Source organism: Lissotriton helveticus, chromosome 6 (genome assembly GCF_964261635.1).
Source record: "Lissotriton helveticus chromosome 6, aLisHel1.1, whole genome shotgun sequence".
Taxonomy (NCBI): Eukaryota; Metazoa; Chordata; class Amphibia; order Caudata; family Salamandridae; genus Lissotriton; species Lissotriton helveticus.
The window spans coordinates 2,102,831,474-2,102,975,652 of record NC_136067.1 but is presented as its reverse complement, the minus strand read 5'-3'; the positions used below and the strand labels follow the sequence as shown (position 1 = coordinate 2,102,975,652).

Genomic DNA, 144,179 nt, shown 5'->3' with positions numbered 1-144,179 from the left:
AGGCATTTGACTCTTTGTCTTGGTCATTTATGTTTGCAACCCTGAAGAGGGTTCCCGGATTCCTTCTTGGTGTGGATTAGATTGCTTTATACAGATCCTTCGGCTAGGGCGCGCACAGGACGGCACGTCTCCGACAGCTACTCGGTACACCGAGGCACCCGGCATGGCTGCCCCCTGTCCCCGATCTTATTTGTCCTCGCCCTCGAGCCCCTAGCTATAGCCCTACGTGCCCATCCCGATTCGGGGAACACATAACTTGATATCCCTCTACGCAGATGATATCTTATTGCACTTCAACGACCTCGAGACGGATCACACTGCTATCTACGATATCTTTAACCATTTTGAGGAGATTTCAGGTTTGGCTATTAACCCAGAAAAATGGCACAGCTTTTATTTCAGAGGCACACCAGGTCCTGTTTCCATTCCTTTCGGAGCTTGCCTGATCCCGGTGGCCCAGAGCACATTTAAGTACCTGGGGATCCAAGTATACAGGTCACCAGAAGACCAAATTGATGGGAATATTAAACAAGCTATTACGCGTCTTCGCAATATTGTGGGCTTCTGGACTTCTTTGCCTCTGTCCGTCATGGGCAGAATCACAGTTTCCAAGATGGTCATGCTCCCCCGCATGCTGTGTTTTTTTGTCAATCTACCAGTGATTCTACCTCACCAAGTGTTTAATACACTCAATGCTCTCTTAACCAGCCTCATTTGGGGTGTCGGTTGGAGACGGATTAGCCTGCATAAGCTGCAACTAGGGACCAGATCAGGGGGCCTGGGAGCCCCAGAATTCCAGGGCTATTCTTATGCCAGTCAACTCCAATGGCTATCCTACTGGACGGCAGGCAGGAATCTCCACAAAATTGACTTCACGCCGGAGAGACTCGGACGGGGAGAGCTACACGCCCTGCTGCTCCGGAGGAGTTGAATTCCCCCAGACTGTCATCCGCGTCTGCACACGGCCCTGGTGTGCTGGAGGAGGGCCCTATCATACACCTCTTCGGCTGTACCATATGCAGCAAACATCCCCCTACTGGGTATCCCAACACCGCAGGGTAGGCTTACGGAAAGGGTGTTGCGCTCCTGGGAGATGGCCGGGATAACAGGGGTGGGCGTTTTTTTTGTAAACGGCAACTTATTGGACACCTTCTTACAGGCTACGGGTGCCCCCCTGACTTTATCTGTTACACGCCACAGTCACTCATTACATTAGAACCACTTGGGCGCCACAACGACTCCAACATGCGCAGAATGAACTAGTTCATTTATTATACTACATGGGAGAAGGGTATACCTAGTCCGTTGGCTGTACACAGGGGTTAGAACACATGCAGCAATATCGCTCATGATGCTTAGGGACACCTGGGTTCAAGACACAGGCATGATGCAAACAGATAAAGAATGGCAGGTTATCCTGGAACACCCCAGGAGGGTTTTGCGGAACGTTAAGTTCAGATTTATACAGGTGATGATCTTGCACAGAGCCTATTTGACCCCCAAAAGGCTACACAAAATGTTTCCAAACTCCCCCCACTGTTGCCCACATTGTGGAGAGGACGAGGCTGGGTTCCTCCATATGGTCTTGTCCTGCACACAAATACGGGGGTATTGGTCAGAGGTATGCCAAGCGCTACGGAAGGTCGCTCATTTGCCAGTACCCGAAGAGGCACTGCCCTGCTTGGTGGGGTCTCGTAGGCGATCTAAGACGCTGAAAGCTCAGCTGAAGTTCCTGGACTTGGCACTCCTACTGGCAGTCAGAGCATTGACGATGAGGTGGAAATCCCCCAGACCACCGGGGGACACCACTGTGGCAGATAGAAGTAGTGAAGTGGGGACGAGCAGAAGGGACAGCTCTCCAAAGAGAGGAGGTGCGAGGCCAGAGGAAATGTCCTATATCACAAGACTGGGAGATTATGTTAATGGCGCTGAAGGGAATGGACCTAGTCCTGGCACAGGGGGATGGAGCGTAGGGACCGTACTCAACACGGAGGTTACTCTGGAGAGGTCTGTTTTTACCTGAGGAAACGCACGGATTATTAGGACTTATTGCTTGACAGCGTCCATATTAGATATAGTTGGCTGGAGTTTAGCTCCGGGAGGATTCCGTTACCACCAGGAGGAGGGGGAGCTAGAGTATGGGAGGCTATTAGGGGTAGGGGAGGGTTGCTGTTTTTTTTTATTTTATTTTTTAATTTGTTCTCTTCCTATTATAATACAGGCTAATGGTGCAGGCATACTGCCGATCCGCATTAGAGCCGGAAATGTGTAAAATGTCAGAGACATTCAAGGTCATTATATTACTCATCCCATTGTAGGGACTCAAGTGTCACCCTGTGATTAAGAGAAGACATAGTTGGGGAGAAAACCGAAAAGTTGGCTGTTGCAAGCATATGTTGATATGTAACTGTTTTCGAATGTCCTGCACAGCTGTGAATAAAGTGTGTTAAAAAAAAAAGTTTCCCTCACTTCAAAGGCACATGTACTAGGTCTCTGACCCCATCACATAAGACACGTCTGGATCTTGAACTGAACTTCTGTCAGAAGAACTATTGTGCTGCACAAAGGACTGAACTTGGCTGCTTTTTCTGTAAGGGCTGTTTTTCTGCTTGTTGCCCTGCTGCCTGCTGCTTTCTGACTCTGCTGAACGAATGCTGGACTCTGCCTTTCCACCAAGTGATCTGCAAAGGCTTGCCAGCTTGCCTCCTGTTTTCTGAAGACTCAGGGACACAAAGGAATTCCTGCAATTTAACTGGTGCTGCTGGACTGGTGTGGCACGGTTACAACAAATTTTTTACAACGCACTACCATTACATCGCAACTTTTACCACGCAAACCATTACAACGCATTGCGCTGGGGGGCGCTCTAGGATAGGGAATAGGTTAATTTACTATCCAATAACCTTCCCTAGTGTCCACGGGGACTGGAGTTGGAATAGTAAATTAAACTATTCACTATCCAGCACCCCAAAGCGCTATGCGTTGTAATGGTATGCGTGGTAAAAACCGCGTTGTAAAGGCATGCGATGTAAAAGCATGCGTTGTAGTGACACCAATCCGCTGGACTCTGCCATCTGTGCGCCTTGCCTGAGGTGCCTTCTGCAGTTCTGGGCCTCAGAAGTGGGTTATGCATCTGTTTTGCTACAAAATCGATGCATCATCATCATCATTGCACCAATTGGAACCAATTTAGTGCTCTTCAATGCTAATGCAGCACCGATCCGGAGACATCCCTGCACTGCTTGGCAACGATGCGGGACCTGACTGCAATATTCAACTACGACCGAACGATTCCCTGAATCAGGATCAATGCATTGTCCTCACTTTGTGGAGAAGATCGTCGCATCTCGTTGCTTTCAATCAGGAAAGGTACTTTCTTCACCAGGGCCTGGGTGGTCCTGTAGGCTGCTTGTGCTCTATCACTAACTTTGACCTTACCCAGGTCGAGCGTGACCTAATGTAACCTTTTTGTGCTACTTTCTTTTAAGCGCTTTACTGCATTTATTACTTTCAAATTCTATATCTCGACTTCTACTTGACAGATTTTAATTGTTTTGGTCTTGTTTTGTTCAGAATATAACACTCTATTTTACTAACATAGTGTTGAGTCTTTTTGTAGTGTACTTAGTGTGTTGTTGTATGAGTTATTGCACAAATATTTTACTCATTGCCTTCTAAGTCAAGCCTTGCTGCTATGTGCCAAGCTACCAGAGGGTGAGCATAGGATAATTTATGATTGTGTTGTAACTTACCCTGACTAGAATTGTGGTCCCTACTTTGACAGGGTGCATACCTCTGCCAACTAGTGACCCAATTTCAAACGGTATACAAAGGGTTACGGTCTTGATGAATCGCAAGAGCATTTGCTAGGACAGAATCACCAAGTCATACATTTGGAGAAAAGCAGAAGACTTTAACACTCCCTCCTCCTCTTGTCCTTTCCGCTTCGAAGCATTCAGCATCCTAGTTCTCTTTGCATTCAAATGTTTTATCATACCAGAAATAGCAATAAGGGGAAGCAAGATGGCGGCATTGCGAGGATGGCTGTTCAAGGCCCTACACCCTGCTGAGCTGACAGTCTTATGCAGGAGAAGTCCCTCCCCTAGACTCTGCATGCAGCACATGTGAGAAGTTAGCCTGGCATATAGTCAAAGTCATAGTGTTTTTATTGTATGATTATTTAAAATCTTTACAATCTTTACAAGCAGTAAGAAATGTACGTCAACAAAATTTAAAATACAGGTTTAAAAATTGTCATTAAGTCTAATGATTATCTAGCAATAGTCTTTACGGTATGTCACGGGCCTCATTCAATGGTATAGAGTCCAAATATTTTGCTTTAGTCTTTATCAATTCGTTTGCCTGTTCCTTTTCTTGTATCTGTTTTAGTGCCATGGACATGAACTTGGTTCCTCGACATGTAAGAATGGGGGAAACACCGCTTAGCCACCGTATAACCGCCTGTCTGCAGGTCCGGATTTTCAGTATGCTGAAAATTCCCCGAAGATATCTTATTCTTAGGCCTTGCAGTGTTGGACATGCGCATAATATGTGGGCCACTGTTTCGTTCTTGTCTCCACATAGTCTGCAGTTGGCGCTATCTGTTTTGCGTTTCCAGGAAGGCATTAAGTCTTTTGTAAAGTGCGAGCCCATACGGTACGCTATGTGAGTTTTTTTTAAATGTTGACAGTAGTGTTGAGCTAGAAAACCTTGCGGTTTTTGGGTGGAGTATGTGTTAATTACTGTCCAGGCGTGTCTCCGTTTGCTTAGGGTTTTTTTGTCTGTAAGCAAGGAGATCTTTTTTGCTGATCCATTTGCAATTTTACAAAACTGCTTGTGGTCAATGTTTTTGTTCCACACCTCGTGGAGTCCAAGGGTTGACAAGCTCTGGTTAAGGAATTCTCCCCAATGATTGGCACTCGGCTGGTTTATTTGGAAGTTTATATCCTCCCAGCACATTTTATCCCAGGAGTCACCTGGTGCGAGACGGAGCTTGTGACAAAATTTTACGAATGTAGAATTTGACCTAATTGCTTGATTTTGTAAACCAAATTCTAGTCGAACTTGGGCTGCTGATGCTCCTTTTGGCAACCCAAACACCACTTTATATATCTTGTTTTGTAAGGTGTTTAAAATTGATGATTCGCTCCCGAGCCATCCAATTAGACCATAAGACAAGGTTGGAATAATCTGGGCGGCCATGACTTTTAGTAAGTGGCTGTAATTTGGACCGCCCACTGTCTTGTGCAATTGTCTATATGCATATATTAGTGATTGCGCTTTTCCTCTTAGTACCTGAATGTGCTTATTTTTTTTGTTACCGCTCTCGATGGTCATCCCCAGATATTTGTACGAATCCTGTTCTTCGAGTGGAGATTTGTTGATTGTCCATGTATATTTAAGTTTCTTTCCCTCCGTGATTCGCAGCACTTTAGTTTTGTTTTTGTTCAACTCCAGGTTTTCCTCTGATAGGTACGTAACCAGCATGTTCACTAAGCGTTGCAGCCCGACTGGTGTTTTACTAAGTAAGACAATATCGTCGGCATACTGCATTATAGGAACGGGGGCGTTTCCTAGTTTTGGTGCGTGGCTTTCTGTTACCTCAAATTTTCTTCCGATATCAGCAAGATATAAATTAAAGAGGCTTGGAGCAAGGACGCAGCCTTGTTTAAGTCCGTCCTGCGTTTCGATTTTGTTGGTCAGGCTGCGACCGTTTCCTTGTTTAACCCTGGCCCATGTGTCACTGTATAGTGTAGATATTGCATTTATTAGGTATTCCGGCATCTTCCACTCTCTTAGCTTGCTCCACAGCCTGGGCCTGCTAACATGGTCGAAAGCTGATTTTATATCGACGAAACAGGCATATAGGTTCTGTTTCCTTTTTTTGGCCTTGTCTGTTATTAAGCAAAGGGTGACCAGATTGGCAGTTGTCCCCATTCCTGTTCTGAATCCGATTTGAAACCTTGGGATTATTTTCCTTAAGGTTTCCCAGTCCTGCAGCTCTTTCAACAGGCAAGATGCATACAACTTGGCTTCAACATCAATTAAGGAAATTAAGCGGTAGTTTCCAGGCTCTTTCCGGTCCCCTTTCTTGTGAATTGGGTGGATGATGTTTCCTCTCCAAGTTTCCGGAAGCGTTCCTTTTATTAAGATGGCATTAAAAAGTGTGGATAAGAGGTTGGCCCAGAAGTCCGTGTCTAATTTGTAGACTGCATTTGGAATGCCATTTGGCCCCGGGGCCCCTTCTGATTTTAATTTCTGTATTAGTCTTTTTATTTGTGCGTGTGTTATCTTTGGTTCTTCTTGGGTAGGGTTTGATTCTGTTATGACGATGTCGTGTGGATTTAAGCTAGAGACCACGTCCTCCATTGGTCTCCGTTGTTCTTTTTTTCTGGTTATTTGGGGTTCTTTTTTTAAATAAAGATCTTTCACGTGTGTCTCCCATTCCTTATTTCTGATCCCGGGGTCCTGTTGTAGTGTGGATCCCGTGTTTAATTCATTTATAATTGCCCAGAACTCTCTGGGGGATGCTTTTTTTGTCGAGATCAGTAGCTTTGTCCATACTTGTTCTTTGTGTTGACCTTTCGCTGCCCACAGTTTTTTTCGGTATTCCTTTCTCAAGATTCTAAGGTCTGCGATGTTTGTGTAGTGGCTCTTTACTGCCAATCGCTGGGCTCTGGCTAATTTCTTTTTTTCTTCTTTTAACTCCTTGTTAAACCAGAGCACTGGTTTTCTTGTGTGGTCTTTGTTTCTTCTCGGGGGGGCAGAGTGGTTTTCTATTAGTACCTCTAATAAATTTTCCCAAGTTTTTATTGGCTCGCCGTTGACAAAACTCCCATGTTGGCGCATGAAAGTGGTGGCCGTGATCATCAATGTTCCCTCTAATTTTTTTCCTCTGTGTGCGGCAGTGAAGAGTCTCTGTGCGCTGCAGCCATGGCTATGTGCGCCAGGAACCAGACCGCACGTGTGTGCAGCGTCAAATATCCCTCCAAACTATTGTTTGAAAAACTGAAAAGATAGTGCATTTCCACACAAACAGCGCCACGTTAAGGGTCTCATGGCAGATTTGCAATTTCGGATACACAGAAGCTTATGTTTGTTTAAATCTGCTGAGTGAAGGTAACCATGGTTATGGAATGAGGCTGTGCCATCTAGAATGCCTAGGGGTTTGGATACTGGCATCTGGCCAGCAGCTGATGGGAACAGCCCCTGTACTTCAGATGCAAAGGTATACCATGTTTCACCCTTCTAAATGTATATGTGGGTTGATCAATGCAAGATTGCTGATAAAACACACCCTGGAAAGCAATATGATGTTGGAAACTAATGATTGGGAGGCACTATTTTCAGCAGAAACATGGGCCTCGCGAGACTCCGCTATAGATTTTAGTTGGGCTTGTCCTCCGGGATATAAAGTTCTACATAGATGACAGGAGGCCAGGATAGGGGGGTGAGTGGCACTAATTTTAAAAGCAAGTTGGAATGTTACCATGTTATACCTAGATGAACTGGTATGGCCACAATTAATTGCCTTTATTTTAAAACAAGGATCAAGTTGTAAATTCTCTTGAATCTTATGTTACCAACCACCAGGCTTGGCTTAACTACAATCATAGAGTTTGGTTCACACATGCCCTTCAAACTTCTTCATTCTGGGGGACTTTAATATGTGTGTGGAAGTGAAACGTCACAATCTTTTAGAGAATTGCAAGGATCTTGTGAGATATTCGGGCTGCAACAACTAGTTCAAGGGCCAACACATCAGGGAGGACATACATTAGATCTTATTTTCAAACCAGAAGATCTAATTTTGGTGAATGCTATTACCCCCTTGTGTTTAACTGACCATGCATTGGTAGCTTTTCATATAAAGGGGAAATGACTCCAAACCCAGAATGGGGACTTTGCCAAGGCGAGAAGACGCAGACCTTGGCAGAAAGTATACAAAAACAAGGGAATGTTTTCACCCTGGTAATATGTTTTGATACCTTGAAGGCAGTAGATGAGAACTATGACTCCATATACAGTGAGATCTTAGAGACACTAGATAAGGAAATACCCACCAAAAATAGCAAAAGGCATCAAAGGCCTCCAGCACCTTTGAACTGTTAAATGTTTTGTTTAAAAACATGCAAATGTTAGAAAAGAAATGGTGCAAATTCTACCCAGAAGAGGATAAACAATTTCTAAAGAACGCCATAAATGAATACAAAAAAGATGTACACAAGGCAAAAGCGAAGTACTATAGTACAGCAATTCTAGAAGCAACAAGTGTTAAAAAAAGACATTTGAATTCCTGCACGGACTGACAAATACAGAGTGTATCAGGCAAATGTTTAAATCTTCTCAAGCATTTTGTAAGGATCTAGCTGTGTTCTATGAGGACAAGATTACAAAGATACTAGGGGACATTAATAATTCTCTCCCAATAATAGATCACGGTTTTAAAGAAGGCCTACTGAAAACTAGATATAGTATTCCAACTTCGGATTAGTCGGTGCTGAATGGTCTCAGTACGGCTGATATTTCAATTAGTTACCCCAACAAGCTAGACTGTTTTGACAGAATGACAGAAGAAACTTTAGTGCAAAAGCAATGTCTACCTCATTAGGCTCTCAGGTAGATCCATTACCACCTAGAACATGGAAGTACGTGGCTTAGGAGCTAATGTATGTATACGAATGGCAGGTGGGATGAAAATGTACGAAAAATGGTTAGAAAATGTTTCAAACCTTGATTACTGTTGTGGAGTCTGTCTTCAGTGTGCACGCGTGAATGACCTCAACTCGCTGCCTGATCTGAACAGCACAACAAGGTCTTAAAAATACATAAAGGAAATAGAGAAAAATGGACCGCACACCACAAATTACACACACCGAAAACTCTAACGGAAACAAGCATATTCAGGGCTCCAGGAATTATTAGCTCTGTTTATGTAATTAACAAGCTCTGTGTCCCAAATGAATGGGGAATCTCATTTGCTCACACGTTGCAGAATCGTCAGAAAAGTGCGTTGAGTGCTTTAGGGAGAAGTAAAAAGGAAATAAGCATTGTTAAATCTAATAGGTCTGGCTTTAATGCGCTAATGCACGTAAACCGCATTGCCTCATTCATCCATGTGTTTGAGTAGTTTAATATATATAAGCCAGGTAGATTGGCTTTGCCAGTGCTTGTTGGTTCTGCACATCATTAGAGTAACTGATAATGTGAACTTTGTTGCTATCCCTCCTTTTAACGTACATTGGATTCTTGGCTTCTTTCTGACAATTAAGTATGCACATTTGACAAATTGCTTAGTATTTTGTATGGTCTTGTTGCTGTGTAAAAACAAGAAAAACTGCTCTATTGTGTCTGTTGCTCATCTGCTAAACAAGTACTGCTGTTTGTAACTAGTTCTTTAAAATGCAGATAGAGAGGATTTGGCTTTGTGAGAAGAGCATTTCTGTCTCACCTCACGCCATTGGCTGTTTTGTGCTCCATTCATCCTCCTAGGAAGCACTACCATTGGAATCCGTGAGGGATTATTTCAAATGTGAAAAGTGCACTCAGTCATCAGGCTGTTTGTCACATTAAATGTTGTATCGCCTATATCCATTCTATACAGAAAGCAATGCTTCCTTGTTACTCCCCCCCCCCCCCACACACACACACTGCCAATAGGCCTGGCTCTAGTGTAATAAACATAATTTTTGCATGCAACACGTGAATATTTGTTCTTACATGTGTTGGCGCATTACAGCCTGTCCCTTTGGCTTTACCAATGCTTGCTTTCTCTGAGGCTTTGTGTTTCTAAGTGCAGTACTTCATCGTACTGACACTTGGAACACGCATTGGCACAGCCAATAGGTCTCGCCTTTGGGGCCTTAAACTTATTAGTCATTGCAGCGCATCAACCCCCACGGTGCAAATGTATGTAATGGAATTAGCGCTCATGTAAAGCGCTTTGATATCTTCATTTGCGCTCTATAAAAATGCAACAAATAAATAACAAGGAATGAAAGGAGACGTTCTTCCAGGTTCTGGAGGAGGGAGGAGTGAAACGATGCACTCTGTAGAGTGACTGAATAAAGCATGTTTGGATGCGAGGCAGATCTGGCCGCGGTTGATTGGGAGGGGGAGACGCAGTTGCGTGTGAGGGAAGCCTGGAGAGTTTGCAAACACTGAACATTGAAAATCGAGATCTTCGAAAAACGGGCCCTGGGGGTGGGGTTGGGGGTGTTTAAAAAAAACCTCGCCCCTCACGAAGCAGCAGGCTCATAAACGTGAAGCGAGAGTTCAGTGGCGCGAGCCCGCTTGTTATATAACTCAAAGAGTTTATCTACAGACCAAGTAACTTTTGGGTGGGGGAACAAAGACCCAGTGATGTGAAAAGGCTGCAAACAAATGGTATATTAGTATGTAAATACCTTGTATGTTCCTCCCCAGCAGAATTATATTGTTTATAAATAAAACTGATTTCTACTATCTTATGTGGTGGCTTATGTGTTATTACATATCATTTTTCTCTCACCCCAAAAGCAGAAGAAATCTTCCTCATTAGCAGTGACAGGTCCCCGCTCCGTGACATTAAATAGCCACCGCCCATCACCAGTTACTCACCCTGCCCCTCAAGCATCACGATCCAACCTTGCGCTGACTCGAGTAAGCAGACACTAATAGGTTTAGTGGCACTCAGGTGATGTGTGTTCTAATTCCAGTTGGCTAAGGCTGTTTGAGGAAATGTGTGGTTTCTTTTCAGTTGTTGGCTGGGGTTATTTGCTGATGATGTGCCTTCTGTACCTCTGTTGCTGGTTGGGGTTGTTGGAGGTGCAAAGTGCTCTTTGGTATTTGATGGATTTGTTGATGTTCTGTGTGCTCGTGTCAATAGCCAGTTTGGAGTCTTTAATGTGGTGTGTGCTCCTGGGTCTTTGGGGGATGTTTTAACTGCTGTTTACCACTGGTTGGTTTTAGTTCTTTGTCGTGGTGTGCTCTTTTGCATTTGTTGGTTATTGTTGTCCGAGGTAATCTGAGGACTTTGACGGCTGGAGATGTGTTCACACTGCCAGTGCTCTTTGTCGATAGTAGTTTGTGGCTGTAAGACGTGCTGCTTCTTGTGTTCCATATCTTTTTCTGCGATCTTAGGATACTTTGTGCGCTCTGTCAGTTATTGGTTAGGGATGGTTAAGGCGCAGTGTGCTCTTGGCCTGAATCCGTAGCAGGTGCTCCGAGCTCTGCGGCTCTGAAAGGCTCTGCTCAGAGTGGGGGGTTAGCCTCCGAGGGCGCACAGCTTTGATGATGTTTGACACTTCTTTGTGCTCGGAGAATCTGTTAGAAAAGGGCCTATCTCGGTAGTTTACTTCAGTGGGTAGTTGAGCAGCAGCGCGTGGAACACACGTCCCAACATCCCCAGACTTCCCTGACGCAATATTGGAGAGCAAAGGGCACAGGTGATGACCGCCTGGCTCAGTTTCACACACATGGGGGCATATTATCAAGGGGGTTTAGCTCCGCTTTTTTGGCTTTAAAAGCCAAGAAAGCGGAGATAAAATTATCTCCCTATTACCAAGCTGTCGCTAACACCAGTTAGTGACAGCTAATAGGAGATAGCGACCATCTTGGGCCCCGCTTTGCATGTCAGTGATATTTATCACTAATGACATGCAAAGTGGGCGTGCCAAGATGTTAGCGACTGGAAACAGTCGCTAACATCGCTATCTCCTATTACCAACTTTTGGAGATATTCGCGCTAAGCGCGAATATCTCCAAAAGCTAACACCTGCCCTGAGCAGTTCTTCACCATGTTATCCAATGGGAGGTGGATAACATGGCTAAGAGCATTTGCTCGATAATGCATGAATATCGCTGACTTTTCAGCGATATTCATGCATTGCGGCCGTTTTTTATCGCATTTGCGATAAACCTTGCTAATAGCAAGGTTTATCTGCGATAAAAATCGCCGATGTGCGGCGATAATTTTTGTCTCTAAACAAGTTAGAGACAAAAATTATCGCTAGTTGTTGGTAATATACCCCATGGTCTGCATGCTTTGTCCATCAGACACAGCCCTGACTGTACTTTTATGTTCTCGTAATCACGTATGCCTTTATTGCTTCTGACTGTGCTGCCCATCTCCGTGTGTTTGTCGTGCTTCAGCAGAGCTACAGCCATGCCACCTTACTGTCTACGTCAGCTGGGATCTTATCTTCCTGTCTGTCCGTCCATCTAAATACATGTATCTATCTATGTATCCTCCTGCATTTACCTTTTGCTATCTACCTACCTCTATATTTGTGTCTATCCATATGTCAGTCAGCGCCTTTGTCTGTTTCAGTTTGCCTGTAGCACTCCGTTTCAGGGCTTCCATGCTGTCTCCACAGACTAATAGAGCAATCGAGCCGAAACTGCTGCATGGCAGTGCCCATGTGGCCAGCGGCACACTCGACGTGCCCTCTCTGGAGGGGTGGGTGTAATCTCCTCAATGAAGCCTTGTACAACTACACGCTATAAAGCACTATGTTTTCAGTTGTTAATTAAACAACGATTTGAAGCAGCACTTCCCGCTCACTCGCACCTGAAGCCGGGATCTAACTAGTCTCTGGCGATATAAAATAGCAGCAGACAGTAATATGTCTTCTGTTGAGGGTCACTCGGCACCTGATCGAGGCATGGGAGAGCTCTGGTAAGTAACACTCACACTAGGATTGATTCACCCTCAGGGGAGCGGGCACATGTACCCAGAAGTAGATAGGGCACGTTCTCGCATCCTTACACACATGGACATGGGGGGTCCGTTCACTGCACCCAGTTAAGTCTCAGCCTGTGGCCTCTGTCCCACACTTGCGGGTGGAGCTAATAACAGTAATATCAGTCCAGCAGACTCTTTGCTCCCTTGGGACAGATCTAAGGATATTCATAGCACTGAGGCAGAATACGACTACACCTGCATCCATTGTCCCCCTCCTGACCCCCTCCCTCTACCCGTGGCTTAACGGCTAGAGCGATCGACTTTGAAGCTGCTCAAACATCCTGTGTCAAACACAGCGTGTGTATGCACACGTCCGTCGTGCTTGAGACTCTGCTTTACTTTTTTTTACAGTGCACAGCTGGGGGCTGATTATGGGCCATTCAGTTAGTATTTGTGTTAATTGCAGCGCACAGGGGCTGAATGCAAACTTAATGGTCCACAATAGCCCTGCAGCGGCGCACTGTAAGGAAAGGAATGCAGCAATTGCAAGGGCACTTGCTCGTGAACGCAAGCCCCCACAACCCAGAGCCATATGGGAGACACTTAACTGCCGCTCCCTCGTGTTCTTTTCATCTCTGGGAACCAGGAAAGGACTGTTTTTCGCGCCGCTCCCGTTTTAAAAGTGGCGGTGCGAACAGTCTCAGTATGTGCGCGCTAAATAATGCACACTGCGCGCTTGGCGTGACTTCGGTGCGCGCGTGCACATGCGCGCAGGTTCTTGGGAACAGTGGTGATCATAATGTTTTGAGTTTCCTCGCCCCTCCATTTCAATTTCCGTAAGTTAAATTTCTCTGTTTCTTGAATTAGTTGTCTCATTCTCTCGGCTGTGGGGACAATGATGTCAAGCCTGAGAATTTGCGGGAAGTGGTCACTTTCAGGACGCTGAGCTATTGTGTAATCCACAATTACAGTTGTTAGGTTCGTTGATACCAGTGTGAAGTCCAGTACTGATTTAACACTGCCGCTCGCGTTGGTGATGCACGGTATGTTGCTCTTTAGTATTGTTAGGCCCATTTTTTCTATGTTCCTTCGAATATTTTGGGTGGTTGCAACTGCTGCCCTTTTTACTCTATGCGAACCTGTCGTATTTGTGGTAAGTAAATTTTGATTAAAGTCTCCTGAAATTATCATGGAGCTTTGTTTATTTGTTTTTTGTAAAGTTTTAATAAGGGTTAGTAATGTATCCAGTTTATCCATTTTTGTTTTCTGGTCTGGATGTATGTAAATATTTAGTATTAACAATTGTTGCGAAGGCTGTATTGTTATTTTTATTGCTTGTACCCAATTTAATCCAAGGTCCATTGTTTCTTGGGTCCAGTTGTATTTCTGAGAGATGAGGATTGATAGACCACCACGAGGGTGACCGTATTTGGCGTGTTTTTCTGCAAGTATATGATAATCCGAGAAACCAAGAATTCCTAATTGTGTTAAATTCCATGTTTCTTGCAAGAGAATTATGTCTGAGTTGTCAAAAAAGTTAGAGTTTCATGATCCTGCTCTAAAGAGTTAAAACCATGAACATTCCAAGAACATAATGTAATTTGGTCTCCTGGTGTTATATCATTTTGTCTGCCGGTTGCATGTTTTCTGGATGTGTTTGCATTATTAGTTATAGGAGCTATTTTCGTTTAGTGCGGTTGGGATCCAGGACCAGTCTTGGTTACTACTATGAACCCGGTAAGTAAGTGTCTCGTTTTTCTGAGTAGTTTTTGTCACTATTCCTTTTTCTGGGGAGGTTGCTCGAGCTGAGTATAAACACGATTTTGTTTGGGGCCTTTGGGGCTCCTTGTATTTTTGATTATCCGAGCTGTTATATAGGGGATAAGGATATTTTGGTTGTTTGTGTTGGATTATTTTAATTCCCCAGTTCTTGAATGTTTCTTTGTGTGCGTAGATTTGTGCTGCTATCTCTTTCGATTTCCAAGTAGTAACCGAGTTTTCTATTCCTGGCCTTGCTCTGTTATGCTGAAACTCTACTACTTCCATATCTTGGGAGACAATTTCCTTAAGTGCTGGAATTTCCTTGATCAATTTTAAGATGTTTCCTCGATTGAGGATGTCGTGTTTCCCCAATGTTTCTAACTCAGGAATAAATGTAACTATTGGTTCGATTTCATCTAGTATTACTCTTGTGTTGTCTGTTTCTGATTTTGAAATATTTTTCGTACTGGTAGGCCTAGATTTAGAATCGCTTTCTGTTACGGTGACAGTTGGCTTTTCCATTCCAGTTACAGTTTGCGTCCCAGACCTAATTCCTGGACCTTGAACTACTTGCACGTGTTCGTTGAGATCTTGCTTTGTTATAACACTTCTACCTATTGCATTAGTCGTGATCTTTAATGCTTTTAGGTCATGGTCACGTTGAGTCGTTATTAGTTCTCTTACAGGCAACTTTGAATTTTTCCTCAGGGGCTTTTTTTCCTTGTTACTTGTTTCCTCTACCTCTTTTGGTTGAAGTGGTGAAAAAGTTGGATGTTGATTGGTACTGGTGGTGTGAATGACCTTGTCTTTATCCCTGGCCTGTGGAACATTGTCTACATCAGATCGTTTTCGAGGAGTGTCCTTGAAATTATGTCTAGGTTTAATTTTATCTACTGTTAATTGTTTGAGTTTTGTTGACACGCAAGGGGCCTTTGATTCTAATTTTTGTGAATCTTCCATCTTTGCGGAGTTCTCAAAGGAAAAGCTTACCCTTTCTGGGTCTTGTTGGTCCTGGAAAATGGCTGAGTTTTTGAGCCTGCCCCTTGATTTTTCTGGGTCTTGGCTTTGTCTCTTTCTGAACATTGGGAAGATGTGATCCGGAGCGCAGGTGAGTTTTTTCTTTTGTTTGGGCCGGGCCTTCCTCGCTCTTTTTCGTTGACGTTTTGTAAGTTTGTCCTGTTGTTCGGTCGAGTGTGTTGGTGAACCGTCATTGATTTGCTCTTCTTGGCTTTCCAACAACCCTTTGTCTGGACCTTTCACTGTTTTCTTCTCTCCCCTATTGGGGGATTGGTCCTGAATGTGGCTTCCAGATTGGCCTATTAGAGTTCCTTCCTTTTGTGTGTCGATCACGTGTTCCCAATTTCTGTTTTGTTCGCCGGAGGATTTGACTGCTCCCAGTATGTCAGTTAGAATCTCAGGGAGGGCTGCCAGTTTTTCAATTATGCTGCCACATTTACACCGACTAGTTTTTGTGTTGTTATTTCTTTGTGATCCGCTTCCTATGTTTGAGTTGTTTCTACTTTTGATCACACTGTTGACCCCATTTTCCTTCTTGGGTAGTGCTGTTAATATTGTGTCTACTTTTGCGCTTATTTTAGAAATATGCTCAGCTATGATGTTTATCAGATCTATTTGTACTTCCATTTTATCCGACTGGAAGTTTAAAGCCTTTATTGCTTGGTCCAATGTACTGATTAGGGATTTCCCCCATTTTTGGTTGTATTGAGGACCGGCTCTGTTTCCTAAATTCGCGCTTGACTGTTCGTTCCTACTTGTTGATGAGATTAGAATGGGGTCCGTCTGGGCTTGATTTATTGCTTCGCTTCTGACAGTGATGGTATCGTCAATCAAAATAATTCGGCCGTTGTCGTGATCCTTTGTGTTTCGTGGAGTGGAGGCCTTTTGCTCATGTGTATGCCCATTTGAGGACACTGCACACTGCGCGCTTGGGGTGACTTCGGTGCGCGCGTGCACATGCGCGCAGGTTCTTGGGAACAGTGGTGATCATAATGTTTTGAGTTTCCTCGCCCCTCCATTTCAATTTCCGTAAGTTAAATTTCTCTGTTTCTTGAATTAGTTGTCCCATTCTCTCGGCTGTGGGGACAATGATGTCAAGCCTGAGAATTTGCGGGAAGTGGTCACTTTCAGGACGCTGAGCTATTGTGTAATCCACAATTACAGTTGTTAGGTTCGTTGATACCAGTGTGAAGTCCAGTACTGATTTAACACTGCCGCTCGCGTAGGTGATGCACGGTATGTTGCTCTTTAGTATTGTTAGGCCCATTTTTTCTATGTTCCTTCGAATATTTTGGGTGGTTGCAACTGCTGCCCTTTTTACTCTATGCGAACCTGTCGAACAATTGGCGATATAAAATAGCAGCAGACAGTAATATGTCTTCTGTTGAGGGTCACTCGGCACCTGATCGAGGCATGGGAGAGCTCTGGTAAGTAACACTCACACTAGGATTGATTCACCCTCAGGGGAGCGGGCACATGTACCCAGAAGTACATAGGGGACGTTCTCGCATCCTTACACACATGGACATGGGGGGTCCGTTCACTGCACCCAGTTAAGTCTCAGCCTGTGGCCTCTGTCCCACACTTGCGGGTGGAGCTAATAACAGTAATATCAGTCCAGCAGACTCTTTGCTCCCTTGGGACAGATCTAAGGATATTCATAGCACTGAGGCAGAATACGACTACACCTGCATCCATTTGTATGTCCTCCCTGATGTGTTGGCCCTTGAACTAGTTGTTGCATCGGTGGTGATCGCCTAGATCACTACATGTTTCACTATCTATTAAGAATAAGACTAAATATTGATTTGAGCCTTAGGCAGACTGCTGGAATAGCGTAATGAATCTTTTGTCCTAATATTTCCCTTTCATTTCATTTATGTTTTGTTGCTACTTTAGACCGGTGCCCCGCTTTACCTGCGCTGTAGCCAGGTGAGGTGGGCTTTTCTCTCCTGCCAGTTGGGTAAGTGAGTAATTATAAACTTGTGGTTATATATAGAGATGTGTTTAATACATATATAGGTGACCACATCTGGCAAACAATAATAATGACCAATTTGTGTCTGAATGATGTGCACTAACAGTGGTTTTTGCATTGAAAATGTTGTACGTTCTCTGTCTTTTTTTCTCTACATATATGTCATTGAGAATGGACCCACTCTTGGCATGTGAACAGTCAGGAGAAGGATGGTATCGCTACATTTCAGGTGATATCTAGTCTTCTTTATTTTCCCACATTTATACACTTTTGTTTAAGCAGTAGCGTTTTTTGGTCCTGAGGAAGCAGCCAGATACTATATAGATCTTATAAGTCTGCAGAAACATGTCGACCTTCTTTTCCAACTGTGGTTATTTGTTTATACCACTACGCACTCATTCCTTTTAGAATTTAGGAAAGAAGCGATTCATAATAAATTTCTTTCTCGCCTCTTTACCTAATTTTATCACCACTTTTTATTATTTCACTGTGCACTTCACTTTATAGCACTTGTTTAGCACGGCTTCTGGTTACCACCATACACCTTAATTTCTCCTCTGAGCATACGCCACTAGTAGGATTAGGCTTCTTGACATCTGCCAATCCGCTGTGGGTCTATACATCTGTAGCTCAGAGGGTGAAGGATCCCAGATGATGAAGGGCGGATCCGAGTGGTGACTGATGGGAATCCTCTTGGAGTAACAGGAGACCCTAAGTGTGATTCAGTTTACACACTAAATATTTTTCTAAATATTTTTTCTCCTTTTCTTTTCCATTCCAGTCATTGTTGTAGAGATTCAATTCAGTTAGAACCTTTTTCTTGACCCCTTACTATCTTGTGTTGTGCATATCTCATAGAACAGCTATAAGGAGATGGTTCTGAAAGCTGCAGAGGGGCTCAGCTCATGCTAGGGCACCCTCTCACATAAAACCAAGCACTCTGCCTCCAGGATTGTCGAGGCCTACCATAAGAGTGGCTTATAGGTGTATATGTGTCTATATGTAAAGGTAGATATAGGTATACTATATCTAAGTAAGGGGTGATTACACCACCTTACCCAGGCTGTGTAAACAGACCTGTGGTGTCCGTTTGGAAGCCAAACCAGGGGTGGCACAATACATGCTGCAGCCCCTGGTAGGCCTGGGGTGCACCCATGCCCTGGATACCTATGGTACACTATACAGGGGCTCACAAGGGTGACCCAGTAACCAATCTGGTCTGCACCTAAAGTACATGGTGTCCATTTTATAGAGAAAGCAGATAGTCTGGGGCCCTGAATAGCAGGGTCCCAGGCCAACTAAGTCGAAAACCAGCAAAACACCAGGAAAAAAGTTGGGGTAACCATATAATCAGATTCCACCTTCCTACAGCACATACCTGCTGGTGTTTGTTGTGGGCAGTGAGGACTCTCTGGGAGGCGAAGGGATTGAGCGGGGCTCCAGGGAGAGGGAGAAAGTATACAATTATTTCTGTCGGGTATGTACTATTTCTTCAAATTTTTCTGACTATTCAACAATTTATTCATTTTCAAGCGAGTTAATCAAAAGAAATGTAAATCCAAAACATCCAGGGTAAATCAAAAAACGTTTATAAATTACTTCATTTATAGTTACCCTCATTTCGATATTTACAAAGCTGTTATCAGTACATGGTGGCGCATCATATGTGCAGAAGGTGGCATTCAGTGCTCAGTGATGTTTGTGAAAGGGTTGAAACGTCGACATTAGAACTTTTTGTACCAGCTTTAAGGATTCTGTGATGAGACCAACTCATGTGGTCCGCAGAACTATCTGAAAAACCTTGCATTACTGGCCAATTCCCCTTCCTTCTCCCCTTTCCCCCCCTACCCAAAATCACCACTGTATATCTTACACTTGAACGAACATCACTGATGCGCCACCATGTACTTGGCTTGGATTTACAATTCTTTTAATTAATTCGCTTGAAAATGAATACATTGTTGAATAGTCAGAAAAACAATTGTATACTTTCTCACTACTGCCCAGGTTCTGAGGGATACAGGGTTACCCCATTGTGGCTTACTGTCCAGGGAGAGGGGGGCAGGTGCTCTGAAATCTGTGCAGCTCTGGAGGTATAGAGGCCGGAGGGCAGGAGATGACAGCATCTGAGACTGGCAGCAGGAGTATAATGGTTCCAAAAAGTGTGCGTCATGCAAAGGCTCAAGGGCCCACCACTTCTAGAGCTGATGCAGGGTGAGAACAACTCGGTAGATGCACCCTACATGGCATTTCCTTCAATTCAAGAGCAGGAAAGGAGGGGAAGGAGGGGAAGGACAAAATGGAGGGTACGATAAACCCCGGGCAGACCATAACAGATGTTTCCAAGAGGACCTCCTGTGAGTCACGGCATGCTGCCTTATGAAAGGAGTTCTTCATCCCCCCATCTCCCTTGATGACTGAAACTACTGGAGATATTCAGTTGGAAGCGGAACAAGAGGAGCCCCATGGAGAGGCTCATCTGGCGAATACCTACAAGGAGCAGAAGGGCGTGCAGCTGTGGTCTCTGTCCATACAACAACTGGAAGAAACTGAGACAGCCCCCCTGCATCCATACATACATACATACTTTGTGCATGAAATCTGCTTCTGGGTACTGACATTTGGTACAGAGAGAGTCTTGAGTCTGGTAAAGGGCATGCAAACCTCTTGGGGACAGATACTTCATGTGTATTATGTTATATTGGATCTGTTTGAACCATGCACACACTGAGACTTTCCAAACCTCTACGTGTATGCTGGACCAGTCATGAGGGGACAGGGGCTCACCCACACCGCCTGCCATCTCTCCTCCACTTTAGTGGTTTACCCTGTCTGTACGTATTGCCCTATACATGTTAGTTACAAATTTGCGCCCTACTGCTGTAGTGATCATATGTTTGGGGCAGGGTTGGATTGGGATTAAAAATCGGCCCAGGCAGGCTGAAAAAAGTGGCCCACATTTGGATATTGCCTTGCAAAACACTACTTCAACAAAATTTTATTTAAAAAGTGGGGGGAGGGGCGTGGTTTAAGCGGCGATGTGAGCGGACGTGCACGAACGGGACTCCCGCTGCCATCGGCCTGTTTATACGCTATTTAAGCAGAGTTGGGGGGGTCCTGCACTCGCCCCCCCCCGGACTGCCTACGGGTGCGAGCGCGAGGTGTCCCAGCCCGTACAAGCAGCGGCTGCAAAGAGGGCTTTGGTGAGGCCGGGCTGAACTTTGTCGGAGGCGCCCCGTTATCTTGCGACTCGGCAGCACTGGCTCCCGTGCCCGACTCTGGAGGCTGTGTCCTGCGGCTGCACGCTGCCGGGGGTCTCTGCATCGTCCTGCCTGACGGGCCTGACTGGCGGACTGCCTCCGGCCGCAACCCTGCACCGCCGGTAAGACTCTGACGGGGAGAGGCGGCGGCGGACGTTTGTGAGCTCCGGGAGGAAGACCCGCCATCTTGCCGTGCCCCAGACCCGGCGGGGGTGCTCTGGCTGCTTGGGCCTCCCTGCTGAGGGAGCGATATTCCACCCAGTGCTGTGGTGCAAAGGGGAGGTGTCCTGACGAGAGGCCCCCGGGGATACCCCCGCTGGACACGCTGAGACATCGGAGGAGTCCTGGTCTTGCTGCGCCCGCCATTTTGTGAGCTGCGGACGGCGCACTGGGAGCTGAGGGGACCCGTGGTGATCGGAGGGCCTAGAGTGACCTACAGAGTGAGCGGAGCCTTGGCTAAGCGACGCAGGGATCTGACCAGTGCTGCCTCTTGCCTGGACTATGGAGGCCCGTCCCTGAACGATCGGTGCAGTGCTTCGGGCAGGTACAGGGTTGAGGCGCAGGGTGGAGCCCCCCCGCTGAGCCGCTGCTGCATTGGTGTTGAGGTTGATTGGATTGCGGGGGGCCCTACGGAGGTGGTCAAGATCCCCGAGACACTGAGGTGAGCTGCGCCGGTCCAGCGAGCGAAGGTGGGAGGTCGGCGGAGCCCGCCATTTTGTGCTTGTAGGACTGTGGGAGGCCCAGAGATTGCCCTGGGGTCTCATTGACTGGTCTGGGTTTGCCCTGCTCATCGCCCTTCTGCTGGCCTCTGGGTGTCCCGCGCACAGCGGTAACTGGAGTGGGCCTTGCATCTTCCTGGCGTTAACTGGCATGCTGCCCTACACTCGAGCGGAGTGTCTCACAGTCTCGGCGCGGGTGCGTGGCTGATCCCTCTCTGGTAGGGTCTGGACCCGCTCCCCAAGCCGGGGCGCGACATCTTCGGTTTGCCTACTCGGAGGGGTACTAAGACGCACTCCAACAACGGCAGCAAGGGAGACCCGACGGCGGCCCCCAAGGACAACACAGTAGTGGCCATGTGGGGTAAAGCGGGGGCGCCGGCGGCCGGTGAAGGGCCCTCACGTGTTGCTGCGGACTCGCCACCGGTCACTCAAGCATTCATGACCACCTCTATGACTGAGCTGAAAATGGAGATAGGGTCCCTTCGGTCTGAGGTGCATTCCGGTGTGACTGAACTTAGGAAGGAGGTGACGGACCTTGGGGACCGAGTGGATGGTCTGGAGAGGACAATGGACACGCGCACGGAGGATCAGGAACATATTTGGCAACGCCTGGCGGCCCTTGAGGAACAAAATATCGAGCTCCAGGTTAAGCAGGAGGATTTGGAGAATAGAAGCCGGCGCAATAACCTTCGCATCCGGGGGATTCCGTTGGGAGAGGAAGGGGAAGACATCGTGGGCTACGTGGCGCAGCTTCTCCACGAGGTATGGGGGGATGCGGATGCCTCGCCCCCGACTCTGGATCGGGTGCATCGTGTGGCCGCCCCTGTGGGGAAACCATATCTTTTGCCGCATATCTTGACCAGAGTCCATTTTTTCAGGGAGAAGGAGGCAATATGGAAAAGTGCGCGGGCTCAACCGGATCTGCGATACAAAGGCCACAAGATCCAAATCTTCCAAGACTTGGCGCCCAACACCCTGAAGCGGAGGCGAGCATTTCGTCCGGTGACTGAAAAGCTGCGCAGTATGAACATTGCCTACCAGTGGGGTCATCCATTTGCACTTATCTTCCAATGGGAGTCCAAACGCAGAGTTGTGCGTTCCTACACGGAGGCGGCGCAGCTTCTCCGCATGCCGGCATCCACTCCGGCGAGCCCAGCTAGGCCCCCTGGCAGAAAGAGGACACCGGCCGGCCCGGACTGGACCACGGTACAGTGACACCGTCGCTCCCCCCCCTGCGGAGGGATGCTCACACATCCAAGCCAAACAGGACATTATAGCCCACATTCGGTCTCTTGAAGGAGACAAAGCGGAATCTGATGGAGGCCCCCTCACACCCTGACTTATGCCTTGCTTGCTTTTCGTCTCCTGCTGTGGCGAACCTGCCCTTCTGGACGCTTGACCCTTAGGGTAGCATTGCGAAGGGACTTCGCGCTTCATACCCAGGCTTCAGGGGCTTGGGCTGCGGGGCAGTGGGAGCCCCTCACCCAGTTGTCTTTTTGGACTGTCACAACCCCCATGGTCTGCCCCCTAGGGAGTGACATCCCGGAGAGCGTCCAAACCTGTGGGTGTAGGATGCCCTGTACTGGGGTCAGAGACCTTCGGCCCTGTTGGCCGCACTTGTTCTGTTCCGATGACTGGCCTCCTAGGCCACTAGTTTCCTTCTTGTCTCTCTCTTCTTTCCTTTGTTTCTCGCTGCTCTTTTCTCTGCTGTCCCCTTTTATTCTGTTGGGGCGGGGGTGGGGGTGTTGATGCTTGGTGGGGAGTGGATGGCTACGGGTCTTCGCCTGCGGTATGTGGGGTGCGATTGTGCTGGCGGTTGTGGGAGTGAGGATGACTCGTGTATAACCCCGGTATGGCTGTGACTGCCCCTAGCCCTCTTAAGATCCTGTCCCTCAATGTTAAGGGCCTTAACTCACCTAATAAGCGTAAGCAGGTATGGCATTACCTCACCCGTCAGTACCCAGACATTATACTCCTACAGGAGACTCACCTGTTGCAGGCCGATATTGCGCGCATGACGCACCCTAGATACCCTCTCCAGTTCTGGGCTACTACCGACACAAAGACAGCAGGAGTGGCGATATTGTGCAGAGCTGGCATTAGGCGGGGGGAGGACAGGCCCTTTCGGAGTGGCGACGGGCGTTTTCTCAGAGTAGTTGTTGAGGTGGGGCGTCACCGCCTCACTCTGTGCAACGTTTATGCCCCCAATCAGGCGCAGGACCGCTACCTCAGAGACCTCTTGAGAGACCACGTGCCGCAGGGTGGATCATCGCTTATTGTGGGGGGTGACTTGAACCTGGTCTGGAGCCCGAAGTTCGATCGGAGCGAGGGTTCATTCAATGGTGCGGGGGCAATGTCCTCGGAGTTGCGCAAGCAGATCGCGGACCTGGGGTTGTTTGACACATGGCGGTATTTTTCTCCAGACAAGCGGGAGTACTCGTACTACTCACATGCTCATCGCTCCTACTCTCGCATCGATTATCTGTTTATATCCCACGATCTCTCCCGCGATGTCATAGGGGTTGAAATGTCTGATATTTCCATTTCTGATCACGCTCATGTAGAATTGCTCCTGCGGGACGCAGCGGCCGGCCCCTCCCGGGACCGTAAGTGGTTTCTGCCACCTAGTATCCTACGGGATGCGGCGGATGTCGAAGACATCCGGGGAGCCATTGTTTCCTACTTTGAGCGTAACGACTTGCCTGAGACGCCCTTTCCGGTGGTCTGGGATGCTTTCAAAGCTACCATACGGGGGCATATTACATCCCTCTCGATAGCGAGATCGCGAGAGGCACGCGCGCTGGAGGATAAACTGACGGAGGACCTGAAGAAGGCGGAGGCTCAGAATCAGGGTGACTCCACCCAGCAGACGAGGAGGCGATTAGCTAACATCAGGGGGCAGCTCAGGATGCTGGGCACCAATAGGGCGGAAATGTCCCTGGTGGCCTGAAAACAAAAATTCTTTGTGGGCGGCGATAAGGTGGGGAGGTTGTTGGCAAGGAGATTGCGGGCTAAAGCTGCTAAAGCAGATATAGCGAACGTGCATCTGCCGGATGGCACGAGAGTGGCCGCGGCGAGGGATAAGTGCCAGGCTTTCAGGGACTACTATATGTCCCTTTACTCGGAAGAGAAACCACCCCCCAAACTTGTGAGGGAGGTGCTGGATCGATACGGCGGGGTGACACTGCACCCCCACTTAGCACAACTTATGGAGAGTCCAATCACGCAGGAGGAAATAACCTCCGCTATCCAGGAGCTTCAAACGCCGGGACCTGACGGTCTTCCACTGTCCTTCTATCGCATGTTCCAGGCCCAACTAGGGCCCCACCTTCTTTGGTTGTTTCATTTTTTCACTGACGGGCAGGGGCCGTCCCCGGACATGGGGTTGGCCGAAATTGCTTTAATACCGAAACCTGGGAAGGACCCCGCACTATGCTCATCGTACCGCCCGATAGCCTTATTAAACTCCGACTTTAAAATATACACTAAGCTCCTGATGCAGCGCCTGGACCCTCACATGCCGGGCCTGATTGACCCCGATCAGGTGGGTTTTATTCGCGATCGACAGGGGGCGGACAATGTGCGAAGGGTGGCGCACCTGGTGGGCAAGGCCCATCATTGGCAGATCCCGGCTTGCCTCCTCTCCTTAGACGCTGAAAAGGCGTTTGACCGGGTGGACTGGTCTTTCCTCCGCGCGGTCCTCCACAGGATAGGGCTTGGCCCGAAAATGATTACCAGGATTATGGCGCCCTATATTGCGCCACGGGCCCGGATTAGAGTGAATGAGCAGCTCACGGAGCTGTTTACTATAGGGAGGGGAACCAGACAGGGCTGCCCACTCTCGCCTTTATTATTTGCCCTGGCAATCGAGTCGTTGGCGGACATGATTCATTGAGCCCCTGATATCCATGGAATTCCGTTAGGTGGCCTTGACAATAAGGTGGCACTCTTTGCGGATGACCTCATCCTGACACTTACTAAGCCCCGAGAGTCCCTTCCGGCAGTACATTCCACGCTTTGCCTATTTGAGCGGGTCTCTGGCCTGAAAATTAACCATAGTAAGTCCTAGGCGCTTAACCTCACCATCCCGAGGTCAGAAATTCCCCACCTGGAACGGATAGCCCCCTACAGCTGGACGACGCAACACATCCGCTATCTTGACTTGCAGCTGACGCCTTCGCTAGCCGGCTGGACACATGCCAACTGGCGGGACTGTCGCTGTGTGGTCCTGGAGACCTGCGGCGATGGAAGCCGCTTATACCGTCCTGGCTAGGTAGACTCAATGCGATAAAGATGTCCATCCTGCCCAAAATCCTGTATCTCTTTCAATGCCTTCCCACCCCCATTCCGCTACATCAAATCAGAAGTCTGCAGAGGGACCTAACTAACTTCATCTGGGGAGGGAAGAGGCCTCGCTTCTCGCAGGCGATTCTTCTGGCGCCACGAGATCGGGGGGGACTAGCATGCCCCAACCTAGTAGAGTACTACTGGGCCGCCCATCTTCGCTTTATAATTGAATGGGGGACTACAGAGAGTGAGAAGGGGTGGTTACACATGGATAGGGCAGTGACTGGCCAGACTATCTGGGATTTGGCTTGAAATCATAGGGCGGGGCGGTCCCCGAGTGCCTACAAGGCAGTGCCCACGAAAACGGTTCTAGAGGTTGGGACCGGGTAGCGGTACGTAGGGGCCTCACCACTTTTCCCTCGCCGCACACTCCAATTGAAGGGAACCCGTGGTTTTCCCTGGCCTTCCATACCAGGGCTTTCCGTAGATGGTCCCAGGGCAACTGTAGGGTGCTTACAGACCTCTTTGATGGGGGCACCCTTAAATCCTTTGCGCACTGTAGGGAGGACTTCCGATTTCCCCCCGACGCCGAATTGCAATATGCCAAATTGAGACACTGGGTAATGGCGGATGAGATGTACCAGGCGGCTACACGCGCTTTCACTCCGTTCGAGAGATTAGCCTGCTACTTCACGGAATCAAAAGGTCTGATCTAAAAAATGTACCACATTCTGCAACACCCTAAGACACCGCCTACGCATAAGTATCAGCAGCGGTGGCAATCTATTTCGGGTATAGACATCACCTCAGTCCAATGGCTTCGGCTGTGGCGTGACATACCCAAAATTTACTATACCACAACAAGAGAACGCTTATAAAATGATGACCCAGTGGTACTATACGCCGCAACGACTCCATAAAATGTTTCCGACCTCTTCTCCGGAGTGCTGGAGGTGCCGATCTGCGACTGGTGATTTTTTGCACATCTGGTGGTCTTGCCCCTCGATAACACTCTTCTGGAAGGAGGTCTTGAGCCACATCAGGGGGGTTCTGGGGTTTCCTCTGGCTGATGCCGCTTGCACAATTTTATTGGGGGTCAAACCGGCAGGCCTGTTAGCGCTAACCCGGACGACTGGACCATAGCGCTTCAAATGCTGGGTGCTGCTAGACAGCTCATTGCCCTTTACTGGAAAAAGTCGGAAGCACCACCTGTCGCGGCGTGGTTCGTGCGCCTCTGGCATGTCATAACAATGGAGCTCCTTACAGCTCGTCTGCAGGCTCGCGACACCCGCTTTACGAAAGTGTGGCACCCTCTGGTGCAATATTTATGCAAGGTAGAGCATGCGCGACATATGCCCCCTAAACTGCGGGCGCTGCGTCTGGTGGAGGATGCGGTGGTCCCTCTCATGCCGAATAGACCCCTGCCACAGCAGCCCTAGAGCCTGGGGTGTGCCCGGGATGGGCACGGCTGCTACCTCCCAGGATCCGAGGTGACGCTCGTACCCCCTTAGGCTCTCTCGCTTCTACTGTCTAACCTTTCTTTTCCACTTCTTTCCTTTGTCTCTTCTATACTCTGCTTCTCATTCAGATAATCTGTTATGGTTTGGGCCCGCATGGTCCTATGGTTCTATTGGCTCTGGGTCCTTGAATTTCTAAGGCCCTTGAGGCCGAGCTATCATTGGAAGTGACTACCCAGAGTACTCTGTGAGCTATCCTACGCGGCCGGCCCTTTTTGGGTTGTAGGCTTACCGCTGTGTATACAGTTTCCATGACCGTGTGTTTCTACTCTGTTACTCTACATTGTGTTTGACGCGGCCGGCCCGGACAGGGTTGTAGGCTTACCGCTGTGCAAATGTCGCTCTTCGGCTTACGCCCTATTGCAGGGGTGGAATAAACAGAATTGAATATAAAAGGTGGGGGGAGGGGTTTACAAAAAATGCACGGATTCGTTTACACTGATGAAACACCTGAAAACAAGTGAGGCCACTTTTGCTCAGGCTCCCTGCCCCGCTCAGTATACATATATTAATGGGCCGGCCCAGCCAGAGAAAGGGACTGACACCTCTGCCTTGATAAGAGGGAGGTAATGGACGCCCATTTACCTCCAGAAAGGCCTCTCAGGTACCCACTGGGCCGCTGGCGTCATTAAACAATGCAGAAACCGCCCAAATCGGCCCCCAGGCTGCTCAAAAAAGCAGCCCACAACTGGACCTGGACACCAGCCCCTCGGGCATTGCCCGAGTGCCCTCGTTACCAATCCCAGGCTGGTTTGGGGTACGAGGCCTCCGGTCTGGGGCCACCGGAGATGTTGGACAAAGTTGCCTTGCCATAGTGGCAATCTTTGCATATTTTAGGAATCTTACCTCGCCTAGTGCGAACGTTTCTATTGCATCTAGTCGGGTGATAAATCTATACAGGTCAGACATAATTAAAAGCCTCCTTCTTTCCATCGCCCCACTGAAATTGACTGTGCTATCTGAGCAAAGAGGCGAACCATCCAAATATCCAACTCTGGGGTGTAGGGTTCCTTTTTTATGATGGTCTGAACCGTGCGTACCCATATCCTAGCCATGAGTCGTACCAATGGGGGAAATGACCGCAGTAGGCCTCTACCCCTCATCAGTATTGTCCCCACTTGCGGACAAGGATCTCTCCCATTTTTGGTCTGTATCTAACCAATGTAGCGCATGTTGAAGCTGCTACAACAGATAATATAATTCCAGGTCCAGTATCTCCAAACCTCCCTTATCACAAGTCTGTTTCATTGTGTTGAGTGTCACTCTAGATCGCTTTCCATTCCACAGTAGTTTCACCATGAGAGCGTCTTGCTCTTTAAATATCCTCTGGGGTAGTTCATAAAATGTCCCCTGTGTAACATACAGGCATCTTGGCAGTACCACCATTTGGATCAGGGCTACCTTGCTAGGGTGACCAACCGTCCGTAAATTTCTCGGACCGCCCGTCATTTTAGTATGATGTACAGGAATGTACAGGAATTTATACAGCGCAAATCACCGAGCGGTTTCTAAGCGCTTGCTTAGGGAACCCGTCCTGGTATTCCCCTGTGAGATAACCCCGGCAGGGTATCCGCAAGGTGAAAGCCAGGCATCCCGCCGCGAGGGGCCGTTGTGGAGATTAAGCAAGCTATTGCCCAGAGTCGCAGAGTGTGAACCCGTGAATCGAGTAGGCACCGGAGCGACAATTGTAGAGTCCATGGACATTTTAGGACTCAAGACCCCGCCGAGCCGGGAATTGAACCCTGGTCCCGGGCTGACCTCTGCTTCCAGGTCTGCCTCCTCTAACCAGTGAGCCACACTTCTCCACAAATCCCAAATTACAGACGCCTTACAGACATCATACTAAAATCGAAATGGGAAATCTCAGAAAGAAATGCAGTTTCCCATGCGAGAGGCCCCAGGTGAGTTAAAAAGATTTCACTCAGGGCCTCTTGCTCTTATCTTTTAAACTGAAGAGGCTCCATGCAGTCGCCCCCCCCCCCCCCACCTCCCTCGTGCAGACTGTGGAGCGGCCCATTGTCAGTCTGAGACTGCAGCTGATTGTCATTCTATAAGTGCTAATGGGCCCAATTGTACTGACAGCATGTGGGGTGCCTTCTCCTGCATAGGACTAGGGCAAAGCATTCTGCTTTTGTCTTGGCGCCTATACAAATAAAATAACTAACACCGTTTTCAATGTACATTGAAAAGACAGATTTCAACATACAAATAAAAAATACTATTTATTAATGTTTATTGTTACTAGCACAAATCTTGATTGCAGAAAGGGCCCGATGTCGCTTTGCAAAGTTGCGCGCATACTGAAAATCTGTGCATGATTGGATCAACCTTATATAAACTTACTTCGGCTTGTATTTATTTTGGTTGTCTATTTACTTACTTATATATTATTGTGCAACCTCCTCTGATATGTCTGTAAAACTTATGTTTCGTCCCAAATTTTTGTTCTGAATTTTGACCTTCTGTCCTGAATGTTTGTCCTGAATTTTTACACTGACCGTCCTGAATTTGCACCCTGCCAGTTGGTAACCCTATACCTTGCCCATCAAGGACAATCTCTGAGGGTTCCAAAACTGGACAGAGCTATGGAGAACTGCCATAATCCGTCCCATAGGAAGGTCTTAGAAATGTTCCTGTACATTCACAGGTATCTGACGCTGTCCAACGTCCATGGGAGCTGGGACAATGCGAGTCCACCCAACGGGAGCAACAGGGATTTAGATGTGTTCATCTGGAGTCCCGATGCCTCCCCAAATGTTTCCAGCGCATCCAATAACATCAGGATAGAAACTGTCAGTCACCTTAGATTAGGGCGTTGTCAGCATATAAAGAGACCACATGTTCCATCTCATCTATCCTTATGCCCCATCCCTCAAGCACCTCTCTCATATGACTCGCCAGTGGTTCCATTGCTATGACAAATAGCCAAGGTGAAAGTCTGCACCCTTGCCTTGTTCCACCCTGTAGTTTCATAGCTGCTGATATACATCGTACTGAGTCTACTCTGGCCATAGGGTTTGTGTATAGTAGTTTTACCTAGTCTATAAATCGGGGGCCCAAGCCCATTTTATGAAGGAACTGCCAGATATAAGTCAAAAGCTTGCTCTACGTCAATGTTCTAGACACAGAGGTAGAGTGGTGAGGAGAGATGTTCTACATACTGAGGTAGAGTGGTGAGGAGAGATATTCTACACACAGAGGTAGAGGGGTGAGGAGAGATGTTCTACATACTGAGGTAGAGTGGTGAGGAGAGATGTTCTACATTCTGAGGTAGAGTGATGAGGAGAGATGTTCTACACACAGAGGTAGAGTGGTGAGGAGAGATGTTCTACATACTGAGGTAGAGTGGTGAGGAGAGATATTCTACACACAGAGGTAGAGGGGTGAGGAGAGATGTTCTACATACTGAGGTAGAGTGGTGAGGAGAGATGTTCTACATACTGAGGTAGAGTGGTGAGGAGAGTTGTTCTACACACAGAGGTAGAGTGGTGAGGAGAGATGTTCTACATACTGAGGTAGAGTGGTGAGGAGAGATGTTCTACACACAGAGGTAGAGGGGTGAGGAGAGATGTTCTACATACTGAGGTAGAGTGGTGAGGAGAGATGTTCTACACACAGAGGTAGAGGGGTGAGGAGAGATGTTCTACATACTGAGGTAGAGTGGTGAGGAGAGATGTTCTACATACTGAGGTAGAGTGGTGAGGAGAGATATTCTACACACAGAGGTAGAGGGGTGAGGAGAGATGTTCTACATACTGAGGTAGAGTGGTGAGGAGAGATGTTCTACATTCTGAGGTAGAGTGATGAGGAGAGATGTTCTACACACAGAGGTAGAGTGGTGAGGAGAGATGTTCTACATACTGAGGTAGAGTGGTGAGGAGAGATATTCTACACACAGAGGTAGAGGGGTGAGGAGAGATGTTCTACATACTGAGGTAGAGTGGTGAGGAGAGATGTTCTACATACTGAGGTAGAGTGGTGAGGAGAGTTGTTCTACACACAGAGGTAGAGTGGTGAGGAGAGATGTTCTACATACTGAGGTAGAGTGGTGAGGAGAGATGTTCTACACACAGAGGTAGAGGGGTGAGGAGAGATGTTCTACATACTGAGGTAGAGTGGTGAGGAGAGATGTTCTACACACAGAGGTAGAGGGGTGAGGAGAGATGTTCTACATACTGAGGTAGAGTGGTGAGGAGAGATGTTCTACATACTGAGGTAGAGTGGTGAGGAGAGATATTCTACACACAGAGGTAGAGGGGTGAGGAGAGATGTTCTACATACTGAGGTAGAGTGGTGAGGAGAGATGTTCTACATACTGAGGTAGAGTGGTGAGGAGAGTTGTTCTACACACAGAGGTAGAGTGGTGAGGAGAGATGTTCTACATACTGAGGTAGAGTGGTGAGGAGAGATATTCTACACACAGAGGTAGAGGGGTGAGGAGAGATGTTCTACATACTGAGGTAGAGTGGTGAGGAGAGATGTTCTACATACTGAGGTAGAGTGGTGAGGAGAGTTGTTCTACACACAGAGGTAGAGTGGTGAGGAGAGATGTTCTACATACTGAGGTAGAGTGGTGAGGAGAGATGTTCTACATACAGAGGTAGAGGGGTGAGGAGAGATGTTCTACATACTGAGGTAGAGTGGTGAGGAGAGATGTTCTACATACTGAGGTAGAGTGGTGAGGAGAGTTGTTCTACACACAGAGGTAGAGTGGTGAGGAGAGATGTTCTACATACTGAGGTAGAGTGGTGAGGAGAGATGTTCTACATGCAGAGGTAGAGTGGTGAGGAGAGATGTTCTACATGCAGAGGTAGAGTGGTGAGGAGAGATGTTCTACATGCAGAGGTACAGTGGTGAGGAGAGATGTTCTACATACTGAGGTAGAGTGGTGAGGAGAGATGTTCTACATGCAGAGGTACAGTGGTGAGGAGAGATGTTCTACATACTGAGGTAGAGTGGTGAGGAGAGATGTTCTACATGCAGAGGTACAGTGGTGAAGAGAGATGTTCTACATACTGAGGTAGAGTGGTGAGGAGAGATGTTCTACATACTGAGGTAGAGTGGTGAGGAGAGATGTTCTACATGCAGAGGTAGAGTGGTGAGAAGAGATGTTCTAAATGCAGAGGTAAAGTTGTGAGGACAGATGTTCTACACACACAAAAGTGAAGAGAGATGTTCTACACGCAGAGGTAGAGTGGTGAGGAGAGATGTTCTACACACATAGAAGTGAGGAGAGATGTTCTACATGCAGAGGTAAAGTGGTGAGGAGAGATGTTCTACACACAGAGGTAGAGGGGTGAGGAGAGATGTTATATATACAGAGGTACAGTGGTGAGGAGAGATGTTCTGCTCACAGGCAGAGTGGTGAGGAGAGATGTTCTGCATGCAGGGGTAGAGTAATGAGGAGAGATGTTCTACACGCAGAAGTAGAGTGGTGAGGAGAGATGTTGTATATGTAGAGGTAGAGTAGAGTGGAGAGATGTTCTTTATGCAGAGGAAGAGTGGTGAGAAGAGATATTCTAAGCGTAAAGGTAGAGCGGTGATGACACAGGTAAAGCGGTGAGGATAGATGTTCTACATGCAGAGGTAGAGTGGAAAGGAGAGGTGTTTACACGCAGAGGTAGAGAGGTGAGGAGAGATGTTCTACACACAGAGGTAGAGTGGTGAGGAGAGATGTTCTACACACAGAGGTAGAGTGGTGAGGAGAGATGTTCTATATACAGAGGTACAGGTGTGAGGAGAGATGTTCTACACACAGAGTGGTGAGGAGAGATGTTCTGCATGCAGAGGTAATGAGGAGAGATGTTCTACACGCAGTGCTGGAGTGGTGAGCAGAGATGTTCTATATGCAGAGGTACAGTGTTGAGGAGAGATATTCTGCACACAGGTAGAGTGGTGAGGAGAGATGTTCTACACACAGAGGTAGAGTGTTGAGGAGAGATGTTCTACACACAGGTAGAGTGGTGAGGAGAGATATTGTACATGCAGAGGTAGAGTAGTGAGGAGAGATGTTCTATATAGAGAGGTAAAAAATGTAGTGCTAAGAATTTGCTGTAATATACCCTTATTCCTTATCACTCAGCGGTCCCCTCAGTCTCCCGGGTAAAGTGATACCTCACTTGTGTGGTTGGGCCGAGGGCCTGCGACTGGGAAGAGTCAAAAACATGGGGATTAAGGCCACACAAGTGAGGAATCATTTTACTTGGGAGACCAAGAGGAACACTGGGGGGGGGGTAGGACATTTTTGACGGCGCAGTGATCCCACACAGAAATGTAAGGAAAATGTGATGTTATTTTAGCTAAATTTGAGGTTTGCAAGGGATCCTGGGAAGGAAAACATTGGGGGATCCACGCAAGCCAAACATCCCTGGACTCCCCCAGATGTCTAGTTTTCAGAAATGGATAAACACAGAGAATCCAACAAAAATTGGAAGGGAGGAGAGTGATCAACGTGTGTTGAAGCACTCAGTGTTTTGTAAAATACCCCTCACACACCAAAAGGCCCCTTGGTGTCATGCAGAGTGACCAATGTGTCACCAGATGCCAAAAAACCCATAGTAACTATTGCAATCACGGAAACCTCCCAGCGCCCTCCTAATGGGACTCTGGCCTCCGCGCTCGACTATGCAGAGAACAGGCTATTCAACAACAAGCCGCTTAGCCCCCCCTCCCGCGTGGTGGTAGCCCAGCAAACCACAAGGCCATCAAACCAGGCAACCCTTCATTGGCCCGGCATGGTTCAGTCATTATTCGCTTGTACTCAGGCTAAGAAGCAGAAGGACGTGGACCCTGTACTCCACTCAACTCAAATAACAACTCAGGATCGTAAAATAAGGCTGTATCCCGATTATGCCTCTCAGGGCAAGTGGGATATTCTTAACTGCAGCAACTTTTTGATACTCTGTGCAAATATCCCAGGGCTGGAAGGGACAAAAACCACACACATTGAGACCATCTCCTTCCTTCCGCCAGACCCGGAGGAGAAAAATGAAACCACGGAGATAACCTTCATCAGCCCACATATGGTGGAGACACTGAAGAGCCAACAAACGCTATTGGAAAACTGGGGCATAAAAATAAAGCAGCAGCCAGTACAAAAATACCCCTCAATATTAAAAGCTCATCGTCCATTCTGCTACTTGGAAACTCACGAACAGCACGCCAGGGGGCATCCATGCTTGAACGCTTCCTCTACCCACGCACAAGATGCAGCATCAATTCTTCAAGGGTCCAAGGGCTGCACGAACACAGGCCTAATCAACGGCACCCCAATTAAGATAACTGCAAACCTGAGCCAAGGAAAACGCTCATGCGTAACAAGGGGTCGCGTGAACAAGGACTGGTCCTGGCTGCCACTAGCATTAAACCCCCGCTCCTAACAGGCACCTCCCTGAAGACGCAGGTCACGCACACCAACGCATGTCCAACGAGCAGATGAAATTCTTAAACAAAGCCGGAACCACAAAGACCCTGAAAATCATGACTTGGAACGTTGCAGGTTTCAAAAAGCTGTTACATAACCAAGCTGCGGTGACTTTTCTGGAGGAGGCGAATATAATCTGTATACAAGAATCTTGGCTGATTAACCCACTTTCATTAAGAGGATACGCAGAATACGGCAAAGCAGCAACAAAGACCAACATATTTGGAAGACCATCAGGTGGGACATGTATCTATATAAAGCACACGCTTAAACTAGAATTTACGGAAATAAACAACCTACCAAATACGCTCCAGACGGGTATTCTGAAAGGCTTCTACCCGTCACATAGAACAACTTCAATTCTAGTAATTAACATCTATCATAACCCGCATGGGCATACAGCAAACCCGCCCATGCTAACAAACCATCTAGAGTCTTTGTTGGTAAAATTTCCGGCATTAGATTGCATTATCCTTGGAGACCTCAACATTCATAATATAGGGGTCTTGAGTATACAAAACCACAAGTCTGGTGCTACTAAGGCAAAAACGAACTACTAAAATCGTAACTACTGGCCTCAGCACATTCAGTCCAAATAAAGAACAATCCAGGGGTTTTTGTCGCCCCCACGTATAATAATCAGATGACAATCGATTATATCATTTTAAGCGACAAATTGCAACCCCTAATGTCAGATTATACAGTCCATCCGCGCAGTGACAGCGACCATGCCGCCCTAACAATCACTCTGAACCTGACAGCAGAAACACGTCACAGGCTGCAATGCATGGGGGCTGCTGACGGAGACAAACTGATAAAGCTCCCAAGAAGAATTAAATGGGGGCACGCAGCGACCTCCAAATTTAATAACTGGATAAACTCGTGGGCTGGTTGGCCACAGAGTGAACAGAAGAAGGGCGCTATAATAACATGGGATGGCATCACTGGGACATTAGCGGCGATACTTCGAGAGGACTCAAACAGGACTCCCCATTGGCACCTACCAGCTGCATTCGGATTTAACCGGGTAATCAAAAATAGCGCTAAACACTTGAACATGAAACGAAAAGCTTTCCGTAAAAATGGCACAGCCTCAGATAAAAAACAACTACAAGAGGCTGCAAAAAGCCATTCCAAGAAAGTGTGGGCTGCAAAACGCGAATACTGCGATGGACAATGGCTGAAGATCTTTGACCTGATGAGCCCCAGGAAAACGCAACAGTTCTGGAGCTACCTAAGTAATCTCGGCCGAGGCACTAATCACAGAGAAAACTCCCTTGAGGCCTCAACCTGGGTAGCCCACGTAAAAGTTCTATACAACGAAGACAAACCGGTCTCCCAGGTAAATAATGGACCGATAGTAAGAGACGAGCCATACTCCACCATCGACAAGAAGGCCTCGCCTTGTAAATTGCAAGTCTCAAAAATCCTAAAAAAAATCTGGAAAAATGGCGCACCAGGCCCAAATGGCCTTCCAGGCCAATTGTTTAAAGCGAACATCGAATTCTGGCCCGAAAATCTGTCCCATCTATATGACGAATGCTGGCTCTTGGGGGATGTGCCTGATTCCTGGAGAGGCTCGCTTTTACACCCAATCCATAAGAAGGGCCCTAAATCAGATCCGTCCAACTACAGACTGATTGCCCTTTTGGACATCAAGGGCAAAGCCTATGCTAGTGCAATACTGACGGACCTCGCAGATTGGGCAAGTGAAGAAGGTCTTTTGCCTTTCTGCCAAACTGGCTTCAGACCCGGGTCTTCGACCGTGGATAACATCACTGCACTCTCCTATTTGGCCTATCAAGCTCGGTCGCGTAAAACCCTCCCTTTATTCGCCTGCTTCATCGATTACTCTGCCGCTTTCGATGGGGTAGACCGTGCAATTTTATGGAGAAAGCTGGCACAATGGAACATCAATCCGACCCTGCTAAGAGCAATTCAGTCACTCTATCAGAAAACGTGGGTTAGAATTAAACTCTCGAGTGATTCCGCATCTGAGAAGATCGACACGGACCGAGGCCTAAAGCAAGGGTGCGTGTTAGCGCCACTGCTGTTCCATCTGTATACAGCAGATATGGAGACAGCCCTGTTGGGGGCAGCCCTTGCAACCCCAAGGATTGGGGGGCTCAAAATCCAATTTATGCAGTACGCTGACGATCTGGTACTCCTGGATCACACTAAAATAGGACTACAAAAGATGCTGACCGCCCTGGCAACATACAACAACGAAAACAGGTTGGTGGTAAATCCTTCCAAATCAAAAATAGTTATTTTTGGGCACTACCCACATAAACAAGCATTTACAATGCAATGGTTTTGCCTTTGTTAAAGTTAGAGCTATTGGCATTGCTCTTGACATTATTTTTATTTATGTTTTTTTTTAACATAAATAAATGGCATTGTCATTTACAATGCCACTAGCTTTATCTCTCGCAAATGACACACACAAACACACACAGAGCCCCCCCACACATACACCCACACAGAGCCCCCCACACACACAGCCACACAGAGCCCCCCACACACACAGCCACACAGAGCCCCCCACACACACAGCCACACAAAGCCCCCCACACACACAGCCACACAAAGCTCCCCACACACACAGCCACACAGAACCCTCCACACACCCACACAGAGCCTTTCACAGACACCCACACAGCACAAGCAGGCAACAGGGGCACACGGAGGCACAAGCAGGCAACAGGGGCACACGGAGGCACAAGCAGGCAACAGGGGCACGAAAACGGAGGCACAAGCAGGCAACAGAGGCACACGGAGGCACAAGCAGGCAACAGGGGCACACGGAGGCACAAGCAGGCAACAGGGGCATGAAAACTGAGGCACAAGCAGGCAACAGGGGCACACGGAGGCACAAGCAGGCAACAGGGGCACACGGAGGCACAAGCAGGCAACAGGGGCACACGGAGGCACAAGCAGGCAACAGGGACACACGGAGGCACAAGCAGGCGACAGGGGCACGAACACTGAGGCACAAGCAGGCAACAGGGGCACACGGAGGCACAAGCAGGCAACAGGGGCACACGGAGGCACAAGCAGGCAACAGGGGCACACGGAGGCACAAGCAGGCAACAGGGGCACAAGCAGGCAACAGGGGCACACGGAGGCACAAGCAGGCAACAGGGGCACACGGAGGCACAAGCAGGCAACAGGGTCATGAAAACAAGCACAAGCAGGCAAAAGGGTCACAAGCAGGAATTGTAATTTAGACGGGGCTGAAGTGGAGAACGGTCAGTAGGGAAGTAGTGCGGCTGGTGCAGTGGTACCAGGCCGAAAGGTGAGAGGGGCTGTCTGCACCCCAGTTTGGACAGTTTCCACTACCTAACAGGGATTGGTGGGAGGGGGGCGTACTTCTTGCTTGCTTTAGGGCTGTTACTTCGGGGACGCAGTGCACGCTCTTGCCTGCTGCCTGCTGCCACCGGGACACGACAACAGGCAGGGAGAGGACAGGCTGGGAGAGGGCAGGGAGGGGACAGGCTGGGAGAGGGGAGGGAGGGGACAGGCTGGGAGAGGGCAGGTTGGGAGAGGGCAGGCTGGAAGTGGACAAGCTGGGAGAGGACAGGCTGGGAAAGGTCATGGAGGGGACAGGCTGGAAGTGGACAGGCTGGAAGAGGACATGCTGGGAAAGGGCAGGGAGGGGACAGGCTGGGAGAGGGCAGGCTGGGAGTGGACAGGCTGGGAAAGGGCAGGGAGGGGACAGGCTGGGAGAGGGCAGGCTGGGAGTGGGAAGGCCGCGAGAGGACAGGCTGCGAGAGGACAGGCTGCGAGAGGGCAGGCTGCGAGAGGGCAGGCTGCGAGAGGGCAGGCTGCGAGAGGGCAGGCTGCGAGAGGGCAGGCTGGGAGAGGGCAGGCTGGGAGAGGGCAGGCTGGGAGAGGGCAGGCTGGGAGAGGGCAGGCTGGGAGAGGGCAGGCTGGGAGAGGGCAGGCTGGGAGTGGACAGGCTGGGAGAGGACAGGCTGCGAGAGGACAGGCTGCGAGAGGGCAGGCTGCGAGAGGGCAGGCTGCGAGAGGGCAGGCTGGGAGAGGGCAGGCTGCGAGAGGGCAGGCTGCGAGAGGGCAGGCTGGGAGAGGGCAGGCTGGGAGAGGGCAGGCTGGGAGAGGGCAGGCTGGGAGAGGGCAGGCTGGGAGAGGGCAGGCTGGGAGAGGGCAGGCTGGGAGTGGACAGGCTGGGAGAGGACAGGCTGCGAGAGGACAGGCTGCGAGAGGGCAGGCTGCGAGAGGGCAGGCTGCGAGAGGGCAGGCTGCGAGAGGGCAGGCTGCGAGAGGGCAGGCTGGGAGAGGGCAGGCTGGGAGAGGGCAGGCTGGGAGAGGGCAGGCTGGGTGACGACAGGCTGGGAAGCAGAGAGGGTCTTACCTGAGAAGTCTGCCAGCGCGGAGCTCTCCGGGGCGCAGAGCAGCAGCAGGGCCCAGCAGAGGAAGTTCAGAAGAGCAAGCAGACGAGCACAGAATTCGGGGCAAGCAAGCAGGGCAAGGGAAGCAAGCAGGGACGGGGAAGCAAGCAGGGACGGAGAAGTGGCAGAAAAAGCAAGCAGAGAGATCAAGAAATCTGGGACAGGGCAGGATTAGAGGCATGCAGGCAGCAACCTAGCAAGCAAGCAGGGTCAGGGAGGTTCAGAGAAAGAAAGCAAGCACAGACAGAGCAAGGAATCTGGGACAAGCAAGCAGGAACAAGTGAAACAATGAGGGTCAGAGGGAATCAGCGAAAGAAAAGAGGGACAGGGGAGGCTCACAGGACTCAAGCAACGGACAGAGGAAGTCAGAAAAGCAGGCTGGGACAGGGCACAGAATTTGGGGCAAGCATGCAGGCACCAAAGATTTGTTAAAGAGTAGATACAGGATGAATCAGGCAAGAGCCAGGCAGCACAGCTTCCATCCAGGACACCGGTAGCATCTGATCTCCTGGACTGGAACCCGTGGGAAGAAAAGTAGGAACATTCTAAGCCTCGCTTTGCCACGCTCTAATACATTAAAGTAACAATACAACATTGACCAAGAATTCTTAACGAACAAAGTACAGACATGCCCTTGGCCATCATAAAAACACACTGCACCAAGTGCAGACCTCAGCAGGGTCATTGCACTCCTACAATAAATAAAATGAAAATCAATTATGAGGCATCATAAAACCACATCAGGCTGAATGCAAACCCGAACTCAATCATCGCAAACTCACAATAATCCAGGCACAGACAGATCTGACCCTAACCATTGCGAGTAAGCAATAATCAAAGTACAAAAACCAGCCTGGACGTCATAATAACACAACAGAACAAGTGCAGACATGAGCCTTGGTCACAGCATTGCCACACAATGCAGATCAGAGCTTGATCATAAAAGAAACCAAATTACAACACCAAGTTACGATCTGGTAAAAATCTGCTCATATCCCATAACAAGTTACATATAGATGAGAGGCCGATAACATCGCGTCCAAATTTAAGGAAACCAAGAACATGGCTGTGCAATGCTTCGAAAACAAATGCTAAATCAAAACTGTATTATCTTTCTCTATAGCATTTCAAATATTCGACATGCTGTTACATGTTTATCCATTTTAGGTTTTGCTGAAACTCTCACTTAAAGGGCCCCCCATAATTTTAAACTACAGAGCTCTCGCGTTTTTTGGGTCCAAGCATGAGTAGCTCACCGAGTGCAAGATTTCGTTTTCTCTCGCCTCCCTCCTCTCGGGGTCTCTCTCTCTCTTGCTCTCTCTCTCCTGCCCAGCACTTTAACAGCGTTACAGGAGAGGCGACCTGTGACCGGCGACCGGTGAGACTACGTCACGACACCCCATCTTCTCCTGTCTCGCGCTTCTGCCACCCCTTCTCTTTCGTGTTCTCCCCCATGCCTTCCTTGCCCCTTCTCCCCTTCACGAATATCCCACATTATCCCTGGCATCTCTTTACGGTTCCCCCTCACATTTTCCCTGTACTCTGCCATTTTCTTTCCAATGTCCTCTCCCGAATGCACTGCCCCCATCTCTCTGCCCCATACCACGTCCCCTGTCCCCACACCTCGCCCTCACGTGCCCGTCTCCCCAGTAAGCGCTCCTGGTGTGCCCCTTCGTCGCCCTGCCCTGTCTCCTGGATAAAGCACATGGCAGCGCCAGATGTTGAACTCTCCTCCACAGGGCAGCAGCGCGGAGAGCCGCCCCAAGTCTCTCCCACTCACAACCCCCCCCCCCTTCCCAAAGTGGTGATCGCGGATAGATAAAGGAAATGCTCACAAACCTTCAAAGTCGGAGATGATGCCCTCCAATTGCGCGTTGACGGCCGGATCGGACATCTTTCTCACCCTCTCTCGGTCCCAAGACAGAAAAAAAGTTTTCAAAACAGTCTCAGAGAAGCAAGAACGCCCACACTTTGATTGCGTCCGCGAATGTTTTCTCCTTTTTTTTTCCTCCTTTTTTCTCGTTGCCGCTTCGCAAAAAAAATAATATAATAAGCATTTACAATGCAAAGGAGGGGGGGCGGAAAGGCACGGAGAGCGGGAGAGCGGAAGGGGGGCGGGAACGGCCACGGGAGAGCGGGAACGGCCACACACTGACGGGAGAGCGGGAGGGGGGCAGGAACGGCCGCGGGAGGGGGGCGGGAACGGCCACACACTGACGGGAGAGCGGGAGGGGGGCGGGAACGGCCACGGGAGAGCGGGAACGGCCACACACTGACGGGAGAGCGGGAGGGGGGCGGGAACGGCCACGGGAGAGCGGGAGGGCGGCGGGAACGGCCACGGGAGAGCGGGAACGGCCACACACTGACGGGAGAGCGGGAGGGGGGCGGGAACGGCCACGGGAGAGCGGGAACGGCCACACACTGACGGGAGAGCGGGAGGGGGCGGGAACGGCCACGGGAGAGCGGGAGGGGGGCGGGAACGGCCACACACTGACGGGAGAGCGGGAGGGGGGCGGGAACGGCCACACACTGACGGGGGCGGGAAACGAACCAACAGCGGGAGGGGGGACAGGAAAGGGAAGACTCACCTGGACTTCCTCGGCCGGCGGTCGGCCGCAAAATGGCCTAAACAAACCTCGACGAGCCCGAAAAAACGCCCCGCCCACCGAGTGAACACGTCTACATGACGTGAGCAGAAAGGGAAAAATTCTCGGGAACGCCCCCGAATCTGGTCCGGCCTTTGACGGACAGATCCGGCTCCCAATGGCTAGCCTCCATTTATGGAGCTAGCCAATGGGAGGAGGGGGCGAGGAGGGGGCGGGATTCCCGACTACACAGAAGAAAACATTAGATTTTGCTAGCGCATGCTTACTTCGTACGCATTGCGTAGGCAAAACCTAAAAACGAGCAAAATGGAACCTTGGTCATCTCTCCTTGGAAAGCACACAACAATATACCTACCTGGGAGTCGGCTACCACGAGTCAGGTCTCTCCGGCGCCCAGTTAAAGAAAATCCAAGGCAAAGGGAAAACCATCACTTATGCACTCTGCAAATTACAAGCTTCCTTACACAGCCCAACTACAACGGCCATTCGAAGAGTATTAAAGGCTAAACTAATGCCGGCCCTCAACTACGCTCAGCAAGCGTACCTGGGCAAACTCAACAAGGAACTTGAAAAAATTCAATGCAGAGCATACAAGAGAATATTTCATCTACCGAAGTGCACTAGAAACACCCTTACCCGCTTAGAATTCTCGCTCAACCAACAAAATCTGGAAGAGATGGCGGCCTTAAGCAAATACTATTACCTTGCTACAGCCGCAAAAGATAAGACACTAAAGGCAGTTTTGAAATATATCTTTATGGAACCCGGGAATCCTTGGTCAGCTACCCTTACCGCGGCAAAAGTTCGCCTCAACCTGGCCACTGAGCTTTGGGACCCCAAACTAGTCAACTACACGGCAATCAAAAACGCAATCAAGAAACAAGTTCGGGTCCGCTCCCGAGAATTGGACTTGGAGTCATTAGCGATAAGAGACCTGCACGAGACCCTATGCCTGCCGCACATTGTGTATAATCCCAAACACCATCTCACGCAGGCTGTGGGCCGCACAGCTCTCCATAAGATTCTAGCCTACAGACTACACCCTCTGCCCCTTAAAGAACTATATGCCGTTGAACGGGCAGAGTTGGGTGCATTGGAATGCAGGCTCTGCAATTACAAACGCGAGTCCCATGCTCATCTGCTATTTTGCTGCCCGGCCCTGCGTGCAGCACGCAGTCTTTACCTTAGGCCCATTCTAAGACAAGCGGGTACTCGCACCGCAAAGGAGGCGGTCCATCAATTATACACACTGTCTACAGTAAAAGACATGGCCTCATTTGGGAAGTTCATCCAAGAGACACGGTCTAAGTTGATGGCCACCCAGGGCTTAAATGAATAGAGACTCCATAGATGCACAGACTATTTCGCTAACACATTCCCTGTTTTAACTTTAGTAATTTATTTATTTTTCTTTATATACGTTTGTTTTAATGTAATGGTTTTGAGTAACCAAACAATAAAAGTTAATAATTCATTCATTCATATTTGGCCTACCGACACAAGTGAGGTACCAGTTTTATCAGGCGACCTAGGAGAACACGTATTGGTAGGAAATTTTTGTGAGCCAGGTGGGCCTACCACTTTCCCATCCAGAATGAGAAAAATTAGATTTTTTTTCAGCTAAATGTGAGGTTTGCAAGGGTTTCTGGGTAGGAAAACATTGGGGAATCCATGCAAGTCACACCTCCCTGAACTCCACTGAGTGTCTCATTTTCAGAAATGTCTGGGATTGGTAGGTTTTCCTTGATGGGTGCCGAGCCGGAGATCAACAACGCAGTGGACTCCCTCACAAAACAAGGTATTTTTGTAATTGAGAATTTTGAATTCTCCACAGTACATTTTGGGTTGTTTCCTGTCACGGGTTGGTAGAAGTTTGTTGCTCCCCTTAGATTCCAGAACTTTTCATCACAGAAATATGAGGAAAAAGTGTTTTTTTTAAAACAAAGTTTGAGGTTTGCTAGGGATTCTGGATAACAGAACATGGCGAGAGCTACACAAGTCACCCCCATCCTGGATTTTCCTGGCTGTCTAGGTTTAAAAAGTGAATAGATTTGCTAGGTTTCCTTAGGAGCCGGCAGAGCTAGGGTCCAAAATCTACAGCTAATCACATTAGGATACACGCATTTACAATGCAACGGTCTCGCCTTTGCAAAAGTTAGAGCTATTGGCATTGTAAATGACAATTTATTTTATTTATGTGTTGGTTTTGAAAACAGATAAATAAATGGCATTGTCATTTACAATGCCAATAGCTTAATCTCTCGCAAATGCGAGACCTATTGCATTTGCACCCACACACACAGAGAGCCACACACATACACAGAGCCCCCCACACACACACATACATACACACACATAGATGTGGTGGATGTAGTGGTGGGGGATCTGGTGGATGTGGTGGTGTTGGATGTGTTGGTGGTGGATGTGGTGGTGGATGTGGTGGCGGTGGATGTGGTGGTGGTGAATGTGGTGGTGGTAGATTTGGTGGTGGTGGATGTGGTGGTGGTGGATGTGGTGGTGGTGGATGTGGTGGTGGATGTGGTGGTGGATGTGGTGGTGGTGGATGTTCTACACACAGGTGAGGTGGTGAATGTAGTGGTGGTGGTGGATGTGGTGGTGGATGTGGTGGTGGTGGATGTTCTACAAACAGGTGTGGTGGTGAATGTAGTGGTGGTGGTGGATGTGGCGGTGGTGGATGTGGTGGATGTAGTGGTGGATGTGGTGGTGGTGGTGGATGTGGTGGTGGAGGTGGATGTGGTGGAGGTGGATGTGGTGGTGGTGGATGTGGTGGGGGAGGTGGATGTGGTGGAGGTGGATGTGGTGGTGGTGGATGTGGTGGAGGTGGATGTGGTGGTGGTGGTGGATGTGGCGTGGTGGTGGATGTGGGGTGGTGGTGGATGTGGTGGTGGTAGATGTGGTGGTGGTGGATGTGGTGGTGGATGTGGTGGTGGATGTGGTGGTGGTGGATGTGGTGGTGGTGGAGGATGTGGTGGATGTGGTGGTGGATGTGGTGGTGGATGTGGTGGTGGCAGTGGTCAAAAGGGGGGAAAAAGTAGGGGAACTGTGGGCGGAGACTCAGGGGCGGGAATAAGCAGAGGATTGGATTAGTGGGCGCAGTCGGAGGTGTGGCTAGAAATAGCAAAACATACCAATTTTTAGTACGTTTGGCATTTCACTGACCAGTTACAGCTTATAACGCTATTTAATTCAAACAATCGATAAACATGTTTATTTGAGGTTTAATATATAAGTTGTTTAATGGAGCAAAAGTTACTAAACAACGTGAATTGTGTTGCTGTGAAATGGAAGGCCGTGTGCAAAGGTTGACTGGTCACCTTTCTCACCACTGCATTTGCATGTTACACAGGGATTAATGAGGCAAAAGTTTTCCAGAGACTGTTAGTATGTGTAAAAATTTCACTGGGAGCTATGTCTGGATTCACAGGATGCTAAGTCAGACCAGGATTCGAAGGAGGGAGTTTATTTTCCGCAGACAACCGAAGAGCAGAGGCACACAGATCTAAGAGAATACCTCATAGTACCACAATTTTCAGTCAGAGGAAGCAGCTGGCGGTGACATCACCTCGGTATGCACCAGTGTGTGACAAGGGTTGGGCTGGTTGTTGTTAAAATGATCGTGGGAAGGATATGGGCCTGCAGTCTTTTCGGCGGCGTGCCCCCGAGAGACGGCCCAGCGGACCTTACTAAAGAGGGAAAGGGTGGGGCTTCCTGCAGAGCAGCTGCACCCCTCGACTCTGTGGGGCTGTGCCCGTAAGTAGTCATGCATAGTGGGAGGTGGGCAACGTATAGGCATTGTGCCCTCACATGAAGTGTGTGCCGTAATGCTGAAACGGTTGCAAACTGTGGACGTAATACAGTTAATTTCATATCTTCACGTACCACTGAGTCACATGTAGCTTGTCTGTCTGTGACAAGACAACATAAGGCCATTGCCGAGAGCACACCCACTAGGAGAGCATCAAATTACATTAAACGTTTCAAATGAGGGCACAATTCTGAAGGGGTGGTGGGCAGGTCGGCAGAATATAAAGGCACGCGTACACACACGCGCGCACACACACACACACTCTCCCCACCACCACATCCGCCCACAAACCCCCCAACACTCCCATGCGAGGCTGATCTTGAGTATACCACATTAGTTGTATTGGGGAGTCTGTGATACACACGCATTTATGACACCTCAATCTAATGATATGTGCTATACAGTGCGTTGATCAGTATTGATGCTATTGGGTGCCTACGAGTCCCTCACCCCAGTGTAGGCGTTAGAGAGGTACAACTGACTGGCCTGGTCCGTGCAAGTGATTGCAGGCACCCTCGACGTGACCTCATTAAGGTCGCAGCCCCAGAACTAGGAAACACTGGAGTAGATGACCATTTCTAGATGGTCACTGCTGGACAACAAATATAGGTTGACTGTAAGATAATTAGGGTGTGTGGAAAAATAGAGCTTTGTAAAAGATACTCTTACTTTCTGCATTAATTATTATCTGGTCATTGCATACACCAGGCCCTGATTGCAGATTGCGTTGCAGCTTACAGCACGAGTCTGTTTAGAACATTACCAAACCCACGAAAGAGAATTAATAATGAGTGAAGGAAAGCCAGAGACTCCAGAGAAACACATTTGGATTAATAAGAAAGAATGGTCTAACAGGGGCGGCTGGTGACATTTGAAAGTGGTGGGCGTAAATACTGCACTGTGGCGAGCGCGGGCAGCGAGCGAGGCCCAACCACGTATGGGGGATTCGGGGGTTCTCCCACGAGAACATTTTGAAAAAAGAGTGGGCAAATGGTGCATTCTCAAGCACATTTGTGAAAGAGGTATCTTGGCCAATACATCTCTGGGAGTAGCCAGACAAGTCTCTTTGCACTTGCACAGATGCATCTCTCTCCCTGCATTTGCATAGGCACAGTCACCCCGCACTCATAGACCCATTACTCACCCTTCCCTGACACATCACTAAGCCAGCATTCACCCATCCACATCACTCACTCTGGACTCACACAGGCACACTGCTCAACCTGCACTCACACAGACATCACTCACCCTGGACTCACACAGGCACACTGCTCACCCTGCGCTTACACAGACATCACCAACCCTGCACTGTCACAGACATCACTCATCCTGGACTCACACAGGCACACTGCTCACCCTGCGCTCACACAGACATCACCGACCCTGCACTGTCACAGACATCACTCACACAGGCACACTGGTGACCCTGCGCTCACACAGACGTCACTCACCCAGAACTCACACAGGCACACTGCTCACCCTATACTCACACAGACATCACTCACCCTGGACTCACACAGGCACACTGCTCACCCTGCACTCACACATACATCACTCACCCTTCAATGCACTGCACTAAATAGGTTTCATGTCTTTCAGCCTGTGGAGGACTGTGTTATATTCTGGAACCTGATTGGGACTGAAGAATGTCTTCCTCTTTTTGCAAGCTCGAAAACCTTTTAGAAATCCGCCCCCGTATGTTCTGCAGAAAAGAACTGTGTCCAACTTTGGGTTATGCTCGGATAATAAATAACACTGTGAGCATCAGGTCATTCGCGAGGACTGGAAATGCCTCCACTTGCATCAAAATATGTGCTTTACCGTCTGAAGTTTGAGGACTGGAAAGCAAACTCCCTGAACTTCTGAGACTTCAGCTGAAAGTTGGGAGTCTAGCATTATACGGCAATGACATACTCAGCGGAGTATTACGTACTTCAAATGATACTGCACGTTGTTTGCCAGTACATATTATCAGTCACGGCTCGCAGTACTCGCGAGGGGGGGTTGTGGGGGGAGGGGGTCGCGGTGGGGGTGCGCCAAGGGAGAAAAACAATGAGAAAACTTACCTGACCACCTCTGCTCCTGGTCCGCGTTGGCGCCTCATCTTCAAACAGGAACCGGAACAGGAGCAGCAGCACTGAGTGGCAACCCCTAAGCCAATCTGCAGCGCCAGGGCACAGTTCTCCTTGCCCGCAGCACGCCCATTAGGAGACCGAGGGGCTCCTAATGGGCATGCGCTAACAAGTAAAAACACAAGTGCGCATGCGTGGGCACGGTGCGAAAATTCGCCCTCCGTCCCTACTCATGCGCACTTGTGTTGTGCTGCTGCCTGCTGCCCCCATGTCTGACAATGCATGTCAGTCAACATGACGCCAGACCCCCCGGGCGGTCTGACGTCATGCTGGCTGGCATGCATTGTGAGTTCTCCCTCGGCGTTGGTCTTTGAACTTAAGTAAACTATTCAGTTTACTTAAGTTCAGAAACGTCGGAGCTGCGGGCGGATGCGGGCGGGGGGGCTACGCCCCCACGCCCCAATGGACGCACCGCGCCTGTGCTCTAAGGCAGTGGTTCGTAACCTTTTGACTTCTCTGGAACCCACCGAATCGACCCAGGCCTAAGCAATATCCACGCTGTGAACCGCCATGACATATACAAAAACACAGAAATAGATATAAATCAAACAACAACAGAAATTATTACCTACGTATTTCTTTCACGTCATCCTTTTGTGATAAGTGTCTATCACATGTTCATGCGTGTTCACTCCCCGCATAAATTAGTGGCAATTAAAGCACCAGTATAAATGAACTCATACATTTAAGGCATATAATCACTGCATGTTCAGTGATGCTGCACTCCTAGTGCTAGTTTTCTTTACATTGTCCTGCGAGAGGCAGAAGTAAATAGACCAATAGTGCATATGCAGTACACACCTCTTATCACTATGTGCTTAGAAGAGAAGTATTAAACACTGGCCTATGTTACAAAAATATGCAACCAAAGAAGCTCTGCCCAAGCCAAAATAGCAACTGAGTGCACGCAATTTACTACAGGAATTAATAAGTGCCATTCAGATCACCTAAAGGTGGAATCATACATCGTCAGCCACCAATTACTGCATGTTCGCTTGGATCAGTGTCTTTCTCCTGTTCACCTACATTCACACCTCATTCATTGACCATATAATGCCAGGAGAGTGCTGAAGAAGAAACACATGCAGGAGAACACTGATCACGAGTTCATGTTCAGAGGAGATCTAGGACGTGCGCAGCCCAAGACATTTAAAACAAGCATTTGCAATGCAATAGGTCTCGCATTTACGCGAGTTTAAGCTATTGGCATTGTAAATGACAATGCCTTTTATTTAAGTGTTAAAAACGAAAACAAAAATAAAAGGCATTGTCATATGCAATGTCAATAGCTCAAACTCATGTAAATGCGAGACCTATTGCATTGCAAATGCGTGTCTTCTTTCCCAGCTGGCGTCCGTCAGTCTGCATTTATTTATTTATTTATAAAGTTTTATATAGCGCGAACTTGATCCCGAAGGATATCAGAGCGCTTTACAATTTGAGGCAAAGGTAAAAAATCAGAACATTAGTATAACATTGGGAATCTACTGGGCATTAAATCAACTAGAACAAACAGCATTGAAGTGAAATAAAGAAAACATGTTTTCCCTAACGCGGCAGGGGTGGACAGAAAAAATGAGAAAGCGTTTTTGATTCTTTTTCTACCCACTGCCTAAATTGTGCTTCACTCACAAGTCAGAGGATGTCCGTGGTCAGTTGCCTCTTCATATCAAAAATTTTGCAATAGAGTGATCTCTTCTGACACTCTATGTATTTGCTTTTTCCTTTCTTGGTAATTTATTGTTCTTCTACACCTCTTCCCCAGCAAGATGCAAGTGACGAAACAGGCCCCGACGTACTTCCTGAATTTGTAGAAAAACTGAGAACATTTCTGGAAATGCTAAACCGCGAAGGTTGCTGTGTCCATGCGTAAAACACTAGCCGCACTTATGCAGCCACACCTCCATGTCTGTTTGTATGTACTGCAAAATGTAGAAAACACGCAGTGGGGAATCATCGTGCAGGCATGGTGACCCCAAGACTGGCCTTTTCTTCAGTCCTATCGACTTTTGACATATTTTAATATTTATTTGCGTAATTATTTATTGTATTGCTTTTGCTGTGAGACTTGCAGTTAACGACAAAGTGGTTGAAATGCTGGGATGGCACTTCCTCTCCCTGATCAGCTGACACTGCATTTTTCAAACACAGCGAATCCTTCGGTTCTTATAACATAAATGAAAATATTAAACGTATTTATATTTAATTACAAACCTGAAGGAAAGCCTGGGTTTGGACACCAAAGTATCCTCCTGGGTCCTTTCAAGTCAGCAGCGATGGATTAGCGGCACCTTCCAGTCTGCCAGGATAATGGGGCTTCCGTCCTGCACCCCTCGAAATCGGGCCAACGATTCCTGATGTGACCATTGTATTGGTCACGCAGTGGGGGCAGGCAGGCAGCATCCTCACAAAATGAGGTGTGAATCAAAGGCTCACAGCAACAGCAGGGCCATCAAAGATAGCCGTTTTCGCACTATGGCGCACTGATGGCCCGTTCAGTGTCACTTTGCAGGCCCCTAGACACAGAGGGGAAGGGAAGGAGGTCGGGGGCACTGTAGAGGCCTTCGTCGATGTGCACGTTACACCACACAGACAGAAAAATGAAGTTCCAGGTACGCTTTTTTAAAAACTAGAAGTAGGGGAACGGACTAGCATAATTTTTAAAAGTAGGGGCACGCCGTGCCCTTCCGTTCCCGCCCACTTCCAACACTGGATGGTGGATGTGGTAGTGGTGGTGGATGTGGTGGACGTGGTGGTGGTGGACGTGGTGGTGGTGGTGGATGTGGTGGACGTGGTGGTGGTGGACATGGTGGTGGTGGACGTGGTGGTGGTGGATGTGGTGGTGGTGGTGGATGTGGTGGTGGATGTGGTGGTGATGGTGGATGTGGTGGTGGATGTGGTGGACGTGGTGGTGGTTCAAGCTCCCATGTGCTTTCTCCACAGGTCTCCTTTTAGAAACTCCTGAAGGATGGAGGAGCAAGTGAGCGTGCAGCAATTCTTCCTGAAGAGGGCAGTCGGGGAGCTGGATGACTACCCCTCCAAACGTCTTCACATGGGCACTGGCCCCAAAGAGCCCCCGTCTCTCCCGGTGATGCGCGTCCGACAAGACCTGTACGACGCCACCTTCCCCTTCTACCAGCAGCCAGTGGAAATCGGGGTCTTCTTGCTGGACGCCAAGCGCCGCTTCTTCAACGATGCCCGGAGGCTGCGCTACTACCGGCCGCTCGCCAACGAGAAGAAGCCCGGCTTCGACTTACGGGACGGATACCACGACCGCTACGTGTGGCGCGACGAGGGCATCAAGGAGCGGCTGGACCACCTGCTGAGATGGATCACCCACAACCGGCAACTTCTCCAGTCCCGGAAGGATGCCAAGGTGGCTGCATCGAGGTGAGGCGCACACGCAACAACCGCTTTTGGTGGAACACTTTTAGTGATGAATCTGGGCATTGATTGTGTGACAAATGAGGGGTTTTCCTTTTTATTTTGTCATTTGTTTGATCCCAAGCATTACCCGAGCTGTGTTAACAAACGACATCAAAGCAGGGCAAACAAAGTCTGTGTTTTCTTAGCAGCTATAAGAGGTGTTTGACGACCAAAGTCATGTGTAAAGTGACGTTGCCAAATACATGTACTTGTAATCCCTATAGCTTCAAGGTGAGCGTTTCATGTGAGAATTTGCATGCATGTGCTTTGTGGTTGTATTTTTTTAATCTTGAATATTAGGGTGAAGGTCCGCGTGTATTAAGCAATTTAGTAGTGGCACACTATGAGATTTGGCACCTTGGAAGGGGTGTGGAATTGACTTTCTTTCTAGATTACGAGTCGGTATGATATGCATTGGTGGTGTCCGACTGTCATTGATCTGTTATTGATTCCCACATTGGGGTGGTAACTGACTTGCAAATAGGGAGACATCCCCTTGGGAATCAGGTTGGCACCCACAGGGGGAGTGTGCAGTGGTCCAGGGTATCCGCTGCCTTGTTGCAGTAAAGTTTTAAAACATTGAACACTCTTTTTTTCTCTTAAAAGAAGCCCCTCATGCGTAAAAGCAGAGTTTTCCATTTTGGAATTTAGTCACAGAGATGTGCTCTGCTGTCCTCTGAATGCCACCCCACTATTGCAGCAAATCGGCAAATGTCTCTAAGCCTCGTCCTTTTCAGACTGGAGGGGCGTGTTTTTGACTTTCTTTCTAGACTGTAAACAACAGTCAAAAACACGCCCCCCAGTCTGAAAAGGACGGGGCTTAGAGACAAATCGTTCTTCTTTCTATCTAAGTACCGTCCTTTTCAGACTGGGGGGCGTGTTTTTGACAGCTGTTTACAGCCTAGAAAGAAAGTCAAAAACAAGCCCCCCAATCCGAAAAGGACGGGGCTTAGATCCTAAGAAAACATCACTGGGACCTCTTCTCCAATGGCTGGCCACCGTTAAGGTGGCCAGCCAATGGAGAAGAGGGGCGGGGCTTAACCTCGCTACTCCAAGTCATTAAATCTCGCGAGCTCAAGTGTGCATGTGCGCACCCGACACCACGCGAGACGGAAAAAGGGTCAGCTTTCACTGGAAAAATGTGATGTATCGATGCTGCGTTTTGGGTCGTTTCCTGTCGCTGGTACGAAGGCTACCCACACAAGTGAGGTACATTTTTACAGGAGACTTTGGGGAATGAGGGGTGGGTGGTAGTTTGTTGCCCCCCTTAGGTTCCAGAACTTTCCATCACAGAAATGCGAGGAAAATTAGTTTTTCCCTAAAGTTTGAGATTTGCAAGAGACTCTTGGTAACAGAACCTGGTGAGAACCAGACAAGTAACCCCATCCTGGATTCCCCTGTGTGTCTTGTTTTCAAAAAGGTATAGTTTTGCTAGGTTGCCCTTGGTGCCGGCTGAGCTAGGGTCCAAAATCCACAGCTAGGCACATTTTTAAAAAGGGTCAGTTTTCACTGGAAAAATTTAAGCCAACACACCAACTCATCAGAATCGATGGACATAGCTGACTCTATTGCTCGGAAGCCCAATTTCAAGATCTTGTTCAGCGGGAAGGACATGCTCAGTAGTTTATCCTGACAGGAAACCTAGGCCCTTTAGATCCCTTTTTTTGGATCCTTGGAATGCTTTTTTAAAGATGTGACAAGTGTAGGATCGACTTCGGGGATCTAAGATATTTTTACCGGAATCTCTGGCCTAGTACACTCGGAACGTAGCCAAGCCCTCACAACCTTATCAAATGCGGTCACAGAATCCGTCACCTCCTGCAGAGGGAGCTATGCAGTAGAATTTGGATGGCCAATCTCAGAAGGCTCTTATCTTATCTTAAGTGCAATTTATAGAGCGCGCTGACACCAAAGGCTTCCTGGCGCTTTGAGACAGAGTGAGTGAGGGAAAAAAGCGAGGGTGGCGTGGTATTAACCAAGGGGAGGGAAGAGGTGGGTTTTAAGCGATTTCCTGAAATTCGGAAGAGAAGGGGTGGATTTGATGGAAAGAGAGAGGAGATTCCAGAGCCCGGGGGCCAGGTGGGAGAAGCGTCGACCACCGAATTTCTTGGTTTTGGCTTTGGGGGTGACTAGTTGATGATGATGGTGAGCTGATCGGAGGTTACGCGTTGGACGATGAGGAATAATTAAAGATTTCAAGAACGCGGGGCCCGAACAGTGGAATGCTTTGAATGTGAAGCAGGCCACCTTGAAAGCTGCCCTTTGGCCTATTGGGAGCCAGTGCAGTCTGTGAAATAAAGGTTTGGCCGATTGCCATCTGGGGGTTTTGTGAATGAGTCGGGCCGCTTGGTTCTGAACTACCTGGAGGCGGTGCAGCAGGGAAAGTGGGAGACCGTAGTAGAGGGAGTTGGAGAAGTCCAGACGGGAAAGCACAAGTGAGATGACAACTTGGGTAAGTGCGGTGAGCGGAAGTAGGTGGCGAACTTTGCGAATCTTCCGGAGCTGGTACATACAAGATGAAATTACCACACCCACTTGGGCTTTGAGGAACAGTACGGTGTCGATAATCACTCCCAGACTCTTCACTGATTTGGCCGGGACTGGGGGGGGGCGAGCTCCGAAGGCCAGAACTGCGGGCCCCAATGAGCTTGACTGAGTCCAGGCAGGAGGAGCTCAGTTTTCCCTGGGTTTAGCTTCAATTGGTTCTGGTTCATCCAATGTTGGATGTGGATCATAACTGCGTGAAATGTTTTGATGGCATGGGGTGAGTTGAGCGGGAGGACAATCTGTAGATCGTCGGCATAGTTGTAGACAATGATGTCCCATTTCTGGAGAGAGTGAATCAAGGGCCGGAGGTATAGGTTAAACAGGAGCGGTGAGAGGGAGTAGCCCTGGGGGACTCCGCAGGTCGTGGGGGTTTTTGTTGCATTGAAGGGGCCCAGCCGGACAGCCTGTGTTCTACCAGTCAGAAAAGACTCAACCCACTTTAGAGCGGAGCCCTGGATGCCTGCCTGTCCGACACGGTGGAGAAGGATGTTGTGGTCCACCGTGTCGAACGCGGCCGACAGATCCAGGAGCACGAGGGCTTGGGGAGACCCCGCATCCGCATTGCTCCTGAGAGTGACCAGGACTGCCAGAATGACGGCCTCAGTAGAGTGGGCAGGTCTGAAGCCGGCTTGATTGGGCTCAAGGTGATGAGAGGATTCGATAAAATTTGACAGACAACGGGTGACGTGGGCCTCCATTAATTTTGAAAAGTAGGGAAGGAGGGAGATAGGGCGATAATTCGATGGTTCCAGAGGGTCAGCGCCAGGTTTCTTGAGGAGGGGCACAAGGATGGCCTCCTTGAAAGAGCTAGGAAGGATACCGCTGCTGAGTGAACCATTCAGCAGGGGTAGAATGCAATTAGGGAGATTGAGGCAGATACTCCGCAAGACAGAAGGCGGACAGCTGTCATTAGGGGAGCCAGATTTCACGCGAGTGGCGAGTTCCGCTAATGAAATAGGGTTCAGGGCGGGGGGAGTGGAGAGGGTAGAGGGATTGTCGGAGGAGGTGTCCGAGCGGTGAGGCAAGGGTAGGAGAGGTATAGAATTTTTGATTTTTGTAATCTTTTCCACAAAAAAGAGGTTGAGGGTGTCACATGCCTCTTGAGTGGGAGTCTGGGCTTGGAGGGTTCTGTCGTCAGTGGTAAGTTTGTTCATGACTTTGAACACCTCCTTTGATTTGTTGACCGCTGACGAGATCCTGCTGGAGAAGTGTTCCGTTTTGGCTAGGGTAATGGCAGTTTTATATTCCCTGCGCGCAGTCATGTAAGACTGCCTGGCTGAGTTGGAATAATCGCGTCTCCAGATACGTTCCAGCTGGCGCGTTTTTAATTTGTGTTGCTTAAGGTCATCAGAGAACCACCTGTGGGAGTTGTGATGCCTAGTGCGGGGGAATTTGATCAGGGGGGCAAAGAGGTCGCTGGCCGACTTCAGCCAGGATTTGATGTTGTGTTCTATTCCTTCGACGTTATCAGAGGAGTTGAAGGCTGGACGAGTGTCGGCAAGGGTTGTGAGGAAGCCCTGTGAGTCAAATGTACTCCATTTTCGTGAGGAGCCCCCAGCCATCAAAGGGGCAGGCGTTCGGCCGACGCCAGTGATGGTGGTGTCTACTAAGTAGTGGTCTGACCAGACACAGGGGGATATAACTGGCAGGGACAGAGCTAGATTGCAGGTCCAGATCTGGTCCAGGATGTGGCCCATAATGTGGGTGGGTTGGGTGACCTGTTGGGTGAGGTTCAGACTGTTAAGAGTCTCAAAGAGCTCTATAGCATGGGGGCCAGCGTTAGTGTCATTGAACCAATAATTTAGGTCGCCGAAGAGGGCGAAACTGGAGTGCAGCGTAAGTAGATTGGACAATTGCTCGTTCAAGATGGTGGAGAAGGATGGCATAGGATGTGGAGGCCGGTATAAGAGGAGGAGGGTGAGGGCAGCGGTGCCAGTTTCTACACTAATGAGTAAATTATCCACCTCAGGAAGTGGGAGGGAGAGAGAGAAGATAGAGTTTAGGCGCTTGGATATGATGGCTGCCACCCCACCGCCGGGCCGGTCCCCGGGGCGGTCGGCATGGAGAATGTAATAATCAGGGGGGAGGGCCGCCAAGATATCTGGGAGGGACTCTGACGTTAACCATGTTTCCGTGAGCAGGAGTATGTCGGGGCTGTTGTCGGTCAACAGAATGAAAATATCTTCATAATGCTTTACTAGGGAGCGGGTGTTCAGATAAGACACCCTGATGGAAGTAGCGTTCCTAGACGGGTGGATTGGAGGTGTGCGTCCGCATGGAGGGTGTAGAGCGGGGCGTGTAAGGCCGGCTGTGTGTATACGGCGGATGGTATTAGGAGACAGCGGGGGTATAATGCTGTAGCTCTCTGAGAGATTAAGACGAGTATGAGATGAGATGGTCAGCGTGGCGTGCCCTAGTGCCCGTCCTGGTGCGGACGGGCGCAGACGGGCTTCCCTTTGGCGCGCCTTCGGCACGCAAACGGCGCGCCCGCTGCGCTCGTCCGCTGCGCGTCCGAAAGATGCACATTTTTTATAGGTGTGGAGGAGCGGCGTCGGGGGCGTGGCCTCAGGAAGGGGCGTGGCCTCCGTCCTCGCCGAGATGGCGGTAGGGAGAAGTTGGTAGTTCTGGGGGCAGCAGCAGCGCTAGCAGCAGCGCTAAATCCACTGCGCGACAACAAGCAGGTACAGGTGAGTGCCTAGTACAACAAGTAAAGCGACAGTAATTACAAGAGTAAAATTTTAAAATTGGTTATAAAACGCTCTCGGCTTCCGCCTCAAGAGCTCGAGTCTATCTCAATGCGCGGCGCTTGTAGTGAGAGCTATTTGTAGGGCGGCGGCGGGGGCGTGGCCTCAGGCAGGGGGGGTTGTACTCCGTCCTCGCCGAGATGGCGGTAGGGAGAAGTTGGTAGTTCTGGGGGCCGCAGCAGCGCTAAATCCACTGCGCGACAACAAGCAGGTACAGGTGAGTGCCTAGTACAACAAGTAAAGTGACAGTAATTACAAGAGTAAAGTTTTAAAATTGGTTAAAAAACGCTCTCAGCTTCCGCCTCAAGAGCTTGAGTCTATCTCAATGCGCGGCGCTTGTAGTCAGCGCTATTTGTAGGGCGGCGTCGGGGGGCGTGGCCTCAGGAACGGGCGTGGCCTCCGTCCTCGCCGAGATGGCGGTAGGGAGAAGTTGGTAGTTCTGGGGGCCGCAGCAGCGCTAAATCCACTGCGCGACAACAAGCAGGTACAGGTGAGTGCCTAGTACAACAAGTAAGGTGACAGTAATTACAAGAGTAACATTTTAAAATTGGTTAAAAAACGCTCTCGGCTTCCGCCTCAAGAGCTCGAGTCTATCTCAATGCGCGGCGCTTGTAGGCAGCGTTATTTGTAGGGCGGCGTCGGGGGGCGTGGCCTCAGGAAGGGGCGTGGCCTCGGTCCTCGCCGAGAATTCGGTAGGGAGAAGTTGGTAGGTCTAGGGGCCGCAGCAGCGCTAAATCCACTGCGCGACAACAAGCAGGTAAAGGTGAGTGCCTAGTACAACAAGTAAAGGGACAGTAATTACAGGAGTAACATTTTAAAATTGGTTAAAAAACGCTCTCGGCTTCCGCCTCAGGAGCTCGAGTCTATCTCAATGCGCGGCGCTTGTAGTCAGCGCTATTTGTAGGGCGGCGTCGGGGGGCGTGGCCTCAGGAAGGGGCGTGGCCTCCGTCCTCGCCGAGATGGCGGTAGGGAGAAGTTGGTAGCTCTGGGGGCCGCAGCAGCGCTAAATCCACTGCGCGACAACAAGCAGGTACAGGTGAGTGCCTAGTACAACAAGTAAAGTGACAGTAATTACAGGAGTAAAATTTTAAAATTGGTTAAAAAACGCTCTCGGCTTCCGCCTCAGGAGCTCGAGTCTATCTCAATGCGCGGCGCTTGTAGTCAGCGCTATTTGTAGGGCGGCGTCGGGGGGCGTGGCCTCAGGAAGGGGCGTGGCCTCCGTCCTCGCCGAGATGGCGGTAGGGAGAAGTTGGTAGTTCTGGGGGCCGCAGCAGCGCTAAATCCACTGCGCGACAACAAGCAGGTACAGGTGAGTGCCTAGTACAACAAGTAAAGTGACAGTAATTACAGGAGTAAAATTTTAAAATTGGTTAAAAAACGCTCTCGGCTTCCGCCTCAAGAGCTCGAGTCTATCTCAATGCGCGGCGCTTGTAGTGAGAGCTATTTGTAGTGCGGCGGCGGGGGCGTGGCCTCAGGAAGGGGCGTGGCCTCCGTCCTCGCCGAGATGGCGGTAGGGAGAAGTTGGTAGTTCTGGGGGCCGCAGCAGCGCTAAATCCACTGCGCGACAACAAGCAGGTACAGGTGAGTGCCTAGTACAACAAGTAAGGTGACAGTAATTACAAGAGTAAAATTTTTAAATTGGTTAAAAAACGCTCTCGGCTTCCGCCTCAAGAGCTCGAGTCTATCTCAATGCGCGGCGCTTGTAGTCAGCGTTATTTGTAGGGCGGCGTCGGGGGGCGTGGCCTCAGGAAGGGGCGTGGCCTCCGTCCTCGCCGAGAATTCGGTAGGGAGAAGTTGGTAGGTCTGGGGGCCGCAGCAGCGCTAAATCCACTGCGCGACAACAAGCAGGTACAGGTGAGTGCCTAGTACAACAAGTAAAGGGACAGTAATTACAGGAGTAAAATTTTAAAATTGGTTAAAAAACGCTCTCGGCTTCCGCCTCAGGAGCTCGAGTCTATCTCAATGCGCGGCGCTTGTAGTCAGCGCTATTTGTAGGGCGGCGTCGGGGGGCGTGGCCTCAGGAAGGGGCGTGGCCTCCGTACTCGCCGAGATGGCGGTAGGGAGAAGTTGGTATCTCTGGGGGCCGCAGCAGCGCTAAATCCACTGCGCGACAACAAGCAGGTACAGGTGAGTGCCTAGTACAACAAGTAAAGTGACAGTAATTACAGGAGTAAAATTTTAAAATTGGTTAAAAAACGCTCTCGGCTTCCGCCTCTGGAGCTCGAGTCTATCTCAATGCGCGGCGCTTGTAGTCAGCGCTATTTGTAGGGCGGCGTTGGGGGCGTGGCCTCAGGAAGGGGCGTGGCCTCCGTCCTCGCCGAGATGGCGGTAGTGAGAAGTTGGTAGTTCTGGGGGCCGCAGCAGCGCTAAATCCACTGCGCGACAACAAGCAGGTACAGGTGAGTGCCTAGTACAACAAGTAAAGTGACAGTAATTACAGGAGTAAAATTTTAAAATTGGTTAAAAAACGCTCTCGGCTTCCGCCTCAAGAGCTCGAGTCTATCTCAATGCACGGCGCTTGTAGTGAGAGCTATTTGTAGTGCGGCGGCGGGGGCGTGGCCTCAGGAAGGGGCATGGCCTCCGTCCTCGCCGAGATGGCGGTAGGGAGAAGTTGGTAGTTCTGGGGGCCGCAGCAGCGCTAAATCCACTGCGCGACAACAAGCAGGTACAGGTGAGTGCCTAGTACAACAAGTAAAGTGACAGTAACTACAGGAGTAAAATTTTAAAATTGGTTAAAAAACGCTCTCGGCTTCCGCCTCAGGAGCTCGAGTCTATCTCAATGCGGGGCGCTTGTAGTCAGCGCTATTGGTAGGGCGGCGTCGGGGGCGTGGCCTCAGGAAGGGGCGTGGCCTCCGTCCTCGCCGAGATGGCGGTAGGGAGAAGTTGGTAGTTCTGGGGGCCGCAGCAGCGCTAAATCCACTGCGCGACAACAAGCAGGTACAGGTGAGTGCCTAGTACAACAAGTAAAGTGACAGTAATTACAGGAGTAAAATTTTAAAATTGGGTAAAAAACGCTCTCGGTTTCCGCCTCAAGAGCTCGAGTCTATCTCAATGCGCGGCGCTTGTAGTGAGAGGTATTTGTAGGGCGGCGGCGGGGGCGTGGCCTCAGGAAGGGGCGTGGCCTCCGTCCTCGCTGAGATGGCGGTAGGGAGAAGTTGGTAGTTCTGGGGGCCGCAGCAGCGCTAAATCCACTGCGCGACAACAAGCAGGTACTGGTGAGTGCCTGGTACAACAAGTAAAGTGACAGTAATTACAGGAGTAAAATTTTAAAATTGGTTAAAAAACGCTCTCGGCTTCCGCCTCAAGAGCTGGAGTCTATCTCAATGCGCGGCGCTTGTAGTCAGCGCTATTTGTAGGGCGGCGTCGGGGGCGTGGCCTCAGGAAGGGGCGTGGCCTCCGTCCTCGCCGAGATGGCGGTATGGAGAAGTTGGTAGTTCTGGGGGCCGCAGCAGCGCTAAATCCACTGTGCGACAACAAGCAGGTACAGGTGAGTGCCTAGTACAACAAGTAAAGTGACAGTAATTACAGGAGTAAAATTTTAAAATTGGTTAAAAAACTCTCTCGGCTTCCGCCTCAAGAGCTCGAGTCTATCTCAATGCGCGGCGCTTGTAGTCAGCGCTATTTGTAGGGCGGCATCGGGGGCGTGGCCTCAGGAAGGGGCGTGGCCTCCGTCCTCGCCGAGATGGCGGTAGGGAGAAGTTGGTAGTTCTGGGGGCCGCAGCAGCGCTAAATCCACTGCGCGACAACAAGCAGGTACAGGTGAGTGCCTAGTACAACAAGTAAAGTGACAGTAATTACAGGAGTAACATTTTTAAAGTGGTTAAAAAACGCTCTCGGCTTCCGCCTCAGGAGCTCGAGTCTATCTCAATGCGCGGCGCTTGTAGTCAGCGCTATTTGTAGGGCGGCGTCGGGGGCGTGGCCTCAGGAAGGGGCGTGGCCTCCGTCCTCGCCGAGATGGCGGTAGGGAGAAGTTGGTAGTTCTGGGGGCCGGAGGCAAGATATCTACGTGACACTCTCTGCATTTTCTAGGGCCAGGCGCATCTTTGTGATTCGAACCCTGGTCAGAGGAAGAGCTATAATCACCAGCCTGAGATGGATTGGGTGCCAATGAAGAGGAGGAGGTGATATTGTCATGTTCTGCAGCGAGAGAATTAGCCAACCCCTCAAAATCAGTGGCGTGGGATCCCTTAGGGACCTTCCCACTGGTCTTTGGATGTAAAGGAGGGGTAGGCAGCCAACCCTGGTGATCAGCATAGCGACAGAGGTAGCATATCAGGGGCTCGATGGCCCTTACCAGGGCTTTGTTGACTGAATGCTGCTCCCTAACATCCAAAGCATCCACCAGGTCCTGCTCCAGAAACCAAGCTGTGTCCTCATAATAGTAACCTTCTTCGTAATATTCGGCCATACTGGAGATATCTGGGTATCAGATGTTAAGTTGTCCCAGGAGGGTAGGAAAAGAGACCAAAGAGCAATAGAGGAAGTAACTCTCAATAAGGAGCAATCAGGGGGAGCTTCAGTTCCAACACCAAAGCAGGCAAAAGAACAAAAACAAAAAAATCATTAGAGTGGATGGAGTGCCTGCTACAAACTACAGGCAAAGCCTATGGAAATTATTCCAACCCTGTTCATTCAACATAGGCAACAGGGCATTTACCGGGAGCAAGGCATGAGGGCCAGTATAAGGAAGGCATAAAATGCATCTCCACACATTCAACTTAAGCCTCTAAACACAAGAGGTAGATAAAAAGGCTGTCACGCATTCTTGGGGCTGCCCTACGTGCAAATATAGAAAGAGGAACGCGCATCAGGCAGACGCGCATCCTCGCTCCCTTCTCCCACTCCACAAGCAATAGACGCCAACAGCGAGGAGGCAGGAGGCAGAGCTCTCCCTGAGGACCACAAACAGGAACAGTGACAAATCCTAATAAATCAGTGATCAAAAGTGACACGCCCTAATCAATCAGCAGCATGCGAGTGGCGTGGCAGGACCACACATACACGCGTGATAAAGCAAGCAAGAATCATACGTAAAGAGCGTGCGCAGAGCCAACAAGCATTGGCATTGCCAATAGGTCTCGCTTGGGGACCGCCTTCACAAAACCTAATTAAATAATAGTGTGTGGCAGACTTATCCAACAAAAGGAAGATTGGTGCTTCCTGTTCACGTGGAGTGCGCTCGTGAACAGCCTCTGTCTCCAGACCCTGTCTAAGCAATTAAACGTTATGGACTTTCGACTAATTGAACAGTTGTAGCTTGCAGACGCCGAGGTGTGCATAAAATCCAACATTAAATGGGACCTGGCCGTTTGCTAGTACTTAGGGGCTCATTTAAAAAGAATTCGTGTAGAGCAAGAAACACAAGTCATTTATTTGTATTTATTTAAATAATGGGATTTTATATAGCGCGAACATTACCCGAAGGTGTCAGCGCATTACAAAAGAACCAGTTGCAATACATAAGGAGTTAGGATTACATGAGTTACATAAAAGATACAAACAGAAAAAATTGCAAATGTACAAGTTGTAAAGTCACACGGAAGAGATACAAACAGAAAATTGCAAATGTACAAGTTGTAAAGTCACTCAACGAAGGGATACAAATGGATAAAGTCTAAGAATCACATAGAAACGGTAGAGTACACGAGTTGGAATAACAACAACATACTTCCAAAACAAGCCAAAACAAATGGAAGCAAATGGTGGGGGCCTGAAGGAGGAGGGGGTGCGAGGGATGAGGGAACACGGCCTGGGGGAAGCTGGCTGGGGAGAGAATGCAGAGCGCACGCTGGGCGAAGCCCTTTGATGTGCTGTGAGCGGCCGGAATGAATGATTAGGGGAGGAGAAGCGGGAAACTGAAAGTACGGCCGGCCTGCGGCCGGCCATGAATAATTAGGGGAGGAGAAGCCCTGGCCGTGAATGCGCGTGCATGTTGCTCACGTGGTTCACATGAACTGCAAGAAAACGCCATGAAAACACCAGCAAAAGCTGGTGGTTTCATGATGTTTTCGCCGCTTGAATTCTCGCTCCGCTCGATGCGCATGCGCGCATCGATAGGTCGCGAGACCTAAAAACGAATAATGAATCAAACCCAGTAATGTTAATATGGCAAAAATGAAGAGTGCACTTAACTTGCTGCGATGCAGCAAAGAAATAGGAAGTTCATGGGATGTTGAGGAATTATATAAGGCTGGGCAGGGTTGGATTGGGGACATAATTCGGCCCGGCAGCCAAACAAATAGGTGGCCCACATTTGCAGATCGCAACGTTTCGTAATACACTGCTTAGTTAGGATAATGGAGCTAAATGATGACAAACATTTGCAGTAATAAAATTATTGTAAAGCATATAAGGCCAGTACTTTAATAGGAAATTCAAATTCCAATGAAAAAAAATACTTTAGAAGCACAGAATCCAAAAATACTAGGAACTCACTTTTAATTGTGGTTTTTTTCCATACGTTTGTTGTGGCTGTTTTGATTCATGTTCACTGGGGAACATAATATGGAAAAGACTTAAACTGCCTTTTACACTCACTTTTTTATGATATTCATTTTATTTTTTCAGTACTTAAGAGAGGCCCTCCAAAGTTCAAGACTACTGAAAGATGTGTCTGTTTTTTTGTTCTACTTGCGGCTAGCATCATGTGTACTATCAGAGAAAGTGAATGATGCTAGTGTGTTAAGGCAAAAATTAACAAAAAATAGTGTCACTTTCCTTACATGCAGATTTCTGTAGCATGAACTAATCCCAAAGGCATTGGAGCGCTTTACGTGAGCACCAGATAACATTACAGGGAGACATATTATTTTTTTTAGGTTCATGTTTTATAAGTGATTTGCCCAGAATCAGAGGATGTCAAACTGACGCTGGGACTTGAACCTGGTTTCCCAGTTTCAAAGTTAACTAAGGCCACAATCTGTCCCTGTTGACAGTAACTGGTATCTTGCAGACAAAGAAGAAAAGCCGAGAGTGAATTATCTCCGCTGCTTGCATGGAGTGGAGGAGGAGGAAAATAAACTGAGGAGCTCCCTCGCTGGCCTTCACCAACCCCCACCAGCGGATGCTTCTGTCCTCTCCCCTGCTGCAGACCCCTGAAAAGTAAGTGCTTTTGGCTTCCCAACCGCAGCTTCTTCAGGCCTCTGTCACACCTGGAGGAAGGCAGGCACACCTCATGCCGTGACAGTCGGAGAGCAGCCCAGTTTCACTCTGCCTGACATTAGCCCACTGGCCTGACTTCATGTGAATGGTGTCATGTTTGTTAAGGCTGTAAAAACAGACTATCATGCTGTGCACCGGGGGTGGAGTCCTTAGCAGACCAAAACAAGCATTGGCATAGCCAATAGGTCTCGCCTTTGGGACCTTATAAGTGTTTAGACATGCAACAGTTGATGTTGTTGCACCGAGGATATTGTACTGCAAAACTAAACATTTATAAGGTTTCAAAAGCGAGACCGCGAGACCTATTGGCTATGCCAATGCTTGTTTTAGCATATTCGTACCGTCCCAATGCAATGACTTTGGGCCTCATTGAAGCCTTGGGAATCATAGGGCTTGCAAGGGCAGCATCACCTCCTTTCCTCAAAGGTATCCTTGTATATGGAAATTGGGTCAGTGGGCAGATGGAAAACAGCAGGAGAGAGTGCCAAAAGGAGCTGGGGGGAAGGAGTCTACGAGGAGGGGCGCTGGCCGCACGGGCGCTGCCGTGGACAGGCAGGCATGGTGGTCTGAGCCGTGGGGAGCATGCATTGGTGCCGTGTCCCTGGAAACGGATGCCTTCCAGGTCGCAGTGTGGAGCATGTCCGGGTCACCGTATCTGCAATGAACATGATGCTTGGGGTGTCTTTTTAGGAGCTCGTGAGCAGACATGGGAGAAAAATACATGCAAGCCCACTCACTGATGCATGCAGAAATGCGAACCTTTCTGGCCTCCACCAAGAGCAGAGCTCTAGCAGGCCGTTGGCTGGTGCTCAGTCAAGAAAATGTTTCTACCTCTGAAGATGCGACTCTTTCCGGAGGCAGACACAACTAACAAGCATTTACAATGCAACAGTTTCGCCTTTGGAAAAGTTAGAGCTATTGGCATTGTGAATGACAACATTTTTATTTATGTGTTGGCTTTGACAACATAAATAAATGGCATTGTCATTTACAAAGCCAATAGCCTAATCTCTCGCAAATGGTAGAATTGGTAGACAATTAAAGTGGGGTTTAAGAACAGATATAGTCGTATTCTGAACATGTATGTTTTCTTTATGTGAATATTTTCAGAATAAATATTTTACCTTTTGGAATGGGTTTTAGCATCCCACACGTAAACAACAATTTTTCAGTATCTATGAACGTAAAGAAAACAACCAGGAAGAAGAAATAGGACTACAAGTTATACATTTTTCTTCATTGCATCATCCGGGTTTCTCACTGAATAGAAAGACATAAAAATACTTTTAGGAGCTATTATAGACGCAAAGAAACTAGAATATTGCTTAGTCTGAGGAGGATGTCCTCATTACAGAAAAACCTCCATCTGAGCCGAACATCACAGTCTCTGATAGCGTTGGATGTGATGACCTCCCACATTCATCTACCTCTGAACGTCAGATTGCATATTCTTTTATTTATTGCAGCATTTGTATAGTGCATCTGTGAAGGTCTAGAACAATAGAGTTGTATTTTTGACACATGGTCTGGCTGCTAATTGTAAGGCAGCTCTGAGTGAGGCTGATTATGTAAATGGAACAGTAGCCAGTATAGCGTTCCTAGAGTCCCCGCCTAAGATGGTAAGTGTATGTACAGCAGTTTTAGGTTGGTCGGGTGAGATGAGTTTACTGCATATGAGATCACTGCAGGAGGGTTGCACACGAAAGGGCCACGGGCGTGTGAGGTGAGGCCAGGGATCAGTTTCTCGTTTGTTTGCTCCACAGAAATTAGCCAGTTTCCCAGCCCCAAATGGCCACCATGACAGATTCCCTTGTGATAGGTTAGGGAATGTACTTGATAGCGCTGATGGCATAAACAAAAACACACAGGACATCTTTGAACGAATACAGATGGGTAAATACGCTGTATAGTTAACTGGCACATGTAGGCATGCTGTGTACTCCTAGAAATGTTCATTCTTGTATGTGTTTAAATATGTGCGCGCCTAGGACCAATGGGTGCTCTGTCAGTGCACGCGCCATTGAAGAAGCATTTAATTTATGAGTGTCTACACACCAGCGTCAGCACAGACTGGTTTTATGTTCATATTTATTCTCCTCTATAAGGCGAACTTTCCCACTCCGTTACTGTGCGCATGTACGTCTCCCCGTATTGCACTGCGTGCGTGTGCGAGCCCACAGTGTGCCCTGCCATGTGCATAAAGCCTTCTGTGTGACTAACGCATGCACAGCAAATCTCAATAATGAATACTGCTACCCTCTGCCCGCGTCCATACAGGACGAGCTCACGATTGCGCGCCCCTTAGAACCCACAGAGCGTCGCACCGCAGACGCGGGTCCCTGATGTACCCCCCCCAAGCGAACCCCTCCCACCTGAAAACGCCCCCTCACCGGATGTAGTCACTAATTCAGACACAGGCTGGGTGTGCCCGACAAGTTGCCCTGCAGGGAGCAAACACACTTTCCAGGGGGTGGGGGGAAGCTTGGATGTACCATAAACATGCAAGGGGGGGGGGGAGCGTGTGTGAAACTTGGACTTGCGTACAGATAATCAAAGAGGGGCCACAGGTGAAACTAGGGAGTACCCGAGTACTCATAAACATGCAAAGAGGGGTCCCGGGTGAAAATAGAACGGAGGCCTGCACCCGCAAAAAAGTACAATTTGCAACACACTAGATACAACGTGTGTATTTTTTAATAACCGCGAAGGTATAGTGCACATGTTAAAAAAAAAGAGCATGCACGTGCTTAAAGACAGTATAATGAGCACTTCAGCGCTTAAGAGCGCAATGCACAATTTCCGCCCGTTTATAATGAGATTCGGTGATTTATTATATGCATGCACTAACACTATAGAACCTTTCTCTGCGCCTGTGTGCACACAGGGTACGAAGCGGCACATATGATCTAATTCGCACATATGTGTGCCATTGTTGTATGCAGGTCTATTGGTTTTTGTATTTACTTGTTTTAAAATAATGTTGAAATATTATTGATATGAAATATAGCATGCATTCCGCTCAGTTGCGTAAAGAAACTTGGGGAGAGATAGAGGATGGGAGGGGCCTGCACAGTACACTTTATTTCCTTCCTACAAACACTGTTGTTCTGCTACTTGAAAAGACTACAAGTCACCCCCTCACAGGGGATTGACGTATAAATAAAATAAAGGGTGTGTGCCCGGAACGCAGTCCTGGTCTGTTCGGATATGTTCCTCAACAGACACCCGAGTGGTCTCTTGCATATACCCCGTTCTGCCTGCCTGCGTGCCCAGCGCGTGCCTGCTGCTGGGCCCTGTGCCCGGTACACGGGCATAAGTACGTTCCTGTACAGATCCCTTTATGCACTCCAATGGCGAAGACCAAACGAAAGCAATGAATTCCGCATTTAAAGCACTGAGGAAGATTACAAACGCTTATAAAATATATACCGTAGCCCTTTCATGCCAACTCGTTGGGTTCTGGTCACGTTAACAATATAGCGACCTTCGACCTTGGTAACAAATATTATATTGTCTCATGATAGCGGCTTCTGGAATAGCGCATTAACTCATCAAATTCGTGTTACCGGAAAACTCTGAATGACATTAGATGGAGTTAAGAAAGGCCTGGTACGTCAGTGTTCACTCTACTGTTTACTGTGCACCACGATGCACTTCCGAGGAGTACCCCCGGAGTAAAGATGCCTGGGAGTGCCATTTAGTGTAACTCGTATTCTGAATTGCAATAAATGTGTTTTACAAAAACAGCCTCACTCCTTCATCGCACGTTCCAGTTTACTGGGGTACATTACAACATTGCACACACATACACCCCCACCATCCCACATCAGAAACTCTTGAACCCAAAGGGATGTTCTAAATGTTCTGCCCATGAAATATCATTGCAGTTTGGTTTCAACACAGTGTTAGCGCGGCCATGCTGCGGACAGTACAGATATAGCACAGAAACTCGCCCCGCCGGTGAATAGGGCTCTCTCTGAATGATTGAGAGAGAGCACGGACCCCAGCACCCCACGTCCTGCGGACTCTTGCATTGTGCACGCATTTGGGGGGTGGAGGTAGTCCCAGATGTTAAAATTAGGAGTGTTGCCACACAGAATAACAAATTCACAAATCTAACATAGTTTAGACAATTTTTGAGTAATTCTATGGCAAACTGATGTAGTACAAATTCTGGCAAAAAAATGAGGTAAAGAAAGGTTTTGCAGTTTCTATTATTTATTGTAAAAGGAGAATTTTGGTCTGCTCGTTTGTCACGATATTGTTAAAATCAAGTTCATACATTTTATTCAAACATAACATTACATATTATTTCAATACACATTTTTATAAAAACATATTTTATATAAAAACAAGAAAAACTGTTGACGCGGCGTTTCGGTGAAAACGTTGGTCACCTTCTTCAGGACAATGCTTTCTTTTTAAAAAACAATCTAATTTGGAAAATATATAAAAAACATTTTATTACAATATTGTACCAGTTTTTGGGGACAAAACCTTCATAACATAATGCAGCAATTCTCTCTATTTTCATAACTTAGAAAAGCAAACTGAGTGTGATTTTCTACAGATTAATGACCACAACAGTACATGTCCTAACATTTGTTATTCTATGGACTCCTGTTTGTTTGACACATTGGTTTTTCAACAAAGGAACTTGGTTCCGGCCTGTTAAATATATCCTAGACAATATACTGTACTCACTTTATGGGTACACTCCAAGTTGCAGCTTGAATTTAATAATAACGTACTGGAAACTTGTTTGTTTCTACCAATTGTTCCGTAGTACTATAACGACAAAAAAGAATTTGATCAATGTTTTTGATATTGGATAGATTTATCTGTCACTAGATTTACTGTAGGTCATGTTTGTACCTTATTCGGGCTGACTCTTTACATATGTCCAGCTGACTCAGGATTTTATTTAAAATATTTCCTGTTGCCTATGCTGAGAACTGTACCCCTTTTTTTGATAAAGCCCTGTCCACTTAGAGCAACAAAAAGTAATTATCCCACCTGTCTGTTCAGTCATTTAGAACCTACCAGAAATTAAATCCCATACTGGAGGAACAGACACCAGCCTAGATCATTGACTGGGTAGAGACCAAAAACAGAATATCATAGTACCACCGAAAGATACTTTTACGAAGGTTAGTACTTGAAGAATCAATCAACTAATTAATAATACAAAAATTAACCTAAAATTGAAGCCATATAAACTTTCTTTCAACGGCGAGGTAAAAAAAATTTGACCTCCAAAACCACAGGAAATATTTTAAATAAAAGCCTGGGTCAGCTGGACATATGTAAAGAGTCCGCCCGAATAAGGTACAAACATGACCTACAGTAAATCTAGAGACAGATAAATCTATCCAATATCAAAAACATTGATCAAATTCTTTTTTGTCGTTATAGTACTACGGAACAATTGGTAGAAACAAACAAGTTCCCAGTACGTTATTATTAAATTCAAGCTGCAACTTGGAGTGTACCCATAAAGTGAGTATAGTATAATGTCTAGGATATATTTAACAGGCCGGAACCAAGTTCCTTTGTTGAAAAACCAATGTGTCAAACAAACAGGAGTCCATAGAATAACAAATGTTAGGACATGTACTGTTGTGGTCATTAATCTGTAGAAAATCACACTCAGTTTGCTTTTCTAAGTTATGAAAATAGAGAGAATTGCTGCATTATGTTATGATGGTTTTGTCCCCAAAAAACTGGTACAATATTGTAATAAAATGTTTTTTATATATTTTCCAAATTAGATTGTTTTTTAAAAAGAAAGCATTGTCCTGAAGAAGGTGACCAACGTTTTCACCGAAACGCCGCGTCGACAGTTTTTCTTGTTTTTATATAAAATATGTTTTTATAAAAATGTGTATTGAAATAATATGTAATGTTATGTTTGAATAAAATGTATGAACTTGATTTTAACAATATCGTGACAAACGAGCAGACCAAAATTCTCCTTTTACAATAAATAATAGAAACTGCAAAACCTTTCTTTACCTCATTTTTTTGCCAGAATTTGTACTACAACAGTTTGCCATAGAATTACTCAAAAATTGTCTAAACTATGTTAGATTTGTGAATTTGTTATTCTGTGTGGCAACACTCCTAATTTTGACTTCTTTGACACAATCGCCATAGAACAAGGTTGAGTAGGGGGACTATTCATTTAGTCCCAGCTGCTATTATAACTAGAAAAAGGGATCCCTTTCTTATTTGCCGATTATCGACCCATTCCCTTTTTCTCAAAGGGTGCCTCCCAATACAACTTTTTTTGTGGTAGTCCCAGATGTAACAGCACTTAAAGGTGATTGCGTCTCTTAACACCTGTCTGGTTGATTCCTAAAGTGTCGTTTTCCAAGATGGACGCCTCTTCCTCCAGTCTCCTTTTCTCACAGTCAGACCCGTCGTTACCTCTTGGCGCAGCAGCACCCCCCCCGCCCCCCAACCCCGCTCTTCAGCCTGTTTATCGATCCCGTGTCGCCCAGGCAATAAAAGTGCTGTTCCTAGAGCCCGGGCACCGGCCCTTCTTTGTGGAGAGTTCGGAGGGCTGGTTAAGAAGCAGCAGATATATTTATGTTATCAGCACGTAAGTGCAAGAGACTCCCAGACATTATCTGTGTTTAAAGTGCACATTAGCCAGGGACACATGATTAGGAACCAGAGTCCCACCTTGGTAGCCCAACCCGTGAGTGAAGCACCTAGCGGAAAGATGGTCTCTGTGTCGGCTTTCACTTCCGGTTATTTGTTCTCCGGTGCAAGGTATGCACGAGAGGCGGCACAGTGAGTGTAGACTAGATACGTCGCTCGATTGTAAAGCGATGTGACACCTCTGGGTACAGTGCGAGGCTATATAAAATCACATAAAGAATAAATAAACGTGACCTCTTGCTGCACATACTCCTTGCAAAGGACGGCTTTGTGCGGGGCGCGACAAGACGCCCTGGGCCCTAATGCACGCGCGCCCAAGAAGTGGTTCAGACACTCGGCCGGGCATTGAGAAGCCAGCATTATTTTTAAGTAAAGACAATCAATTCACAATGCACGGACAGCGGGAGGGGGGACGGGAAAGGCACGGACAGCGGGAACGGGAACGGGCACACAGACAGCGGGAGGGGGGGCGGGAACGGGCACACGGACAGAGGGAGGGGAGCACTCACCAGGACTTCTTCCGGCGGCGGTCGGCCTGGAGGAATGGCCCCAAAAAAACAACAACAAAAAAACAAATACACCACCGCCCACCGCCGCATGACGATCGCAAGGGGGCGGGATGAGTAAAAATCGCGGGAACGCCCACAAATCTGCTCCGGCAATGACGGACAGATCGCTCTTCCAATGGCTAGCCTCCATTTATGGAGCTAGCCAATGGAAGAGAAGGCGGGACGAAGTGCACCTACTGTGAAACATAAGTTTTCGCTTGCGCGATACTGCTTGCACAGTAAACGCCAGGCGAAACCTAAAAAGGGGTTTTCAAAGCACAGCTGAGATTTGTAGGACTTTTTAAAATCTAGCGCCTTATCTGCGGGGAGGACCTGGAGAGAGGCGCTCGTAATTGAGTTCGGGACGGTCTAGGCAAAGAGAGAGATAGTGAGAGAGAGAGAGGGGAGCTGAGAATAAAGAGAGAGAAAGAGGAAAAGGACGAAGTGTGAAAGGGGAGAGAGGAAAAAGAGAGGGAATGAGAATAGGAAATGGAGAGAGACGAGGATAGAGGAAAGAGAATGCAATAGAGGAACTGGGGGAGGAAGAATGAGAGAAAAAGTGAGATAGCGTGGGATTGAGAGGGGGTTTGGGGTGGAGTCAGGAGTTCAAAATGCTTAGCGCCTGTTCTAGAGGTGAGGGGGCGGGACTCGTTCCGAGCTTCACACGAACTCTGAAGGCACACTCGAGATCAAGCCACTGACAACTGTCTGGTGATGCCAAGCGAACAAAAGCAACAGAAAGCCAACATCTGGGCACTGGAGCTGCTCACCAGACTGGTAATGCCCGCTACAACCCCACAACAGCGCTGCCACATTTCCTCTGCCACCAGCTCTTGGATAAAACATCACAGATAGACAAAAGACATATGGTGAAGCAAGCGTCACCCCTTCATCTGGGGGAGACACGACCTGGTCGGTTTCTGTATGTGTACGTTTTTAAGATGTAGTTTACCATGGCACCCGGTTGCACAATACTACACAAAACAGCAAGAATTATACACAAAGCAACACACGCACAGCAGGGTATGTGAAAGGAAAGGTGCTGTATTATATACACTGGGATACAGCAGAGAGTAAAACGCTGCAGTCAGCGGTTCCTCACAAAGGCAGGCGCCATAATCTGTTTGGGTTTCAAGGACCCGGTTCTGCATGTAAATGGGATAATAATCTGGAGAGAATCAAGGGATTGTGCGCAGTCAGAAGGCGTGCTTCAGTGGGCTTGGCGCCAGCCATGAGTGATTGATCGGACTCACACAGCACAGAACACGACGCGAAGGGAGTCATCACGGGCCAGCCCCTGGCAGGGGAGAACTGAAGGTGAGAGAGGAAAAGCGCCCAAGTTCACAAACTGCACCAGCAGGGGAGCGGATAAAAACACTGCAGGAGAGGGAGGTGAGGTAGGGTGGGGGCGTAAACTGTTTTCAAGCACTTGTGCTTGCGGACATATTACTTCCTATTCTACTCTTTATTTACTTCTGTAACCTTGGGTTTCACTGTAGTGTGCTATGCACTGAAAAGTGTATCTTCGCCACGTCAGTGGTAGTAAGTGCTATATAATTACAATTTACAATTATAAATGGCAGATATTTTTAATCCCAACGGTCGTCCTGCCAGCATTAGAAAACAACCACCAAATCAACCAGGAAATCTTCAGTGTCAGACATGTCAATGTGCCGTGGCAAAACTGAAGCAATCCTCTGACCCACACATACAACACCAAGTTTCCCATGTAGGTCACACGCCAACCATTCACTGCATCATAGTGCACTCTAGGTTGCAGCAAAAGAGAAAAGGGCTGCACAACACTTAGGGACCCACACTAGTGCAGTGGATCCAGCCTTCCTGAAGGGCCTGAAGCTGGCTAGTGATGGAGAGGAAGCGGCATAGGGTAAGAGGAAGTGAAAGGTGCGGTGGGTATCAATGAGAGCGGAGCACTAGCATGTGAGGACCAGTAACGGAAAACAGTGAGTGACAGGGGTTGGGGGAAAGTAGAAGTGATTTGCAGTAAGTGATAGGAGAGTTTAAGTGACATGCTGGGGGACAGATAGAGAAATAGAGAAATAGAGAGGCTGTGCAAGGAGAGGTTAGCTATGGCAGCAATAGCTACCAGGAGGACATCAGAGACGTGGGTTTCAATAGAGGAGATGTTCCCTGATGGAGTGGGTGGGTAGTGACAGAAAAGGTTGATGCTGATAGGAGGTGGGCATTAATAGGATGCTAGGGCAGTGACAAAGGAAGTAATCTGTGTTGGTGAAGATGTGCAGTGACGGGAAAGGTAAACACTACAGGAGAGGTGACACTTAACCGCAGAAGCTGACTTTCCAGAAATCGAGGCAGGGAGATAACGGGTGGGCTGTGAGTGACAGGAGAGGGAGATAATGACTAGATGGAGGGGTAGTGACAGGAGAGAGTTGGCCAGTGGTGGGAGAGGGGTAGTGACGGGAGATCTGGACACTGATGTGAAAGGTGCTCAGTGGCAGAATAGGTGGACATCGGCTTGCGATGTGTATACATTTGAAAGACGTTAACAGTGCGAGGTGGAGAGGTAGTATTTAAAATCTGAAGTGATAGGACAGGGTTCCATGAACAAGATAGCAAGGGAGCAATGAGCGACAAGACACAAGTGGGGGGGGGGTGGGAGAGTGCACGTGGGCAGCACACACAGGAGACAACTCTTGCAGCTGGGCGGGCTTGAGCCTTGAAGAAGTAAACAAGTGGGAGAGGTGGGGGGAGTTTACGGGTGCGCTAAGCAGCAGCTGTTGGCTCATTTTCAAAGCACACACTCGTGCTTGTGGCGCGACGCTGCGCACTCCTGCAAGCTGTATGCCGCCACAAGCACGAGTATGTGCTTGGAAAAAGAGCTGTACGACGGCTTAAGGTCTCCTAAGCAGCGCTTGCGCGCAGCGTAGGCGAGACCTAAAAAACGGCTCATCAACTGGCCTCAGGCAGAGGCCCATCAGCTGATGTTCACCTTGCCAATCGGAGGCTGGGTCTCCATGGGGCTGATCAGGTGACTGTATGGAATTATGGCAAATATGTTTCAAGAAACTTAAATGTGATTGGCTGCTGTCTGAAGTAGTAAATCGCACAAATAAATAAAAGAAAGAGAAGCCTAGTCGGAGCCTCCAGGCCTTACACAGTGATATGCTGCTAGACTTTCTTTGCAGGAGGCATTAACCCTCTGCGCTCCTTTGTGGTGAGAGTTAAAACTGCCAAGAGAGAAAACTCCGCCCTCTCTCCAGCGGGAGCCTCACTCCCTCTGTCTCTACAAGCCTCACGGCGCTTGGAGATGAAACCTCTGCTTTGGAGCGCCCCTGGGGCTGCAGCTCAACTGACTGAAGCAGGTCGCGCGCTGGCTGCAGACTCATACAGGGCGTCACTTCCGGCGGTTCACGGGTGTAGATCTACGCATGCGCTCAGCTCCGGTCAGGTGTTTGTGACAATGGAAGTTCAAATCGACGTATTCGCGGAGCTGCGGTTACTAGTATGTGAAGACTGCGTATGCGCTGAGCAGAGATTTCTATTTGTAAACCATCATGTTGAAATCTAGGCATGCGCCGAGCCCAGGTTAAGAGTTGATAATGGCACCGGAAGTCGTATCGGTAAAGTACCGGTGGAAAATGGTACCGGAAGTTAATAACGGCGCATGCGCTCCGCCCTGTTCACTAACACCGGAAGTTTAGACGCGCGCATGCGCTGACCTTCAGCCACTTGTTTTTATTGAGACTAGGGTTATAGGTGTGCGCATGCGCACTGTGATCCGTCGTGGGCCCTGGCCCCAGGGTGTGGCTGCCGACAACAAAGAGCAGGATCCCTGGACTGAGTGCACTCAGTATCACTGCTCGTGCTTTATACGACTTCGCGTGCACCAGTGAGTCCTGGACTAGACACCTTTCCTAGCAGCCAATCCCAGGGGCCCCCGTGTGACACACGGCAGCGGCCTCCAGCACAGGGGCTCCAGGTAAGCAGCCGCTCTCACACGGTGGCAGTGAAAACGAGCTCCACACTCCTATAAATAGTGGTTTTCCGAGGTTTTGAACCGCCCACGCCCATTAAGGGGGGTGAAAACACCCCTGGACATCGGCACCAGCCACAGCAAGCTTTTTTATGGAGAGGGGGGGGGGGGTGCAAAAAAATCCCTAGCACACGTAAAAGTTTTAGAAGCACAATCAAATGACCGTAGTAACTTCTTATGAAAACACAAATATATAGACTGGTCAAAGGAGATTTCTTCAATCTTTTATTCTTAGCGTAGAACCTTCTCAGGTATGAGGTCTCTGACAGATCGAGAGCCAACACGTGTTTCGTCGCATCCGTTACACATACATGCGACTTTTTCAAGGCTCCATCGTCTTCAATATGCAAATGTTAACATGTGGTGATATTTCCGACCCACACGGTCCTCCAGCATTGGGAAATCATTGTGGTAGGGTCCAATTAATGACAGTCGCTCTGTAATGTATGATTATGCAAACTTCTCAATTTCCTCCGTGACTCGTGCAAACCCCTCACGCTGGCATCCTCGAGTACGAGGGGGTGGGGATTCAAAAGTTCCTCTTAGGTACTTCTTGGCGGGCCCGTCCCCTCCTCACACTGGAAGAGTTTTGTTCAGGTTGGTAGGTGTGTCATTTTGCAGCGAGTCATTGGTTATTTTGAGCGCGTTCAATAGAAATAAAGAGGAGGGACGGGGAAGCAGTGCAGACGTACAGCAGTGTATGGGGTCCTCGGAGTTGGGGAGGGGCAAGGGTGATCAGGAAGCAGGGGAGGGCGGAGCTGAGTAAAAGTTGTGTATGGGGTCCTCAGGGTGGGGTGGAGCAGTGGAGGGAGGTGCAGAAGTGAAACTGTGTATGGGGTCCTCAAGGTTTACCAGAAGCAGGAGGTAATCAGGGAGCAGACAGGGCAGTGCAGATGTAAAGTTATGTATGAGGTGTGGAGGGGCTGGAGATGATAGGGGGATCAGGCAGGAGTTGACCTCTTGGGTGGGGAGGGGTATAGGGTGATCGGAGAGTAGGTGTGGGCGGTGCAGAGGAAAAGCTTTGTATGGGGTCCTCAGGGTAGGGTGGAGCAGGCAAGGGTGGTGCCGAGGTAAAGCTGTGTATGAGCACCTCTGGGGTGGGGAGTAGCAGAGGGTGATCAGGAAGCAGGGGGGGTCAGAGGTAACGCTGTCTATGGGGTACCCTGGAGTGGGAAGGGCAGGGGGTGATAGGAGGACCGCTTCTAGAGGGTAGGCCAGGCCAACCGAAAGGAGCCCATGGCACACCTGAGGTCCTTCACAACTGGGCAGCCACTGAATGCTCTTGTATGTGATGCTTCATGTAAGGCCTGCAATCGTCTTTCTCTGCCTAATTACTTAACTTTCATGTTAGAATGCAATGACTGGGCCTGGTTGAAGGTGTGAAATCAGCAGGGATGGAAGCTGCTGATTTTATGCACAAAGTGGCAGCACATGCCCACTGTAGCTGAAACGACAGCACACTGGTGTAACAGGGTACTCGCATGACAAAATCTGTGACCTGAGGGAAAGTAAATAAAATTGGCATACTTTAGAACACATGTAACTTAGTGGTTTAATTTTTGCCTGGTTGTGCTATAAAAATAACAGATATAACTATTGTCCAAATTGTACCACTCCATTTAACCACTTTTGAAAGGTGACAGGCTGTGTCTGTCTAAACAGGCAATTAACAAAATAAATTATGCATTCTGACATCAAGTAAAAGTCAGAACATAGTGATCACTGCGTAAATCACAGGATCTCTGTGTGTTATAAGATGGGTTTATGTACACGGTTGCAATTGCCACCATTGGGGATTTTACTCTAATACGTATGTAACTTGCAAGACACTGGCTCAAATCCCAACAATGGTATTTCAGAATTTCATCCTTCTCTGATCCATAATTTAAGTATCACTAAGTCGGCAATTAGGAACATGTGTCATTTATAGTAACACAAAATAGCAACACACACTAAACCAAGCAGCACACTAGCACAAGTTAAATATTTATATAATGAAAAACAAGAAAGGTATTCATGGAGCTTAAAAATACAGTGGTGTAGGTCACTACATATAAAAACAAGTCTGAAACCTTCAGAAACACATCAGTAAACGTGCTTTTTGAAAGGGAAATACACAATAGCAACATATAAATATCTTAACTATTCCTGAACACTCTGTGGACTTATGTTGTGAACTATTGGTGTTCATTCAGATTTAGTTAACCCCTTTGCTGCTTGTGAAGGGGCTAAGCCTTTTTTGGCATTTGGGGTACTTTGCTCTTAGGCCCCTGTGGAACCTTCTGTCCACATAAGGTATCCACGCCAAATTTGCTTTCTTATCTTTCAACATCTTGAGGATTCTAAAAGTACCCAGGGTTTGTGGATTTCCCCAGAGGGGACGAGAAATTGGCCAAAATTCAGATTTGTTTTAGATTATTATTTTTTTTAGGAAAAATGGGGAAAAAGTGCTGCAGAACAAAGTTTCAGTTTTTTTTCCCTGCAAAAGGTATCAACAAAGAGTTTGTGTTGCTAAAATCATCATATTGCCAGCTTTCAAGAACAGGCAGACATTTGTCAGTAAACCAATATTTTCTACACAGTTTTGGCATTTTACTGGGACATATCCTATTTTTCCTATTTTATTGTGCTTTCAACCTGCTTCCAGTTAGTAGTAGAAGTGGGTGTGAAAGCAATAATGGATCCCGTAGAATGATCCATTTCTGAAAATTAGATGGAATGATAAATTTAGCAAGGCGTCATTTGTGTAGATCCTTCAAGATGTTTCTACAGAAACTTACAATTGAAATAAACAAATATTAAAATTGATTTGGAAAAAAACAGCCATTTGCTTTAACGTTTTCACCTGTAACTTCTTATAAATATGGTAGATTCTTGAAAGCAATATACTGTTACTTCCACTGGACCCTTCTGGTTGCAGGACTTGTAGGTTCACCAAGAACCCGCGGTACCTAGAGTCAATAACTGAGCTGCGTCTTGCAATGGGTTTTCTTTGGATGTATGACATCACAATGCATGCTTTTACATCGCATGCTTTTACATCGCATGCTTTTACATCGCAACTTTTACAATGCATGCCTTTACAACGCATAGTGTTGAGGGGTGCTGGATAGTGAATAGTTTAATTTACTATTCCAACTCCAGTCCCTGTGGATAGTAGGGGAGGTGTTGGATAGTAAATTAAATCTATTCCCTATCCTAGAGCGCCCCCCAGTGCAATGCGTTGTAATGGTTTGCCTTGTAAAAGTTGCGATGTAAAAGCACTGCGTGGTAAAAGTTGCGTTGTAAAGGATGTTTCCCGTTTTCTTTGTGTATCAGGTATATAGCAATTCATCTGGTGAAATATGAAGAGTGAAAAATAGTTACCAAGGAAACCTATATATTTTCGAAATGGGAACAAAATATAGAGTTTAGAAGCAGTGGTTATTTGCACCTCTCTGAAATTGTAGGTATCATACAAGCATGTGAGTTATAGGACATTTTTCAAAATGACTTCTTTTTTACACCTTGTCTTACATTTAGAAGGCAGAAATGCTAAGAAAGTCAATTGGTAATAACACTTGTTCTGCTAATCTGCGTTCCCCTAAATCTCCTGATAAAAAATGGTACTTCACTTGTGGGGTAGGCCTAGTACCCGCGACAGGAAAGGACCCAAAACGCAATGTGAACACATCACGTTTTTCCAGTGAAAACGGACCCTTTTTTCGCAATGTGCCTAGCTGTGGATTTTGGACCCTACTTTTGCCAGCACCTAGGGAAACCTAGCAAACCTATAACATTATTTAAACTAGACATTCAGGGGTATCAAGGATGAGGTGAGATGGGGGCTCTCATCAGCTTCCATTACCCAGAATCCCTTGCACACCTCAAACTTTGTAAAATAAATCCACATTTTCCTCACATTTCTGTGAGGGAAAGTTTTGGAATCTGTGTGGATTCCACAAACTTCCAGCATTCCCCAAAGTCTCCCGATAAAAATGGTACCTCTTTTGGATAGGTAGGCCTAGTACCAGCCACAGAAACAGCCCGAAACGCAACTTGGACACATCACATTTTTCCTGTGAAAATGGACCCTTTTTTCACGATGTGCCTAGCTGTGGATCTTGGACCATAGCTCTGCCGACACATTAGGAAACCTAGCTAACCTATACATTTTTGAAAATAGACATCAAGTTGAATCCAGGATGGGGTGACTTGTGGGGCTCTCACTAGGTTCTCTTACCCAGAATCCCTTACAAAGCCCAAACTTTGTAAAAAAAAGAAAAAGAAAAAAATAATTGTTTCTCACTTTCTGTCATGGAAAGTTCTATAATGTGCAGGGAGCCACAAACTTCCACCCACCCAGCACTTCCCCAAGTCTCCCGATAAAAATGGTACCTCACGTGTGTGGGTAGGCCTAGTGTCCGGGACAGGAAAGGGCCTAAAGCGTACTGTGGAGACATCAGAAATATTGATTACAAAAGACCTTGTTTTGCGAAGGACTAGTCACCTGCGTTTTTGATCCCGGGCTCGGCAGCCATCTAGGAAAACCTACCAATCACAGATATTTCTGAGATCAAGACACCAGGGGGAGTCCAGTGTGGTGTGACTTGAATGGATCCCCCAAAGTCTTCCTACCCAGAATGTCCTGCAAACCTCAAATTTAGCTGAAAACATTTTTTTCTCACATTTCTGTGTGGGAAAGTTGTGGGTTCACTGGGCTGACACATATTTCCTACCACCCAGCATTCCCCCAGGTCTCACATTAAAAATGGTACCTCACTTGTGTGGGTGTGCCAAGTACCCACAACAGGCAAGGGCCCCAAACGTATTGTGCAGACATAAAACTGATTTATCACAACATGACCTCGTTTTGCCAAGAGGTGCACCTGCGTTTTTGGTCCCAGTCTCCGCAGCCATCAAAGGGAAGTGTGGCTTGCGTTGATCCTCCCCAATGTTTTCCTACCCAGAATCCCCTGCAAACTTCAAATTTAGGTTAAAAAAAATTCAATTTTTCATACGTTTCTGTGTGGGATCACCGTGCCGGCACACATGTCCTACCCCCCAGCATTCTCCTTGGTCTCCTGATAAAAATGATACCGCACTTCTCTGGGTGTTCAATGCAGAATCACCTAAAAACGTATAAAAAAAAATATTTAGTGCTTTGAGTTTGCTGTGCTATTCCCTCAATCCCTGTGTTTTCAGCCCTTCCCAGTCGCAGGCCCTTGGCCCTCCCTCACAAGTGAGGTATCATTTTACTTGGAAGACTGAGGGGAACGCTGGGTGTTAGGACATTTGTGCCAGGCCATGATCCCAGACAGAAGTGTGAGGAAAATGTTTTTTCTTAAGCAAATTTTGAGGTTTGCAAGGGATTCTGGGTAGGAACACGTTGGGGGATCCACACAAGTCACAGATCCCTGGACTCCCCCAGGTGTCTAGTCTTTAGAAATGTCTGAGTTTGGTAGGTTTCACTAGATGGCCGTCGAGCCCGGAACCAAAACCAAGGTGCCAACCTTGCAAAGCCAGGTCGTTTTGCTATAGTTAGTTTTGATGTCTCCACAATACATTTTGAGCCCTTCCCTGCCGCAGGGTACTTGGCCCACCCACACAAGGGAGGTACCATTTTTATCGGGTGACCTGGGGTAACATGAGATGGTAGAAAACTTGTGTCAGCCCAGTGATTCCACAACTTTCTTACACAGAAGTGTGAGGAGAATGTGATTTTTTAGCTAAATTTGAGGTTTGCATGGGATTCTGGGTAAGAAAACGTGGGATCTGCGTAAGCCACACCTCCTTGGACTCCCCCAGATGTCTAGTTTTTAGGTCTCATCTACGCAGCGCACATGCGCTGCTTAGAGAGAGACCTAATGCCATAGGCACAGCTTTCCCAGCAAACATGTGCACGTGTTGCATTGCTTGAAATGGCAACTCGTGCACGTGTGGCGATTTCCTAGCTGGAGCGTGCGGTGCCACCATATGGTCGCGCGCTCCCGCTAGGAAATCGCGCATGCCCCCTCCCCTGCTGCCGAGGCACGCGCTTGTTTTGTTTTGTTTTTTACACGTTCTAAACTTAAATTTTATTTTTACTTTTACTCTTCCAAAATGCTCCCATCGAAAATTGTCAGTGCTTACATGCCATCGATTTCTTCTGTGGGTTATAACTACGTTTAGCCACTAGGTGGTAGCGTTGTACTATATTTGGGTGGAAGATACCTGAAATGCTAGGAGGAATGTGCTTGAAGTGCGTCCACTGTGCTTTAAAAACGCAACAGGAAATTACACTGTTAATGCAATATTTTTGGTCTAATCCTTCCCGAAACGGAGAAATAAATCCATATTTTTGGTAGTCCAAGCGGAAAAAAACATGATTTCCCAGTAGTCGTGCCTTTTTTATGGGATGCTGAGAAGGAATCATTTGGTGCCTTAGAATATCACACATCAGACTTGGGTGCAGTTGCTCTGAAATTCTGGTAGGGCTGGGGCAGGATGAGTCCTGTGTTTTTCTAGCACACAACATGCCTGTAACAAGTCAGTGACAAGGTGGGCAGTGCCTGTGTTTATGCAACTTAAAAGCAGGTCCGGCAACCTCCCACTCTAGAACATGGTACAAGATGTGACCAACAAACCCGGATTGGACATAGCGGCCTTCTGTTGATCGCTCCTTCTCTCACACTTTTTATTTCTTGCTTTCCAAATGTATTTAGTACAGTCTTGTGTTATCCTCTTGTCCTCTGTTCCTTTCTCTAGCTTTTTCTCTTTTGTTTAAACTGTTTCGCATCTTTCGCTCTTCATTCGTCGTTTATTTTCTGCCTAGTTTCTCTGTATGACTTTGTTTTCGTTGATCGCATTCTTGTTCATCTGCTTTCTTTCTCTGTCATATCTCATCTGTTTCATTTTCTCCCTTCTTTTCACTCACTATCTCCATCTCGGCCCTTTCTTTTTACTCGTTCTCCCACCGTCTTCGCCCATCTGTTTCTCCGGTCTCATGGCTCCCTCATCGGGTCCCCTTCCTTTTCTTTCCTCACTTCCCTCCTTATCTTTGCCCTCCCTCCATCCACTGCTTAACATGCCCACTGGCCTCGTCTTATGTTTCACGGATGGCTGTCTCTCATGTTGTATGTTTTGTACTACTGCTTGCACATGGCTACATCGACATGGTGACTATGTGTGCGCTTTAGAAATATGAATTCACTTCCATGCTTTGTGAGCAATATAATAGTGAATAAAATGTATAAAAAATAGTGTATTGTAATAAGCATATAGAACAAGCATTGGCATAGCCAATAGGTCTTGCTTTTGGGACCTTGTAAGTAAGTATAATACTTCACGTTTACATTTACTTTGTATTTAGGATGCAGTAAATGTAAACGTGAAGTCTTACACTTCTGTTTTTTTTTACTTACAAGGTCCCAAAGGCGAGACCTATTGGCTATGCCAATGCTTGTTAGAAATGTCTGGGATTGGTAGGTTTCCCTAGATGGCTGCCAAGACTGGGACCAAAAACGCAGGTGCCCCTTGCAAAATCCGGTAATTTTGTGATAGGGGGCCCTTGCATTTTTGGTACCAGGTTCGGTGACTATCTAAGGAAATGTACCATTCCAAGACATTTCTAAAAACGAGACACCCGTGGGAGTCCAGGCGGGCGTGGCCTGTGTGGATCCCCAACAAGTCTTAAAAAAAAGAAGTGGGGGGAATAACCAAGTTAGGTAGTTTGCAAGTGACATCATGGTGCATGTCACAGTAGCACATGATGCCACAAAGCGTTGCCTTGCACATGGGATCACAGGAAGTGATCTCTCTTGAAGTGATATCCGATATTAAGACCTCACACATATGTTTATCAGGTATATCATGAGTACATTTTAGCTCATTATGAGATTTAACAAATCAGATTTTACTTTGGGCTTGTGCCAATAAAAGTGGTGCAATCTCAACGCAAAATATGGGCCTCAACCAGGGGTGGGTAATTCGTATCGCCCGAGACATTAAGATTTATTGCAAGTGCAAGATGTTTTAATTACTGGTTTGTCCGAAGGAGAATTAGACAGTAAATTATGCTAAACCGTGACCTCTTTAAATTGGCAGTGTGTGTCGTCCACAGTGTAATCATGTAACCCACGCACACATGACACAATTTACAGCAGGAGTGTGCACATGGAGTTTAAGAATTCAAGCTCTGTCTCTTCTGCATGGGGGCTAAACCACGTAACTACACAAAAGATCTGAGACCTTTTTCAGTTAAGTGCAGTGTGTTCACAATGTAAAAGCACAGCATGAACTTTGTGTAGCTCAGAATTTTCCAAACCAGCACATTTAAGAGAGAATGGTCTGTAGTATTTCCTTAGATAACGGTGCGAAAATGGAGCTTTTGCAGCTCAAGAACACTCCCAGCAATGGCAGATAGGAGACTGGCTTCTCTGCTTTTTTTGCTTTTACATGACTTTAAGTTTATTCACCCTTCTGATCCTGCCCTTTCTTGGCTCCACCCTTGGGCCTCTCGTGTTGAACCCAGGTCGATCTCCTCCCCTCCCCTCGCATCCGCTTGCAGTAAAGTACTTTGATTTCTTCTGTCATGCAATTCTTGGGCCCCTCCCTTCACACAGTGCTTGCCATCTGTGCTTGATGTCTCCGTCTCTACTGTCTCAACCAAGTCTACATCAAAGCCCTTACTTTTCCTGTGGGGCTGTCATGCATTCCACAGCCCCAACCCTGTTGCTTTCATTTTGACTAGCCTCTAATTTCTAAACCAGTGCCTGCACTAAGCTCTTTTCTTCCCCCTATGACTCTGCATTTTTTCCTTCACAAGCACCCAGGAATCGGAGGCCAGAATAAGAAAACAGAAGGGGCAAGGCAGAGTTTGCCAGAAGGCACGATTGCAGTGATATATTTACCACAAACTAAAAACCTAAGCCTTGCAGTCTGTGATACAATGTCACCAAAATCTTGCACTTGAAACTATGAGAGGCATTATATGCTGTTCTGTGCAGTGCAAAGCATGAATTAAAAGCCGCACTGAGGATGATTTCTTTAAGTCCGGACAAAAGCCATCGATTAACATCTGCTACGTGATGCGGCCTCACGCCGTCACAGAGACCATAGCCAGGGCCACTGGAATTATGTGATTGAACATCTACGGCGATTTTCACGCAATTATATATTTGCCCCACAATCCATCATCTGCTGCATAATACCCAGATTTTTACAAAAAATACATTTGTTTCTAGCTCAAACGGTTAAAAAAGTTACTGACAATGCATTTTGCTGCGCAGTGGAAGCCTCTTTGCAAAGCTGGACTGGTCACCTTTCTGTTGCTTATTGCTGTATTTGGATGTTCAACCTATACTAATGAGTTGCAACCAATGCCCACAGGGTGATACCAAGGTTAAAAATGATGAAATAATTAACTAATACTATTACAAAATGTGCCGTATTATGTTACATAAATTAGCTTTTTCTTGCTGCATAATTTCCTCAACCCAGCCACATAATGTTGTCCTCTCTTGCCACATAATCCCAGTGGCCCTGGCTATAGCTGCGGTCTGACTGACAACAGGCGTGCCCGCAGGCATTTCAATATCCCACATTTTACCTAATTTACAACAATAACAGGGAAGTCTCTGAAAGCGCTTCTTGTCGCTACTACCCCCTGCAAACATTATTAAAGTTAGGGTTAATAACAGTGCTTCTGTGCTGTTTTGCAACTTACTGTTTTAGGTAGCTCTTATTGAAGTGAGTTAACCTTTAAGTGAGCACTACTAATCTTGCAACATTAGGAAATGGAGGACCAGAAAAATAAAACACTTGCCAGGATTACACAATGTGTCTAAGTGGTGGTGAGTCTGGGTTAGAGGCTCAGTACCTTCATTTGGAAGCTATTAAGCCACATTCCTACAAGAGCCTGGTGCACTACACACTAAGATAAGGCAGGTTTGTGGAATGGTTACCTCAAATGTACCGGGAGGGGTAAATAAATAAAGGTGCACGTATGGCTGGATAGTGTGTTTATGCGGTGCATTGAAAGGGGCTTTTTAAAAGTGTACAGAGTAAAGCGAACATAGTAATATAAATGTGTCCCAATAAATCATGCTTAGAGTAGATAGGTTGGCAAGGCCCTCTGTTGCTTCACAACAGCATGACTTGTGGCTGTCAGGCTGTAAATTCCTCTCTGGGCCTAGAAGTCTGTCCTTTGTGTTGTGCTGGTCTTCTCTACCCTATGCCATGGATTCTATATTACAGCTAGTAGAGATATGACTATTCCCTTGAAGCATACAATGGGTCTGGCTAGAATCTAGCTATAGCACCTTCATTAATACAATCATGACAACATACTATACAATTCAAAAGGTACACAATTATTTATTAAAATGACAAAGATAAAAATCGATTCACAATTATAAATCATCCATTACAAAAGAACACACAATTAAAATTATTGGTCAACTAAAAAACAGTTAGACAATTTCTTGTGACCTGCACAATGAAACGGACAGACAAAAAGTTGCAAAACATGAAACTTGTAAGATACAGTTGTACATTCAATCCTGCAATATAATATAATCACTCCCTGGTTATGTAAACCAAAACTTGTATATCACCAAGGGAGGAAACAGTTTGAATTGTACTGGGTTTTGGGCGTCGACGCGTTTCGGTGGTAGTGCAGTGTTTATCTTCCACCTTTTTCAAGACAAAAAGTCAGTTGTCTGTCTCTTTACAGGGTCTTTGTGATTGTCCTATAATAAATATACATACAATTACTTTTCTGTTTGCATTTATCAGTCAATATCAATACATTATTAACAGATAACCAATTCAATTTCCTTGAGGATCGATTCCGGTCTCCACTTACTCAATTCTACAGAAATATTAATACCTCACACAGTGCATTTAACATTTCTTCTATCATATAATTTTGGCCCTTTGTTCCTTTCCATATCCATCTCTAAGTCCCCTCACTAGAGATGGACAGCTCACTCAAACTTTTTCCGGGAACAGGCATCTCCCCTCCCTTCTTGCAAATGGGCATGCTCTCCACTGCCTCATGTATATTACAGAACCATTGATAGTGGTAGCCTAGTACTGTCTTTATAGGTCCTGTTATCAAATAGGGGGCTGGATGGTACCAAATACTGTTATTGAGAGCAATTGGCGAGGGGAAACTTAGGGACTTAGCATTTGCATATACTGGTTGTGGTAGAGTCGAATTAAAGAAGAAAAAAATTTTTCTAGGTATGATCACCTGAGCAAAATATCATGCCTCTTTATTGGGATGGCTGAGGGCTCTGGCTCTTCCTTCTGACTCTGGGCTAATTATTTTGCATAAACCTAATTTTAATCAAAGTATATGGTCTTGTATATACCTGTAAATGGATATATCGTAGTGGAAACGATGTACACCACAATGCTGGGCAAATGATGTGTTTCTCAAAGTTGCTGGACCTGTTTCATCTATTTAAAAGACATGTTAGGGATCTGCATTAAATAGATATCTGTAATCTGCTATCTGCTACTCTTGTTTGAGTTAACTTTGAACACGTACCTTAACAGTAAGTAGATTTCGTGATATATGTCCTGCACTACATGTGGGTTCAAATGAATTGCCAATTTGCTTGTAGTTTAGCCGCCGTTACGTGGGAACCAAAAATCCGAATTCCAAACGTCTGCGCGGTAACTTTGTCTGGAGACGATACTCTCCTAGTGTGATTAAATGGAGAGAATTTAATCAGGGGGGCAATAATTTGGTAGTATGGGGTGGTTGGCCGTCCTCATCGTTTCCTATTCCAGCGACAAGGTTCAGCTGTTCTAAAGCATGGCGTGCGACCTCACCTACAAGCGGGCTTACCTTTAATTGCGGATAAATCGCGCTGTCTCTGGGTGTTTATGCGGTAACTCAGTCTGGAGACGATACTCTCCTAGTGTGATTAGATAGAAAGACATTGGTTAGGGAGGCAATTGTTGGGCAATATGAGGTGGTTTGGCCCTACTCCTCGTCTCCTGTTGCAGAGACAAGGATCAGCTGTTCTAAAACGTGGCGAGCGTCCTAACCTAAAAGCGGGCTTACCTTTGAAGGCGGATGAATCGCGCTGTCTCTGGGTGTCTGGTTCGCATAAGAAACACCGGTTGACGGGAGAATTATAAATGTAGGGCAATATGTCCTGATTGGTCGAGAGACTACCGCGAGTCATCCAATGAGATTCGTTCTTTTTCGGGAAGCGGATGCTTTGCATAAAATGACTTATGAACGTTGTGCCCCTATTGGATACTGACATGTCCAATGCGGATGTATGTTTGGAGTTTGGAAAAGGTTTCCACTAAGGTCCTCACTTGCCGTTTCTGTGCTGTTTAACGTGACGGGAACCTAGCCGGGGAAGGGGATGTTAATAATGTCATTTGTGCCCGCTCTATTAGATCACGTGTTGGTAAATGGTTATTCTCTATTCAGAGTCGTAATGTTTGTTAGTGCTCGTGACATTTTACGATTCGCTGCGCGTACGCTATGAGCACCAGCTCTTTAGTTGGTTTTATATTCCTATTTGTAATTACCTGATCTATTTATGTTTTATTGTAGTGGACGTCTTCCAACTGCAAAAGCGTTTGTGGGGGGAAGGTTGCAAATTGCCGTTTGAGTGGGAACTCTGTGTATAGGGGGGACCCATGGGGTCACCTCCTCTGTAGTAAATATTTGGATCGTTCCTATGCTCAAGTGGTAGATGGTTTATCTCCCTTTAGCGCACTTGAAATTTCATAGATGATTTGCTTCCCTCACAGAGACTGCCTGTGTAACGACATGTGACTACACGTGCTTTTTCGGTGTCAATTTATAAGATATATCCATGGGCAGTGCATTAGGTTATTTATAGGCACTTAGCCCAATCTTCTCTAGTGTTAAGGCCCTTATCTATGGTATTGAGATGACAGAAATACCATTGTTCTCGTATTTTTCTGCGTCTCTCTATATCACCTCCTCTTCTATTGGTTCTGATTTTTTCCAATATGAACCATCTAATATCATTGCAGGAGTGGTTCATTTTCCTGTAATGATCTGTTAGGGGTGCATTTGTTTTAGAGGTACGTATTGCAGACTTATGTTCTAGGACTCTGGTGCGTAGTTCTCTTCCAGTTTCTCCCACGTAGCCGAGGTTACAGGGGCACATAAGAAGGTATACTACGTTTTGGCTGCGGCAGTTATTAAAGGTAGTTGGCTGAAGGTTTTTACCATTGTACACTAAATTACTGCCCGTGGTGCAGTGGGGACAGATTGAACAGGTGCCACATTTGAAATTGCCTGTTATTACTTGTCCTGTCAGAGTGAGTTGTTTCTCTTTCTCTGCCGGATAAGTGTGCACAAGATTATTTTTAATTGTCTTATTGCGACGGAATGAGAACAGTGGTTTTTCAAGCAGGTTTTCGCTGTTTTGGTTTAGGATTTTCCAGTTTCTGTTTACTATATTCTTAATCTGATTGCTCAGGTGCGAATATTGTGTAACAAAAACAATCCTACCCAAGGTGGAATTATTTTGATTCGACTTTCTTTGTGGATCTAATAAACTGTCTCGATTATAATAGCGAGCACGTTTGAGTGCATTTTTAATCAATTTCTTCGGATAACCTCTATTTTCTAATTTTAGCTTAGTATTTTCCGCATGTTTATAGAAGTCATCTAGATTGGTACAGTTCCTGCGGAGTCTCAGGAATTCCCCAAATGGTACATTATCTTTTTGTGATTTCGGATGGTTGCTGGAATATAGAAGGAGGGTATTTTTATCCGTCGGCTTTGTAAAAAGTTCCACTTTCAGAGAACCCTCCTCCTCCTTGATAATGATGTCAAGGAAGTTTACCTGTTGGTTACTTTGTTGTCCAGTGAATTTTAGGTTAGGATCACCCATGTTGAGCCACTCTAGGAAATTTGAGAGATCCCCGCTGGCACCGTTCCAGATGAAAATGATGTCATCTATGTAACGGTGCCAGCAGGTGATATTCTCAAAATAGGGGGCGACCTCGTTATATATATGTTTATTTTCGAAATTACTGACGTACAAGCATGCCAGGCTCGGGGCACAGGTAGCCCCCATGCTGGTCCCTTTGATTTGGAGGTACAGGTCATCTTTAAAGAGAAAGTAGTTCTTTTTTAAAATTAGATAGATACAGGACATTATAAATTGATCGTTTCCTCCCTTAAGGTCTTCATTTTCTAAAATCGAGGCTATCACTTCGATAGTGTCATTCTGGGGTATGTTAGTGTAGAGGGCTTCGATATCTAAGACGACCAAAAATTGGGTCGCCTTATCGAACCCTCTACCTTCAAATGTTGTTATTGCATGGGTGGTATCTTTAAGGTAGGATCTCTGCTTCTTAACAATAGGCTGGAGAAAAAAATCCACGTATCTACTAAGGGGCTCCAACAGTGATCCAATGCTACTGATAATAGGTCTCATTGGTGGGTTATCTAGATGTTTATGGATCTTGGGGAGACCATATATTGCTGGGATAACTGGGTGATTGTTGAGGAGGAATTTATATTCATTGTCACTAATGTGACCTTCCTCTCTCCCTTTGTTTAGAAGTTCTACTACTTCCTGTTTAAGTGTGTTAAGATCTGTGAATTTAGCTTTTTTATAGTGTTCTTCTACACCTAAAAGATCTCTAATATTTTTTTCGTAGTGGCTAGTGTTGAAGACCACTACTCCACCTCCCTTGTCTGCTGGCTTGATAGTAAGCTCGTCGCAGTTTTGTAGTTTTGCGAGGGCTGTTCTTTGTTCGTGTGTGAGGTTGTTGTTGGGCTTGTTAATATCTTTCCTCTTATATAAGTCTTTAATTTCCATCTCCACCACGTGTTCAAATATTTCTACCTTTTTGTCCAGTGAGTTAAGGTTGGGCAAAAATGTAGACTTGGGTTTAAATCCTGTGACACTAGCTGTAGGAGTGTAATTTCTGTCTTCAAAGAAATGGTTAAGTCTTATTTTTCTAAAAAAGTTTTTTAAATCGCTTTCTAAATTAAAAAGTGGATAAAAATTTGTTGGTGCGAAACTAAATCCTTTTTGTAAGACTTCTTCCTCTATATTAGTTAAAACTCTGCTCGAGAGATTGACTATCGGGAGTTCTTTTACCTCCAGTACTGTTTGCTCCTTGTGGCTATATATTCTTTTGTGCTGTTCTGAGGTTGATGGTTGCGGGGGGGATCCTGACGATTGAAATTTCTGTGGTTCCTCTGACCCCGGAATGGGCGTCTTCCTAAAAAAGGCTCCCTATCAAAGTTACGGCCTGGTCTGTTATCCTGTGCTCTCTCTGGTTCTTCTTCGCTCCCTGATCCAGATGTTTCGGAGAATGTGATTCTCCTATTGTCATTTCCCCTTGAATAAACGGGTCTTTGTACATAAGGTCTCTCATTACCTGTGTCGTTTTTGTTTGTGTAGTAATCCTTATTAGTGTAGGGGTATACTATTTCTATTGAATATTTTTCTACATCCTTCTTGAATTTTTTGAGTTTTTTGTTAGTTAAGTACTCTCTATATCCCTCTACATCATAGTTAATTTCTTCTAATTTCTTTTTAGCGTCTTCAAGTGCTGGTGATTGTAATATCTGCGCTTCTAATTTGTCTATTTCTTTTTTCTCTATTTCTATGATTTCTTGCGCTGTTTCAATAATTAAAATCAGCCAGTCTCGGCTACAACGATTGGCTATCATAGTCCAAGTTTCTATGAATTTGGGGCATTCCACAAAAAGACCCGGTTCGTTTCTTACTTGCAACCCAATTGGAATGACTCCTTCTTTAAGGTAATCAATAAGAAATTCTGCGTGAAGTTCAGTTCTGATAAGTTTCTTTTTGGTGTTTAGAATCTTCACTAATTGTTCGTGGCTACTGTTGTTTAGGGTTTTGTTGCTCCCCCCTTTTGGATTAAGGGTCATGAGTCTGTTGTATTGATCTTCTGAAAACCCGAAAGTTTTAAGTTTATCCATGTTTGAAAGTAGTTGTTATCAAACAACTTACTGTGACTCTGAGAACCAGAGTAAATGAGACTACTGCCTCTCCAACCAGTCGGTTGTGCAAGTTATATTAAAAAAAGAGAGAGGAACCCCTTAGAATAAACAAGGGAAGTTAGGGTATTGAACCTGTAGAGATATGACTATTCCCTTGAAGCATACAATGGGTCTGGCTAGAATCTAGCTATAGCACCTTCATTAATACAATCATGACAACATACTATACAATTCAAAAGGTACACAATTATTTATTAAAATGACAAAGATAAAAATCGATTCACAATTATAAATCATCCATTACAAAAGAACACACAATTAAAATTATTGGTCAACTAAAAAACAGTTAGACAATTTCTTGTGACCTGCACAATGAAACGGACAGACAAAAAGTTGCAAAACATGAAACTTGTAAGATACAGTTGTACATTCAATCCTGCAATATAATATAATCACTCCCTGGTTATGTAAACCAAAACTTGTATATCACCAAGGGAGGAAACAGTTTGAATTGTACTGGGTTTTGGGCGTCGACGCGTTTCGGTGGTAGTGCAGTGTTTATCTTCCACCTTTTTCAAGACAAAAAGTCAGTTGTCTGTCTCTTTACAGGGTCTTTGTGATTGTCCTATAATAAATATACATACAATTACTTTTCTGTTTGCATTTATCAGTCAATATCAATACATTATTAACAGATAACCAATTCAATTTCCTTGAGGATCGATTCCGGTCTCCACTTACTCAATTCTACAGAAATATTAATACCTCACACAGTGCATTTAACATTTCTTCTATCATATAATTTTGGCCCTTTGTTCCTTTCCATATCCATCTCTAAGTCCCCTCACTAGAGATGGACAGCTCACTCAAACTTTTTCCGGGAACAGGCATCTCCCCTCCCTTCTTGCAAATGGGCATGCTCTCCACTGCCTCATGTATATTACAGAACCATTGATAGTGGTAGCCTAGTACTGTCTTTATAGGTCCTGTTATCAAATAGGGGGCTGGATGGTACCAAATACTGTTATTGAGAGCAATTGGCGAGGGGAAACTTAGGGACTTAGCATTTGCATATACTGGTTGTGGTAGAGTCGAATTAAAGAAGAAAAAAATTTTTCTAGGTATGATCACCTGAGCAAAATATCATGCCTCTTTATTGGGATGGCTGAGGGCTCTGGCTCTTCCTTCTGACTCTGGGCTAATTATTTTGCATAAACCTAATTTTAATCAAAGTATATGGTCTTGTATATACCTGTAAATGGATATATCGTAGTGGAAACGATGTACACCACAATGCTGGGCAAATGATGTGTTTCTCAAAGTTGCTGGACCTGTTTCATCTATTTAAAAGACATGTTAGGGATCTGCATTAAATAGATATCTGTAATCTGCTATCTGCTACTCTTGTTTGAGTTAACTTTGAACACGTACCTTAACAGTAAGTAGATTTCGTGATATATGTCCTGCACTACATGTGGGTTCAAATGAATTGCCAATTTGCTTGTAGTTTAGCCGCCGTTACGTGGGAACCAAAAATCCGAATTCCAAACGTCTGCGCGGTAACTTTGTCTGGAGACGATACTCTCCTAGTGTGATTAAATGGAGAGAATTTAATCAGGGGGGCAATAATTTGGTAGTATGGGGTGGTTGGCCGTCCTCATCGTTTCCTATTCCAGCGACAAGGTTCAGCTGTTCTAAAGCATGGCGTGCGACCTCACCTACAAGCGGGCTTACCTTTAATTGCGGATAAATCGCGCTGTCTCTGGGTGTTTATGCGGTAACTCAGTCTGGAGACGATACTCTCCTAGTGTGATTAGATAGAAAGACATTGGTTAGGGAGGCAATTGTTGGGCAATATGAGGTGGTTTGGCCCTACTCCTCGTCTCCTGTTGCAGAGACAAGGATCAGCTGTTCTAAAACGTGGCGAGCGTCCTAACCTAAAAGCGGGCTTACCTTTGAAGGCGGATGAATCGCGCTGTCTCTGGGTGTCTGGTTCGCATAAGAAACACCGGTTGACGGGAGAATTATAAATGTAGGGCAATATGTCCTGATTGGTCGAGAGACTACCGCGAGTCATCCAATGAGATTCGTTCTTTTTCGGGAAGCGGATGCTTTGCATAAAATGACTTATGAACGTTGTGCCCCTATTGGATACTGACATGTCCAATGCGGATGTATGTTTGGAGTTTGGAAAAGGTTTCCACTAAGGTCCTCACTTGCCGTTTCTGTGCTGTTTAACGTGACGGGAACCTAGCCGGGGAAGGGGATGTTAATAATGTCATTTGTGCCCGCTCTATTAGATCACGTGTTGGTAAATGGTTATTCTCTATTCAGAGTCGTAATGTTTGTTAGTGCTCGTGACATTTTACGATTCGCTGCGCGTACGCTATGAGCACCAGCTCTTTAGTTGGTTTTATATTCCTATTTGTAATTACCTGATCTATTTATGTTTTATTGTAGTGGACGTCTTCCAACTGCAAAAGCGTTTGTGGGGGGAAGGTTGCAAATTGCCGTTTGAGTGGGAACTCTGTGTATAGGGGGGACCCATGGGGTCACCTCCTCTGTAGTAAATATTTGGATCGTTCCTATGCTCAAGTGGTAGATGGTTTATCTCCCTTTAGCGCACTTGAAATTTCATAGATGATTTGCTTCCCTCACAGAGACTGCCTGTGTAACGACATGTGACTACACGTGCTTTTTCGGTGTCAATTTATAAGATATATCCATGGGCAGTGCATTAGGTTATTTATAGGCACTTAGCCCAATCTTCTCTAGTGTTAAGGCCCTTATCTATGGTATTGAGATGACAGAAATACCATTGTTCTCGTATTTTTCTGCGTCTCTCTATATCACCTCCTCTTCTATTGGTTCTGATTTTTTCCAATATGAACCATCTAATATCATTGCAGGAGTGGTTCATTTTCCTGTAATGATCTGTTAGGGGTGCATTTGTTTTAGAGGTACGTATTGCAGACTTATGTTCTAGGACTCTGGTGCGTAGTTCTCTTCCAGTTTCTCCCACGTAGCCGAGGTTACAGGGGCACATAAGAAGGTATACTACGTTTTGGCTGCGGCAGTTATTAAAGGTAGTTGGCTGAAGGTTTTTACCATTGTACACTAAATTACTGCCCGTGGTGCAGTGGGGACAGATTGAACAGGTGCCACATTTGAAATTGCCTGTTATTACTTGTCCTGTCAGAGTGAGTTGTTTCTCTTTCTCTGCCGGATAAGTGTGCACAAGATTATTTTTAATTGTCTTATTGCGACGGAATGAGAACAGTGGTTTTTCAAGCAGGTTTTCGCTGTTTTGGTTTAGGATTTTCCAGTTTCTGTTTACTATATTCTTAATCTGATTGCTCAGGTGCGAATATTGTGTAACAAAAACAATCCTACCCAAGGTGGAATTATTTTGATTCGACTTTCTTTGTGGATCTAATAAACTGTCTCGATTATAATAGCGAGCACGTTTGAGTGCATTTTTAATCAATTTCTTCGGATAACCTCTATTTTCTAATTTTAGCTTAGTATTTTCCGCATGTTTATAGAAGTCATCTAGATTGGTACAGTTCCTGCGGAGTCTCAGGAATTCCCCAAATGGTACATTATCTTTTTGTGATTTCGGATGGTTGCTGGAATATAGAAGGAGGGTATTTTTATCCGTCGGCTTTGTAAAAAGTTCCACTTTCAGAGAACCCTCCTCCTCCTTGATAATGATGTCAAGGAAGTTTACCTGTTGGTTACTTTGTTGTCCAGTGAATTTTAGGTTAGGATCACCCATGTTGAGCCACTCTAGGAAATTTGAGAGATCCCCGCTGGCACCGTTCCAGATGAAAATGATGTCATCTATGTAACGGTGCCAGCAGGTGATATTCTCAAAATAGGGGGCGACCTCGTTATATATATGTTTATTTTCGAAATTACTGACGTACAAGCATGCCAGGCTCGGGGCACAGGTAGCCCCCATGCTGGTCCCTTTGATTTGGAGGTACAGGTCATCTTTAAAGAGAAAGTAGTTCTTTTTTAAAATTAGATAGATACAGGACATTATAAATTGATCGTTTCCTCCCTTAAGGTCTTCATTTTCTAAAATCGAGGCTATCACTTCGATAGTGTCATTCTGGGGTATGTTAGTGTAGAGGGCTTCGATATCTAAGACGACCAAAAATTGGGTCGCCTTATCGAACCCTCTACCTTCAAATGTTGTTATTGCATGGGTGGTATCTTTAAGGTAGGATCTCTGCTTCTTAACAATAGGCTGGAGAAAAAAATCCACGTATCTACTAAGGGGCTCCAACAGTGATCCAATGCTACTGATAATAGGTCTCATTGGTGGGTTATCTAGATGTTTATGGATCTTGGGGAGACCATATATTGCTGGGATAACTGGGTGATTGTTGAGGAGGAATTTATATTCATTGTCACTAATGTGACCTTCCTCTCTCCCTTTGTTTAGAAGTTCTACTACTTCCTGTTTAAGTGTGTTAAGATCTGTGAATTTAGCTTTTTTATAGTGTTCTTCTACACCTAAAAGATCTCTAATATTTTTTTCGTAGTGGCTAGTGTTGAAGACCACTACTCCACCTCCCTTGTCTGCTGGCTTGATAGTAAGCTCGTCGCAGTTTTGTAGTTTTGCGAGGGCTGTTCTTTGTTCGTGTGTGAGGTTGTTGTTGGGCTTGTTAATATCTTTCCTCTTATATAAGTCTTTAATTTCCATCTCCACCACGTGTTCAAATATTTCTACCTTTTTGTCCAGTGAGTTAAGGTTGGGCAAAAATGTAGACTTGGGTTTAAATCCTGTGACACTAGCTGTAGGAGTGTAATTTCTGTCTTCAAAGAAATGGTTAAGTCTTATTTTTCTAAAAAAGTTTTTTAAATCGCTTTCTAAATTAAAAAGTGGATAAAAATTTGTTGGTGCGAAACTAAATCCTTTTTGTAAGACTTCTTCCTCTATATTAGTTAAAACTCTGCTCGAGAGATTGACTATCGGGAGTTCTTTTACCTCCAGTACTGTTTGCTCCTTGTGGCTATATATTCTTTTGTGCTGTTCTGAGGTTGATGGTTGCGGGGGGGATCCTGACGATTGAAATTTCTGTGGTTCCTCTGACCCCGGAATGGGCGTCTTCCTAAAAAAGGCTCCCTATCAAAGTTACGGCCTGGTCTGTTATCCTGTGCTCTCTCTGGTTCTTCTTCGCTCCCTGATCCAGATGTTTCGGAGAATGTGATTCTCCTATTGTCATTTCCCCTTGAATAAACGGGTCTTTGTACATAAGGTCTCTCATTACCTGTGTCGTTTTTGTTTGTGTAGTAATCCTTATTAGTGTAGGGGTATACTATTTCTATTGAATATTTTTCTACATCCTTCTTGAATTTTTTGAGTTTTTTGTTAGTTAAGTACTCTCTATATCCCTCTACATCATAGTTAATTTCTTCTAATTTCTTTTTAGCGTCTTCAAGTGCTGGTGATTGTAATATCTGCGCTTCTAATTTGTCTATTTCTTTTTTCTCTATTTCTATGATTTCTTGCGCTGTTTCAATAATTAAAATCAGCCAGTCTCGGCTACAACGATTGGCTATCATAGTCCAAGTTTCTATGAATTTGGGGCATTCCACAAAAAGACCCGGTTCGTTTCTTACTTGCAACCCAATTGGAATGACTCCTTCTTTAAGGTAATCAATAAGAAATTCTGCGTGAAGTTCAGTTCTGATAAGTTTCTTTTTGGTGTTTAGAATCTTCACTAATTGTTCGTGGCTACTGTTGTTTAGGGTTTTGTTGCTCCCCCCTTTTGGATTAAGGGTCATGAGTCTGTTGTATTGATCTTCTGAAAACCCGAAAGTTTTAAGTTTATCCATGTTTGAAAGTAGTTGTTATCAAACAACTTACTGTGACTCTGAGAACCAGAGTAAATGAGACTACTGCCTCTCCAACCAGTCGGTTGTGCAAGTTATATTAAAAAAAGAGAGAGGAACCCCTTAGAATAAACAAGGGAAGTTAGGGTATTGAACCTGTAGAGATATGACTATTCCCTTGAAGCATACAATGGGTCTGGCTAGAATCTAGCTATAGCACCTTCATTAATACAATCATGACAACATACTATACAATTCAAAAGGTACACAATTATTTATTAAAATGACAAAGATAAAAATCGATTCACAATTATAAATCATCCATTACAAAAGAACACACAATTAAAATTATTGGTCAACTAAAAAACAGTTAGACAATTTCTTGTGACCTGCACAATGAAACGGACAGACAAAAAGTTGCAAAACATGAAACTTGTAAGATACAGTTGTACATTCAATCCTGCAATATAATATAATCACTCCCTGGTTATGTAAACCAAAACTTGTATATCACCAAGGGAGGAAACAGTTTGAATTGTACTGGGTTTTGGGCGTCGACGCGTTTCGGTGGTAGTGCAGTGTTTATCTTCCACCTTTTTCAAGACAAAAAGTCAGTTGTCTGTCTCTTTACAGGGTCTTTGTGATTGTCCTATAATAAATATACATACAATTACTTTTCTGTTTGCATTTATCAGTCAATATCAATACATTATTAACAGATAACCAATTCAATTTCCTTGAGGATCGATTCCGGTCTCCACTTACTCAATTCTACAGAAATATTAATACCTCACACAGTGCATTTAACATTTCTTCTATCATATAATTTTGGCCCTTTGTTCCTTTCCATATCCATCTCTAAGTCCCCTCACTAGAGATGGACAGCTCACTCAAACTTTTTCCGGGAACAGGCATCTCCCCTCCCTTCTTGCAAATGGGCATGCTCTCCACTGCCTCATGTATATTACAGAACCATTGATAGTGGTAGCCTAGTACTGTCTTTATAGGTCCTGTTATCAAATAGGGGGCTGGATGGTACCAAATACTGTTATTGAGAGCAATTGGCGAGGGGAAACTTAGGGACTTAGCATTTGCATATACTGGTTGTGGTAGAGTCGAATTAAAGAAGAAAAAAATTTTTCTAGGTATGATCACCTGAGCAAAATATCATGCCTCTTTATTGGGATGGCTGAGGGCTCTGGCTCTTCCTTCTGACTCTGGGCTAATTATTTTGCATAAACCTAATTTTAATCAAAGTATATGGTCTTGTATATACCTGTAAATGGATATATCGTAGTGGAAACGATGTACACCACAATGCTGGGCAAATGATGTGTTTCTCAAAGTTGCTGGACCTGTTTCATCTATTTAAAAGACATGTTAGGGATCTGCATTAAATAGATATCTGTAATCTGCTATCTGCTACTCTTGTTTGAGTTAACTTTGAACACGTACCTTAACAGTAAGTAGATTTCGTGATATATGTCCTGCACTACATGTGGGTTCAAATGAATTGCCAATTTGCTTGTAGTTTAGCCGCCGTTACGTGGGAACCAAAAATCCGAATTCCAAACGTCTGCGCGGTAACTTTGTCTGGAGACGATACTCTCCTAGTGTGATTAAATGGAGAGAATTTAATCAGGGGGGCAATAATTTGGTAGTATGTTACAGCTACAACTTGCAAGGGAGTGGTGTTTGAAATGGCACCACAGAGATATGGTCTGTGCCCGACGCATTGAGCAAGGATTGTTTCTTTTTACAGTTCGAAAGTAATCGTGTGTAAAGAAAGTGAACTCAAGACCTGGCTGTTCGAGCAGTAGCGGACCCCCCTCCCCAAGCGCCTTGAGACCCTCCGGGTGAGTAGCGCGCTATACAAATTTCTTGTTTGATTGATTGAATACACTACATGTAGAAAGTCCTATAGAAGGTAAGAAACTCAGAAAGAGCTAATGTTACAAACCTCTCTGGAGATGCAGCAGAACAAGTGCAATTGTTCTTATGCTGTGTGTTTTGTATCAGAAATCACAAAATGCCATCTACAGGGTGTTCCTTTCAAGCTGCTGCAGACTATTTCTTTAGGATGCTTAGATAGACTTCTCTGGTGTAGTAAGGATTCTATAGCAAGACCGGAGGCTTCTGATTATGCTGTCTCAATTTCTTTACTGAACTCACAGCAGCCAATGAAAGTAAAACTACACACTGTAAAAAACATCATTACCCATGAGGCTTTGAACCACGCCTCCTTATCACAGCCACTGGCAACATCACAAAGTATACAAAATAGAGAGGCACCATCCTGGCTACATCTTTCTTGGCTGCTCTGCTCCGCAGCCCAGATAAGTGCCTCTCTATTTTGTCTACTTGCTTAATGCGTGTTAAGGTTTTATATTACTGTTTGGAGGTTTCTCCTGTGTTTTGGGGCAGTGTGTATAATTCGCCACAAGTGTTTTGCAATGTTTTGGTTCACTCTATTTAATTGTGCTGCGTTAATTGTGTTGCCCCGAGCGCTTCACCCCGATTTGTTTGCGCAGACCATGAGTATGCGAGGACCATGCAAGATAGATCTATTTTCCTCTCGCCTCAATGCTCAGCTCCCTTGGTTCTTCAGTTGGAGACCAGAGCCGATGGCGAAGGGAACGGATACGTTCCTTCAACATTGGGGGCAACAGAGGAACTATGTGTTTCCCCCGTTTGCCTGGATCCCGAGAGTGGCGGCCTTTGTCCGTCGGCAGACGGTCTCAATAGTATTGGTGACACGGTTGTGGAAGACTCAGTCGTGGTTTCCCACACTATTGGAGTTGTCTGTGGATCTTCCGTTTCAACTTCTGAATTTTCCCAACGCTTCTCCAGGACCCAGTGGGGGCTTGCCATCCACTGGTCCTGCAGAAACAACTAACTCTGATAACTCAGGAGACATGCGAGCATTACAGGTCTTTCACAGGCAGCTGCCGGCTTCATACAGCAGGCTTGGGCTCCATCCACCTGAAAGCGATATTCAGCTTCCTGGAAGAGATGGGTGGGTTGGTGCCTTCAACTGCAGGTGGATCCTGTGGGATCAGATGTGACTGAGATTTTAAACTTCCTCTCTGAGTGTGCAGAGTCAGGCCTTACGTACAGATCAGTTAATAACTTCAGTTCCGCCATCTCAGCAGGTCACGATCATATTGATGGTAAACCCGTGGGGTTGCAGCCTCTGGTTTGTAAATTGTTTAAAGGTGTTAAAGTGGCTAATCCACCTCGTCCCAGATATTCGACTTTATGGGATGTTTCTAAGGTCCTTTCCCTTCTGGAATCTTGGCCAAATAAGGCAGATCTTTAATTGAAGCAGTTATCTGCCAAACCCACCATGTTATTATGCCTCATCTCCTGTCGCAGAGTGTCTGATGTACGAGCTTTAGATCTTGCAGACAGAATGTTTTCTCCACAGGGTGTTTCTTTTGTAATTACGAGACGGATGAAGACTATGTCACGTTCAGTGGAGTATCCTTCTTTCCCTCATAATAGTAAATTATGTGTCTTGCAATGTTTGAAATGTTATGAGGAGCATACTCTTGCACATAGGTCTGACCCGTAGGGTCAGTTCTTAATATCAGTTCAAAAACCTTTCAAGCCAGTCTCTGCTGCCACCTTGACTAGGTGGGTAAGATGGGTAATGTCAGAAGTAGGTATTGATATTTCTGTATACGGTGCCCATTCTGCGAGGGGATCTATGGCCTCCAAGTCGTATTTGTTGGGATCTTGTTTGGAAGACATCCTGAAAGCAGCTGACTGGTCTACAGATTCTATGTTTGAAGTTTTCTATTACAAGCCTATCTCTCATGTTTCTTCTGTTGTTATTGATGAGCTTTGAACCAGTGTAATCAGAAGCCTCCGGTCCTGCTATAGTATACAACATTTTCCAGCTATCGCAACAAGATTTTTAGATTCTATTAAGGACACAGAGGCGAGGATCATCCCACCCGATGGGACAGTTTATCTCAACTGTTATGTTGTTTGATTGTTATGTTCATAACAGTATTAATGCCCACCCTATGAGAATCAGATTTGTGGGTCCCCTTTCTCAACCTTGTTTCTGTTTTAGGAAATGATTCCAACAAGAACTGAATGGTTACTCCGGATGGAAATGGATCATCCTCATGTGAAAAGTGGATGACTTCAGGACGTGTGAATATATTCTCTGTTGAGAATGGAAAAGAACTGTTACATCTCTGTTGAGAGTTGAGACTTTGTTTGGTTCGTTATTTTTGGACTACTGTTTCGCAAAGAAAGAGGAAGCCAGAATGGTGCCTCTCTATTTTGTATACTTTGTGATGTTGCCATTGGCTGTGATAAGGAGGCGTGGTTCAAAGCCTCATGGGTAATGATGTTATTTACAGTGTGTAGTTTTACTTTCATTGGCTGCTGTGAGTTCAGTAAAGAAATTGAGACAGCATAATCCTCGCCTCCGTGTCCTTAATAGAATGTAAAATTCTTGTAGCGATAGCTGGAAAGTTTTGTATTCAGGCTTATTGTTTTTTCCACATGCTTCAAAGAGCACTTCCTTCCCTAATAATGCTTCTAGGACTGCCTGTGTGATAATAGCAAGACTTCTACAGGATAGGCCTAAGTGTGACCCCCCCCACCCACCCTAATCTTGCCGCTATGTATCACAAAGTCATGTATTGAGTCCTCCAAATGAAAACCTTACACACTTTCAGAGATGATGCTTTGATCTAAGTGGGACTGCAATCTGAAGACCCGTCCCTTAGTAAAAAAGGAATTGTCTCCTACCCTTCCCAGGACAGCTAGAAAAAGCATGCTGTTCTGAGCAGGACACTCTAATCTAGACATAATCACAGATCGCATTCATATCCACCCGTGACTATTACCTAAATCTCAAATGCTTTTCGGGTAGCATCTTGGTTCTAGCCGATATGTCACTTGTGTTTTATATTCTTTGTAAATAGCTTATGCAAAAATGTTATCCTGTAAATATGTAACACTGACTTAAATATTACCACAGTGTACAGAATACTGATAATTTCTGATTTGAATATGCAACTTCTTTGTTGACACTGTTCTCCCAAATGGCAGCTTCAATGTATCAAGCTAATATACACTTTTGCCCGTTCATCCTATTGATTTAGTGAAGAGGTAAGGCAAGTAGATTTATTTGTAGGACAAGTAGATTTCTGTAAAATTTTGTCCCTTTAACAAGTAATGTTTTTTAAACAATTCCACACCCCTGCTCAACTAATAATATTTTTTTTCAAAGACTTGCCACAAAGAAATTGGCAATAAGGAGTAGCATGCCAGTAAATCTCTTCTGCTTAATTGGTTGCAAAGTCTGAATTTTTTAATATTTTATGGGGTTAAGGCATCTGCTACAGAGGAGCCCAGTACATCACAGGGAATAATAATAATAATGGTGAATTACCTTTGGAAGTTAAAGCTTTTGTTAGAGAGATCTGTGTTTTGTGTAGTCCCAGATCAGCATCAAAGTAGTATAGAAGGCTGTGTCTCCTGCAAAGCACATCCGTAACATGCAGATGAGAGATTTTTATTTTTATCTATCTAGGTAAGTAAGTTACTGCTTTGAACACAGAGATCCTTTTGTTAATTGCAGTTCATAAATTATAATCCTTCTAATATAGCTGAGTGAGCTGTGAAGGACATGTGACTCCCACACCTTATAACCCTCACTGACTCATGTAACATATCATGTACATTGATTTACACACTTACATGATTTATCAATGTCTAATGTGTATGTTATGTAAAGCGCTCTGACACCCTGCATTGGGATGAGTAGCGCTATAAAAGAAATAAAATAGTACTATTTAAACTGTTATTTTTGTAGACACTTGGACAGACACACACACCTGGCATTCTTAATAAAGGGACTAAACAAAGTCAAAAGCACGCATCTCTTAAGCACCTGTGAAGAGATAACAAGCTGTGTGCTTTTGCTTCACCTCCCTTGTATTATTTGTATTTAAGTGAAGTTCCCAGGCCAAGTCCAGTCAGGATACTCGATCAAAAGGAGCCGCCTGACGGCCCCTTAACTTGGCCTTTATCTTCGACAAAGAGGTCAGGGGTTTCTGACAAATTGCCCCTTATTCTTTTAACATAGCAATGTTGTTTACTTTTCTTTTTCTGATGCAAATTGAGAAGGCTTATTTTAAAGCGACTGTGCCACAACTCTGGCGAGGTGTAGGGTGTTAGATGCTGTATAAAACGAGAGCCAGGGATACACAATGGACGAGCATTGACAAAATCAGACTTTAGGGGCAGTGGAAATGGAATGTGTGTGTGTACAAAGCTGGAGAACTTTCTTGAGCTCTCGTTGTGGAAAAATATGAGTGAAAAGTTCCATAAACGCCAGAATTATAACAAAAAACAGCAAACACATCTATATTATTAAAATCATTTTAAGCAAACGATATTCTTCTGAAATTAATTCACATGAGAATTCTCTTTTTTTGCACAAAAGCACTCCTTGTGCCAGTGAAGCTGTGTAAAAATAAAAAATAAACAATTTGACAAACCTGCAATAAGTTAAATGTATCTAAACAACACAAGCAGTTGCAGTCCACCACCTGCTCCTTTTTCATTTGGTTTATCTAAAGACGGCGCTTGAGATACTTGTCCCTATGACCATTCCTCAGAGAGAACTTTTCTCCATTTCATTTTTTCTGCAAGTTTTATTGCCTTATGAGTCAGCGCATAAGAGTCTCTAAAAGGAGAACAGGCAGCTTTCTGCCACCAAGCCCTGATTTCGCGGGCACTTTTGTAAAAAGCATCATGCATCAGGTTAAGTCTGGCTCACCAAAAGACCCTGCGCCCCGCGCATCCTTCTCCTAGTCATCCATCACATCTCACCCACCATTCTGGATCTACTCAACATCTCCCTCTACACTGGTACTGTCCCACCCCCTGGAAGCAAGCCATGGTCAAAGCCCTTTTAAAAAAATCAAACTTAGATCAGAATAACCCTTCTAACTACCGACCCATCTCCCTACTGTCCTGGCTTAGCAAACTCCTAGAAAAACATGTCCACGCCGTACTAACAAACTTTCTGGAGACAAACACAAGTCTGGACCCGTCCCAGACTGGATTCCGCCCCCTCCATGGGACTGAAACCGCCCTGGTCGCAGTGACGGAGGAGGCCAGAAGGATCCTGGACAATGGAGGTTCGACAGCCATCATTCTCCTTGACCTAAGTGCCTCCTTCGACACTGTAAACCATAACATCTTACTGCACCGACTCAGCGGGATAGGAATCTCAGGAATGGCAATTACCTGGCTCAGGTCCTTTCTCTCTGATCGTTCCTTCCAGGTATTTGAGAGGGAATGCACCTCCCCCAGCAAACCTTTGAACTGTGGGGTACCACAGGGCTCCTCTCTAAGCCCCACCCTTTTTAATGTTTACATGAGCCCACTGGCTGAGATCGTCCGCCCCTTCGGAGTAAAAATCGTCACCTACGCGGACGATACCCAGCTAGTGGTTGCTCTAGATCCCCCCCTTAACTCACACCATGGCCTGAAAAAATGTCTGGAAGCAGTCACCGAATGGATGACATCCTCCTGCCTCAAATTAAACGGGGACAAAACGGAGCGTATGCTCCTTGGGAACACCATTGATAAGAGTATAGATCCACTCTTGCCCCCCTGTCTGGGTCCTCCCCCTCCACCCAAAGATTCGATCAAAAGCCTCGGCATATGGTTGACAAGTCACTCAACTTTAACCACCAGGCGGCCAAACTATCTGCCACCTGCTTAGGCCTTCTAAGACTCCTGCGCAAAATCCTCCTGCTCCTACCTTTTCAGGCCTGACGGATTATGATACAAGGTCTAATTCTGTCCCGTTTGGACTGTGGGAATACCCTATACCTCGGGGGCCCCCAGTCCACCCTAAATAAGCTACAGATAATCCAGAACTGTGCCGCCAGAACCCTTCTCCAAATCCCTCGGCGAGTCTCGGTTAAATCCAGACTAAAAGATCTTCACTGGTTCCCAGTAAGGGCAAGGATAGAATTCAAGGCTATGTGCATTGCACATCGTTCTTACTGGGGAACAGGACCCATCATCAATCACCCCCTGACATCCGACTACCATCCCAACAGACAACTCAGATCAGGATCCTCCTACCTCGCCATAATACCCAGATTCAAGAGAGCCAGATACAGAGGCCGCTCATTCTCTCACAATCCCGCTAGGCTCTGGAATGCCCTTCCTCTCACACTCAGATCAGAGCCCAAACTACTTGCCTTCCGAAAACTCCTAAAAACCCTGCTCTTTAACAAACCAGAGTAGCTTTCAGCGCCTCTGTCTCAAGCATGACCTCTTGCAGTGCTAGGACGCCTTAGGGTAGCCACCGCGCTTTACAAATTGTCTTTTCATTTCATTTCATTTCAAGTTGTTGATGTGCTCCTTCAGTGACGGAATTTGAAAGTGAAAGAGAACAGTTTAGTGTGTTCAAATTCTTTAGCCATTCTTGGATTGGTAAAGGTTTATGTTTAGGGGAAAAGAGTAGTAGCTCAGTCTTGTTAGGGTTCAGCATTGGTAATTGGTGTTTAACCAGGTTTGTATCTTATTTAGTGTGGCATTCAAATGCCTGATGTCTCCGGGTGATGGTATTTTGTAGTAGAGTTGTGTGACATCAGCATATAGGTGATAGCTGACTCCAGCTTGGATCAGAATAACTGGGAGGGGTTCCATGAGGAGATTAAATGGGTCTGGAGAGAGGATTGAACCATGAGGTACTCCATGTGAAACTAGTGCAGGCTTTGAGAGACCGCTGTGGTTTTGTTTTTGTTGAGAACAATGTTGCAGATAGGACGTGGCCCATGTCAGGAAAATGCCTTTGATCCCAGTGCAGTTCTTGAGTGTCTCTAGTACCCCTGGATGGTATACTGTATTGAATGCCGCAATAAGTCAAATAGTTGGAGGCAGGAACTGATGAAGCTGGAATGCGTCCTGTCCTGTGAATAGCTGCTAGAAAGCATCCTGCTATCACATGAGGATGTGAAAACATAGGCAAAGCTAACGCAATTATTAAGCAGTTCTGGGAAACCATTCCCCGGGTAGCTGTGCTCTTTAACACCTTCCATGCTCAGGACGGCTCCCGGCGGTCATGAGTCACAGTAGGCCTGTGCTCATGACGGCCGGGAGCCGTCCAAATGTTGCCGCTCCACCCGCGTGTGGTTAATTCCCCAGCTGTGCGGGAGAATTAATCAGTGGGCGGAGTTCGGACGGCTCCCGGCCGTCATGAGCACACGCCTACTGTGACTCATGACGGCCGGTAGCCATCCTGAGTACCCCAGGGCCATGCCCAGCCCCGCCCCCCCCTGGCACTGCGGTGGAATTTGCCGCACGGCGAAGGGGTTATAAGACAGTAATTATTATTAATAAACAAAAACATTGACAATAAATAAAAACACCTTCTTGTGAAAGAGTAAAATACTGTCACTCAAAGTGAAGTTGGCCAGTGGTTCCAGTATGCTGTATTCTGTAGTGGGTGGAAGCAAAATGTGAATGGCACAAAAACCTACCAATGGAAGGATGGCTGAAAGCCTCTTTAAGTAAGTGAATTATACATGCAATTTTTGCAAAATAAGAGGTCTTGGCTAACACCAGTCCAAACAGAAAATGGTGCACATGTCATTCTGCAGGTGTGCACATTTGTGGAGCAAAATTTGTATGCTTACAGAATGAGGCAACAGTAGCCACATCGTTGCACTTTAAAAAAAATCTTTTCTAATGTTATGCAACATTGGGAAAACCTGCACGTATACAAGGTGAGACATATTGACTTTAACAGTGTGCGTTTAAAATGATTGTATATCTCGTGTTCCATGTGTAGATCTGGTCAGAGACTCGGATCTCTAGAGTTACACTATGTGGAAGATGCTCAGATTACCTGTCTGGGTCCTATCCCGGGCTGTTTGGAAGTATAAAGGACTCCCTTGTAGCTGTTGCATATGTTTACTGTCATTATTGTGATACTGTGTGTCTGACTCCCCCGGTACTCGCTCGTAACGCCAGCTACTTCCTCCCCCTACCCCGGTCCACCATGGGCTTGGCCGATTGCTGTGGAGGGTAGGCGGGGCGACCAATCACAAACTTGGACGCTGGAAGGGTGGAGTCTGGGGTCAGTGCGCCAGCCACTTAATGAGATGCATTTTCGGACGCGCAGTGGACGCGCCTAAGGCAAGCACGCCTAAGGCAAGCCCGTCTGCGCCCGCCCGTCCGCGCCTGTGCCGCGACCAGCGCCAGGCAGGCTGCCGGAGGACGCACAATAAGGAAAATATGCTGGTCTAGGTCTCAACTGTTAGCTATGAGGCCACAGACCAGTGGCTGCGGCACTATGTGCAACCCCTCTCAGCTACTCGTCGAACACTTTGTCTGCAAGGACTGCTGCTTCCTTCTAGATGCGCTCACTATTTGCCCGAGTAAAAGATGCAATAAGGAACCATACAGTGAGCCTCCTAGAGAGGTAAAGGCTTGTCTCCTCAATTGTCGATCTCTCCCGCGACACGCAGGTGAAATTTGGCTCTCACTTACTACCCACTCATGGGACCTGATGTTTCTAACTGAGACTTGGGTCAAAGATTCCTCTAACCCAGACATCTCGCTTGCAATTCCCCCAGATTACCATTTTGTTGGGATCAGTCGGCCAGGGACAAAAGCGGGAGGTGGGATCGCCATCATTTTACAGTCCCACTGGAAAATAACCTCCAGGAAATTAACCAATACAGGCCCTATTGAGACGATGTACTTCAGTATTACGGATCCTACTCATTTGATCCTTGCTGGTGTCCTAATCTATAACCCCCCAGGCACACAGCCTTCTCATCTCACTGAGTTACTAGTGACCCTTGCCGACCTATCCCTAAAACACCCACATTTTTCCATCTTAGGTGATTTCAAACTACATGTGGATGATACTTCTTGCCTAAAATCGAGGTCCCTAGTTGAAACGCTAGCTGGAATAAACCTGGACCATAGAGTTCATGGCCCCACCCACATGGCAGGCCACACCTTAGATCTGGTTTTTACGAACTTGTTGGCCCTTTCTACTCTGCCACCACTTCTCCTGACCTGGTCCGACCACTCGCTCATTCCCTTCAATCTGACTATCCCCCCCCCACTGACCATGAACAGTGGAATACCGAATCTGGGTATAAAATTGTACAAAGTCACATGTGACGCACTTGAACCAGCACTTTCAAACTAGGATTGGCGCTCTTCTGAGGATTTAGACGCTGATGTGAGGAAGTTCAATATGATTCTCATTACAGCTATAGATGCTATTGCCCCCTTACTGCCCCTTTCTTCTGCCCGCTTGAAACCCTCGGCCCCATGGTTCTCCCCGAACCTACGGACAGAAAGTAAATGTAAAAAACTCGAGCGCCTCTGGCGACGCACCTACGATCCTCTTGCCAAAAATACTTATAGAACTGCTTTACAAAAGTTTCATAAATTAAAACAGGCCACGATGAAAGAATATTTCGCCAACAAAATTAACTCTGCAGATAATTCGGCCAAAACCCTCTATCAAATTGTGAAGGATTTCACAAAACCATCAGCTCTTACCCGTCTCTCCAAACCTAGTCAAGAACTCTGTGACGGTCTCTCACAGTTTTTTCATCATAAAATCATTGATATTTTCTCCTCCTTCACACCGATTAGGGGGCATGATGAGGGCATTTCAGCTCAGCCCCCCCCCCACCCCCCGGCTAGTGTAAACATATATTTTTTTTAAAGACCTTTATTGTGCAAATTCAAAAGACATAGTAATACACCTACATCCCAAGGGCGGGCAGTTTGCTACATAATGTTGGTAAAGAAAACACAGCCATTCAGCCGACATCCCTGGGGTCCGGCGGCGCAATGCAAGAAGGTATACACAAAACTGTAAGGCAGTAGTGGTGGTCTGTTTTCTTTTTATCAAAACAAAGAAATAAACAACTAATAAAAGCGGAGTCAAGAGCAGTTCTGAGGATTGCAGTACAGCGTTCGGGTAAAATATATCTCATAACAGTCATTAGTCACCTTGTACCTACACCCACAGGTCCAATACGGGACATGGCCAGTTCAGCTGTAGGAGAATCACATATTTCCCCTCGGTAGGCGTTCCAGTGCCCCCACTTCCTGTCCCATATTTTGGGGCACCCTCTAATCTTGTACACTATCTTTTCTGCAATCATACAACGATCCATTTCAGCCATCCAACCGACCCCAACGGCCCCTCAGGCGATCCCCACTTCATAGCTATAGAGCGTTTAATCAACAGGAATCCCAACGCAGCCCATTGGAGCCCTTGGGACGTCAGGTCGTTGGCCCCCCAGATGTTAAGGACACATTCTCTAGGCGTCGATGGCAGTGGCTTACCCAGGGAGCCGTTCATCTTCCAAAGCGCTCTGTTCCAGAACTGTTGCACCTCCGGGCACTCCCATAAAATGTGGTAAAAAGTACCAGGAAGGCCATAGCCTCGCAGGCACAAGGGATCCAGGCGTCGTCCTATCCTAGCCAGGGTGAGGGCGGACATGTACGCTCTATGCAACACTTTCAGTTGTATTAGCCTAAACCTATGGCAAATAGCAGTTTCTCTCGGGAACATTAAGGCCGAGCGCCAGTCCTCGTCTTCTAAGGGACCGAGGTCGTTCTCCCATTTGTCCCTCAGAGATCGAAAGGGACCAGGAAGATTATTACACAATTTGCGATACGTAAGGGAGATGGCCTTCTCCGGGGGAGGCTCCGACAGCAGTCTGTCCTCCAGAGGGGAGGTCACCGGCAAGGTGGTAAGGTCCGGGACCACCGCAAGAATGGCATGTTTAATTTGCAAATAGCGGAAGATTTCAGTAGGAGCAAGGGCATATTTAGTCTGGAGATCAGTAAAAGTCATCAATTTTCCTTTACATACACGGTCTCCTAGTTCCTAGATCCCAATCGTGTCCCATCTATCGAAGCCCTGGAGGAAACAGAAGGAGCCCAGACTCTGTGTCGACCATAGTGGCGTTGCCAAGGTAAGCCTGTCAGACCATCCCAAACATTTGTTAGCCTTACGCCAGATAGCTACTGTGTGAGCCATTGGGCCCACGTATCTAGTTCTGGAAGGGTTACTATACAGAGCACCCAGGTATCTCTCACGCCCAGTTTGGCATTTGTCCAGGAGGTAGGCCGGGTTCAGAGGCGAACCATGCAGCCACTGGTTAATCGTCACCTGCTGCGAGGCCCAATAATAGAGACGGAGGTTGGGTAGAGCTATGCCCCCATCGTACCACCCTTGGAAGAGTTTAGTCAGGGCGATTTGAGCGGCTCCCCCATTCCAAAGTAAAAGTCGGATCTCACTCTCCACCGCTCGGAAATATGAATCTGAAACCACAAAGGGGCAGTTCTGCAGGGCATATAAAAATGGTGGAAGGGCCAGCATTTTGAAGAGCGCCGCTCTCCCTGGGAGTGACAGCGGGAGCGACCGCCAGTGGGCAACATCTCCCCGGAGTCGACGCAGAGGGCCCAACAGGTTGCGCTCGTAAAAGACTTTGGGATCCGATGTAATGAAAATACCTAGGTACATGAAGCCATCAGTAGCGATTGCGATAGAGAAACCCCATGGCAAATGGGGCGGAGGGCCGTGTAGCATGTAGAGCACTGATTTGTTCCAGTTTATAGAGTACCATGAATATTTACCAAAGTTGGAAAGGACATGGAACAGACTATTAATAGAGGATTGAGGAGATGACACGTATACTAGGATGTCGTCCGCATATAGGGAAATCTTATCTACAACCTCTTCCCTCCAGTAAAGGCCTCTAATGGAGTTATCAGTGCGGATCCAGTGAGCCAGGGGCTCCAGGGTGAGGGCAAACAGTAGTGGGGACAGGGGACATCCCTGCCTGGTACCTCGGTGTAATTCAAATCTCCGGGATGTATGATTGTTGACCCGGATTTGGCCCCATAGGTCCGTATACATCAATCGCACCCATTTGATGAAGTGGGGACCAAAGCCAAAACGGCGGAGGACCTCGAACATATACGGCCATTCGATCGAGTCAAACGCCATCGTGGCGTCAAGGGACAAAATGGCCGCATCGTGTTGCAGAGTAGATCGGCGACTTACGATGTTGTGGACTCTACGAAGATTCAACGCTGTGTTGCGGCCTGGTAGAAAACCTGATTGGTCATCGTGTATCAGTGAGGAGAGCACCAGGAGAAGGCGTTTAGCCAGGAGCTTGGCGAGGACCTTGGCCTCTGCACTGATCAGGGAGATGGGCAGGCCCAGAGAGCCACAGTCAGTAGGAGGCTTAGCGGGCTTAAGTATAACTACAATGGAAGCCACTCTTTGAGCGAGTGGGAGGACCCCAGCCTCTTGACTGTCAGTGAACATATTAAGGAGATGTGGAATGATGTCAGGGACCATGCCTTTCAAAAATTCTACAGGGACCCCGTCTGGGCCCATGGCTTTGCCAGAGTTAACGGCAAATAAGGCCGTGGTTAGTTCCTCCGCAGTGATATCAGCATCCAAGGCCACCTTATCTATGTCTGAGAGCGTCGGAAGGTGCATCTCGTCCAAAAGTTGTCTGGATTCGTCGGACGTGTAGCACTTGCCTGCAGTGTAGACACTTTCTAGGTGATCGGCAAAGGCCTCCGCTATGTCCAATGGGTCCACTATCGTAGAGCCATCCGGCCCAGTCAGGGACGATACCCATCTGGACCCCTGGTCACGGCGCTCCAGCCAGGCAAGCATTCTCCCTGCACTATCTCCGCATTCATATATTCTATGGCGCGTGTGGTGAAGCTTTGCTTGCGCCTTCTCCAGCGACAAGGCTTTATAGATGGAGAAGTGTGGCTCAGGGGTTAGAGGCAGCAGACCCGGAAGCTGAGATCGGTCCTGGACCAGGGTTCAATTCCCCGCCTCGGCGGGTCTTGGGCTAAAAATTCCACGGACTCGATAATTCTCGCCCCGGTGCCTCCTCGACTCACGGGTTCACACTCTGCGACTCTGGGCAATAGCTTGCTTAATCTCCACAACGGCCCCTCGCGGCGGGATGCCTGACTTTCACCTTGTGGATACCCTGCTATCTCACAGGGGAATACCAGGAAGGGTTCCCTAAGCAAGCGCCGGGAAACCCACTGCGGGTAGCTGTGCGCTATATAAGCTCAACTACACTACATAGACCAGTTGTTGGGCACGTAGTTTACCCGCAAGTGTAAACATTTTTGATGCGTTCAAACCCATCGCAAGGGACTCTGCCCTACTTAAAATGCAAAAATGTAAATCAGGCTCTCCCCTGGATCCTGTTCCGGCTCAAGTACTCACGACTCTGGCACCAATCATCACCGCCCCTCTAATTTCTATCTGGAATACCTCTCTTTCCTCTGGCGTATTCCGTAGGAATGGAAACAGGCAATGTTGATCCCTATTTTAAAGAACGCGTATGCTGATCCGTCTGTATTTAGCAATTACCGGCCTATATCACTCCTACCGAAACCTGCTAAAATTTTAGAAAAAGTAGTACAGGAACAGTTGGCCGACTACCTGGAATCCAATAATCTCTTGCATGATACACAATCCGGTTTTAGATCCGGATATAGCACAGAGACAGCCCTGCTGGAGGTAACAGAGACTATAAGAGAGAGCGTGGACAGAGACGAGGTGTCCATGTTGGTGCTCCTCGATCTGTCCGCGGCTTTCAACACCGTCTCTCACTCCATATTATTGGATAGACTCCATGATATGGGGATACGAGGTTCACCATTGGCATGGATAAAATAATTCCTGTCTGAAAGAACGCAACAGGTGTGGTGTCGACCCTACCTGTCAAAAGAGAAGAAACCCCTTGGTTGTGGAGTCCCTCATGGGTCGGCGCTCAGCCATCTCTTTTTTAACGTTTACCTGTCACCATTGGCGAAGGTTGTTGAGGCCTGTGGAGTGAGAGTGGTCTCTTATGCTGATGATACTAAGCTGATTTTCTCATTTAGAGACCACTCTTACAAAGGGCTCGCCAATTTTAAATCCTGCCTCACTAACATTGTTCTATGGATGACTTTGAATACACTAAAATTGAACACCGATAAAACAGAGGTGCTATTCTTTAATCTGAAATCCCCACTGCTGTCTTCCACATGGTGGCCGTCTGAGCTGAACCCACCCCCGCCAATGCTGCCCGGAATCTTGGGTTTTGTATTGACAACGAATTGTCATGCAAAACCCAAATCCAAAAGGTTACCTCTGCCTGTTTTGGCAAATTAAAATTGATTAAAAAGATCTCCCCCTATCTGTCCAGGGATTCGATGAGGACCGTCGTGCACGCCCTCATCTTTTTCCATTTGGACTACTCTAACAGCCTCTATGTAGGGGCTCCTGCATATCTACGTCATTGATTGCAGATTGTCCAGAACGCGGCGGCAAGATTGATATGCCACGTCCCCTACCAGATTTCTCATCGCATCCAGTTTAAAGCCCTGGTCCTAACCTTTAGGGCAATGAATGGGAATGGACCGGGCTATCTTAGAAACAGACTGAAGCAGGTCCAGTCAGTTCGTGCCCTCAGATCGAACCACCTTCGTATCTTGCTCTCCCCCCGTTTCCATCGCTCTAGAAGAGGAGGCAGAGCCTTTGCGGTGGTTACTGCTAAGCTATGGAACTCCCTTCCGCTTAATCTAAGACTGATTGAATCAGAATTCCAATTTAGGTCCAAATTGAAAACATATCTGTTCTCCAGCTACTAATTCCTGGGTCACTACCGTTGCTGTCCACAGCGCCTGGACACCTCCGGCGGGGGTAGCAGTGCGCTTAACAAATTCCATTAAAAAAAATTAAAAACTGTGTGTTACGTGGTCTATTCACTGGAAAAGGCCATATCTTGTATTATGTTAGGCTATGTGATAATAGGAAGCATTCCCTGAATAAAAATGGTGGCATCTTGTCATCATGGAATTAACACTATAGTGTGTTGTGGGGAGACTGTCTCACTCACTGAACAAGGAACCTTCTCTGATGTCATGGTTGCTCCCTGAGTCCACACTTCTCGATAAAACTATATCACCGAAGGATTGTATCCCAATACTCTGCATACTGCATCTTTACATTGAATGTGTAATCTAGACTTCCTTCAGCGCACTTGTCTATATGGACAATTAAATGTCTCATTAAATGCCAATAGATGTTTGTGATGGACTCTACATTTAAGCTTATTCAGTGTTTCTTTTTTTAATCTAACAGGTGAAATGAATGCAGTAATAAGCGAAAAAGGTAAAGACATTGGACATCGCCTGAGAAGGAAGTGATGTAAAAAAAGTATACCTCAAAATCTCTTCCCTGGAAGGCTGGTACCTTGCCAAAGTCTTTTTTATACATCAGAAAATTCTACTTGCCCAATGAGGTCTGTACTTGGCTCTTGGGCATCTGCTGATAGACATAGAAGACATGACACACTGACATACTGAAGCAAGTCTGATGAGGTGCTCATTTTGTAGGAATATCTAACATGGTCCCAGAAGGAACACACAGGAGAGAAACTGTATGAATATCTAGAATGTGAAAACACATTTATTGAGCAGAGAAAGCAAGTACAACATCGTAAACTTAATACAGGAGAAGAACCATAGTGATGGACTGACTGTGGAAAAATGTTCTTTGCAATGAAAGACCTAATGCAGCATCAGAGTGTCGAAGCAGAGGAGAAACCATATAAATGTACAGAATGTAAGAAAGCATTCCGACGGAAGCAGAACCTAAAGCAGCATTATCAAATCCACACTGGAGAGAAACTATATATATGTACAGAATGCAATAAGGCATTTATTACAAGTGGAAGCCTAATGACACACCAGAAAATCCACACTGGGGAGAAACCGTATCAATGTACAGAATGTGAAAAAGTATTTATTAGAAATGACGAGCTGAAGCGACACCAGACAGTTCACACTGGGGAGAAACCGTATCAATGTACAGAATGTGACAAAGCATTTATTACAAATGGAGAGCTGAAGCAACATCAGAGAGTTCACACTGGGGAGAAACCATATAATTGTACAGAATGTGACATGGTATTTACTAGAAAGCCACACTTAATACGACATCTCAAAGTTCACACAGGAGAGAAATCATATCCATGTATTGAATGTCTTCAAGCATTCAAAACAAATGATGAGCTAAAACGACACCAGAAAATCCACACGGGAGAGAAATCTCATGTATGTACTGAATGTGAGAAGGAATTTATTACAAATGGAGAGCTGAAGCGACACCAGGCAGTCCACACTGGGGAGAGACCGTATGACTGCACTGAATGTGACAAATCATTTATTACAAATGGAGACCTGAAGCAACATCAAAAAGTCCACACTGGGGAGAAACCATATAAATGTACAGCATGTGTCAAGGTATTCATTACAAAGCAAAAATTAATACGACATCAGAACATTCACACAGGAGAGAAACCATATCAATGCACAGAATGTCACAAAGCATTTAATGAAAATGGAAAGCTAAAGCGACATCAGAAAATCCACACTGGGGAGAAACCATATCAATGTACAGAGTGTGACAAAGCATTTATAAGAAATGGACAGCTGAAGCGACACCAGAAGATCCACACTGGGGAGAGACCGTATGACTGCACTGAATGTGACAAATCATTTTTTACAAATGGGGAGCTGAAGCAACATCAAAAAGTCCACACTGGGGAGAAACCAAATAAATGTACAGAATGTGTCAAGGGATTTATAACAAATGCAAGGCTAAAGCAACATCAAAAAGTCCACACTGGGGAGAAACCGTATGACTGCACTGAATGCAACAAGGCCTTTATTACACTGCAAAGGTTAATACTACATGAGAGAGTCCACACTGGGGAGAGACCGTATGACTGCACTGAATGTGATAAGGCATTTATGACCTATGGAGTGCTGAAGCACCATCATAGACTCCACACTGGGGAGAAACCATATCAATGTACAGAGTGTGACAAAGCATTTATTACAAACGGAGACCTGAAGCAACACCAGAAAGTCCACACTGGGGAGAGACCGTATGACTGCACTGAATGTGATAAATCATTTATTACAAATGGAAAGCTGAAGCGACATCAAAAAGTCCACACTGGGAAAAAACAATATAAATGTACAGAATGTGTCAAGGAATTTATAACAAATGGAAGGCTAAAGCAACATCAAAAAGTCCACACTGGGGAGAGACCGTATGACTGCACTGAATGTGACAAATCATTTATTACAAATGGAGACCTGAAGCAACATCAAAAAGTCCACACTGGGGAGAAACCATATAAATGTACAGCATGTGTCAAGGTATTCATTACAAAGCGAAAATTAATACGACATCAGAACATTCACACAGGAGAGAAACCATATCAATGCACAGAATGTCACAAAGCATTTAATGAAAATGGAAAGCTAAAGCGACATCAGAAAATCCACACTGGGGAGAAACCATATCAATGTACAGAGTGTGACAAAGCATTTATAACAAATGGAGAGCTGAAGCGACACCAGAAGATCCACACTGGGGAGAGACCGTATGACTGCACTGAATGTGACAAATCATTTTTTTACAAATGGGGAGCTGAAGCAACATCAAAAAGTCCACACTGGGGAGAAACCAAATAAATGTACAGAATGTGTCAAGGAATTTATAACAAATGCAAGGCTAAAGCAACATCAAAAAGTCCACACTGGGGAGAAACCGTATGACTGCACTGAATGCAACAAGGCCTTTATTACACTGCAAAGGTTAATACTACATGAGAGAGTCCACACTGGGGAGAGACCGTATGACTGCACTGAATGTGATAAGGCATTTATGACCTATGGAGTGCTGAAGCACCATCATAGATTCCACACTGGGGAGAAACCATATCAATGTACAGAGTGTGACAAAGCATTTATTACAAACGGAGACCTGAAGCAACACCAGAAAGTCCACACTGGGGAGAGACCGTATGACTGCACTGAATGTGATAAATCATTTATTACAAATGGAAAGCTGAAGCGACATCAAAAAGTCCACACTGGGAAAAAACAATATAAATGTACAGAATGTGTCAAGGAATTTATAACAAATGGGAGGCTAAAGCAACATCAAAAAGTCCACACTTGGGAGAAACCGTATGACTGCACTTAATGCAACAAGGCCTTTATTACACTGCAAAGGTTAATACTACATCAGAGAGTGCACACTGGGGCGAAACAATATAATGTTACAGAATGTAATAAAGCGTTTAGAGCGAAGCACCACCTAAAGCTGCATCAACCAACACATATCAGATCTCAAAGACACTAATGCTGCTGATTCCAGCACATAGACAAACTGGAGAAAATGCTGAAACTTACAGCTGTGAAGGCAGAGGATTTGGAAGCAAGGTCCCTTAGGAACAACATCGCATCTCTGGGGTGACAGAGTATACCAACACGAGACACGTGATCATACGTGGATATATTTGGCAGGGACGTGTCCTCTCCCATGTTTTCACTTGAGAGGGCACACAGGACCCTTGGCCCACACCTTGCTCAGACGCACTGGTCATGGGCAATCTCCTCAACTAACAAGACCTTGGCACGTTATTGCACCTCACCAGGGAGAAATCCACAGTGCAGCACCAGGGCATGACCCTATCTTTTATTCCAGACTTCACGCCGATTTGTGAAGGAAGCATGCCGTATATTTACCGATGTGAATGGCAGCCTGGCAAAAGTCAACGTAAAATAGTTCATGCTCTACCCTGCCCCTCTAAGAGTTCAGCACCATGGTAAAACGCACATTTTCAACACCCCATCTGAAACCATTACTTTTTGCAAGCAAAACCGCTTAGGCCCATCCTCATCTACTGGTATTGGAGCTACTGGTCCTCCATCACCCCCCAATAAAAGCTGACCAAGGCGTGCTCTGTCAGTTGACGGGTTCGGTCTGCAACACACTCCGTGGTGTTGGGCAAACGATGGCCAAGTCGACTTGCCCAATATGGAGATCTGGCGCTTCTGTGGGTGGTGATTGACACTGAGAAATGCATTGACCTACCTTTATACGCCATATAAATTTTTCGTCCATAGGCTTCACACCCTCACCTAGGATGACTCACTGCTAAGTGCTTCTTTCTTGTTGATTTTTATTATGATGGGATGCACCGGGAGCAGATTGGTAGTTTCACGATGTGGGTGGTGGAACGGGGTAGTTCATATGATTTGTTTCTTGAAAATTCTCTTGATTGTATCACCAGGGAAGGAATCTTTACACATAGAGTGCATTTCCAGAACATGGGTATCATTTGCATTATTATTGCAAATATACGATTAGTTAAATGCCAGAAACACCTACAGGAGCGGAAAGATACCACATAAATACATCACATGGAATGTGCGCTGACTATCCAACCTGTTTAAGGGGCGCCAGGTACTATCATATTTATCCAGACATAGAGCCGAAATTGCGTTCCTGAAGGAAATGCACCTTCCCCCTGGTGTCCCTAGTCGGCTCACAGCTACCTGCGGAACAAACTTCCTTGTTGATTACAGCATATACTCCAGAAGACTATGTATAGCGATACATAGGTATATGCCCTTCGTCACTCGAGGGGTCGCAGCTGACCAAGTGGGCCGCTACCTATTGGTTCATGGCATGTTGGGTAATTTGCCCGTTGCTCTAGTGAATATTTATGTGCCTGATGTAGACTCCCCGACTTTTTTCACAGTCCTCACATCTCACCTTGACTGAATGCTCAACCACACCATACTCCTAGTGGGAGATTTTATATCACATTAGACACCTCGGGCACTGGATTTTTCACTAAGTCACACTCCCATCAACAGTTCACCCCTCACTGCATTTTAACCTCCTTAAGGATGCTTGGCATCTTAAAGACACTCAGAAAAAGGTTGAACATTCTTCTCTGCGCCGCAAGGCACGTGGTCACGCATTAACAACTGGTATGTAATTCCCAAGCTAGCTCTAGCACTTGCTAATAATATACATCTTCCCAGAACTTTGTTCGATCACTCTCCGGTATTGCAGCTTCCAGGGTCTATGATGCCTCGTGTCCCATGGTGCTTCCCTTCAAATGCACTGTTAGATGACGTATTTAGAGCTGTGGTCTGTGAATCAATAACAGAGTATTTCCATATAAACACCGGCTCAGTTGAACATTATTCTACGCTCTGGGACACCTTTAAGGCCTACATCAGGGGAGGTGTATAGCAAAACATTGAGGTATGCTCTTCGGTCTGTACGCTGAGAGCTGGATGAGGTTGAAAGGGCATTATGAGAGTTAGACATGCAAGCTCCATGCCTAGATGCCGCCCTATGCTGTCTTGATGCGCATCTCTCATGCAGGACTTTCAAGACTTGGCAGCCAGTGAAAACAAATACCTAGGCTGTCCTGTTTATAATATAATAACTGATAAATCCCCACCGAAAGGAAATTAACCCTCACCAGTGCAAACATATAAACACTGAAAAAACACCTTCGCAATAACAAATTAAATGCCATTCAAAGAAAGGAAAAGGTGAGTGAAAGTAATTTTTGTTTCGTCCAATAAAATGTAACTTTGTTATACAAGGCAGCAGCAAGAAAGACTGGTCTAACATTATTATGCTGAGTGTTGCTGTTTCGGGATATCACTAAAATAGCGTTTCTTCTTCCTGTTGCTTCTTTTCTGTTTAGTGGTCGTTGGTCTACAGATGCAAGGTTTAGATAAATGCTTTAGGTCTTATTTAATTATTTTATCAGCAGTAGAGAATCAGGAACTATCAAAATCATATTTGATATTTTGACTACGTTTGATTCTTTCACTGATAGGTCAACTTGCTGATTTCATAATAATCTTTCCCAGTATGTTCCATCATATTTTCCCACAGACAGAAAATGGGTGAAACCCATTGATAAATCAGCCCCCTTTTCTAGCGAGTCAGTATTGATAGTAGGTGAATTGCCGAACACCCCAGGCTTTAAACATTTAATGCAAATTGTAGTGTCAGGTATATGTGAAAGGAGTGCTGTCACCAAGCATCTGGAGTGGTGGTGAAAACATAACACAAGATGTTTAGAAAATATGAAACGCAGTGTCACTTGGAATGCTGATGCAAAAAGTTGTTACCAAGTTCAACAAAGATTGGAGTGATATTGTTTGTATTTGCAGTAATTCAGCTACATATTTGAAAAAGTTGTATGATGACCTGTCAAAATCGATACCTGAACTGAAGTGCTTCCATGTAAGAGATACTTGCCAGGTGGCATGCTTAAAGCATCTTTATAATTTTCAGAGTTAATGAAGAATACTATTGACTTTGTAGTCCATTCTGGTGCACTGTTTCATTATGCACGGTAACTAAAACGCAAATATTTCTCCTTTTGTGTTTTGTGGGGCATCACAGAAAGTCATCCCAACTGTGTCATTTAGCTGGTGGTGCTCATTCCTAGAGGCTGTGAATGCTATATTATCCATGGAATGACCGTTTACCGAATTGCTGCTTAGTAATGATGCCAAAGGCAAGAAATGTGAGGATCTTTGGTCGCATATTGATGGTGATGTGAAAAAAGTACACTCTATTGCACGGGTACTCATAGTACGGCCTGCGGGCCACCAGCGGCTCGGCAAGCCTTCCTTGGAGGTCCGCGGACCTTGCAGACATGGCACCTGTGTTCTCTTATTTTTTTGTGTGTGTCAGGAAACTCTACTGCAGCAGCGTGGACTCAGAGAGACGGCTCTATGGGGGCCGGGTGATAGAGTGAAGCTGCAGGGGCGCTAAGAAGTTGTGAGCTACAACACAGCCTCATTAACATGTAAATGGTCTTTTAAAGACCTGTGAAGTACTGGGGTGTGGCTGTGTATGTGCGCCCGGGAAGCTGTCTCAGCCCGGGCTGACACACACAAGGGGCGAAGTGACAGGGTGACAGGACAGCAGGGACTGAGAGCCAGGTGAGGTGTCAGAGGGCAGCAGGGAGTGAGGTGACACTGATAGAGACAGACAGATATAGAGACAGAGAGAAACAGACAGATAGAGGCAGAGAGAGGGACAGAGGCAGACAGAGACAGACAGAGACAATCAGGGACATACGGGGACAGGGACAGACAGGGACAGGGACAGACGGGGACAGGGACAGACGGGGACAGGGACAGACGGGGACAGGGACAGACGGAGACAGGGACAGACAGAGATGGGGACAGATGGGAACAGGGACAGACGGGGACAGGGACAGACGGGGACAGGGAGAGAGAGGGACAGGGAGAGAGAGGAACAGACAGAAATAGGGACAGACAGCAACAGACGGGGACAGAGACGGACAGGGACAGATGGGGACACGGACAGACAGGGACACAGTCAGACGGGAACAGGGACAGACAGGGACAGATGGGGACAGGGACAGACGGGGACAGGGACAGGTGGGGATAGGGAATGACGGGGACAGGGACAGACGGGGCCAGAGACAGATGGGGCAGGGACAGACAGAGACAGGGACAGACGGGGACAGGGACAGACGGACATGGACAGATGGGATGGGGACAGACAGAGGCAGAGACAGACAGGGACATGGACCAACAGGGACAGACACAGACAGACAAACAGACAGGGGCAGACGGGACAGACTGGACAGGGATAGACCAGGACAGGGACAGAGACAGGGACAGGCAGGGACACGGACAGATGGGGACAGACAGACAGAGATGGAGAGGGCGAGAGAGGGAGAAAGAGGGAGGGAGGGAGACAGAGAGAGAGGGAAATAGGGAGGGAGGCAGAGGGAGACAGACGGAGGGAGTCAGAAGGAGACAGACGGAGGGAGTCAGAAGGAGACAGATTGAGGGAGATAGACAGAGGGAGACAGACAGTGGGAGACCGACAGAGGGAGGAGGGCGACAGCTGGAGGGAGACAGAGAGAGAGGGAGATAGAGAGGGAGACAGAAAGGGAGGATACAGAGAGAGAAAGGGAGGGAGACGGAGAGAGAAAGGGAGGGAGACAGAGAAACAAAGGTGCGGGAGAGAGGGAGGGAGAAAGAGAGAGACAGAGGGTAACAGAGAGAGAGAGAGAGAGAGAGAGAGAGAGGGCGAGAGAGAGAGAAATGTGTGTATGCCGAGTCTGGTGGCTCAGTGGATGAATGCTTCCGTTGCAGGGGCCTGTGTTCAACCTCATGGTCACAGTTTTTTTGCTGTAGCCCTGCCCCCTCCCCCACTGACCCCACCCCCACCGGTGCGGCCCTCGGCCACAAACCACACTGTACATTTGACCCCCGAGAGAAAGTTTGTGTGTACCTATGCTCTACTGCATTCTTGCAGATTTTTACAGGAAAACATGACTGCTGTAGTGGACATTATCAAAAAACTAGAGTCTCAAAACACCTTTGTCTACCAAGTGTTTAGCGTAATTGGTGTAGACTTGAAACATCTCCTTGAGAGTAGACTGGGCGACACTTTTAGTGACTTTGGCACTGCACGATGTTCCATGTTAGAATGCTTATCACTTTTTAAGCAAAGAAATGTTGAGGAGCAATTCAGGAAATTTTATTTTACAGTGCATGAGAAAAATCTTGCAATGATGCATAGAAATGTCCCTTCACCTACTAATGCATTTGAAGTCAATAAAGCCTCACTGAGGTATGTTGCACAAGTTATAGATCCCTTCCATTAAGGGGGATTTTCTCTGGAGTTTGAAAAGTACTACTTCATTTCAGACCTCTTCAATAACTGAGGGAATATGCGTATAGTTCGACGCATATGTTGCAGTACCTGCCTGAAAGAATCACAATCTTCAGGTGCATCAGTATTGGCATAGAAAGCTACGTCAGTGGCCAGAGTTAGCAAATTATGTACTTGCTGTTTTGGCATTGCTCATCTCAAGTGCCAATGTTAAGAGGACCTTTTGATACATAAACGTTTACATGGGAAGGAAAGAGCGAACATGCATCACCAAAGGCTCACTAAAGAAGTATTGTATGATGTACTACAATAAGTTTGATTTGTAAAAATATATTTGGACCTCCTCTACCCACACTGTCTATACACATGCACTATCAGTGCAGAAAGCAAACAATAATAAATGTAAAACATTCCTTAAACACTGGAAAAAGACTTCTGGTTTTTTTAATGATGTAAAAATGTGTAACCACTTTTTTAACCTTTTCAGCACGACCGCGTTTCCCCCTCCGGTGCTGGGCCCTAATGAAAACGGGCGTGGTCATGACGGAACGGTTCCGTCATGAGCACAGCTCAACCGTAGCTCATGACGGAACCGTTCCGTCATGAGCATCGAAGGGGTTAAGGTATTAAAAACACTGAAAAAACCCCACCAGAATTTACCAAAAATAGAAACTGAAAACAGGAAAGCCTACAAATACCTTAATAAATGCGCATGTGTGTACAGAGAGGGTGAGCGGCCGGATCGCACTGTGGCTGGTATACGGCACCCCCGTATCAGGCTTCATCACGCACCTCCAAACTGTGATATGACTCGGTGGCCATTGGCACGGATGATATCTCTGCCATTTTCCTTGACTAGTACACCCAGATGTATTCTTCCCACAGCGCCGTCGCTGCAGAGACTATTGCTGACTACCTGGCGGAGGTGGCCATGGTGTAGCTTGACTCCAGCCATCAGTCATTCCTTGCCTCCCCGATCTCCTGTGAGGAGATAGCACAGTCCATTGATTATCTGAACAGTAGCTGTGCCCCTGGCCTGGACGGCCTAATGGGTGCCTTCTACAATGCTTATAAGACCGAGCTGTCCCCCCATCTTCTCTAGGTCTATGCGGAGTCACTCACAAACGGGAAACTTCCCCCGTCCCTACGCGAGGCGGTGATAACACTGATGCTTAAGTCAGGCAAACCTGACGAATGCTCCTCTTACAGGCTGTTATCGCTGCTGAACCACGACAATAAAATATTGGCCACGGTTCTGAATGGTCAACTTCCTTTAACTTGCGTACCATATTCGCTGTCCATGATCAGATTAACCTGGAGCTCGCTGCTGTGGTGTTGCTATTAGACGCATAGAAGGAGTATGACTCTGGAGTGACCTTTTTTATTTACGGCATTGGCCAAACTGGGGATTTTCTTCTATTGGTCAGACTCCTCTATGCTGAACCTCTAACCCAAGTTAAAATTAATGGCACCCTGTTGTACCAATTCATGTTAACCTGTGGCACCCACCTTATCTTCATATCTTCATTATTGCTTGGCAGGCATTTGCAGCAGGGTAGTAACACAGGCCCCCGCATCTCCTGCGGTGTAGGGGGGCCCCCGAGCTGCAGGGGGCCCCCCTCAACACAGTACTTAGGCATGAGTGCTCTGTATTAAATCCAGAGCGGGGGGCCCTCTGTGTACATTGTAGGGGGGGCCTTAAACTTTCGTTACACCACTGATTTGCAGGAGAGACATTTGGCATGGGGTCTTCAAATCCACAGAGGTCCCCGGTTGGCCTCTCTGTATGCTGCCAACATGCTATGCATCAGAAACCCAGTAATCAATCTGCTGCCCTTCCTCTGCAAGGTGGTTCGCTTTGGGGCGCTGTCTGGACTTGTAATTAATTGGGCTAAGTCGGAAATCTTCCCTTTAACCAACACCATTACTAGCTGCGCGCTGGAGTTCCCTTTGAAATGGTGCTCTGCCTCTGACCCACCTAAGTGCCTTGGCATTTATCTGCATCACCACAGCACTGAAGTCATTCGGTTGAATTACGGTCCCGCAATTTATAAATTAAAAACCTTAGTGGATAAATGGATTATGCTGCCATTATCGTTGTTCTTGCCGTTTTTCTTACATTTATTTACTTTCCTATCGCACTAACTGCTGCTTTCTTCGATGTGCTGCCTGGCATCCTTATACGGCTGGTATGGGCAGGTTAGGGGCGCAGGATTAAGTGGCAGACCTTGACTTTATAGTACGCGCCAGGTGGCTTCAAAGTACCAGATCTTTATCTTTATTACTTAGTGGTGCAGGATCATTTTGAGTACCACTGGTATTATTATGATGCCTGATTACAGTTTGTAAAACCCGAGGGATCGCAGATATGTCTTTCCCCCTCTCCCCACAATTCTCCTGCATTGGCTGCCCAGAAAAGTTAATGAAATCCATACCCTCTCCACTACTTGTTGGGCATGGACCAAGCTTCAAAGATACTTGGGCTTTGATTACCTACATTCCCTGCATATTCCACGGGCCGACAACCCCTGGCTGCCTCTAACTGCTGAGAAGTGTATGAGTGCACCCTGACTGATTGCCGGCTGACCACACTAAGGGACTTGTTAGAGGGTGCACTTTTGCATCCCCCGCACCAACTCACACATGGACATGTTCATTATACATCAACTGCATACCGTTCCCTGATCCCGACTGCTCTTTCGAAGCCCCCCGAATTCCTGTTATTGACACTAGTCATCTCCACCCCGGATAGTGCCCACCTTATTTCACGGCTATATCATGCTGCTCTATCACTTAAACCTGCTCTCGAGAGGTGGGGCCGGGGAGCCAGGGGGGTGGCCCTGTAAGACCCTATAACCGACAGGGTCTGGTATTTCTGCTGCGAGCAGACCAAACTGATCTCAAATTACTGACACAAACTCCTGCCCTTCAAGTATATACATCGTGCATACACCATCCCTCAATTGATGGCTAAATTGGACACCTCTGGGCCCCATTACTGCGTTAGATGCGCCCCGCTGACAAGGCAGAATTCCTCCACTTGGCATAGGGCTGCATGCATATAGCTGCCTTTTGGGATGTGGTATTCCGGACCCTGTCCGAAATGATTGAGATGGAGCTGGTCCCGTCCCCACTCATGGCACTGTTAGGCTACGTTAAGCCGGTACCAATCACGCTCAGGCGATACACTGCTATCGCATTGTTACTTGCACAGCGACAGGTGTCATTGCATTGGATGCTGCTTCGGTTCCCACACTATGGGGATGGATGAGGGATCTAGTTGACTGTGACACCATGAGTGACAAACAGGCTGCCTTACAGCCTCCCTCCTCCAGACCCAAAAATGCATGGCATCCCCTGCGTTAGTACCTGCTTGCTCACACCTCTCATTGAGAAACCTTGGACTCATTTGCACAGTGCCGCGGAGTGGGGGGTGGGGAGGGCGCGATATAGCATGTAGAACAGGGCTCGAGTCGGGGTACCACGCGGGTGGACGGCATCCCCCCACTTATTTTACCGGGAGCTCGATAACTATAAACGGCAACTGAGTGCAAGCCACCTTTCATGATGTCACTTCCTGTCCTGACGTCGGCGTCCCCCCACTTCTTTTTTTAGGACTTGTGCCCTGATGTAGAACCAATATTGCAACCTGTGTTGAGTCTTCCTACACTGTGTCATCTCAGCCTGCCTGCTATTAGCCCTTCTGCCACTATTTGTCTTCCTTGTGATGCTGAATGGCGATGCCCTACCCTGTTTCTTTTGCTGCCACTATTTTACATGCTTTGATACTATGATATTGTGACTTGGCTCCTTAATCATGCTGTCCTGGACCACTCAATTTAACTCTATATGCTATGATTATATGAGACTTCCCCCATTGATATTGGCTGCGCTTTCCCGCAGCAAATTTTGCTTTTTTATAATTTGTAACTTTTTTTGTTTGTTGTTCGCCTTTCTGGTTTGTAAGGCTCTGTAAAATCAATAAAAACTATTTTTTTTAAAAGTCCACACAGAGGAGAAACCATATGAGTGCACTGACTGTAATACGGCATTTGCACTTTACTTGCTGAGCGCCCCTGCTCTGGAGACACTTTCCTCTCCTTCCTGGGGTCTCCGGTCCACCATGGGTCTCCCGTTTGTGCGGAGAGAGTCTCTTATCTTTCTGGCACTCTCGAGCCGGACACCTGCAGAGGTTGGCAGTCCAGCTCGGCCTGCACTTCCGGGTCTGGGGCATTTAAACCTATGATCTCGCGAGCGCGCAGTGGACGCGTGTAAGGCAAGAGGCACTTCGGCTTGCTTTGCCATTTTTAGCTGTATTGGAATTTTAGAGTTTTAACCCCTGTGTACCAGTCCGTGTTGTTTTTAAGGATTATTACCTGTTGCGCTCCACTTTGCATCTTACTTGCTGAGCACCCCTGCTCTGGGGACACTTTCCGCTCCTTCCTGGGCTCTCCTGTCCGCCACGGGTCTCCCGTTTGTGCGGAGAGAGTCTTTCTGGTACTGTCTCAAGCTGGACGCCTGCGGAGGTTAGAGGTCCAGCTCACCAAGCACTTCCGGGTCTGGGGGCATTTAAACCTATGATCTGACAAGCGCGCAGCAGACGGGCCGCTGACGCACCAAAAGCAAGTCGATCCGCGCCTGGCCGGCGTTAGGGGGCAGGCATGCTGCCCATTTTATCCCCAGAAATGAGAACTCACAGGCCATGAATTACTCTAAGCTTCAACTGCTAGAGCTGTGCCTCAAACCCCATCTTGAGGGTTGCAAAGAGAACTGGGAACTTAATAAGGGGGATGTTGTGCCCTGTTACCAGTGTAAATTAAGACCCATCTGCAGCAGGGTTTACTATTTTGATTGCCTTAGAACGACGCAGGGGGTGAAAGACAAGATGGAGACCAAGAAAATAGCAGAGATCAGGCCAAATCCTCTTCGTGGTGCACTGCTGAATGCTCGCTCCATGATTAAGCATAAAACTGAAGTTGCCTTGACCATTCATTCTAGTAATCTTGAATGTCTATTCATTACTGAGACATGGGCCAGGGACTATTCAGGCCCAGATCTGGTAGATGCTGTCCCCCCGGGCCATACCATATTTAGACTAAACCGCCCGGTAGAAGAGGAGGCGGCCTATCCTTGGTGGCCAGGGACTCCCTTAGATGCACACTTAAAGTTGTGAAAGCTGCTCCGGGCTCCACACTGAAGCGGCCTCTTTTAGGATCAAATTGTCTTAGAACTTTTGTTTCTCTGACATTTTAGTTTACTGTCTGCTGGGCCCGCAAGCTAAATGCGTGGAGACCTGGAGTAAAACCTTTGAATCGTTCGCCACCACTGTCCATTATGCGATTTTAGGAGACTTCAATTTTCATCTTGAAAACCACCTAGACAAAGACACAACTCACTTTGTAGATCTTAAGTCTTCCTTGGAGCTTGTGCAGCAGGTTCATTCTTCCACTCGCACAGCTGGTCATATGCTAGATGGCATTTTTAACAATCACGATGACCTGGTGATTGAGACAATCCATCCCCTTAGCTGGGTGGACCACAGATTTAAAATCTCGCCCCCCCTGCCACCCACAGAAGGAGCGAGTTTCCCCTCTCTAGATGCCATTGTTGCAGGAAACTGAAGAAGGTCACTGCCACCAGCTGGGAGGCTGCCTTGGCCTCGACCCCTGCCAAGAGGCATAACACCTCCCTACACAGCAGAGGTCTTCTGGGATTGGATCAACAGGGCTCTAGACACAGTTGCCCCCTTCAAGAACTACATTTTTGAAAGAAGTAAACCCTCCGCCCCATGGTTCTCGGAGGAACTCATGGTCCTGAGGCTTGAATGCCGTAGACAAGAACGCAAATGGCGCATCAATCCTTGCCCCCAGGAGAAAGACAAGCAGCATTCACTGCTACGGAATTACAAGGACGCCATCTTCCAGGCTAAATCTATTTTTCTTACTGGGAAGATTATGACAGCTGACAACTTCTCCGGTATGCTCTTTAAAGTAATCAGGGAAATTTCGGAACCTCTCCAGCAACTACCCATGACTCCCTCCCAAGATTTCTGCGATAAAGTGGCAATCTATTTTCAAGAGACAGCCAGCAGATTTTCCATGAGTTTGCTCCTGCTGTTGACATTCTGTCCATCAACTGTGTTTTTTGCAATTTTCACCCCGAGTGTGCTGGGGATGCTCAGACGTGAGTCCCAGGCTCTCCACACCACTGGAGTCAAGCTATCCAGGCTGATGAAGGCTGATAGCCAGAAACCGGTCCTTGGATGCTTGATTCCGGTCTGGGAAAGACATGGCTTGGTAGTTCGGACTGGACTGTTCCCATGAGGCACAGGGTCAGAGCTGATTTGCATATAGCCAGTGTCTAACCCAGGGTGGTGTGGAGTGCAAAAAAACGATGGATTTAGGCCCAGATCCTTGTACTGGGGTGAATGTATGACATTGTTCTACATTCTGTCCATCAACTGTGTTTTTTGCAATTTTCACCCCGAGTGTGCTGGGGATGCTCAGACGTGAGTCCCAGGCTCTCCACACCACTGGAGTCAAGCTATCTAGGCTGATGAAGGCTGATAGCCAGAAACCGGTCCTTGGATGCTTGATTCCGGTCTGGGAAAGACATGGCTTGGTAGTTCGGACTGGACTGTTCCCATGAGGCACAGGGTCAGAGCTGATTTGCATATAGCCAGTGTCTAACCCAGGGTGGTGTGGAGTGCAAAACAACGATGGATTTAGGCCCAGATCCTTGTACTGGGGTGAATGTATGACATTGTTCTACATTCTGTCCATCAACTGTGTTTTTTGCAATTTTCACCCCGAGTGTGCTGGGGATGCTCAGACGTGAGTCCCAGGCTCTCCACACCACTGGAGTCAAGCTATCCAGGCTGATGAAGGCTGATAGCCAGAAACCGGTCCTTGGATGCTTGATTCCGGTCTGGGAAAGACATGGCTTGGTAGTTCGGACTGGACTGTTCCCATGAGGCACAGGGTCAGAGCTGATTTGCATATAGCCAGTGTCTAACCCAGGGTGGTGTGGAGTGCAAAAAAACGATGGATTTAAGCCCAGATCCTTGTACTGGGGTGAATGTATGACATTGTTCTACATTCTGTCCATCAACTGTGTTTTTTGCAATTTTCACCCCGAGTGTGCTGGGGATGCTCAAACGTGAGTCCCAGGCTCTCCACACCACTGGAGTCAAGCTATCCAGGCTGATGAAGGCTGATAGCCAGAAACCGGTCCTTGGATGCTTGATTCCGGTCTGGGAAAGACATGGCTTGGTAGTTCGGACTGGACTGTTCCCATGAGGCACAGGGTCAGAGCTGATTTGCATATAGCCAGTGTCTAACCCAGGGTGGTGTGGAGTGCAAAAAAACGATGGATTTAGGCCCAGATCCTTGTACTGGGGTGAATGTATGACATTGTTCTACATTCTGTCCATCAACTGTGTTTTTTGCAGTTGACAAGGTGCCTGCCAGTGAGGAAGTCACGGATGACTTGGTCGAACTGAGTATGGTGAAGCACCCTAAGATCAATCAGAAGAATGTTTTGTCTTTCCTCTCCCCTATCTCAAGTCAACAAATGAAAGATCTCCTCCTTGGCCTTAAATCCAGAGTGCCCTCTGATCCCTGCACGTCCTCCCTTCTTAAAATGGCACCGGATTTAGCAGCTAATTTCCTGTACACAGTATACAATGGGATACTCGCGTCCGGTTGCTATCCAGCTATCTGGAAAGAAGCAATTGTCATTCCGCTCCTTAAAAAACCTAATGCTGACCCCTGAGCTAAAGAACTTCCGCCCTATTTCCCTCCTTCCTGCTCTTGCAAAAATCCTGGAGAAATCCATTAACACTGAGCTGATGAAGTATTTTGACTCACGGGACATCTTAGATTGCTCCCAGAATGGATTCCGCACTGGTCACAGTACAGAATCTGTCCTCATTACAGAGTCTGATCACATTCGGATGCAGGTAGACCAAGGGGGCTCGGCAGTGTTGATTCTGCTCAACTTATCGGCAGCATTCGACACAGTCTCCCCAGTGCACATGATCCAATGCTTGTGGGAAGTGGGGGTCACGGGAAAAGCCTTGCAGTTTCTTCAGTCCTTTCTTACTGATAGAAGATACACAGTTAGTTGTGGAGGCTTCAAAACTAAAGCTTTTACTCTCCCATGGGGGTACCTCAGGGCTCTTCGCTTAGCCCTACTCTTTTTAACCTATATGTAACCCCTCTGGTGAGATCCTATGGATTTCAGGGGCTCTCCTACGCGGACGACACCCAAAGCATGTCTCTCTTCACCAAAGACCTGCAGTTAGCTGCAGAAACGTTTAATACATGTGTGTCAAACATCATTTGTTGGATGAAGGGCTATTCTTTAAAGATTAATACAGACAAGATCGAGGTACCGGTTTTTGGGCCACAGAATCCATCTGGTCTAAGGTTTGGTGACCAACAGAATGTGAACCTCTTCCTGACCCAGTAAAAAATCTGGGGGTAATCTATGACGAGGGTCTTACTTTTGATGCCCAGAAGGTATCCGTTCTTTACAATGGCTCCCTATCAAGGAGCGCATTTGATTCCAGGTCCTAAATACAGTATATAAGGCCGTGCATTGCAATGGCCCGTTCCAACTTGAATCTTTGTTTCAACGGTATACTCGAGGGAGGACTTTTGAGATCATCCACACAATTTAAACTGGTTGTGCCCAGACTTCGTAGATCCAGATGGGTGCCGCTCCTTCTTGGTGGCCGCTGCCAAGCTTTGGAATTCACACCCCCAGCCATTGCCAATGCAAGCTCCCTTCCTGCTTTCAGGAAACTCCTCAAAACATGGTTATTCCCCTCTTAATCTGCTGTTGCGTTTCTCTACTTACTGTGTCTGCTTAGCGCTTTGACACCTACAAGTTTAGTGCACTCTACAAATACTATCTTATCTTACCTTATCTTAAAAAAGCAACTTAACTCAACATCAGAAAGTTTGCACTGAATTGAGATTATGTGAATGTAGTGAATGCAACAATAATTTGTTAGAAAGGCACAGCTAATGTGCCATCAAAGTCCATACAGGGAAGAAAGTAATGACACAAAGAACACATATTACAACAAATGAGTCCACACATTAGTAAAAAATGTAAGACCTAACACAACATCCAAAACTCCACCCTAGGGAGGAACCATATAAATGTACTGAATGTGACAATAATTATTTTATTGGCTGGGGATAGCTAATACATTAACAGTCAACACAGAGGAGATAGTCACGACGGTGGAGAATGCATAGCACTCAGTGTGGCAAGGCATTCTTTACAAAGGTAACGCTAATGCAACATAAAGAAAGGCATTATTAGTGGGATGTTAATGTTAATGTTAATGTTAATGTTAAAATGGGACTTTTATAGCGCAACGGCTACTCCAAAGGAGTGTCCCGGCGCTTTGAGCTCCAGACCATGGAAAAGAGCAAGAGACATAACAATAACAGAAAGAGGCCCAACGAAGGGAAGAAATTATCCAGCAAACAACCAGGTTTTCAAGTCTTTCCTGAAGACAAGCAGATTTGAGGTGTTTCGCAGGGACAACGGTAACGAGTTCCATAGCTGAGGAGCAAGGAGGCTAAAAGACCGGCCGCCTAGCCGAGCCTTTTTAATGCGTGGTACCCGAGCCAAAGCCAAGGCTTCTGACCTGAGGGAACGTGCAGGTCGATAGAAGTCCAGCCTCCTCTGGAGATACTTGGCGCCATTGCCATGCAAGGCCTTATGGGCAAGAGTCATGGCCTTAAACAGTATCCTCTTCCGCACCGGAAGCCAGTGGAGGGATACAAGGAGATTAGAGGCGCTAGTGCGGCGATGAAGGCCAAAAATGGCACGCGCAGCAGCGTTCTGGGTGACCTGCAGACGTTGGAGGAGATATTCAGGCAGGCCCAGATATAGGACATTGGCATAGTCCAATCTGGACCCTATAAGGGCCTGAACAGTGATCCTCCGATGTTGCTCCGAAAGAAGGGGAAAAAACTTGCGCAACATTCTGAGAATCCCAAAACATGTTCCCGTAAGAGTGGAAACCTGGGATTTGAGCGAAAGCTCGTTGTCAATTTTAACTCCCAGGTTCTTGGCCCACTTAGAGGACTGTGTGGGAGGGAACATGTCGGCTGGCCACCATCCTTGCCAATCTGGTTCTGATGGGCATCCGAAGAATAGTATTTCGGATTTGTCCGAGTTGCACTTGAGGCTGTTATGTGAAAACCAGCTAAAAACAGCCCCAAGGCACTCACGGATCCCTTCTCCATCGAACTCTTCGCTCTTACGACAAGTAAAAAGGAGCTGAGTGTCGTCAGCATAAGAGACGATCCGGGCCCCATAGGACTCCGCCAATGTCGCCAGAGGGGTCATAAGGATGTTAAATAGAGTGGGGCTCAAAATGGAGCCCTGAGGCACTCCGACTCCCAATGGCGGCATCTCGGCGGATCCGGGTGGGACCCAGACCGTCTGGCGGCGGTTGGCCAGAAAGGAAGAAAACCAATTGAGCACCGTCCCCCCTAGCCCGATGTCACGGAGCCTGGTGAGGAGATCCTCATGGGGGACGGTGTCAAACGCCGCCGACAGGTCTAACATAACTAACATCACCCTGCCTCCCATGTCCAGCACCTCTTTTACGATCTCTGAGACTTCCAAGAGCGCCGTCTCGGTGCTTAAGTTGGAGCGAAAGCCCGATTGGGATTCATGAAGTAAATCATTGGACTCCAGGAAGTTGGAAAGCACGTTGTGCACGTGTTTCTCCAAGATCTTGGTCAGTGCTGGAAGGAGCGAGATTGGCCTGTAGTTGCAGGGTACCTCTGGGTCAAGATTGGGCTTCTTAATCAGAGGGATGACCATGGCTTGCTTCCAGGTCTGGGGCAGAAAGCCCTCGCTCAGGGATACATTAAGAATGGGATTGGCTATGGGGTTGATGGCATCTGCCATTTTTGCCAGAAATTTTGCCGGGCACGGATCTAATGGTGAGCCAGACTTGAGGTTCCTCATCAAGGCTAAAGATGTGGCAGCCGAGAGGGGAGGAAACTCAAGCAGAGCTGGGCCTGAGGGAGACAGAGACGATGTCTCGATCAGCGTCGCAGACACATCATCTGGGGCTCTCGGCGAAAAGGAAACCTGGATTTGCCTAATTTTGGTGGTAAAGAAATAGATATCCATCCTCCATACAGGAGTGACGCCATAGGAATATATTGAATGTGACAAAGTAATTATTACAAAGAGACTATTAATGCAACATAGGAAAATCCACACTGGGAAGTACCTGGAGCAATAAATGCGACCAGGTGCTGATTAAATAGTCCTATTGGCAGAAACAACTTTTTCTTGCACAGTGTATTTTCACAGGTGGGACCTAATGTGTCAACATGCAATCCAGGGAGGAATTGCACCTGTTTCCAGTGTGACAAGACAAAGGAATATCAAAAGCTTAATCAGAAGTTATACATTGGGTAGAAGTCATTTGAATATTGTAAACACGAAGGAGCATTTCCTATCAAAAGCTGTCTGTTGAGGCATCAAAATGGCCACCTGGGTTTAAAGTGTACTGATTGAGAAGTCCTTCCGTGGAAACAGCCTAAGTTGCTACGTGAATAAATACACACCTACTCAAAGATATAGGGGGATGAGTCCCCTGAATCGGGAACAGAAATAGTGTCAGTCATCATAGGTGCCAAAGGATTGTTTAAGAAAAGGTCCCACCATACCCATTTCCCACAGAATTGATAATATACAAACTCCAGAGAGCAAGAGCATCAAACTTTGGCAGAATGCAAATGTGACAGAAAGAAGGAGCTACATTTCTTTTCCTGATCCCAGCCTACTCTGGTATAAGGGCTATTTTGGTTACCTAGTGATAAGACCTGGCTCTGACTATTTACTAATTTGTGTGAGATTTGTTATGCAAGGCCTTGTATAGCTCATATCACTGTTTTGGGGACAGTTGTGATAGTGAAATAGAGAGTTTTTTTCTATGGGCTCTAATGGTCATGCTTTTATCGTTGACATTTTTCTTCATTTTTTTAGTAATAAGATACCTCATACGTTTTCCAAGAACCATCAAAGCTTACATAAAAACAATGAAATACATATATGACTCAAATGGATAACAACTGCAATTTATGATTTAGCAGAATGTTGGTCAGTCATAATGCTCATGATGGGTATTCTTACCTCTCCTGAAGTAGAAGCGTCAAATATAATAAAACCAATTAAAAATACAATTTTAAAAGTGCCTTAATCAAAATTGCTGGTGCTGATTGCATTATAAAACCAGGTACAAAAATGCAGAATGCATGTCATATTCTAAGCTCTATAGATTATTGCATAGATGAAAAGCATTACACAGAGTCATGACCGTGCACATTAGTAATCAAGAAGCAGTTTGTAATAAGATGTCATGTTCGTTAGGCTAGTCCTGTCATGTATACCCCTTTTACATACAGTGTCCCATCCACACAACAATAACGGTTCTTAAGGGTGACCTTTTACCTAGTAGTTAGCAGTGGCGGTGCGTCCATTGGGGGCGTTGGGGCGTTGCCCCACTAGCCATGGACGACCGTCACGCTGAACAGGCAGGTTAAATGTAAATAATAAACTGAGCGTGAGCTCCCTCGCAAATTTCTCTGCGGCAACGCTAGCTCAGCTCAGCTTACCAGGACATGCCTGTCATCGCGGAAGGTGTATGGGCGGGGCTGAGGCAGTGATTGACAGCACAGCACAGCAGTCTGCAGAAACAGCGCAGCTGCAGTGTGCGCATGTCAATTTTTGGGCTAGTGATTTTTAGGACTGGCCGGCGCATGCGCACACGGTACAGTACCTTCCCCTCTCTCCCCTACAGCAAGTCAGGGTGCGAGGGACCCGGGCCCCCAGGTCCCATTATGGGCAGGCACTAACCCTGCTCTTAGCCAATCCTTGCGCAGTGGTGCTGCTAATGCAGCGCCAGGATTGGCTGAGAGCAGTCACCACGCAGCCTCACATCATCCTTGCCTGGCTGCAAAGGCGCGGCGGCAGAGGGGCCCTGATCCTGGGTGGGTGCTGGTTTTGCCTTGCTTTCCGTTGGGAGTCAGAGGCCGTGGAGTACCGCTAGCATGGCCCTTCCCAAGCCGGGAGAGAATCGCACCCGGCCCGGGGCCTTCTATATGGCGGATCAAGAGGGGCTGCAGCCTGACTGTGAAGACCGGGTCATCATCATCTGCGGGCTCAAGCTAACTGATTCTTCCGGCCTCATCTCCCGAGTCCCGCTGCCTTTGGATCGTTGGGATGCCTAACGAGGTGCTCAAGGTTGCTGCAGGTGGCTGCGGGGTACATTGTGCTTGACAGTAGGTGAGTGTTGTGGTGGAGGCGGCATTTACTGTGGGTTGTTCTGATACTATCTCTAAGGTGGGCACGTGTACCCATGTCTCTTTGAAGCGAATACCGTAACCCCAAATCTTTGACTCTGAAGTGGATTCAGCGCTCCCCAATCTCCCCACTCTGTAGTGCAGGCAGACACCCACATATCACTGGCCTAATTCACATTTTGAAAGTTTTTTTGTAAAATTGTATTTGTATAGTGCTTACTACCTCTGCCGAGGCGTCGAAGCCCTTCTCATTTTAACTCATGGCAACCTATAGTAGGATGAAGGGCACCGAGTGGGAGGATTGTATAGGGTTATGACGAGAGGCCCCCTTTGAGCTCAGGGGCTGCGGATGCTAATGTTCGCCACTGCTTTACACTGTTCCCACTAGATGGTGTCCAGCTGCTTCTAGGATTTTCACTTGTTATTGTGACCTAGAGAGTTTTGTGGAGTGGGTGCATAAAGCCATCGATCTTTCTGCAGCATGGGGTTACTGCAAGACTGTCTTAGCATTCACTGTAATAAACCCCCTACCTATGCCAACTGCCCCCCCCCCAGAACTCATGTTTTCTCAAGCCCCCCTGCCTCTCCAAAATGTTTGTGTTCCTCTCCCCTCTTACCAAATGGCAAACTGGAACCTATTGCTTCTAGGATTGAAACCTTTCACCTGCCGGACTTAAGATTCTTTCTAACAAAGCCCACCCCTCATTGTCACTGTGACACATTCGTCTTCCACAGCTAAGGCACCAGTGCAAGATATGTTACCTGTGTGCATTATTTACTGGGGCAAAAGCTCAGAAGGGACATGCAAACTGCACCCCAGTGGGCTGCGTTTGTCAGTTTCCTCTCAATTATCTTGATGATCTGTGGGGAAGGTCAGCTTGGCAAAGGGTGGTACAGTGATCTCCAACCACTCGTTTCCACTGTGTAGGACAGTCTGTTCATTATGTCTATGAAAGCGTTTGGACAAAGCAATTGACAGCTCTTTATGTATCAGCAAATCAATATGGAGAGAGAGGACTAGATAGGCTAGTCCGGATCCCCTAGTTTATATGTAGTATCAAGAAAGGACTAGCTTAGTTGTGTTGAGAGACTCAGTGGGTACGTATGTCGGCAAACCAATTGGTTTGATTATAAAGCCCTCACCCAGCAACCTAGTTGGTGGCATGCTTCATCATCGGGCCCACCACAGTGACCCCGAAGTGTCCCGGGTGTGCTGTGACTCAGATTACTGAGGAGCTGGTATACTTGCTGAGTGTGCTGTGTTGTGGGTGTGAAAGTGATTTAAAAGCTATGCAGTGGGTCCCAGTTCCCGAGGGTGTATGGATAACTTTAATGTCTGGGCCCCTGCTAGCAGATAAAAAGGCAAACGGACGCGTTGGAGTGAGTTATGAACTCCTTCGTCCTGTGTGGTCTACATGTTTCAGCCAGGCCTTTTATTTACATCTGGCTTTCCTCAGGACCAATGAGTATGTTTAGGTGAAAATAAACTATATTAAGTGATTAGTGTTGTTATATAAAAGTGTTGCACTCGCTAAGGTGCGTTACGTGTTAGAGGGGGATTCCCTCTCCTTTACTGTACACATAACATAAAGACACAAACAGACGTACAGGGTAGAGTCAATAAGAATGGTATTCTAGTAACACAACATATTGCCGGCTTCTAAGGTGTGTGAACGACCTAGAACGGCAGGCAAACGTGGCCATGTGGGTTACATGGCAGGTGTAGTTTATAGCGTAAAAACGGGGTGGGGGTGGTGGGCTAAACAGCGAGGTAAGCATAAGGTGAGGTACAGGTAAGTATTATACATTTTCCTCACACTTGCTGTTTGATGTTAAAGCTTCCTTGGGTCATCTGGCAGGGAGAGAAGACCCTAGGTATTGTAGAGAGGCATAGGTTAGAGCCGAGCCTGTAGGGAGGAAGATTCTGCTGCTTACCTAGATCGTAGCGGTGAACCAGCATTGTTACTCACGGAATTGCCGATCTGTGTGCTCCTTAGACCTGTCGTCCTGCTGCGGTGTCCCGGGTAAGAGTGTGAGGTGCCCGGTCGGGTTTAAGTAGCCCGTTTGATTCACAGCACCTGGAGCGGGAGTGGGAAAAGTGGGTGCGGTCGCGCTGAAAGCACCAAGTCATCTGCAGCCCTGCGCATGTGTGCAGGATCAGTGCTGTTTTGCACCTGCGCGGTACGTGCTGGGGAGTGCCACGGAGGGGCGCATGCGTAGTAGCAGCGCTGGGAGGGAACAGCCCGTATTGTGGGCTCGTGCCTAGTGAATAGTTTACGAGGAAAGTTAAAAAGATTAAAAAAAGAGAGATACAGACTGGGATATACAGACCACGAGTCAAAACGGGGCTAGGACTCAAACGGTCAGGTCAGGATGTACTGTATAGATGTGTGTCTTGTGGGGTGGCTGGTCAGGTAGTCAACGAATTCCACGGGATAGAATCATTCAACCCATCTATATGTGTGGAAAGGCGGTATATCCAACGTTGTTCCTTCATAAGGAGAGCTTTCTCATTGCAGTTAGCTACTTCAAATTGTTCAATCACTGTCCACGTGAAGTCATTTGGGGTGTGATTGTGGGTGAGAAAGTGTTCTGTCAGTTTACTTATATTTTTACCACAGCGCATGGTGCTTCTGTGCTCAGTCATTCTTGTCCTGACTTTGTGGGTAGTCATACCAATGTACCTGAGGCCGCACCGGCACGTGATGAGGTACACCACGTTGGACGAATTGCAATTTGTGAACTGGCGCTGTATCCAGGTTTTGCCGTTTTCCAGGGCCAGTGTCTTAGAGGGGGAGGTCAGGTGGCAGACGCTGCAGTTGTTGCAAGGTTGATGGCCAGTCATTTTTGGTAGGCCCCAGGCGTTCAGGATCGTGTTGTCTGTCGGACGGGGGCTTGTTCTTGGTCTAGTAGACACCAATTGGTCTTTTAGATTCTTTGCTCTTTTGTAAGCGAAACGCGGGGTCTCCCAGTCTCTTGTTCCTGAATGGATGATCTTCCAGTTTTTGCGGATTATGTTGGACACTTGATTTGAGGCAGTGTTATAGGTGGTAACACATGTCAGAATTGGTGTTTCAGGTGGTTTGATGATGGTTTCCAAAAGTCCCTCTCTATTCTGATTCCGCGCTCTTTTGCAGGTCTTGGAGATAATTCTGGTGGGGTAGTCACGGTCCTCAAGTTTGTGGACTAGTGCTTTGGACTGTAATTTGTAATCTTGAATCTTACTGCAATTGCGTCGTATGCGCAAAAATTGACCGAAGGGTAAGTTTTCCCTAAGCGGTCTGGGGTGGAAACTATCAAATCTGAGTTAGAAATTCCGTGATGTTGGTTTGTAATGTGTGGTGGTTGTCAGGCCACTCTGTTCTGCTCTGATGTTGAGGTCCAGAAAGGCGAGTTCGGTGGGGCTGCTTGTGCAGGTAAACCGAAGATAGGTGTCACGGTTATTGATCCATGTCAGGAAGTTTCTCAACGTTTCTTCATTTCCCTCCCAGATGATGAAAATGTCGTCGATGTAGCGACGCCAGGTTACGATGTTCGCTGAGTAGGGGTTGGTTGGGACCTCGATGTGGGTCCGTTCAAAATGATGAACCTATCCGACAAGGAGTTGTGTTTCCGGGTTGAAGCAGGTGTCTTTGATGATGTTCAGGAGATGTGTTATGCCCCGGGACAGATGCCTTACTATCAAAACAACCAAAACCAGAGATATCCTTTTTTAGGCCAAGGCCGCAGACCACGCGGCAAGAGAAGGAATCCCCCTCAACAAGTGCAGTGGGCAACAGAAGAAGACCAGGTGAGCTCCAACACACGGAACAAATCCCGGGAACAAGCAGGACCCAGAAAATAACAACACCACATACCAGCAGCCCCCTGGTATTCAACATCTCAGATGTGCCACTAACTAATGAGGAGACTGCCGTCCTCAACAAAGGACTTTCCTTTGTCCCCACTACCAGACTGGATACCTTCAAACTCCATGTGGAGCTAGCCGAGTTCTTTAGGAAACTCAAGCTGAAAGCCTTTTTCGAAAAACAGGAGAAAACTGGCAACAATACTGAGAACGTCAATGAAACAGGCCTGAGATTGAAGTCCAATTTCATTCCCCCACCAGCCAGCATACCAGCAGAAATCACCACATTCGAACTTGCAGTCTACTCAGAAATAGAGAAATTACAACCCAAAAACACGTTCAACAACCTCTCCCACCAGGACCGGGAGATCATTAAGCACTTACAAAATGATCCCACCCGCATCATCAAACCAGCGGACAAAGGGTGTGGAATTGTGGTCATGAATAAAAGCGACTACGATACAGAATGCCGCAGACTCCTGAGTGACACACGGAATTACAAATGCATAAAAAAGATCCTACTGAAGAACTACAAAAGAGAATTAACCAGCTTATCAAAGATGCCAGCGATGCAGAATACATATCCAAGAACCATTATCACGTTTCTTAATCCTCTGGTCCAGAAGACACCGTCCTACATCCAGGACACAAACCATCTCCTGAACATCATCAAAGACACCTGCTTCAACCCGGAAACACAACTCCTTGTCGGATTGGACATAGAGAGCTTATATACAAGCTTACCCCAGGATGCCACCTTACAAGTACTACATGATGTCCTGATGGCGAATACCTGCAACATCGTACCCCCGACACTTCATCCTTGACTGTGCTGCCCTTGCTTTGAAAGAAAACTATTTTGAGTATGAGGGAAAGTTTTTTCTCCAGACTAACGGAACCTCTATGGGGAGTGTTTTTGCCCCAAGCGTGGCGGGGTTTTATGTTCATCATTTTGAACGGACCCACATCGAGGCCCCAACCAACCCCTACTCAGCGAACATCGTAACCTGGCATCCCTACATCGACGACATTTTCATCATCTAGGAGGGAAATGAAGAAACGTTGAGAAACTTCCTGACATGGATCAATAACCGTGACACCTATCTTCGGTTTACCTGCACAAGCAGCCCCACCGAACTCGCCTTTCTGGACCTCAACATCAGAGCAGAACAGAGTGGCCGACAACCACCACACATTACAAACCAACATCACGGAATTCCTTACTCAGATTTGATAGTTTCCACCCCAGACCGCTTAGGGAAAACTTACCCTTCGGTCAATTTTTGCGCATACGACGCAATTGCAGTAAGATTCAAGATTACAAATTACAGTCCAAAGCACTAGTCCACAAACTTGAGGACCGTGGCTACCCCACCAGAATTATCTCCAAAACCTGCAAAAGAGCGCGGAATCAGAATAGAGAGGCACTTTTGGAAACCATCATCAAACCACCTGAAACACCAATTCTGACATGTGTTACCACCTATAACACTGCCTCAAATCAAGTGTCCAACATAATCCGCAAAAACTGGAAGATAATCAATTCAGGAACAAGAGACTGGGAGACCCCACGTTTTGCTTATAAAAGAGCAAAGAATCTAAAAGACCAATTGGTGTCTACTAGACCAAGAACAAGCCCCCGTCCGACAGACAACACGATCCTGAACGCCTGGGGCCTACCAAAAATGACTGGCCATCAACCTTGCAACAACTGCAGCGTCTGCCACCTGACCTCCCCCTCTAAGACACTGGGCCTGGAAAACGGCAAAACCTGGATACAACGCCAGTTCACAAATTGCAATTCGTCCAACCTGGTGTACCTCATCACGTGCCGGTGCGGCCTCAGGTACATTGGTATGACTATCCGCAAAGTCAGGACAAGAATGGCTGAGCACAGAAGCACCATGCGCTGTGGTAAAAATATAAGGAAACTGACAGAACACTTTCTCACCCACAATCACACCCCAAATGACTTCACGTGGACAGTGATTGAACAATTTGAAGTAGCTAACTGCAATGAGAAAGCTCTCCTTATGAAGGAACAACGTTGGATATACCGCCTTTCCACACATATAGATGGGTTGAATGATTCTATCCCGTGGAATTCGCTGACTACCTGACCAGCCACCCCACAAGTCACACATCTATACAGTACATCCTCACCTGACCGTTTGAGTCCTAGCCCCGTTTTGACTCGTGGTCTGTATAACCCAGTCTGTATCTCTCTTTTTTTAAATCTTTTTAACTTTCCTCGTAAACTATTCACTAGGCACGAGACCACAATACGGGCTGTTCCCTCCCAGCGCTGCTACTACGCATGCGCCCCTCCGTGGCACTCCCCAGCACGTACCGCGCAGGTGCAAAACAGCACTGATCCTGCACACATGCGCAGGGCTGCAGATGACTCGGCGCTTTCAGCGCGACCGCACCCTCTTTTCCCACTCCCGCTCCAGGTGCTGTGAATCAAACCGGCTACTTAAACCCGACCAGGGACCTCACACTCTTACCCGGGACACCGCAGCAGGACGACAGGTCTAAGGAGCACACAGATCGGCAATTCCGTGAGTAACAATGCTGGTTCACCGCTACGATCTAGGTAAGCAGCAGAATCTTCCTCCCTACAGGCTCGGCTCTAACCTATGCCTCTCTACAATACCTAGGGTCTTCTCTCCCTGCCAGATGACCCAAGGAAGCTTTAACATCAAACAGCAAGTGTGAGGAAAATGTATAATACTTACCTGTACCTCACCTTATGCTTACCTCGCTGTTAAGCCCACCACCCCACCCCGTTTTTACGCTATAAACTACACCTGCCATGTAACCCACATGGCCCGTTTGCCTGCCGGTCTAGGTCGTTCACACACCTTAGAAGCCGGCAATATGTTGTGTTACTAGAATACTATTCTTATTGACTCTACCCTGTACGTCTGTTTGTGTCTTTATGTTATGTGTACAGTAAAGCAGAGGGAATCCCCCTCTAACACGTAACGCACCTTAGAGAGTGCGACACTTTTCTATAACAACACTAATCACTTAATATAGTTTATTTTCACCTACACATACTCATTGGTCCCTAGGAAAGCCATATGTAAATAAAAGGCCTGGCTGAAACATGTAGACCACACAGGACGAAGGAGTTCATAACTCACTCCAACGCGTCCGTTTGCCTTTTTATCTGCTAGCAGGGGCCCAGACATTAAAGTTATCCATACACCCTCGGGAACTGGAACCCACTGCATAGCTTTTGTTATGTTATGTTATGTTATAGAACGCTTATATAGCGCATGGCTACCCCAACAACGAGGCATCCCAGCGCTTGCAGACAGGTCCAATCACATAACAGCCGGAGGAATGCGGCAAGATATCTGTTCACCGCGGAACCCTAAATGGAGGAAAACAGCCAGGTTTTTACTTGTTTTCGAAAATGTAGGTGGTTTGTGATGGAGCGTACACCTAGAGGGATAGAGTTCCAGAGTTTAGGGGCCAAAAACTTAAAAGAGCGGCCACCCGCTCTGCATCTCTGGATCCTGATAGTACAGGCAAGGAAAAGGTCCGCAGACCGGAGTGCACGCTGCGGAACATAAAAGGAGCAAATTCCTCGCAGGATTTTGGTACCTAAACAATGTAGCATTCTATGCATAACACACAAGGTTTTAAATTGTATGCGCTGTTTGACGGGCAGCCAATGGAGCCTTCGCAAGACCTGAGAGGTATGGCAGCGTTTTGGCAGGCCGAACAGGGTACGAGCTGCGGCGTTCTGAGCTTTCTGTAGTCTATTGATGACTGTCAGATTGGACCCAAGCATTAATACATTGCAGTAGTCTAGATGGGATAAGACCATAGCCTGGACAATTGTCTGACGGATAGAAGGTTCAAAGAAGCCAAGAATAGGTTTCAGAGAGCGCAGGCGACCATAGCAAGTACCGGCTATTCTCTTCGCATGGGAGTCCAGGGTGAGAGCATCATCTAAGATCACACCCAGATTCTTAACTTCCTTCTTAGGCGTAGGCGGAGAGCCCAATGTAGGGGGCCACCACCGCTCATCCCACTTTTGAGTGTCCGAGCCAACCAGGAGGACTTCAGTCTTGGATGAATTTAACTGAAGACAATTCTCCGTTAGCCAGCTGGAGATGGCCAGGATATCTTCTTGGAATTTAGCTTGATCACCCACGATGTTATTAGAGAAGGTGAAAATCAGCTGTGTATCGTCCGCATAAGATATTAATTCGATGTTACGTTCCCTGGCCAATGTGGCCAGGGGGCGGACATACACATTAAACAGCGTGGGGCTGAGGGCGGAGCCTTGTGGAACACCACAGCCTAATGGAAAACTTCCGGAAGAGTACGGGGGAGCATGGACCTGGAAGGAACGGTCCGATAGAAATGACACAAACCAGTCCAGAGCATCATCTCTGACACCTATCTCCCATAGCCTCCTAACTAGGATCCCATGGGAGACGGTGTCAAACGCCGCACTCAAGTCCAGCAGCACCACAGCTGAGGTGTCACCCCTGTCCTGTGCCACCCTTAGATGTTCCGTGACAGCCAGTAGGGCTGACTCCGTGCTATGTTTAGCACGGAATCCGTTCTGAGACTCCTCCAAGATCCCATTAGTCTCCAGAAAACCCGTCAAGATGGAATTGACATGTGCCTCCATTACTTTGGCCAAGTAAGGAAGCAACGAGATAGGCCGGAAACCTTCTGGCTTGGAAGAGTCCAGGGTGTTTTTTTTTTAGCAAGGGGACCACCTTGGCATGTTTCCACGATTTCGGGATGGTGGCTGATTGCAGAGATTTGTTAATCAGTCCTTGCCCTTCCGTCAAGATAGAATCCGGGAAC

At 46.8% G+C, this 144,179-nt stretch overlaps 1 protein-coding gene across 1 annotated transcript; it reads left to right on the top strand.

Annotated features, from left to right (window-relative positions):
- Positions 1 to 74,466: 74,466 nt before the first annotated feature.
- LOC144764056 (uncharacterized) lies at positions 74,467 to 120,557 on the top strand. The gene is given in 4 exon segments (XM_078650209.1): positions 74,467 to 74,655; positions 98,274 to 98,367; positions 113,721 to 116,074; positions 116,076 to 120,557. Coding segments are annotated over 2 exon segments (2,511 nt in total). The 5' UTR covers positions 74,467 to 74,655; positions 98,274 to 98,367; positions 113,721 to 114,127; the 3' UTR covers positions 116,640 to 120,557.
- The last annotated feature ends 23,622 nt before the right edge of the window (positions 120,558 to 144,179 follow it).